Here is a 144179-nt window from a genome sequence, read left to right on the forward strand (position 1 = left end):
CAACAACAATACCGTTAAAATATATTTCATTGAATTTGTGTCACTGAAAAAAATATAAACAAAACAGACTTAAAGTGATTTGATATCATGTGTAATTAAACATATATATTAATTATCTTATTGTTGTAGCAAACATATTTTGAACGGTATATATAAACTGCTAGTTTTTGATACAAAAATGTGTAATTTATATAATAGACTGCTACCAAGAAAGTGGCTAGCTGTATAAAATAGTATAATAAATTATTATATTTATCATAGACCACTTTATCACTTTATCATAAACTTTTTGCATTTTATTCATATTGTATTATATACATATGTATCTGGGCATGTCAATGGTTTTAAAGTTTATTTTTCCTTTAAAAGGGTGTTGTACTGCCAGAGAAAAAAATTCAATCGAAATAATTCTTTGAGCGGAGTCTCTAATGAGAATCTGTCTTAGTGTGAATGTAAATTAAAAATCTGATTAAATTCTCCGATGGCATTTTGAAAGGACTTACACTCTATCGCATATATTGTGTGTTTTAATTAAAATATGATCTATTTAGAGATGTTTAATTAAAAATAGTGCTATTAATCACTCCATGGCGAAAGAATCGTGCAGAAATAAACTTATACAGGTATTGGGTTATCAAGTAAAAGCTCTTAAGATTTATATTAATTACCTTTTACAACATGCACGGCTTTTTCAAATAAATTTATTTTACGATGTCTAAAAATATTTTCTTAAATTTTATGTTTTTATAGTTTGTGTGAATCTTAAATTCTGTGATAAGTAATAAATTAACCTCACAGTACAGTGTCAAATATTTTTGTACAGTATGTTTCCGAAAGCTCTATTTTATTATTATTTTTTTTTTTTCAAATAAAATGCAAGCATCTTATATTGGAGCTAAACAATAGTTTAATATTTGACGCATATTTGCGTGATCAGATCTCAACAGTTAGATTTACTATTTTATTTTATTTTATTTTATTAACATATATGTTACCACTTTATGTTGAAATGTAGGGTTAAAATGGCAGATCTTGAAAGTCCGTGAGTCCTCTGGCATGTCGAGTTGTTTTATTGTCGGCTGTGATTTAGCGTAACTGCTGAGATTTGCGATCTTCTCTGGATGATTCGCTGATGTATTTTATGTTGATACAGTAACCTACTAGTCTCTAGAAATGTGACTTTGTTGTGTCACTTTCTCTGTAACATATTTTACATTTTTGGTTCGAGACAGTGTAACATATTTTATATTATTGTTTTGAGACAGCTCTAAAAAATCGCAGATGAATACGACACACCTCTGAATTGTATTTACGCTTTCATAGAAACGGTCTAGGTGGCCATTCCGGCGATTGATAACCAACGGGTAGAAGAACAATAGTATGATTCGCATTCTAATCACACAAAAATAAGTTTTTTTCACAGTATGAATGGATTATTACTGCATTGATACGGAAAGTCTATTTGGTGGTTCATGCAATACTAACGCTTAAATGTTTGGTTATGAGATCGGTCTTTCATTATGTTTTAAATATAATGTTTCGTTTGTTGAAATCTTTGTTAAAGTAACCTACTAACAAATTTTAATTATCAATTTTAATTTTATATTAAAAAAAATATTAATGCCAATTTACATGGCTCTCAAAAATCAAATAAATCAAACTATTAGGTTATATATTTTAAAATATACATCTGTTTCAATCAACATAGCAATTTTTTTTTACTATTATTTTTTAAAATACGTACATTTATATGAATGAATGGCTGATGAAATGACCCAACACGTTTGCACTCTGTCAGTTCTTGAATTAATTTGTGGCTTAGATAAATTTCAACAGACAACGAATATACCATTCGAATTACTGTGTATATTGTGAAAAAGCAAGCTTTTAATATATTCAATAATATTAGTATTATGTAAATATATTTTTTATTATTATCCTTTAAGTAACAACAGCTTTTGTATTTTATGAATATATACATAATTAATATTCCTGCAAAGAGGGGTTACCATATATTAAATATGTAGATAAATTACATATCTTTATATATATGTACATATTTTATAACAATTTACAGTTTTATATTTTGAAATAAATATAAATATCAAAACTACTTGTGTCTTGAGGTATTTTTTTAAGGTTTCACCAATAAAATCACGTTGTAATTTTTGCAAAAGTGCACAAATCATAGCCCGAAAGATGCTGACGTTTTTCTGATTACATATGAATAAAAGAACAAAGCAAAATAATACGAATTGCACAGCTTTAAGTTTCATGCTTAAGATATAAAGCAGACAGGCGTCATGATGAACGTGCTCAAGTTTCAACACATTTATTACATTTTTCACAGAACTTTGTTTGTGCTTGTTGAGCTTGAGCGCTATTTAGGTTATCGTTAAAAGGACCAAAAGTGTCATAATCGCTTATCGATGAGAATAAACCATGACTAAAGAGTGAAGTTGGCAGCCCGACATTATTAAATCATTATTGTGTGACCTACTTTCTTGCTATGCTAAAATTTTGTGAACGATTCCACTGTGAGGGTTTGTGAGCATAAAATATTAATACAAGACATATTAAATTAATAAAGTATATTAAATTTTTGAGTGAATTGAAAAATATCATTTCATATTATTAACAATAAAAAACATGTCATGGTTAAAAAATTTAATAAAATAAATGTTATTATATAAAAAAAATACTTTTCATCAATCGGAGAATTTGCGAATGAAATAAATTGCTCACTTAAAATTTAATACAAAGTCGCAAAAAATTGACACCATGACAAAAAATGCTCTTCAGTATAAAATTATACGTGGGTGTTTCGCACAAAAGTTATATCAAAAATTTGAAATGAAAATGAATTCGCATTTTATTCTTGAGGCTTAAAATTTGACAATGTTCCTTAACACACTCGTATGTATAAAGGTAGCTGTGTAAATGGAATCCTCAACATTAAAATACAAAGAGTAAAAATTTATTAAACATATGTATACGTAAAATATTTAAATGAGTGTATATACGTTGTATTATATTTACTCGTAGGATTGTACGTTTTTGTTATTTAAAGCATTTTTAAAAGAATGTGTTTTTAACGTCTGATTTGCAGTATATTTTTATATTTAATTAGCTATGTTTGGGAACAATTGTTTGATATTCGTAAATAAATTTAAAGTCTGACGAAATTTGTATATAAAATAAAATACATAAAATGTAATAGAAACATATTTAACGCATTGTTAGCGTTTGCAAGCGTCAGTAATGGAATAAAGTGCATTTAATAATTTACTGTATTAAGACAAAAAGTACAATGATTATACTATATTGTTATCAGAACCACTTGAGATCACATTCTAAAAGGACGTCCGTTCCTCTGAATCGTCTTCTATTTATTTTTATTTTAATGTAGAGATCCTCATTTTTCCCATAGTTTTGAATAATTATCTAAGGTCACACTGATTTATAAAAAGGGTGACAATATGTGCACTAATAATATAATTAGACTCTGGTATACAAATGGGCTTTATATATACAGATTTTGAAGGATATGTATCAGTTTGTCTAATAAAAAATATTTTTTAGAACGATATGATAGCTCTACTGAAGTACCGCATGGATCCATCTTGGGTCCATTGCTGTTTATATTGCTTAATAATGATATAGAGAAGAGAATGAATCATTTAATTTTTTTAATATATGTGGATGAAAATTCGCTGACTGGTAAATTTGTCAAATGGTCAAACAAAAAGTTCACCGATTCTTTGAACTTGACCGCCGATGATTTATTTAATAAAAACCGTGAAACGTTAGTATTTAATTTTTTATTTTGTCATTTTATCCGTCAAATACACATAAAATTTCTCTTTTTATTATTTTCGTAACTATTGATCCAATTTCAATGAAATATGAAATGAAGCGATAAAATAAGGGTCTGGGGTCGTTCATCGCCCGCCGATTTATTATTTTTGTCATCGCCTTAATTTTTTAAATCGTTTTTTTAATTTATAATTCTGAGCCCGTTTTATCTTTTTATTGCTTAATCAAATTGTTTAGCAAAATCTAAGCTTTAAATTATTATTATTGAATATCTTCTCAAATCACATTATGTAGGATTTAATTAATTCATAAAAAAATAACGGTAAATAAGATAGTTATATATAATGCAAGCTACTTAAAATATTTTGTATTTTTTATGTCTATACATATATTTTTTTTTTATATTAATTTAATATGTATTTTACTTTAAATTAATTTCCTTGTAAGTAATATTATATTGACATATATATTTAGTTGTATATCCACTTGAACTTTGATTTAATTTAATTCTTTTTCATTATAATATGTCTCTATATATTTTTGATATATCTTTAAACGTTTGCTTCGTTGTTTATTTACTTACAAATATAGGAAAATTTTTTATTAATTACGTATAGAAGTAAATGAAATTTTCACACTTTTATTTTTTAACTACTTATAATGAGGACAATTTGAAAATTAAAGTTTGCAAGACAATTCGATGATTAAATTTTTCACACAATAAAAATTTTATTTATGTCTGTATATGCATATTACATATATATTAAATCTGTATGTTATTGCATATTTCGTGTATCAAAGAATAATAAACTTTTAAACAATCTTCCTTTCGTTCAGGTACTTCTAAAAATACTTTATACGCTGATTCTTTATTGTGTTGTATACGAGTATTCAAAAACCCTTCTGTCGCATTTATATTAATTTATTATATTATCAAAATAAAAATATTTTTTAAAATACCGGCGCCAGATTTTTCATTTTCCGGAACAATAAGTATAAAAAATTGTCGTCTTTGAACGACCACTTCTTGATACCTTTTAATTTGTATATACCATGGGCCAGAGCACTACTTTTTGATTTATTGCAATGAAAGACATTTCTATAATACTCATTATCTTTTGTAAGTTACGATTTTCCGAAAAAAGCTAACGAGAAAGGGGGGGGGTGTGTATAAAATATTTGTTTAAAATTCAAAATATTTTTTTTCTCTCAGCAGTTTTAAGTGATTTATCTTTATATTATTATTTTAATTATTGCTTAATTATTATTTATTTTAGAATATCGCAATAATTTTGATTTGCAAAAGATATATGTATCTCTCGTATACATATATAGTTCTGCTCATAATAAAAGTACAATATAATAAATATTAGCTATAAATGTTTATGTAAATATTATAAAATACGTAAATACTGTACCTATAATATATTTTCACATTGCTATCCTACGCAAATAAAACTATTTAGGTTGATCACTTACAATGAGCATTATTTATTCTCCGCTTTTGCTTTCAAGCAATATGGAAATCGTCGTTTTTGTACATAGTTCTAACCCATGGAGATATATTTTTTAGCATATAAAATGTACGGATTTGAGAAAAAAAATATTCAGTATTACAAAATGAAATACCGGTAGTACCGAAAGTTGCTTTTCGCCTTAGTATCGGTATTGCAATCCATAATAGAAGTCTTTTTATTTTTAAGCAACACGCTTTTCCTTTGATTCAAGGATCTTAGTATTTTGATATTCATCAATGCAACTCCCTTCCATTCAATAATTTGACCGCCCAATTTTATTATGATATTAAATAGGTTTCAGCATGTGATATACATAAACGAATTTCAAACGTCTTTGACAAATAAAGGGATTTCTTTTCCAAAATAGAACACCACCGTGAGAAAATATTTTTACTTGCAATGAATTTGAAACGTTAAAAGTATTTTTGCAAAAAAAAGATAACACTTGCATTCGGGATTGCCATTGAAACGGCCGATCGTAATCTGTTATAACAGCCAACAGCATTATGTTTCAAAAAAAAAAATACTAAGCTGCCCTACTTTGTGATTGTCTATCTCATCGTGATCCCCTCGCCTACAATCGTGATGATCGTCTTCTCTCGATGCATGTGTTTGTCTTTGACCCTCTCGCTTTTAATCGCTTGATGGTTTGCCAATATGACAAAGTGTCAGATCTTTTATACGTATTAATTTAGTCTATCAATAACAGTCACTTAAGTCCATTAAGTTAAACTATATTTGCATCTCTTTAGTACCCATAGATAAACTTTACTTTATTTTAAATATAATGATAAAAATATTTTTCTACACTTTGATATTATGTATGTATATATGTATATACGTAGTAAGCCTTTAATTTTAACAAACTTAGCAAAAGCACTATGATACTGTACTAGTTTATATTATTCATACTTAATGGTCAATTAAATGTGGCTTAGTGTTGGCTGTAGTCTAGTATTATATAATTAACTTGACCTTCCTATTTCATATTTCTTCTAATAATATGCCTCTTTTCTATCTTATTACATACCGTAAAATGTAATACGCGTTTGAATTACCCTAAATAAGGGGTAGTCATAACCTTATGTACAAATAACATACATTTTATGTGACACTCTGTGCAAACACATTACGAAGTCAATCCCAAACAAACGAGGCAAAGGAAAATAATATACAATATACACATTTTTCCGCCGTATCAAATATCTGAGGCTTTTCTCCAGTTTTTTTCAAATGAAAATTCGCAAGCGTCCTCAAAAGGATAATATCGGTTCCCTCTTTCATTTCCAGGTGTTCGAAATCTAATTTTAGGTGTTCCAGAAATTATTAATAAAATATTAATAAAAGTCCGGCAATATGGTTTAGCTTTCGCTTCGTCGTATCGCAAAGATTGATTATACTTCAGATTTTTCGACAGATATTAACGTTAAATTGCCGTCGGGATGGTAAAATAAAAAATATATATGAGCGATCAAATTAATCTATACCTTTCTGGAAAAAATATGTGAATATTTTGCGAAACATATATATTCCATGCGATTTGATTACTTGAAAAACAAATTAATGAAAAGTAAATGTGCATGGCAATAATAATTTATTGAAATATTGACATTGCTTTAAATATATCACATACATTATCCATCTTTTGACTATGTGCATAATCTAATCAAATACATTAATAAATAATATTTTAATAATAATATAATATCTAAAATATATACATCAATATTTTTTTTATATTCTGAATCAATAGTTAAATGCTCTTTTATCCTCATCATATGTTTTTATAAGATTGCCAATGATGCCATCGAAAAAACATGAATACATCCACATTTACGTGATTCTTTTTCGATCCAGCAAAATTTGATATATTTTCGCCATCTACCCCTAATCCACCCTCGGGGCTGAATACCGAAATTCCGAAGCGAAATATGCCAAGTTCCCTGATGGCGCCGGCTGCGACTAACTGCCAGAATACTCCTTACATCAGGAATTGTTAAACGAGTCCGGAAAAGAATAACTAAAGCCTCGGTTAAGGCAAATAAGGACCAGCCGTGTACCTTATTATATTTTATCGAGCACTTTTTTCAAACTCATTGTGTTTCGGATGCTGGTGCTTTGTCAAATTATGGGATTTATAAGAAAAGAGCGCCTTTGATACTCGACACTCTTTATCAAAGTTATTGATCGCAAAATATACTCAAACACACGCAGATGTTGCGTAAGCTGATGTTTATTTGTGAAGCGATTTAGAACTTTGCAATGTCAAAGGCCGAAGTCCAAAGTATGCTTATCCTATCTAAGATTTACTAAAAGCTCTCTGAACGTTTTTAAGAGATTTCTCTCACACTCGCAAACATATATATATGTATACTTTCAGCTGCTACTATATTTAAAAGTTTGATATAAAACTTCCGAATAACTTAAGTTAGGCACTTTCAAACCTGTTCCTTACATTTGTAAATTTAAAATTGATTGTGTTGGGTAGTATTTTTTTATTTATTAAAACTTTATAGTTTAAATAATATTATTGTTTTTTTTTAAATTATTTCATTGAGAATTTATACTAAAATATTTGATAATCCAAACACTGCATAAATACTTATTTTTAAACTTTATATAATTTGAAATAGCAGATGAGGTTTACTAAACAAATTTACTACTAAAACAAAACGATAAAGTTTAAAGCTCGGTTAATTTATTTTTGTGGAGGAGAAAATCGTACGTCCATTTGATGGTTAAATTTTGGAAATTAATTAGAAACTGTTCGTTCAATTGTAACTTTTTTGTGTAACACAATCAAACATTTTTAGATTAATACATTTTACTTATATTTTTACTTTCGTAAATATCTTTATTAAAAGTTATTTTTTATAAAAAACTGTAGTAAATACATTTTTGTTGTACTAATTTGCTTATTAAATGTTATATATTATTTTAAGAACAAGGTATATATAATAATATTTTAATTTTAGCATTTAAATTTGCTGAACTTAAAATATAATTGCTAAGATTGTTTAATCATTATTATTCTATACTATTCTTATAGAATCAAAGCAATTTACTATAAACTAAATATCTAGAAGTTATATAATAAATATATATTATAAAATAGACAAAACATGATGCCCTATATATATAATAATCTAAAACATATTCTTGATATTTTAGGAAGTTAAAAAAAATGAAATGGTAACAGAAAGTATATAGTATTTTTTTCAACTACTGTAAGGCTTAGACAAATTTTATGAATTTATGGTAATTTAAAAATAAACAGGAAGTAGAATCAGGTAGTTATATCGTTATACCTCTTAAAACCTAGTAATAATAATATAAATTTATGAAACACGAGGTCCAAAATTGATTGTAATAAATAAAAATAATCAAACTGTGTGAATTAAAAGATTAATAAACCATAAAAAATATGTTTCTTTAATGGCAAAAATATATATTTTAACCTATTTTTTTAATAATGAGAAAAAATACATTTTAGAACCTTTGGCTCACGAAAAATTCATTTCCGTGTATAGATTTAAAAGCGTTTAATTTATGCTCAGATATTGTAACGTTTAGTAAGAACGTTTACCATTACATATAACAATACTTTATATATAGTTTCATTAGAAAATAATTGACAGCTTAAAACATTAGATTACTAAAAAGCATTAAGTAAAATAACACATAAAGAGCCCATCACTCTACTGATACACTATTATGATCCAAGTCATTGCAATAAAATATATTTAAATATTGATAAAAAATAACGAATTTTTAATAAAAAAAATGGTTAAATGAAAAATCATATTTTTGCCATAAAGATAAGATATTTATAAATATTTCTGTTTATAATATATGTTTCAGATTGATTGTTTTTTTATTTATTATAATACATAATTAGTAAGAAGCGATTTTTGAGTTATTTGTATGAAAATAAGTTTTTGTCATTTTTGTGACGATTTACGTCACAAAAATGACTCTCGAGATTGTTGTTTGTTCGCGTTCTCGGTCTGATTGTCTATCGTCTCGAATCACGTGATCGCTTTGCCTACAACCATGATTATAATCTTTTCTCGATACGTTTGATTGTATTTGACCCTCTGATCTTTAATTGCTTAATGTTTTGCTGTTATGCCAAAGTGTCTCTAACGAATCAAATATCCAGAAATTGGTTAGGCAATTGCATCACTTACATATTCGACCAACGAAATATGTTTACGCTTTGAAACAGTAAAACTGCGAGGTAAGCACACTTTAGAATTCGTTAATGCAAGGAGCTTATTACAATAGTGGTTTTTACGTTAGTTAGACGCATTGTCTATTGCATAATACGTACCAAAAAAATGTTTTTGTAGTACTCCACGAGTGGCTATCGGAAAAACGCTAGCAGTGAGTGAGGTAAAACATTTGATAATTAAAGTACTATCTTATTGTATATTTCACATTGTTTGATTTTTTTTATTGCGATTAAAAAAACATAATTAGCAAGAAGCGATTTTTGAGTTTTTGGAATGAAAATTAAAATGCAACAATTTTAATTTAAAAACTAAATGTAATGGGTATCTGTTATATAAACTTATTATTCTGCTCAATAACGAAAATACAAAAAGATAGTTAATTGATTACGATTATCACATATAATAAGAATTTAATTTTGTAAAAAAATAAATATATTTTTTTACATATAAATTAAATACATAATTAATAATATTAATTTAATAAAAGATATATTTTTTTAAAACGGTAATATAAAAATTGATAAATAATTGTACTGTACATTTTCAATGTCATTGAGATAATACGGGAAAAAATAATTGGAGATTTGAAACAGTCTATGTACATACATACATATATAAATTATTTTTATCTTTGTTTTGAAACAGTTTGATTGCTTTACTTGTGTTTATTTTATTTTATAATTTAATGTTTATATTATTGTGCTATACTTAAATGCTACCCATGTTTATTTTTATAATTGCAAAGTTTTCGTATAAATTATTTTCAAATTTGGCCATATAATTTGTGTAATGATATTAAATATACATGTCTGTTCCCGTCGTAGCTATAGAAAGCCTTTCTTTGGATTCAGTCGACTCGGCGCAGCTCCGCTTTGTACTAATTTGTTATTTAAGTCTAAAGCGAAGTTTTGTGGTCATATTCAGACACTAAGTTATGAAGTTCTAGTAAATGTGATAGTACGGCAGTGTGCTGATTTATGTACAATTTAAAAATTAAGAACAGTATATTATCTTTTCAGTTCTCGAAAATTTGAGTGCAGATGATTCTGAGCAGAACCAGTCTTTTTGTTAATACAGATCTATTTCTTTCATGAAATGTAATATTTGAGTATGATACCTGCAAGACTACTTTTTGTTAAAGTTAGATCCAACGGTTAACTATAATTAGATATTCCGATTTTTTGATGATTTTCATTTCTCGAGAAATGAGAATTATCGATTTTTTTTTCTATAAATTTCGAGAAAAACACAGATAAAAATAAACATCTGCACAAATTAGCATACTTTTTTGCTTTTCTCTGATTCATAAATAAATACGATAGACAGAAATATATTTTATGTTTAGCTAATAAGTCCAGTTTGACTAATGCAACGATTATGTTCTTGACATTTTTGTGTATCTACAACCATAAAGTATTGATTTAAAAACTTAAAAAATATGTATCTTAATTCTTAGTAAATATCTTTTTCTGGCACATTGTGGATATAATTTAATAGTTTCACCAAACGTCAAACCGCGCGACATATAACTAGAGTTTAACTTGTCGTTTGATATCTGTCAACATATGTACAATTCCTCAAACTGAGCCATATTACAATACAACCAAGTACAAACGTTTAGTACACTGTCATCAGAGAGGCAAAGTTTCACTTTCACAAAGTCGAGCAATTAACCGAATTGCAAACACGGCGATAAGTTGTTAATAGCACAACTTTGCGCCCGATGTTCGTTTCTGAGTGGCCGTTTAGAAAATTGTCAATCTTGGATAACGCTGCTCTAAGGGTTATTATGGCCCTAAACAGTTTTGGGAGTAGCGTTCAAAAGCAAACTACTCCTGCTTCGTCTGCTTCGCTACTGCAAATATACATACAATAGATTAGGCGAAATGAATACGCCTGCCGTATAAACTATCTTAAATGGTTTTTTGATTCAGAAATAGGAAGAGGGTAAAACCATTTAGATATCTCCCTTGAGATATCATCCTATACATTTTCTACCTTCGACTTACCCGAATAGCGATTCTTCTCTTCTTTCTCGAGCTCACACCCAACAGAACCGTGATAAATGATCTGAGATATAAATTATTGATAATCAGAGGTCAAGACGTCGTAGACATGTAAGGTAGCTATTTAAAATTATATAATACATGAACCAATACGTATATTTTTTATAAAATTATACATATGCTTATTGTTGCACTAGTAAATTTAAATGCTATTCTAAAATATCTAAGAAACTCAATTTGATAGATGCAAAATATCCATTTGCTATTCAAAAGCAAACCTAACTCTAACGAATTAACCAAAAACAACTTTACTTAAGCTCTAAAACTAGCAATAGTGCTCGAATTTTTTTGTGGTAATATGTTAAAGTAAGAATGGATTTAGTTACAGTAAACAGTAAATTATAAATAAACTGTTGAGTTAGTAAATTTATATTTATATGTATGTACTAGTAAAAATATAAATTCACTGTAACGTCTATACTTTTTTACTTAACATTTATTTTAAAATAAGTCTTTCAAATTCAAATGTATGTCTTTACACAGTCTTACACCTAAAACCTGATCCTACAAAATTAAAATAATTAAAATTCAATGTCTTATTCGAAATTTATTAACTCTGCACGAGTTATACAAGATATCTATCTCAGGTAGTTAATTAACACTCAGCAGTTGGATTTCTATCGGTAAGGCGAACTAAACACGATTATGTTTTGGAGCAAAAAACTGAGTTAAAAATTAATTACTATTATTTCAAAGGAAAGGTCTTCTAAAATAGGCTTTCTTGAATATCTATATGCATAAAATCCATAATATTTCAAACACAAATCTGAGAGTTAAAATTCAAGTTTTCGTTAATAAATAAAAAAAATGGTAGGATTTATTGTTATATTTTCCCTTTTGAAAATATTCCTTTCGATTATTTTCATAGTAACTCTGAATTGTGTTGTTAAAATAAAGGATTAATATTAACCACCTTAGTGAATTTAAAAAAAATATTTATTTATTTTTAAACATTAGCTTATAATTATAAATTTAGGCATATTTCTTAATTTGTTTATCACATATAGAAATTGAAAAAACTGCAGTGGACCCTAAATTAATTTTTGCGATACTTCAAGCATATAAAGCATTATTTTTTAATAACTATTTATCGATAGCTATCCAAATATATCGTAACTATTAATTTACCGATTAAGGATAAATAAGTTATTTTACAAGTATCAACTATTTAAATTTTAAGAGGTGTTATCGCACCTATTGTAAATATTAAAATATAAGTTACAATAACACTTGTAGATCTGAATCAACGATAAAGTAAAAACATATTTTTATAGTTTATAATAGGTCTATAGATGTTGAAAATAATTTTATTAACTTTTTGTATATGAAAGATGCATTTGGATATATAGAAACAATAATAAAAAAAATTAGAAAATTTGTACCATGCTAGTAGGGTTCTCAACTATTCGTAGTTTTTGAATGAATAAAGTATTGGAATATTTGAACATAATTTTTTCGGTTTTAATTATGATTTTGACATAATTTAAATAACATAATATTTGTGTTAACTGTTTTTTTCATGGAAGGTGACACAATATAAAATTCAATCCAATTCGTTGCATGCATTAAAATTTATTTTGCTAAATTGCATATCAATTCGGAAACTTTTTGCTCGATCCACGTATTACGAAACGTTTAAATTACCTGTCGTGTTAATCCAAAATTGCCATTCAAATGAAGACGCGCAGCTTCCCAATGTTAAAATTTAACTAATTGGCAAACGGTTCACCACACGCTACATTGATATTCGAAAGCAGGTGTCGCCAATTATTGCTAAATTGTAATTGCCACGTTGAATACGCACTTTGCGTGTAAAATTCGCGATGCGTGAATTAATTAACAAAGTGTATCTGAAATGCTTAATAGCAATTTCCTCTAAAGCGCGAACACAATTTAACTGAAGATCGATCTTAGCTATAACGACGTAGAAGCGAAAATAATAAAAGTGCGATGCAACTTTTGCTAAACTTGAGTAAAAATAAAATGAAGGAATACGAAGCATTTTGCTATAAAAAGACGAACAGAGTTTTATATAACGAGGAAACATTTCAAAGTAGAATTTTTGTAATAATATTTAATAAGAACTAGCAATATATACTCGGGTTTGGATCTGTGATTATTTTGCGAAAGCCGTTCTTTATTTATATACATATACATAGATTAAAACAAGTTTCTTGATAATGAATTTATAAATATATCAACGATTATGTAAGAAGTACTATATTTCTTTCTATATGGAAAAAGGGTTGACTATATTTTTTCATTACATGAAAAGGAGCTGTTGCTTAGAAAAATAAGACTACACAATTCTCTGAAACATCCTTACACACCACTGATATTATTTGCATTATTTTACTAATAATATAAATTTGTGTTTTAAAAACTTTTACATTTAAACTAAATTAAATATATATGATTTAACACAAGTAATCTAATTATATTTTTAAATATTTAATAAATTATGTACATCACAATTTTGTATTATTTTTGTAAGCTTTTAGCATATACAAAATTTTAAATTATTAATTCTTAATAAATAATTAATTAGCTTAAACTGTTCATTAGTAATTAAAACCTAAAAATAATATAAATATAATTTGTATTAAAACTTTTCTAATTTATATTGTAATGGAGTCTGAAAGAAATAATAAATTTAGAGATAACAACACAATAAAAAGAAAAGACATTGCAATAAATATTGCAGCAATTATTTTAGGCAATTGTTTTGAAACAAGCAGTTTTAATGGGACATACATACATATATCATTGAAAAGTTGCTTATCTTAAAGATATTTATTTCTTACAAGAAGCGTAAATATGTCACTTTACATTGCTTAATAGTCATATAAAAAAATGTAAATATGGAAATATAAAAATCATTCCATATAAAATGATTTTTTTCAAACATAAAATTAGATAAACTCTATATAAATATATGTATATTTACTTACACTGAATACAACACTACTAATTGTTATAAGATGTAATCGTTTAACTGACGCAAAAGCGGATTAAGTCGATACCGTTAAATAAATTAATATATGATAATTGTGAGCTTAAAGAATACTGCCATATAAAAGCTGCTTTAATTTCATATAGATTCATGTTTTCTTTTCTCGGTTAATATTTTTTTTATATTGTTTATTTTAATAAGTAGAATATATATTTTGCATATTATGTTATTAATCCAATAGTTCTGAAAAGATTTTCTTAATATCGTTAATATAAAACGTTAAAGAGGCTTTTTAATAATAATTAAATGTGTTAAAATATGTATGTTTATTATGGTAATATTAAATAACATCATTGTGTGACGTTTTTAATACAAACCTTACGATCGAGTTTTACCTTTTATTTGCTCTTAGCTTCTGGAGAGTAAAACTTTATCCATAGATAATATAGTTAACGAGTTTTTCTTTGTACACAATTCCTAGTCTTTTCAAAAAAGTTATTCAATTGGCGCTTATGAATTTAAATTTTTTTAACTTATTACTGGGTGTTTCTTAATTAAAATTGTTTTGAATATTTACATATTATTTTTAAATAAATTTACATAGTTGCTTAGATTAAAAATGCGATTACTCTTACTACATATTTTCAAGAGAAAACATAGTTTTATGTTGAAAGAAAAAACGCAATATTATTTCACGCAGTTATCATATTAAAAAAAAACTATTTTAATTGTTTATTACATTAATAAAAAAATCATTAAATTAGTTCAGTACATTTTAAAATAAACATAATCCTGAGAAAAATCTTTTTGTGCTTTGTCGCGACCGTAATGGTTTTTGACATAACGATAATTAAAATTTACTCAAGTCGTAATTAACGAAATCATTTTATAATGCTATCAGAACCACGACAACTCAACTCAACAAGATGAAAAGTTGCTTTGCAAGTATCCTCAGGCGTATAGATTTAGGTGGAACGAGAAATCAATGAATTTATTCCGAAATATTGTCTTGGTGCGGACGAAAACATCGCAATTGAATGGCAGCATTTTCCGGAAAAGTGGGGAAATAATTAAGAAAATTTTATGGTGAAATCTCACCGCCGAGAGCTTTCAATTGTAAAATAAACATACCGTTTATATCCGTGGCTTTTTGTGCGTATAATTGTTTTAAAATTTGAATTTTTGGTTCAATTAGATAATTTTATACTTTAATATATATATATATATATATATATATATATATATATATATATATATATATATATATATATATATATATATATATATATATATATATATATATATATATATATATATATATATATATATATATATATATATATATAAAGTGACGCAGATTTTGTGTTTTTCGTTAACTATTTATTAGATTAATAGAACAATAAAATAATTTTTACTTTCTATTTTAATTAATTTGTATTTTGTAAAAAAAATATAGTTATAAGAAATTTCTTCTAAACATTTCCAATAAGTTGAAAAGCGTTTTTTTATTAATTAATTCTTGGGTGAATGGCTAAATTATTATAGAATTATTATGACAGATAGATTTTTAGTATTGATTTTGAGAAATTATTTAAATGTATTAATTAAGTGATCACTAAAAGTTTTGAAGAAGTCTAATTGGGGAAGAAAATTGTTTAGGGTTTCTTTTTCTTCTTGTTACCTTCGAAAGCAATTATTACGTGGACTTTGTAGCAATAAGACTTTCGTTTCCAAGATTACGTTTTTAATATTTTTAGAGCAGTTTATTTTTTCTTTCTAGAATAGGAGACGCTCTACATTTTCTATCTTGTATACTTTTATTTAGATAATAAGTTGAATTTTAAATATCTTTATTTAAAATGCATTTTAAAAACCTGTATTTTTTAATTAATAATTTAATATTTATTTAAAAAATTCGTTACTGTGAAAATTCACTTTACTACTAATTTTCTTTTAACTTTTTATATATATTTTAACTAAATTGTTAATTTTGATAATGACAAAGATTATACAAAGTACTTATTAAGTTGCCTTAAACCCCCATGTTTGTATGTTAAATACATTATTAGGTAATTTTTTGTAATCAGCATTTTTATTATAATTTGTATTTAAAAATAAATAAAGTAAGTTTTATAATAAAATAATATTTTATTATAAAACTTACTTTACTATAAAAAAATATTATTTTAAAAATATCTTTTGTGAAATAAAAATATACCTACCTAATAAGTTAATTGAAAATCAAACACTAAATTTAAGATAGTTCGATTTCTTTATTTTGCTTTGACAAGATGAAAAAAAAATGTCTTAATAAAAAAATATTATTTATTGTAATATAATATAGTTATAATATACTATTTGGTAAATTTACTTGATTTTTATATATAAACCCTAAACTTAAAAGCTGCTTGGTATTAAATATTAGTTGTAATTTTTTGACCATAAAAAACTAATAAATCAAACGCTATGATATTTGTTTTGTAAAACTTTTACATTGAGATTCTTAAGATTAACTCATAAAGGATAAAATGCTAATTAAAATATATATGCTGTAAGAACAGACGGCTGGACCCCAAAGTCTTTTATAAAACTAACATATTTTTTGACAGAAAATTAGAAGTGTTTTATCCAATATCTCTATGTTGCTATTCCTTGCTTTTTAGTATAAACTAATTTTTAAGTTGTGCCTTAAAAATAAGTTTTTTTTGTAGTGTCTTTAGCCGATGTTTTACCAAATTTCCGACAGTAATTTAACTCATGTATCTTATATAAATTAAACTTACAAAAACATGTACAGTGTAATATATATTTAATACATTTAATATTTTAATAAAATATAGCATAAGCTTAATTCAGTTTAAAAACACATATTAAACCAACAATATTGTCATAATATTTAACTATTACATTTCAGCTTAATATAAAATTTAACTTTTTTAAAATAAAATGTATAATCACTCAATAAACTTTTAAATATGCTTTTCCAATATAATAATGAGCTAATTTTACCATAAATGGTAATGCTTTTACCAACATTTATTTAACATAAAACTTTTACGAACCAAATATGTAAACCAATTTTTAATCACGCGTTCATCGTTGCAGAAAAAAATATTCTCGAATATTTTATAATAAATTTTCTATTATGTTGTAAAAATTACAGTTTTAAAAATAAAGACGTATTTATAAAAATGTCAGATTCATACATAAAAATAAAATACGCTAAGGTAAAATTTAAATATTTTATTACCATTCTTAAATATATTTAGGTAAAATTTTAATAATTTTCTGATCTAAGATTTTCCTTAAATTTCGTGATGTATTTCAGGACTTACATCTAGTAATATATTCTTTTTTATAATACATCAATCGCATGATATTTGTTCGTTGCATTAAAAATTATCATTTTATATAATTCCGAGTCAATTTTATTACTTAATTAAGCTGGGAGGAATTGCGAACCAATTTTTTATGTAAATAAAAAATATTTAACTCGGAAGTAATCAAAGGGCATTGAATGGAAACGGAAGCAAAAATTACCCTTGAAATAACTTGGAAATCTAATTATAGGTAAAATTTTAAATTATTTCAAAATATATTTTTCTACGATTTTAATTTCAATTTATATTTTCTTTTTACAACAAATATAGCAATTTTATTATTTGTTAATAGATTTTTATAATTTTTATATGTGATTTAATATTTACGTATAATATTAAGTACCTAACCTAAGTTCATAGCATTATATACAATTTTTTCAATTTCTTAAAATTATTATTTTAGCCTAGATTATTAAGCTAATTATTAATAGAAAAAAAGTTGATAAAAACTTCTTTGCTTTAAAGATTCTTAGAAATAATTTTTGCGAGTTATCGGAAAATATTTTAAATACAACTTATAACCAATTAACATTTTTTACAGTGGTTTATGGTTTACGTGGTATTTTTGGTTTAATGTTGAGTGAAGTTTGGTTTAGTGTTGAGTGCGGACGACCCTTGCGCGGATTTGAAACCAAATATTTGCCGCCCCCGTTTTCTCCGGGGACTTGCATGTGTCACAGCAGTAAGCACTTGAATGCAGATCATTAAATTTATCCTACGGTTCGTTACTTAATACATGTTTAGGTAGCTTATGTTTATACCTAAGCGGTAAGTTGTTAAGGTTATATTTTCTAAGATCAGTGCTATAGGTGTTATTTATCTTTCTGCTTTTTAAGCATTTGTAGATGTAGGGTCTATGATAAAAGTCCTTTATCATGTCTAAACTTCCACTTTGCTAGTGGAATTCTGACGTTAGTTCTAGGGTGGTCGCTTAATGCAATTCTTGAGCATAATTAATACAAAAAATTGTAAATATAATTAGTATTTTATTTATTAAAAATTCAATGCATTTTATGAATAAAAAAATATAGAATCAAATTCATACTAGACATTTGTATTTGATTTTATATCAATCTACCGCAATCGCATGTACTTTCCTGTTTCAATATGCCACGAAGTTGTGTGATAAGCTACTGCTTGATTGCATGTATATAAAATCCAATAATAATCAATATAATCAAAAACCAATCTAGATATAGTACTCAAGCGATGTGTAAAAAACAAAACATGTTCTAATTCCGACTTTAAAATTGAATTTAAAATACAAAATGCTACTAATTGTTGAACATCATAAGCGGAATATGCTTTAGCCCAAAATAAAATTCTTAATCTACAAGGAATATTCTTGAAATTTGTAAATTTCTGCTCCAACTGAATCCAGGGATTCGAGATAGGTTGCCACTGACTTTGTGCCAACGTTCTATTCTTGTATGATAAAAATGGCAGATTGACTCGTATTTTCTAAAAATAAAAACATTATATTATAAAATATATCAAATTAAAATACATATACATTAGTATGTTAATTGTATTTGTAAGCACGGTTTCTATGCTAATTGTATTTGTAAGGATGTCATGTTAAAATGAAATGCTTATGAATAGTGTAAGCATTTCATGGAACAATACACACTAGTTTAGGTGATTTGTGTCTGTCCTCTTCTGCCATTTGTATGAAACTACTCATGGATTTTGCAGCGTTAAAACACAGATATTTTATTACTAATTTGTGTACTTATGACCATACTAGAAGCTGTGGATATTTTATCTCTTTGAAGAATGGCTCACTGCAATTTTTCCTGTTTTCACAGATAAAAAGGGCATTAAAGGACAACGATTTGCGACCATGGAGATAAAAACTTTACATAGTTAATAGATATAAAATAATGCAATTCATATTTTTTGTGACTTAAAACAGACATTTACATTTGAACATTTTATCTCATAGGAACAACTTTGAACTTATTTAACTTTACAACAATTCTACTTAATTAACTGAATAAATCTGGTTGTATTTTATTTTTATTGAGCATGAAAATATTGGTTTTATACAAGAAAAATATTATATATAGAAGACAATAGTTGTACTTGAATTTTTCATTGGTACGTCTTCGTGTACGTCGCCTTGACATATGCAAATGTTGAGATTCGCTTTATAGTAAACTTGATACTTTTAAAAAGTGGCAATTGCAATCAATAGTGTAGGTGTAATACATATATATATGTTGACATGCAACAGGCTTTATTACGTCATACATTGAATAAAGTCAGGCATGTTTTATTAACGACAGTAAGCTTGTCACAATATGTGAGAAAACAGTAACAATGAGCTAATGGAATGAAACGTTGGACAAAAGCGTTTTATTAGAAAATCACATGCATATAAACATAACTAATATATATTTATTCTAAAATGAATTCAGAAAAAGAGCGTAAAATCATAATATAGTTAGATTAAATAGCATCTGGCATGTTATTTTCTTTGCATATATATTTAATAAAATAAAAATTCATTCTTTAATTTGATATTTAAACACTTTTTTTGGTGTCATTGAAATTTTTTCTAAATAGAAAAAAAAAAACAATATCTACTGACTTGAAGTGTACCATAAAAAAAGCATCTCTTGTGCTAAGTTTTATTATTTAGAAATATTTATTTATTGTAAGTTTTTCGCTGATAAATGACAGGTCTTAGCCTAATGCGTTACAACGAAGTAAATACAATAAAAAAATATTAAGTGAATAGTGAGACACAAGACTTTCATTTTAATAAATATACACTATTACTGCAGCTCGCAATTGTACTAGCGAGCTTAATTTATTTTTTCAATATTCATCCATGGGATTAGAGAGATCTAGGAAAACTTAAACTACGACGATCGATCAGTACATCAAAACCAAATAGTCCCATAGTGTTTAATTTGATTATGATCAGATGAAAGGGTATCATGAACTTGAATGTCGTTTGCACTTGGTAATGTTTTTGAAATAGCAATATTTCATATATCTAATGAACCGTGTTTTTTGTTATTATCTAAAACTGAATTTAAAATAATTATTATCTAAAACTCATTGGAAGGCTTAAAAAAAATTATTGAAGCTTTCCAATGAGTTTCAGATAATAAAGCTATTTTTTTTATTTATTAAAAAGTGATTAAGTTCATGCTGTTTCTCTTGAAAACCGTTTGCATTCCAAGCTGAAAATTTTAAGCCTTTACATTGTACATTCATATTCTTAGCGTTTAATAACTAAGCATTTTTTTCCCGGTGATGTTAGTGGAATAGTCTGCTTAAGTATATGCGTTGATTTTATAATATTGATTATGAGAGAAGAAGTGCCTTGTAAGGTCGCAGAATTACCATTTCCTCTTTGAGACTGATTAATTTAGAGCCATGCTCACTTACTTGAGTGAACTCCGTGCATAGAGAGTCCATATTAACGGTATTAGCCTCAGCAGGGAAAACCGTCGTTCAGGTTATAAGCGGTCATTTCTGTGCGACGATAGATTTAGAGTTTTATTTTATTGTAATAAAGCGATTTTGCTTCTAAAGTGAACAATAATAAAAATATTTATTTTATAAAAATATTTTTTAATTCATATTATACATATTTATTGTGTAAATGAGTTAAAAATAATAATAAATCTTTTATAGTTATTTATATTCAATTATAAAATTTAAATTAAATGTATTATAAAAATAGAACTTCTGTCAAAGCTAGAGTAAAAGTAGTTTTTTAAATGTAATATCGATTTAGTTTATGACGTAGTATAGTGATTTTGATTCTAAAGTAAACAATATTGCAAAATAATCGTATTTATAATGCTAAAGATAAGAATTTAATTATTTTTGCTTCATGAAATAAAATAAAATGACTTGAAACAACAGTAATTATGCAGATAATTTTAAAACATAATTAAGATTTAATTTTCAACCATTTTTCGTAGCAAAAATATATAGTGTTTTTGTTACTTCTAATAATAACTAAATACTTATAAACTGCGTATTACTAAATATAGTTTATATATGTTTAAAAATGTATTTACAATTTAATATTAAATTATGCAAAAATAGACTTCTTTGGTTGAGAAGCTACTGATACATATTTCATAATAAAGTAATAAAAAAGATATTTATAATATGTATTTATTTTTTTCTTTGAAATATTTTGTATATTAACAAAGCAGATAATCAACGTCAGAAGTAATAGGTAGTCAACTCAAAAATATACATCCACTCACCAAATTCTACATAGCAATGCAGATGACAACACAATTTGCATTCGATGATATATACACAATTGAAAAACAAAGAAAAAGTAAATTTTCGAATATCCGAGCAATGATTCTCTTCGACAACAGAAATGTTAATGAAGAACGAGCGATCCAAGCGGCGGATTACTAAATGTATGCCGGATGCTTGATAGCTGATACCAGGGATGGCAAACCTTTTACTAGAAAATATGCAATAAATATTTTTAATGCTGCACATGCAGAACAAAATCTATAATTTAATAAATTATTGTAAGACTTTTGTGTTTAATAATATAATTTTAATAAGTAAAGTCATTAAAATTTATTATTCGTGCATTTTGACCATTTTAATATTATCAGAAAAAAAAGCTATTTAATTTAATTATATTTTTATGGTCAATTTGGGCTATTTTTCATATTAACTAAAAAAGTTTAAAAGTACAATAACTGTGTAGTATAAAAATCTTAAAAGTTATTATGTTTTATAACTATATTACTTAGACGACGACGATACACGGCACGCAGACAAAGCATCATACTAGTAGATAAGGATTTAAACGACTTATTATATGGAAATCTTAAATATTTAACATATAAAACAATCAAATCCTTCGACTATTTATTTTTAATATATCAACTGATTAAAGGGAACTTTTTAAATTGTAATAGTTTTGAAGTGCTAAATTTTGACCTCAATGCCTGAGATTAAAAGCATCTCGCGTCAATGGGCTTGCCATTCCTAATGTATAAAATCATTTAATAAAAATTCAAATTTACCTTATATATCAAAATTAAGTTACCTATCATAGTCACGGTTATCTTTATTTAATTAAAAACTTATGTTATTTAAAATAAATATTGATTAACAAATTTTTCATGTTTATATCAGTAAATAATAAACGTAGTTTAAAAATATTTAATTTTTGATATTAATTTAAAAATTTAATATTAATTATTGATTAATTATAAAAAAATACTAAAAATAACTATTACGCGCTATTTAAGCATGATTCATTTTAATCACTCAATTACTGATAAAAATGTCAGCGCTATCTTACATGAACTACGTACTGTTAATTTATGACAACATACATATTTAAATGTATTTTGATGTTAATAATTATCTCTTTATGTTTTTCGCTAACGTAACCTTTTAATTTGCGCAATAATGAATTAAGACTTATCCTTTGATATACGCGGTTTTACTATTTAGAGGTTAAAAAAATCCATATTTATTATAATTCATGATATATAATTTTTCTGAGTAGGATTGATAAGATTTTTTATTGTTTTCCACATTTTTTTCGGGCCATTTTTCATATGGTAATTATACGTGAATTTTTATATAATTGCGTTTATTGGCTTCAGGCGTTTCCGAAGCAGATATTCTAGATTACGGGCATCGAGCTAGATCAATGGATGCGAAGAGAGAAGCGGCAGCTTTTGCAATCATAAATGATCTAAAGTTAAGTCTGCCTCTTCTTAGTTTAAGTTTGTTCAAGCTTACCGAATTAAATTTAAAGAGATTTTGAAGTTTTTTGTGTACGACGAAGTAGATTTTTAAGTGTAAATTTCAATACAACTTTAAGAAAAAATATATTAGAAAATTTGATTGCCTACGTTTCCGTATGATTCTTTTATAAAATAATCTGTTTTCTGTCTTTTACGGTAGGATGTCGACTAGTGTTTTAAGGTAAATATTAGGCTAAGAACTTTTTACAAAAAAGATTTCATCTAACAATGAATTTTAAATTTTATTTTTTAAATAAAAATATTAAAATTAGTTATTGCATAAGTTTCTTACAGTGATAAAAAAAGGTTATTATAAATGTATGCAATATTATTGCTAATATATACAGTTTTTTTTTTATATCGTTGCTTATTATTTTATTTTTAATTTTACGATTACAAATATTACTTTTATTATTGTTATCACATATTTATTGTCTTCTGTATTGTTTGAAATCACGCTTTTATAATATTTTCCTCTACTCGTTAGAATGGAAGTGGAATAGTCTAGAGACTATTTCGCATCGCGCATCTTTTCCAAACAAAGAGTAGCTTTTCCGGTACTTAAATGTGTTCACAAGTGATTAACGTTATAAAACGGATGTGCTAATAGGCGATCAACAATTATAAACGCAATTATTATTATTTTTTCCGATCCTTATGTCATTATTAGACTTTTGTTTTGAGATGAGTTGGTATTTTATCTTATTTGTTTAAAATGGTCGTTTGAATGACCTTTTAATTAATTGTGCAGGTGGTTAAAACCCTTATAATTTAATAGCACAATGTTGAGATTCACTCCTTTAAATTCGGTTCAATTTTCGACCCACTGATGTAATCCCTCTCATGAGTAGACAGACTGTTGAACTGTGGTTTAATTCATGAATTCGACAAAACTCGCAAATGGGGTTCATAAAATATTAAAATAAATTTGTCAGTAATATTTTAATGATGTTATTTTCTACCATGTATAATATATATGTAAATTTAGAATAAGCTCGATTATTTAATTATAACTTATTGTTTTATTTGTGTAATTGTATAAGTAATGTAGCGTACATTATAAAGAGTTATTGAACTCATACTTCAATGATTACAGGTCATAATATAAACTCAAATAAACTATTAAAATATATTATCACGTAATAAATTACAAGTGTTTTGATCAGAACAGATCCATTTTAACAACTCTCGAAACAATCACATTTAAAATGCCAGTGCTCTTCAGTGTAAAGACGACGATAAATCCTCGTTAATTTAAATCAAGTGCCATAGTGATGTTAGTGACTCCGTAAAAATAAGTGGGTCGGCAGCATGGAGTATATAAGCTCAACCTTGCCCCAGTTCGACCCTGCTTCGGTCGGATCGACGTTCGACCCCCTATATACGTTCGACCTGAAAAACCTGACTATAGACGGCCAATTAACAAACTTCACGGACAGAATATACAATATCTCTCTAAACAGGACGACACCTACGCAGAGACCCGTAGGCGTGTTTGAGTCTCAGCTGATAATACCCCTTTATGTGGTGATATTTCTACTGGCAGTGATCGGCAACTTCCTGGTGGTGATAACGCTGGCGCAGAACAAGAGGATGAGGACGGTGACGAACGTCTATCTGCTCAATCTGGTGAGTTGACTATTTAAATGTCGTTTCCTGCGAAAAGACCGTTCATTTTATAGCGCAAATATTTTAACAGCAGGCTCTGCGTAAAACTTTTTAAAGGTCAAAATATTAAGTTTGTTTGAGTTACTTCACGGTGATGTTTTTTGCTGTAGTATTATATATGTAATGTACAGGCAAAACAAAGCTGTTTGTGCGAAAGTTGGGTTCAGGATTAATGGATCTTTAGCGGTGTGAAATGTAGGCTGAAAAGTAACTCTCCAGCTTTAAATCTCTGCGTAAAACAGATTGACTATATTTATATTCAAGGCGTGAATAAAAAAATGCGACGATCAAGTATTGATTTATTATACATATATTTTTTTATAAAATTAAAACTTTTATGCAATTTGTGTCAACATATAGGACGTCGAAAAACTGATGGCTAACATCTTATTTTTCTAAATTGGTATTAGCCATATTTTTTCTGGTGCTCCGCGATTATACGTCAAAGTTTTTAATAATAAACGATTTATCTATTCGACATAAGGTCAGCTATTTTGGTTTACGAGACGACGTATCAGATATTTTTTTTGCATTTTAACGCTAATATTTAAGTCAATTTAATAATCAAAGTTTTTAATTACATTTATTTTTTATTTTTTAATACATATTGAAGATGTGCTAACGCAGATCTAGAATAAGTACAGCCTTCTTGTGTCTCTTTTTGCTGTTCATTTACATCTTTTTGCTATAGATGATGCCTTGTCACTCATAATTAACGACGATGTCGTTGTGTAATCTCCATATTACGGATTTCACTGTTTGAAAGCATGAAAATGAAGTGTCCATTAAATAATACAAAACTTGTTGAATTGATAATCGATTTTATCAAGTCAGTCGTTTGATCCTCGATACCAATGAGTCGGCAAAGTCTTCCAATTTATGGATGATTTTCTTAGAAAGGTTCCATTATATGATCCTTATAATAACAATCGCTTTAAGCGATCTTTTGTCATTCTTACGCAATTGCGCCTTTTTCATGGCATTGATAGGCTTTTTTCTAATTTTTATAATGTGCGTGGCTCAAATGCGTGAGCGAGTCAAGCTTTGTAGGACGCAGTTAATATTATTTATTTCATAGTAGCCTCTATCAGATATATAATAATATACGTGTTTCGTATATTATTAAATAAGTTTAATTTTTACTCTAATTTATAATCACATTAAATTAAATAAATCTGTATAGTAGTTAAGAGTTTAATATATCACAGTAATAAGTATTTTTTTAATTATTTATATTACTCATTATAAGGTCTCCATTAAATACGCTAGACCTCCCGAGTTCAATCATCTTGTTGATTAATAAAAATATCTATTAGTGACACTAGACAAATTAATTAATTGCAACTATGATATAAATAGATAAATTATTAATAATATCGAAATAGATATATTTCAATATCAAACTTTTTATAAGTAAATTAAATATGATAGAATATATATAATAATAAAATTTTAATATTTATTATTGGATTTGTCATAACATATGCTTTTATATACATAATAATTCTGTGAAAAAAAATCCAAATAATTTTATTAACATATTGTGTCTCTATTGAAAATCTCAAAGTATAATCTTTGACATATCACAAAGATTTTAGTGAGTATACTATGTATAATTTATTTATTCAATCATTATAATATTGCTTGTTAATAATAATACAAAAATTTTAGCATTCACAAATAAAGTTTATATCTAAAGGTAATCCACAGATTTTTAATAACTTTCATATAATTTTATTATACAACCTTGTCTATCTTTTGTAAAATACAATATCTATTATTGTAATATTTTTATTAATAATATAGGGTTGTTTTAATTATATTAATTTTAATAGCAGGTATGAAGATTTTATACATTCATAATTTTAAGAATACCTAATGCAAATCATAAAAATCAATAGACATAATAGTACACAGCATATTTAATATGTAATTAATTAGGTTTTTATTGTACCAAAATATAGTTATTATTATATGTTAAAAAACAATATGACTCATACATTTAAAAAAACATGATAAAATGCTCTTACATTTACTAGATTAAATAAGTTATTATCCTGATTTGCTACTATTTTTATATTAAATTACAAACCTAATTGAATTTCGTTCCTTTTTCACGTATCTAATACCAACATTGAGGTCAAATAGAACTACATAGAAAATTACTATAAAGTAAGGACACATACTTTCAAAGTGAATTATAACAGGAAAAGGCACGGTTCAGACTTTATGTAATTCACAACATGCCTTTTCTAGATTACATAAATATAATAGTTCGTGACAAAGGTTTTATATTATATAATTATCATTTGTACCAAAGTTAAATTTTCCATTACCATTTATAGCACTTATTTTATATGTTTAGATTTACAGTACGGCATTAAAAAACTGTTAAGTATCAATATTATTTGTTTTATGGCAATACAACTTTCAAAATTATGCTTTCTCATAAACACATTTAAAATGACAAATTCCCGAGTCGTTAGATTAAAGTGTGTCAATATTACTTAACTTTTTCAGTTAACCTTGGCAACCGAATGGAATTTTACATAAAACGTTATGACATATAGCATGGATTATTTGAGAAAAAGCCGTTAAACCGTTCCGTAAAAAAAGGAAAGGTACCGTGAATATTTTAACAGGAACAGCTTTTAACTATTAATGCTTGAAGCAATGTTATATTTTATTTATATAAAATAACATTATTTTGTATGTTATTCAAATAAATAATACTTTAATTCACAAAGGTTTAGAGAAAATAATTAGTGTGAAAGCATAAATAATAAATATAAACTTAATAAAATTACGCATAATTGAAAATGTATATTTAATCAAAAGGTAGATTAATTATAAATAAGTATTACATAAATAAAATACTATAGATTGATATATTTTAGACAAACCGAATAAAGTTATAATTTGTTTATAAATCAATAGCGATTTAATTAAACACGTAATATATCAATTCCTCGAAAATATTTAAAATGTAATTAAAAAACCAATAGAGTTTTGTATTGAGATTTATTTGCTCAGCCATTAGTTAATTATATGTATTTATACAATACAAACAAATTTGTTAAAAAAAAAAGTAAAGTTTTTTATATTTTAAATTGTCATTTTTAATGTTGATATATTTTTATATATATATATTCAATTAAATCAATAAATAAATTCAATTTTTACTCAATGAAATTTTCTAAATAAAATTGTAGTCAAACTTCAAAGTGTAGCTTAACTTTAAAATACTTAAGAAAACAATCTCTAACATGCGCTGCTAGTAGACACAATCGAAAGCTTTGGCATTTCAAGTTTGTAAGAAAATTGGTTCTCATATTCTTTTTTCGATAAAAAACCGGCTTGTATCTTAACTTTACATTTGTAAAGAAAACGATATTTTATTTTTGTTGACAATTCAAAATGTTACTTAAATATTTTATTAATTTAACTCATATAAATGTTTTTCAATTTAATTGATATGTGTCTAATCAAGAAGCGTTCATTGAAGTTGAAATTATTTTTACGTAACAACAAAACTGCGACAAATGGATATTTGGATATAGATAAGTAATAAAAAATCATTTTGAAGTTCGACTCTTGACTATTTATTGTAATTAAATGGAATTAATATTACATTAAGAAACTTTGCCAAAATGCAATAACAGATATGACAATAAAAAATCAATTTTAATAAATACTGAAACTATAAAAAAGTTCAACTAGTAAATATTTTTTTTTCAATAAACTATCAAAGTTTATAAGTTTCTATCAAGTTGTAAAAGCTGTTCCTATCTTACCAATACACTGCAATAAAATAAAACTAATTAAGCATCTATTAAAAAGTAGATTCTCTTAATGTATTATCAAATCAAATAATAATAATTTATATACTCCATTTTATTTATAAACTTGCTTAAAAATATTTCAATTTTCAATTCGATTTTTCCTGACTGGAATAAATTTATGTGAATTCGATCCTGTGACCCACTTATTATATTTAACGCAAGCAAACCACCACACAGCTTCGGATTTGTAATTTAGATTCCCACGAAAGATGGCCGTTACGATAAATGGGACAGGTGTGGTCAACCGGTTCCATTGTGGGTACTAATTGCTGCCAGGCGCATTCAGCGACGCGGATTTTGGGGTTTATCGCTTAAATTGTCGGTTTTACAACACTGGATTAATTTTATTGATTTGAACGTTCACACGTAATGATACGCCAAACGCGTGTTTGTGGTATAAAACATATTAAATTGTTAAAATTTCCTTTTAATTTGTTTCCAGGAATAATTTATACTTCACGTTTGATAGATTTTAATTTAATTAGAGGTTCTCTTTGACTAATATTTAACATAGTTACTAACATTAATGGAGTACTAAGTGGTTTTTGTTAAATTGATAATATTTATTATACCATTAGTTGTTGTCTAACAAAGGCTTTGTACATTTAATATTTAGCATAATAAAATGGAGTTTATTTTGTCGGTCTAGTTGCCAATCAAATTTTAAAAGAATAAATGCTTTTATCGCTTTTCCTTGTTGTACTGATGCAATGTAAAACGTCGCTTGAATTTAAAATGCAAATTTATCTTTATATACAAAAACGAATAATATAAAATGGCACTGTCGCATTGATTTTCTTTAGCAATTGCTTCACAGGATACAAATTAGTAAATTTGTGTTCATTATTTTTTTGTGCATTATTTTTAGCTGTTTTATCAATATTTATAGTTCGTTAGTCGATCTTATTAGGTTGATTTACTATATATGTAAATTTATTTGAAAGAAATATGAAATATTATTTTTATAATTTAGAATGTTTTATTAATAAACTGTTTGTGTTAATAAATAAAAAATGGAATAATCAATTTATACGTTAACATATATTTTAAATCAATTATTATTTATTTATTTTTTTATGTATTTAGAGAAAATATTGTAAATGAAAATAAAATATTTTGCTTATCAAAAGCTCGCAATGTGTGAAAAACGAAAACAATATTCTTTACCTTATTAAAAATAAACAAACAATAATTATTGTATTGTAAAAAATATTTTACAATACAATAATAATATATATTATTATTATTTTATTTTTTTACAAGACAGCGTTATTTAGTTCTGAATAAAGGTTGCGAATCAGTCTTAATTTATTTATAACTATATGATACAGTCATCTCTAAAGATCGAATTGAGCTTTAGATTCCAAACTTCGTAGTTAAACCAGGGTTGACGTGATAAGGGAAGCGGTTGCTTTATCGATGCTTATTGCTCCACATGGCTTCGAGTTCGGATGATTCCAAATTGGAAGTTTACGCGAATTTTCTGAATGATGGGCTAGCGAAAGCGAATTTTAAATAGAATTGTAGTTTAAAGCACTTTGTATCTGCTTTTATGATATGAAATAAATCTTGCTCACCATTTATTTATTATTCTTGTCTTGCATTACGCCAGCTTGGCAAATTGTCGTTTTATTTGTAGATATTGCTAATGTTATAGAATTTTTATTTCTACATGCATCTTCAATGTGGTGTCAATACAATATTTACAAAAACGCTCGCAGAAGGTTTCGAACGGTCGTTAAAATGCTTTTAGTTAATTCCGCCATTGTACTATGGTATGCATACCAAAAGTCTCGGAATTCGTCGCTTTATCATAAGCTGATGGATTATTTTATGGCGCTTTTAACTCGTTTCCTCGCAATCTATTTTAATAAAATTTTCTGATTGCCAGAGGAGATTGGTGAACCTTGCACTGTAATAAAAAATAGTTAAATGAAATTTACTATAAGAATAGTATTTCATATGATTTCTTTAAGCCTATTACCATAGTTGTCTTTACATCGTTTACAAATATTACACTCTTTGATGTATCTAAAACGTAGTTTAGATTAATTTAAGCAATGCTATGATTTGAAACATAAACAGACTAATTTTAATTATCTTGTAAATAAAACGTCATAATTATCTTTCGCGTAACTTTTGCATAAATATCAGCTGCAAATTTCAGCACATTTTTTTGTATATCAATAATATGGTTAACCAATTATTATTAAAAAAAATATAAAATTACATTTTTTATATATAAATATATATTTACATGACATTTCGTTATCATGTAAATAATTGTTATACGATAGTTTCTTATTTATCCCTATTTTTAGAGTTTACAAAAGTATTATCATATAAAAGCACATTATTTTATTAAAAATAAATTCGCATAGACAAAACGAATCAATATTTATAGACACATGTTACAAATTAATAATTATTTTACACGTGCTGCTCATAAATAAGTTTTTACCATTAATATTATTATATATTTAATATAAATATGGAGCGATTGAAATAAATAAAGGTCACTAACCAGTCGTCAGAACAACATACAGTTGTATTTTTTTCGGAGAGCTCGTCTGTCTACTTATAATTTGCGCCTATTTGAGTCAAATGATTTATTGTAATAAAAAAATTAAATAAATTAGGGAAAAACATTAAAACTGTTGCAGTTACAATATGGTTAGAAATTAATAAAAAACATTAATGATAAAAATCAATAAAAATATACCGTGTAGAAATCTTATGTTTTATTACATTATATAGATCAAACTTACTGCGTAGTGTAAATTTATATGAAACAAACTTAAATTTGTGATATGGAAATATTAAAAATGTTTATTATAAAAAAAAAATAAAAATACCCACATAGTCACGCCTACTAGCTATGGTACCTCACGACAGTGAAAAACGGACAGTTAGTAAAATATGTTGCTTTATTATTTAATTCGTTGATGTTTCGATATATAATATAATAAATATATATAATACTTGAAAAACTTGAGAGCGTTTTTCATTACAAATATTATGTTTTACCTGATCGCATTTCGAGATCAAAGGGTATTTTACGTACAACACTCTTTTATGTCTTCCAAGTATACATTTCATTATTCTAACTATAACTAGAAAATATACGCATGAAAAAAGCGTATGATCAACAATAAAAAAATGATAAATGATAAGCATTTTATTATGGCACAGATATTTTACATCCTCAAAAAATCTTTCGCAACTAAATCGGCGTCTAGGGAAAACTTGATATTTTTTACGTATTTATATTTTATTTTTATATCCGAATTTTTGTTGGAAAACAATTCAATGTTTAATAAATAAAATATTTAGATTATTAATAAAAACCTGTACCTATAATTTACTTCGTTAATATTAACCAACCGAATTTTTTTCAATAAACGAACATGTTCAACGTAAAAAATCTTCTTATATTTAATTATTAATAATATAATAAATTTATAATCTGTGGAATTTTTCAATACTGTTGCTTAGCTACGATTTTAAAATATAATTTAGGATTCTCTTTTGTGGGATTCGTAGAACACAACAAAAAACAATAAAGCCACAACTAATATACCGAATATATATCAAATGACTTTTGCTTTCAAAGAGACGTACATATACGATATATGTATAAGGAAAAATATATTGCTCAAACGAAAATCTATATATTTTATTTAAACATATATTCGAAGCAACTTTGTATGGAAATAATTTAATACATAACAAAAATGATACACAATTTCAAAGGAAGTATTCATTTATTTACATATCATTGGCTTTCGTACCGACTTGATCCGCTTTTTGTTCCCAGATATATTTTACCATTCAACATAGAACGATCTATTTTATAAAAATATTATATTATGCATTTATCTTTTAGTGCAATTCCTCTCATATCGAGTGACTATATAACTTATTTATTATCATGCGAATTAGAATTTTTGATCACGTTAAACGAAAACGTGAATCACTCGAAATCAATTGAATTCCGCAAATAAACACACTTTGCTTTTGGATTTATCAGTCCGGATCATTGCCCTAATCGCATGTGCATCCAAAGCATTTACAACTAACCGCATTCCAATGTACACTATTATTACTCAGCAAAACGTGCTTTCGTATAAATACAAGTTATTGATTAGATTGGCAATGAGCCATAGAAATTATTTTTTAAGTTAAATTTATGCTAGGTTGAGTAACGAAAATATGATTCTAAGTAATTTTGATTCTATTTTAGAAATTATTTGTGAGAATCTTAAAAATATTTTAAAATTTTAACTTATCGCATTCTAAATTATATCATTGTCCAAAATATCGTTATTCGCATGTTATGCTGAAACGGTTTTCGAATTAGTTAATTATACACTTGAATATTTAGTAATACGCATGAAAAACGATATTGTTACCATAACAAACAATGGAGCGATGTTCTGGTTAAGTTTAGATAAATTTATTCTGTATACCAACAATTAAGATATTACCATGGAATTTATTTAGCAGTATTGAATATGCTTTGTTCCAAAAATAATTGTAATGATTGCGATTCTGAGTCTTTTGAATCGGAAGATGATAATGAAAATAAAGACAATTATTCTATAAATAACGAAAATGTAAATAAATTAAGTTTCAAAATGAAAATCAATAAGAAAATTCTTGAAATAGTTAAATACTATAAAAACTCACCAGTATGTCATTTAGCTTTACAAAAACATAATGTGAAAGCAACAAAAAAAGTAAAATTGAACTTATTATTAAATTGAAAGACACGATGGAATACTGTAAAAATTATGCTATAATAATTTATAATAATCAAAAATGCTGTAGTAAATTCATTGCCTGAAATAAATCACATGTGAAATTCAGAAGTAGACAAATCGATAACATTAGATTAAGTAAATGCTCTGTAAACTATTAAAAAAGTAGTGAAGGCCCTAATTAAACAATATAAACTATACTGAAAAAAATATTTGATGCTCTCAAAACCAATAATTCAGAAGTAAGTAAAAAGCTACTAAATGAAATAAATTAAAAGACGAGATGTGACGTTATTATCAAAAGGCTTTAGTGTACAAACAATACGATTTTCGATCAAGTCGTTTCATGGTCAGCAATTAAAAGACGGTGACATAGTCAAGGTCGAAATTGTCTGTATAGTGTGCATTGGCGCAAAGCTGTTATGTCCTTTTCAAAGTGAAGATATTTACGATCTAATTGTATTGCTCTTTGGACCCACCCACAAAATAAATTCATCCATTGAAAGAGAAACTTTTTAGATGGTAACCCAGGCAAACGTTAACCAAAGGGTAGAAGAACAATAGTATTTTGCGCATAGTATAATCTATTCTCTAGCTAGCCTCCTTACCGAACAAAGAGTATGTTTTTGTTATATCTTTTGGTGATTAACGTCTCGGGACAAATATGCTATAATGTTGTACATAGAATATTTTTTATTATTAACACAATAGCTTTGGCATGAAATTAATTTTTATTAATGGCTTTACTTTTAAAACAGGGTTAGTTTATTTTTTATTTTTTCGAATTTATCGAATGAATGACTTTCAAATTATATAAGTGGCTGAAATTAAACACATTGCTTAACTTACCTAATAAGTGCCCTAGAGAGTCACGATCGTGTCCTTTATTCTTAATAAGTTAGCGCTTGAGAACGCTTCTCTTGTCATAAGCCATCTAGCTTGGCAAACACAAAGATTTTTTCAGCAACAGCTATAAGTAAGGATTGCAATACCGGTAATATTGGTATTCGTTTCCAGTAATTTTGTTATGTAACAGAGAAATGGCCGCGCCTTTTTATGATAGGGATGGCTGGCGAAGTAAAAACAAAAGCAGGTATTCCATGCACGAAATTCTTTCTACTATTTGCAAATTTTTTTATCAAAATAGTCCACAGTATATGTTTCACTATACATTGGTGTTAAATATAAAAAATAAGTAAGTCTCAATAATTATATATATAAAAAAATGTATTTGAAAATCTATGTGAGTTTCTTTAAAAAAAATTTAATTGTAAAATTTTGGAATGGTAATTTTTTCTATTGCTAAATACCTTATTTACGTTAACACAGTCAGTTCGAAAGCTATCCATTTCATCATTATTCATTGTTAAAAAAGACATGGCAGGTTTGGATATACATTCGATATACTTATCATAACTCCTGTTTCTATTTTAAACAAATTTATATAAATTAAAATCATTACTGTATTTTTTATATTTATCAATCAATCGGAGTAATGATAAGTATATTGACCATATTTTTCTCAATTATGAATAATAATGAAATGGATAGCTCTCTAACTGAATGTATTAACGCAATAGTGAATAGACGATATAAGTTATTAAAAAAATGTGTTGACGGGTGTTTTTATCATAAAACTTTTTATGAAATAAATATGCCAAATGTATTATTTATTTTTGCAACAACTAAATATTATTGTTTTTTTTAACTCACATAATTTAAATTATACAAAAAAACTTGCAATTCTTTAAAATACATATAAATAACATAATTTATTTAAAAATGCAAACCAATGATTTTTTCAAAAAGTATTTCACATATTTTATATTCTATTGTATAATATTTACAAAATCATTTATATCGCAAATTTAATCAATGTTACTTTCGACATAAGTAAAATGAATAACTATTCGTGAAAAATAAATATTATTGCGATATTCTAAAATTAATAATAAATGTGCAATAATTAATTTATTATAATATAAATAAATCACATCTTAATTACAAAAATATTACAATCGTCAATTATAATAAAAAAAAGAAATTTAAATATATGTCACATTTTGAACAAACGTATTTACAATTTTCTACACACTCTTTTGTTTTTTCCGATAATTGTAACTGACAAAACATAATAAGTAATATATTTTATTATAATAAATTACCAAGTGGTGCTCTGGTCTCTGGAATAAATATATTGAAAGCATCCAGAAGCGGTCGATCAAAGACGATATTTTGTCAGAGAATATGTTTCAAAAGAAGAAAGATTTGAGGTCCGAAATTTTGTACATATTTTTTTATAATTAATTAGTGCTTTAAATAAAATATTATGTATATACTATATATATCGAAACAATAGTTGTCAAGGTATTCGAATATTTTGATTTTACTAATCAATAAAAGTGAATCATGCGAGCGGTATTCTCTTAGAATTTTTCAGCCAATTAATTTAAATTATATAATACTAATAATACCAATATATACTGTTTTTCTCTCGGTAACACCAGTATTAAAACTTCCTGTATTGTTGCAATCGATAGCTATGAGAAAATGTAAAAATGTAGGGAAATTGTGCTTTTCTTTATTAGGTGTACACCATGTTTTTAAAGAAAATATTATTTAATAATATAAATACTGTTTGTATTTTTACCATTATGTCGTATTACATTTACCTGTCCAGTTATGATAAGCATATTTATAATAATAAAAGTATATTATTATATATAGAATTACTTTAGTAAACTATTTTCTTTATTTTTTATGTTTAAGTTGTTTACTGCTTGTATATAAATATAACATCCAGTCACTAAATATGTACAAACTCATTTTGCATATACAAGATATTGTTTATTTACTATATATGTATATATATGTAATACAAGTATATTTTTCCACGGTTGGTATTCGCATTATATCAACGGAATAATACATTCTAAATATTAAATGATTCCATGAAAAGATTATAAATAATTCAATATAAATTGTATTTTAAGAACGTAAATAACTTATGCTTTTTCTTTTTATTTCCAGGCAATCTCAGATCTACTACTTGGCGTTTTCTGTGTGCCGTTCACGCTTGTTGGTCAGGTTTTGAGGAATTTTATTTTTGGAGCTGTGATGTGCAAGCTGATCCCTTACATTCAAGGTATAATAACAGTAAAAAGATATATTTTTATCGCATGTTAGGTTACCGAGAATCTATGATTTGTATGTGCGTTGTAAATATCACAGAAGTGGGTAATAATCGTATTTTATCATGACAGTGATTTATAAAAATATATTCCAAACATGATAAATTATAATTACTTGTTATATAAATATAACAGTTTTCATGTGTGTTGTTATTCAATTTATCTTTTAAATAATACACATATAATCTTTTATTTTTTGTTATGGGTCTAGAAAAATTATTCGTGACATATTTGTCATGGGTTATTATTAAAAAATTGTCAGACCTCGGTTGCTCGGATGATTTAACTCGGTTATGCTCGAGTTGTATGAGCGATCGTAGACAGTTTGTAACCTATGGCGCCTGATTGCCGAAATAGTATTTCACCCCTTCGGAAGTTTCTCAAGGGTCCAATATGGGTCCTTTGCAGTTCACGTTATTTATTAACGACATAAATACGGCAGTTACAAATTTAAATTTTATTGTAATTTAATTAAAAATGGTTCAAATGCATTCGATCTATTGTTTTTTTCTACAGATTGATTTAAATTTAGAGATGGACATCCGACAACCATTTGCCTTTTAGTATCGGAAAGTGCCATACTGTAAATTTCTCGATCCGATCTTTATTCGATAGTTGTCCTTACTAGCTTTAACAATCAGGTTGACTAATTGGTAGAATATTTTATTATGATTGTTAATGTTATAATTTTAAGTAGAACAATGAAAAATATAAATTTAGGAAAAAGCATATTTTAGTCGTTTAAAAAACTTTTCTTTTAAAATATGATTAATATATATAATTATTGCTCTAAAATTTTTTGCATTAATTATGTTTTTTAATATTTTTTTTATATTACGCAATTTTAGTTTAGGATTATCCTAAAGTTATATAATAGTACCAAATGACACGCCTTATCTTCAGATGTCCAATCTCGGTGTTTTCGGGTCAACTTTAACCCTTGAGTTTTATTTATTTCTGAAAGCCACTTCTGAGTTCCATATAGTTGAGCTTTTTTCTCACCGTCCGCAAAAAAATAGATGGCCCTTTGCTTGCAGAGACTTCAGCAGATAGCTTTGAAGACATTTTTCGTCGATTTATAAGGAAGTCATGAATCAACATTCGATCTTCCTGGGCAGTTGTCTTTTATTTTCTTTTAGTTCTTTGCTTTGATTTTCAAGAAATACATTTATTAAACTGCTTCAAAGCGTTTTTGACAGCGTGTCGTGAATAATTAATGCGTTTACTAATTTCCGATATATTCAGTCAATGATATGCCATAAAATTATATTTGCTCTTTTAGCTTCACTTAATTCGCGTTTTTTGGCATTTTTTAATTTTTATATATTATTTAAAATAAATTATTAAATAAAAAAAATCATAACGACATATAAAGCCGAAATTACGCAACTGGACAATTTAACCTGCAATATTTTTTAAAACTCAAGTGAGCAATTAAAATCGACTTGTATAGTTCTTAGAATTACGGTTTAAACTATCTGCTAAAATATTTCGGTCAAACTTTGCACTTGTATAGAGTAAAACGACAACTTAAGGGATGCGCCATTATTATGACTGTATATATTATATACAAGAGATCATTTTTGGAACGAATTAGTTAAAGATAAATATATGCTCCTATGCGGATTTACAAATAAATTAAATAACTATACGCGGTCGAATTATTGAACTGATTAAAATAAAAATGTTTGTATCTTGAAATAACAAATACTGTAACGTAACATAACTTTCACAGAAATTTGCAACGCACATCTGTTTTGTAGATAAGTGCTAAACGATAATAAAATATGGGCCTTTTAATATTTTGTTTCGTTCAACAAACGAATTCTGCGAATTTCGATCAAAGTAGATACGGCTGACAAATATTATATTCACAATTAATTTTTGAAGGCGTAAAATCATTTTTTTTTTTGAATAAGCGTTTTATTGTCTCGCATTTATATTTATTAAAATGAACTAAAATAAATAAAATAGAGATTAAAATATTCAACAATTATTTTTTATATTGCTAATGCAAAAGTTACCCGTTTTTAAAAAACAGTTAAAACTCCATAATTACATGCCACTAATACAAATACTAAACAAGCCTAGCACTGCTTCTTATGAACTTCCTAGGAAGTGTCAGTACTGTGTAATGTGTTTGTCGGTATTTATAATACTTTCGCACAAAAAATTACATTATTTAATCGATTCTAATTCATAATTTTATAATTTTTCTTAATCATAAAATCAGTTGCAAATTCAACAACTTTCACCAATTGTATTTATACAAATAATGAACACATAATATTAAAATAATAATAATACGTTATATTGGTTTGTGACACCGCTACGCATTTCAGTCGTGCAAGTGGGTCCGTGTACGTGTGTGAGTCTATATTCACATGTGTGTATGGCGCTATTGCATACACCGAAACTTTGATTCGTGTCATATTATTTATAACACAATCAAAAGATTTGGTTTACAGTTTTATTTTAATTATACAGATCTTTATCATCATACCTTTATTATTTTTAAACAGTAAAAATATATGTATATTTAAATTGTAATGAGCATTTAAAAATATTTTCCTCTTAATATCAAAGACGATGAAATAATCCCCGCGTTACGAGACCAAAAGCGGAAATTAAATGCCGCGTAGAAAAAGTTAAAAATTTTAATCAATAAAAAATTCTATTATCAAAGCATTGGCAGGAAAAATACCACTTTCATTCTAAATATACTTTTTCACCCCGCGGCCTACATTTAGGATCATATTTCATCTTTCACGCCACGTATATTTTATTGAATACTTTAGTTTTATCAGCGCAAATTTGCGGCCCGGTATCTTTATCGACAATGAACCGTGTGCGAAAAAGCTTTATGGGAAAGCTCCCAGGGAGCCAATTCCCGCGTGAACTCCGCTAGTGCTCGTTTTACGCGACAAGTTTATACGTACCGCAGAAAATTTACATTATTTATGTTATATGTGTGTGGTCATCGCAAACCTTAATGTAGGGTAGAGAAATAAAAACGTGAATTGTCACAACGCAGTAGGTACTTCGCGTTTTTGACAAATTCCCAATTTACGTGCCGGCTCCTGTAAAGCGCGTAAAAATGACGTGGGGCAATTTGTAAGGGTGGTTTAAATGCGGAATTAGGCACGGGGTCGTTTTAATAAAATATTCCGTACGTGCTCAAGTTGTGAGGAATTCGCGTTTTGATTATACGTAACAAGTTGCGCATGTTTTCGTAATTAATTTATATTCCACTCTGTAAAGGAAAAAAAATATTGGTGATTTTTATATTACATAATTCCATTAAACTCTAACATTTTTTCAATAATAAAATTCACGTTTTTTTATATAAAATTAGTTAGATAACTAATTTACAATTTAATTATTTTATAATATGCGCTTGAATAAACAACTTATATTAGGAACATTTTTAGATTGTGATATTAATAATTTTGTACAAATTAATTAATTTTTAATCCAACAATAGAGCAAAATATTTATATGCAGAAAAACATAATCCTTGACACTTATTTTAATGTATTTTTTTGTGGTATTACATAAACTTTAAACTCTATTTTAAAGCATTTTTGCCTGAACTTATTTAAATTTATGACTGAAAAAAGCACAATGGCTCAATTTTTATTACAAATATTTTCTATTCTGCTTTCATTAATTGAATCGACATCGATACTATATATAAAAGCACTTAAAGCACAAACAAATAAACCAAAACATACGTTTAAAAAAGTGATAATCTAGAACTGTAGATGGAAAATTCTAGAACTCAATACTTGATTAAATCAATTAAATGTAATACAAAAAAACAATGACTAGTCAATGTACCATCTCTTTGTCAAAAAATAATAGAACTATACTTTAATTTTAAAAATATTTATATCAAAATTTAAATATTTTAACCGTAGCTTTGTGAATATTACAAACGACATTAAACTGTAAAAGTGGCTCATTTCCAATTCAGCATAATTTAGAACGAGCAAGTTTAAACCTTACTTAGACGCCTAGGTTGTTTTAAAATTGTTCAAAGTTAACCAGATGTGACACGTGTCTTATACACGTTGAATTTTCTCATTACAATTTTTTTAAATAAAAATACATCTGTACCTATTTTATACAAAAGCTAAATTAGATATTTTTATATAATAAACATATATTTTTTAACTTAAAAAATTAAATATTAAACACTTTAATTTAAATTAACATAATATATTTCAAAATAAATAAATTTATAGCAGAACTGATTTAAAAACATTTTTTGGTATTTGGAAATACACAAATTAATATTATTTTTTTGTATAGAAATTTTGTGTAATAAACTACATTTAGATATAAATATTTTTATTATAAACACAACTAATTAAGTTATAAGATCAGCTTCACCACAAATATAAATACTTAATATTGAAATGTTTGTATAAGCATTGTAACGGTCGGTGTATTTTATAAGTTTTGCTTTTCGGAAGCAATTTTTGGCTCGATATTTTTTGTTTTTTATGTCAAGCATCGTATGTATGTGATCAATAAATGTGTACGGTGTGTTTGCTTGTGTGTTAAAGTGTGCATTTAAATTACATCTAAGAGATTTTTTTCTTAAAAATATAATATTTTTATTACATAAAAAATACTAAATCACAAAAATGTATGGATGCGGTATTCGTACGCTCTTTAGCTGTGGTACCTCACAATAACGAGGGACCGACAGGTAGTAAATTAATATAATTAATAGCAAATATAAAGATTTTTATTTATTTATTTTTAATTGTTAGTATTTCTATTTTTACCAATTTAATAATTCAATATATGTATGTATTTGTTGTAAAAAAATATATATAAAGATGTATAGGCATATAAATATAAATATATTAGTCTTAATTGAACAATAAAAATTGATACGCAAGAACGATGAATCGAATCTGACACCTTTAATTAAGTTATTCTGCTATTTTAAACATAATAAAAACAGTAAATTAATATATATATATTAAAAGTATATGACAACCTTTTTAATACTATCAATCATGAAATACATAAAAAAAATTGTAGGCAATAAATCATAAAGCAGTAATCAGATTAAATATAACTTTTAACGAGTAACATAAAACTTCCGAGAAAAATATTTTTCACGTTGATTTAACGTCTGTTTTTTTTCAGCCGTTTCAGTATCTGTAGGCGTATGGACATTAGTTGCGATATCATTAGAAAGATATTTCGCAATATGCAGACCTTTGAAGTCTCGGAGATGGCAGACACAATTTCACGCCTACAAAATGATAGCAGTCGTGTGGATAGCCAGCTTGGGTTGGAACAGCCCCATTTTGGTCGTATCGACCCTGAAAGCCATGAGGGGAAGAGGTGAGAACCTTTATTTTTTATTTCGATACATTTGCGAAAATTTATGACGATAAAGCGGTAGTCTTAGGGATGGAACAAAAAAGCTTTTAAAAGCACGGTAATAAACGTAGTATGATAGTCGTTATTAAATAGAGGTTTTTATAAGATACTTTGAAAGATATTATGTAACTTGCTCTTTTTATTTCTAAGAGGTTTAATTTTTATGTTTTATTTCAGGTCACAAGTGTAGAGAAGAATGGCCAAGCACTGGCTCGGAACAAGCTTATAATTTATTTTTAGACGTAATGCTTTTACTGATTCCGTTGGTGATCATGAGTCTGGCGTACTCGCTTATCGTCAGCAAATTGTGGAAGGGTCTAAAAAGGGAAATCAAACACAATTCAACCTGTCAGAGACAAGGTGAGTCATCTAAAAATTTATTTAACTCTCCCCATACAAAGTTACTAAATAAATAAAGTTCACTCCCATTTATCGACATTTCTCATTTCTCGAACAAAAAATTTACACTGTGATTATGAAATATTCTTAGGAATTTAATATTTAAATTACATAACACGAATACGATTTACATTTATATATATTTATTCAGATTTATCTCTTGTATTTAAATTAATATATTAATTTATATTTTAAATATAATAGTTTATACTAATTTTCATACAACAAAAAAAAATTTAAATACTAGTTAAATAACTATTTTATGAAAGCAATAATAAAAGCCAAAAGAATCTTACAAAAGCACTAATATATTTTTAAGAATTAAATGAACTTAACTAAATACTAAGTTGTCAAAATTCACATTTCTGCTTTCAAAGTAATATGTTAATACTTGCAAATAATATTTAAATAGTATTAGAGCATGCAATAATAATTTAGATTTAAAATATATAAATGTACCTAATATTTTATTTATATCATTATTTTTTACAAAAATTTATATTCCCTAACCAGATTTTCTATATCTGGTTAAGACTCTTTAATTTTAGTAAATTCTCAGTTATACCAGGTCTGACTGAAATGAAAAGCGACTGCTTCCTCGCCTTTTAAGAGTCATCTTGGTCGTTACTCGGCGTAGCTCTGCTTGGTACGAGCTTAGCCGATATCTCGTTTGTTTTTCAAGATCGGAAATCTTAAAAATCCCTGACGTTTTAAGGTTAACTAACTAACCTAGCCAACAACTGTCTATATGATTGAAAAAAAGGGAGAGTTTTCCTAAAGCACTTAGAAACGTATGATAAACCAATACTTAATATATTTTTTTAATTTCTTATCACGCTTTCTAATTTCTCTTAAAATCACTGGTGAATTTGTTCCAAGAAACGTATTATATAACAAACGGTTGGCACTGTAAAGTAGTAGAAAAGCCAAATTCTACTAAAAATTCTTGAAGTTTAATGTGCTATATTCGAGTTTCAATACCGATTTAGGGCTAGGGCTTGATCATCTGAATAATTTGATAGTGCAATGCAAATAGATACTTATATTGTTAGACTATCCTTTGCATATTGGTGGTGATTCAAAAATCGATAGACTTTTTATATTTTTTTACAAGGTCTTATCACATTTTTTAATTCATTTAAAAATACGATTTTAATTTGTTCCAAAACACGTCTTATTTGCCAGATGGTCGCTAAAATGAATTCGTATAAAATTCAAATTTTAGAGGTTATCACGTTAGATACTGTTTTTTTTAACGGATGTGATTTAAAAAAAGGTAGACTTGGCAATGATGTAATGCAAGTCTGGTTACCTGTGGGTAAATTTCACTGATTAATTTGATTTACTTTGACACTAAAGTTTTTGTAAGCGCTTTTAATCCGCTAAAATATGCGATCAACGCGCGCATTTTCCTAATTTCAATCTTAAAAAGTGTAAGTAAATAATATAACTAGTTTTAAAGGCTTTTACACAAGTCTTTGCGATAAATATCGTACCAACACTGATTGAAAAAAAATATAAATTTAAATTGTAAGTTTTTTTACATACTTTATGATATGAGCATTATATAGTAATGCATTTTATATTATAAGAGTTACACAATTTAAAATATTCATCATATATATTTTTTTAGGCATTATAGCATTCGATTTAGAATCGAAAGTTTATGTTTTAATCTACTTCAATGTGCTACTGATTTTTAAAGGAAAAAGCTTAAAAAATACATTTGGGTTAGTCATTTTTTTTATAAATTTATAAATACTAAAATGAATACGTAAACTTGAAAAAGCAATTTTACTTATAACCTTTTTATTCATAATCTAAAGTAAAACTCGAATTGAAGTGTTAATCTTAACCTCTAAAATTCGTATAGCTTCTAAAGTGTTAGGGCAAGTACGTCAACCTTTTTGCTATTAACTAGCTTTTGAACCCTTTTTTTAGTATGTATTAAAAAACATGTATTAAAACGGATTCTTATACTGGAGAAACTATAAATAAGGCAATGTTTTAGGAGAAACTATAAAAACCGCAACAAATATTATTTTTAAAGAACCTTAAGAAACACTATTATATAAAAAAAATAGTAATTTTTGAGCTAACTATATATTACAAAAATTAAATTATGAAATCTCTCAGTTTTTAAATGTTTTTATAAGGAATGTTTTCTAATTATAAATACCAAAAAAATGTATTACTTAAAGGTTGTTTTATTACAGTAAATTTTGCTACATATTTGTAGCAAAATTGTAGTTTATATTACATAGCCTAAAAAACAATATAGAAAATATATGTTTTCACTGATTTTTTATTTGTAAAAATTTAAATCTGGTTGTTAACCGATTTATAGATATACTGAATATTTTTTTGTCGGTTTTTGTCAGGTTTTGTCGGTTTTAATCAGTGTGTAAACCTTAGTTTGCACAATTTTTAATTTTTTGTAAAGTTCTCATTAAAAAATATATATAATTGGTTTTTATATTCAAATTATTTTTAATATACAAATTAGATTTTTTTTAAATATAAATTATTATTTATAATAACAAATCATTGTCTTAATAATACAAGTAAAATCAACCCTTGAAAAACTTTCGTCAAAAACATATTTTTCTCTGGAAACATATTTATTTGATTTATTGGCAAATAACTTAATGCTTGATTTCATTTCATTGCTTCATATGATTTGAATCATTTGTAAAACATATATGTTTATCTACAATAAGCATTTATTTCATTAAAGGAAATCGAAAGCAAAATTCATCAAATGTATAGTATGTAAGATAAAATATAAATTCCTAGAATATTTGTTGCTCCTATTATATTATTTCATTACATATTTATGTTAGGTATTGATAATGCAAATATTAAATTATATATATTTAAGTTCAGCTCCTTCAGAAAATATAAAAAAATCTTAAATTACTTTGATTGGTTGATGTAATAAATTTCATAGTTTATATTTATTTGAGAAATAGATTAATCATGTAGAATAACTGAAATTACAGTAATATTCAATTCAGAAATATCATTTGTCGCTAAATAATATGTAATCAATTCCTCGGCCAACAATTATATTGTCTTATTTGTCGCTCCTACAATTTAATTTGTCTGGTCTGCTTATAGCCTCTTGTTATTTATGAATGTCATCTTAAATAATAAATATGTGTTTTATCTAAAGTAATAAGTAATGTATACACTTGTATGGTGTTTTACTGGTATTTGTCATAAATAAAACTAGATATGCATCGTATCATAAATCACTAAATTAAACTTTAAGAGATATGTATTATATATTTGTAAAGTATATAAAGCACCACCAGTCTTGATCGGTCAAAAGTACACAAAAAACGGGCTAAAACAAGTATATATGACTCATAGTAAAGCTGTTGGAATTCATAAAAAGAATTTCATGCTTTCACGACTTAAAAATCTACCTCAAATATAAAAAGAACAATTCAATGTAATGAATGTGTTACAGTGAACGTGTAAAGTTATATTTCTTATCCAAATTAGTTTTACAAAACTATCAAAAATATGTTGTTTACAGATTTGACAGAAACTCATACATATTAACCAAACCAAACTTGACCTAATGAAACATTTATATATAACTATAGTTTTGATTAGTTTAATAGTTTATATTTATTTTAAATATTGTAGTATCTTATAGAACAATATAGCATAACAATTCTGTGATCATGTGGAAATACATTAAAAACTAAAGGTTTAGAAAAAGTCAATATTCACAGACAATACTGGTTCATTAAACTATTTTTTTTATTATTTCTACATATTGTAAATCTTCTGGAAAAAATAGAAATAATATTGTTAAATTCATAATTTTTTTTAAAAGCAAATTTATTATTTTTAAATAATGTTTTTTTCTTTGCTTTTGTACGTTTGAAAGTAAATGTTCCATAGTAGTGGTGACAAAGCGCAAACTTGTCGCATTTCTCGCAAAACCTAAACTTTTGTAGTTTCAATCAAAGTTGCTACTATACGGACGTCTTCGTAGCTTAGATCGATATTTTTCAAGGTTTTCGTCTACTTGATATGTTGTACCTTGTCAAAAGCTTTTCCGAAGTTTATAAAGCATACATAAATGCTTATATTCATTCACAAACAACGCTATATCAACACATACATGCCGAATAATAAATAGAACTCTTGTACAATATTTAGTGGAACGGTTCGAGAAAACTGCCTGGCGTATACGAGAGTTCATTATTTAACAAAACCACATACACCTAGATTCAACCTTACAGGTAAAAGCGAATTACGTGGATAACATAAACCCGGGATTTATATTTCAAACATCTCCGTATGAAGTTGACGTTCCATATTGTATGGATAGTAGTTTTATTATACAGCATCAATATTTATGTATTTTGAATAAAAAATAGTAGAAATCTTTCATTGTAGCATGAGAGGCATTACATAATTTCTAATAACGAGGTAAACACAGTTAACAACCTAGTTAGTGAAATATATTTATACCTCTGAATATAAAATTTTAATTAAAAATAGACATTCACTGTAACGGATTTTTTTCTATGGTAGTTTTATACCATTCGAATGCATGTTCTTGTTAATCAAATTGTTATTTGTATACTCACATATGTATATGTCACATCGTTTTAAAATCAAGATTGTATTCGTTATTCAAATCTTAGTATTGTAATAATTCATATTCAGTGCCACTACCATAGTCATTTTAGCTAGAGTTACTTTCATAATTTAAATTCCTTTCAAAATTTGTATAAAATAATGGTTATTAATAGCATAAGGTAATCATGTTTTAAAGCCTTTATCCGATGGCAGTTGATTTATAAGTCATCTCCTAAACACGATGCAATCGCCGTGAATCATCCCGAAAGGTACTTGTATTACGGTATTTGCGGGCAAAATGGACCATGTGCTTAGTCACGTATAACGAAAAACCATTATTCCCGCCAGGAAACTATTCAATGGCACAATATAACGTAACGGTCGTGGATAAAGGTCAAGTTATGCTATCGAGGAAAATATTATAGGATAGAGAATGTAAGGTTGTTTCAAATGAAATGTTGGACATTTTCAAACATTATTTTCTATTCAGTGTTATATTTTAACACACCTTAAATAATACATTTATTTACAAAATTTATATGATAACTTTGAATAATATTTAGGTCAATTTAACTATGGTTTTGACGCTTGTATTTAGAATGTTCCAATTAACAAATTATTAGTGAAAGCGAAATTTCAAAACTGTGTTGATACAAAGTAGGTCGAGATAAAATATTAGTTGACTTTTGGGGTCGGTCGATAAAGAGATTAACAACTCAGCCACTGACCATTTATAAATATTCGTCCTTTATAAATTGTAAATTACGATAAAAAATATTGAATAAGCATTAAAGTTTATAAGCAATAAATTGGGTTATTTTGAAGCAATTGGACGTGCTTTACGAGCGCAATTACTTACTTCTGAGTTATCTATACATGTAAACTTTTACATTATTACAGTAAAAAAAATATCACTGTGACTGATAATAAGGTTTTAATTTATTTTAGCATAGTTTTTAATCAGGAGATTACTTTAAAATTGCTATTTTCCTATTAAAAATTTGTTTGGTTAGATCGTATGTATGTATCGATTTGTTGCAACTTCTTTGCGTACAGCTTAAAAATAATAATTTTGCATAAAATCGTGCATATGAAAAAAATCTATTGATCAGCGTGTAATTTTAAAAATCAATCTCTAAGCTTTTAAATCATAAGACTAAAATAAAAATTTATATTTCTGATAAAATAAATTTTAAAATATATTTCTAAAGATTGAAATCGCCAAAAAACATCAACTTTTATGAAATTTTAACTACCTAGAAATGTATATATGAATGAGATACATGGTAATTAACTTTGTATTTTCAAAGGGCCATCCTAATTGCTTTTAGATTAGATATTTTTAAATCAAAAAAATAATAACCAAGAATTTTATTTTGACAAATATAATATGTTTTTAGAATAGCTTCATAACGAGTTAAATGTGTACTTAGAAGTACACATATAAGTAGTTAAGCGAAAAGGTTTTAGTTGAAAATAAATACAAAATATATTATTTGATAATTATATTTAATGATTTATACGCATAATACAAATCATAAATATATACATACACATTAAATAAATAATTCGAAATTAAATACATACAAAATATATAAATATTTAAAAAAGTTAAATTAAGGGTATATTTTTAATATATATATAAAACCAATTAACTCAAATTAAATTTATAAAATATGTTTAAGACACTAGCCTTCAAAGCAATATTTTTAGGTTTTATTATCATTTTAGATCCAACCTTTTAAGGCAATATTTTTTAATTATTAGATGAAATTAATATTTATTTTTAATTAATAATAAATATTTAAGTTCTTATGTATGATTAATATAAAAACAATATTCATTGAAAAAATAAACTAATAAACTTAAATATACTTAATGAAATCACTTTTAAAACAATGTTTTTATATTGATAAAGATAAAAAATTACATTAATAATTTTTATTAAAATTAATATATTGAATTTATTTTCATTAAAAAATATGTAATTTGATCAAGCTTAAACGTGATTAATGTTATTACTTTTAAACAGGCTTTTAAGGCAATATATTTTAATTACTCAAAATAATTGTTCTAAATTATTTCTTAACATTTTTAGTTCATTATTCAAGGAAATACATAGTTTACATTAAAGTTAGTTCAATTATTTCCAGTTTGTTATTTATAAAATAACATATAAATTATTATATTTAAAAGAACTAATCAAATAAAATTATGTATTGATGTTTAAATTATATAAATCAAACCAATTATTCTACATATAATTTGTAAAATCATTTAATTTTTATTAATAATTTTTGTTTATTAAGATATTATTTTTAATTTTATGAATATATTTTGAATATGTTATAAGTATTTAATTTAATATAATTAACTCAGAGGTGAATATAACACGTCACAGGATTATTCTCTTCTTGAGAAAGCTCCAAGCACTTTATTAAACGAAAGCTTTTGTGTTTAAGGTCTCTGTTGTCTTACTTAATCAGACTTCAGTCTTAAAATGCGGGTTTCGCTTAGTGTTGTTTATTATTATAAATATAAATCGTTACATTACTTATATAAAAAAATATCTTCCAATAAAAACATATTTTATTACTTTAACTCTCATTTGCTTTTCATATAAATCATATTTAAAACTACTAAATGTAATATCAATATCAATCAATTTTTAGTAATTACAAGTAAATAATTAGTATAAATATACTGGCTTGTGCTAAAAATATGTTAAATGAATCAGAATAAAAAATTCAACATTATCATATTATTAATATTATTTATAAATAATAATATAATTAAATTTCACATGAATTAATTGCCAATTTAAAGGATCGTTTATGTCTTACAATTTATTTGCTGTTCAATTATTAAAGTTATATATATATATATATATATATATATATATATATATATATATATATATATATATATATATATATATATATATATATATATATATATATATATATATATATATATATATATATATATATAATAATTGGATTCTTGCTAAGAAAACAACTCCTTTTAATTATTAATTAAATAAGGTTATAATATATTATATAAATGATATAGTTTTTTTTTAATAAATATTTTTGACTATCAAAGCTTTATAAATAATTAATTATTAATTACTAATTAGTAAACTGAAACATTATGCATACGGCATCTTATTTTAATAATTATCCGTTAAATATATATTTTCACTTTATTTTTTTTGTACATGTTTTAATCTTTCTTAATATAAATAATAAAATTATTATTAAATGTAATTATCACATATTTATATTTATTTAAGAGTTAATGTGTATATTTAAAAATATTTATAGGTACAAAAAATAATTATTTAACGATAAAGTTTATAAATAATCCTCATATAGGATCAAATTAAGCTTATGTCTATGAAAATGCGATTTAAGAAATATTTCTCTCTGTCTTTCACTACATGGCACTTTTCCTTGATCAAGCTCAAGGATGTGTTATATAGAAAGACGATAGGTTTTTTTTTCAAAATCCGTTACAGTAAAACTTCGTTGTAAATATCCTCTAGTTTGCGGTGAGCTCAAGCCTTTTCCCAAACTTAATCTCTCTCTAATTGACGGCCGACAACGACAATATTCTGCGAGATGGTTCAACTCTTAGAAGGGGGGCTATCAGAAAGGGGATTTAAACGGAAGAACGTGATTGAAGGGAGTTATGATTTTTTTGTTCACGAAAAAATCTGGGTATTTCGGGTAGGCTTATAGGATTTTCGTTCGAAACTTTTGAAGTAACTGGGCTATTACGTATAAGAAACGTGATTTCCATAATGTATATAATGTTATTGTGAAATAAATTTGTCAATGTACATTACAACTAAATGTTTCAGCAACACGAGTTAGATGAAACATTAATCAAAGTGCCGAAACTGATTTTCAATCAAAATCCGACAGAGCGATCCTTTAACGGATTAATATTTCCTCAATTCATTAACAAGCAAATTTAAACCCTTTGCTCGCAAAGAGCAATTTTCCTGGATTAATTCAAAAAATCATTTTATATATTTTAAGTTAAACTCAAGATTAAGATAATTTTTATCAAAAGTAAAAATAATTAGAGCCCAGCTTACTCTTTACTTAAACTCAATATTTACGAAAAGCACTGACTTTACGATGTAAATCTGTAGCAGAATATGACAATCTACTCAGTCCAGTAAATATATATAATATAAATAAATATACGTAATTCAACCTACATTTTCAAAGACATTATTATTTAAAAATGTCATTTATCACTTACTAGTCAAGATTTACTAAAAAAAAAACATAAATCTCGCTACCGAGTTCGATATCATATTTCAATGTCGCTCATTCTGTCGCGAGCTGCGCTTTGTACAAATGATCTGGGCTCCTGTCATGGATGTTCCATATTTACTGCAACGCGAAGAGAAATTACTAAAAGCATCACAGTCAGGACAGGGAAATGAATTGAAGAATTTACTCTTTTCGCTTGGGAAAATGTATATAAATACATGAAAAATCTTAACTACTATTATCCCTATTAAAAACAATAATATAAATTATACTATTTCATATAATTGATATGTTTAATTGAATTTAAAAATATTATGCTCTAAAAGGCAATAATATATATATTAAATTCAACGCTCAGATTTTATTTAATGGAATATAAATTATTTTTTAATATTTTTGTAAAAAGCCATGAAAATATAAATCACAGGTAAAAAGCTTATATTGCGGCTTTATTCAATCAACCTTAATCCTTGTTTATTTGATCATATGTCAATATGTCATTTTCAATACTTATGGTCGTTACAGAGGCACGGCTTTGATATTTTATCAAAGGTGTGAAGGGTCAAATTTAGAACGTAATATAAATTTCATTTATCCGTCCAAAAAAGTAACCGCAAAAAATAAACATGATATAATACGGTGCTTTATTATCTCTATTAAATCAATTAATGTTTTCATAAGTACAATTAAACCATATCGTGGAAACCTTAATTAATAGAAAAATATTGTATTAAGTTTGTATATTCTAAGTATATGACTGTAAACAAGCATAGAATAACGCGTTTACTAAGGATGATCATAAATATGGCATTTCAGTATAGATCGCAATCAAGAGCATCCAATTTGTAACGCCGTAATTCAATGGTTATGGTTAACCTTTGTATATTGACTCAACGATGAAATACCTAATGTTTAATGAATTCAAATATGTTTGCTTGTTAGATGAAATGTATAGTTTATATTGATACTATATATATTTGTATTGACTTTGAATATATTTAAATTATATATACCATTTCCTAGTTAATGCATTGAATTTTAAATGAGGTTTAATAATTTCCATTAGTGGTCGGAGTAAACCACACAAAATAACTATTGAAGCTAAACGATAGAGTAAATGTTCGGATTACATACAAATGAGAAAATCGGACGGCTATCTGATGGTTTAATTTTAGAAATTAATTAGAATCTGCTTCCATAAGGATATTATCTAACACTTTATCTGAATTGCAGACGTTAAGTTTAATATCCGATTCAATATTTGCTTGATAATGATACATAAAAATAGTATTCCGACTTACAAGTTAGATTAATAGCTCTATTTATTAAAATAAATGTTTTTCATTCAATTAATAAAGTTATTGTTCGTTACATATTTACAAATTCTGAATAAAAACGTGAATATAGTTTATTAAATTAATCTCGCATTTCGAAGTAATATACATATATTTTCTTATTATAATATATTATTTTTTGTAATATTTTTAATTGGGCAGATGTTATCTGCAGCGATTTTATAAATACCTTTGACAAAATTAAACCATAATCCTAAAAAAACGCAACTGAATATTCTTGCAAAATATTTTTTTCTGATCAAATTGTAAATATTTTATAATTTTTATCTTTTCACTAATATACATAATATGATTTAAATAAGTTGTGTAATTTTTAATATTAATCAGATCTATAATAATTGAAAATATTAGCAAATTTTTACTTTTACTGATAATATAACATTTTTTTAAATAATTATTAGTTAAAAAATAGTTCATTTATATTTAAAACGTAATTAAGGTTTGAGAAAATTACGTTTTAATATAATTAAATTAATAAAATATATTAATATTAAAAACCTAGCTATTTATAAATACGAATCTTTGTAGTCACGTCAACGTGTATACATATAAAATCATTTATTTAGTCTTCCTCACTCGTAGATTATAAATAAATTAGTGCATTTTGATTCTTTAAATTTTTCCTGCTTATCTATATTTTATTTTCGTAAATGCATTTCTATGGAATGACATTAGGAACATGTAAATTATTTTAAATATATACAATACTATAAATAATTTTACAAACTAGTTACTAATTTTTAATCATTGTCATGTCATGTTGACAATTTCATAAGAAATAAAAATTTAAAATAAAACCTTGGTGGTTGTAATTTAAAAATAACTAAAGATTTTTTATATTATTATTTTAATATCAATGTAAAATTACCAAAATCATATTCATATTTTTTGAGCGATTTTTAATGAAGAAAACTGTCATAAGTTTATTTCTTACCAACGTATAAAAATTTTACGTTAAATTCTATAACATACTGTATATTTTTGCAATTTTAATTCAAAATTTTGACTTACTTTAGCTGTAATTTCATAAATTGTAACTGCAATACAATTTATTGACAGTAATTGTATACTTTTTTAGGAATAAATTATATTTGAAGTTTTTAGCATACATTGCTTAACAAATTCAATATCACTAAAATATTATATCAAGAAAAGACAAATATTTTTAATGATATTGAAATTTTTTATTTTATTTTATATGCTTTTAAATTTTTAAAATATCATTTATTACCTAAATCTCATTATTAGAAATTAATTATTCATAAATAAAATTAGAAAAATCTAGTTTAACATAATCTGCGATGATTAGTGATTACGATTAAATCACTTATTATGAATTACTAAGTATTGCAATAAATAAACTTCTAGCTTTGAGAAGCGGGCCGCATGTGGCCCATGAGCCGCGTGTTTGACACCAGATAACAGATAATTGGGCTAGTTTAGTTTTGCAAAATATTTTTATATTTTCCTGTACGAAAATTACAGTGTTCTATATTTATTGGTATTTAGAGGCTAATACGTTTTTTTAAAGATTAGTATGAAAATATGTAATATATATTATTTTTATTGCCTTATTTTAAATGACAATTTATAAAAAAATAACACGTGTTTAAAGTTTAAAAAAATATATAGTTAGCGCGCCTAAGGGCCGCAATATCGGCAAGCCTTTTAAAGCAAAGTTTCAACTATGTTTCTTAAATTTAAGCTTGGGGTCATGGTGAAAGCTTAGGTATTTACTGCGTATTTCCCATTTTATGTTCATTTTAAAGATCTGTTCATTTTAAAGAAGTGGTAGCGGAGTTGGTCTACGTTTTGAGAAATTAATTGCTTCTGTTTTAAGTCAGTTTAATTTATTTTTCACATCTCAAAATATATATTTAAGATTTTTGTAATTTATTTGCAATTGCTTTAAGACCATAAAATAGCTGTATCATTTTTATTTTTGAGATATCTCTGAGGAGCTCCTGCTAGAATTTTACGCGGTATCGAGTAATTATTATTTAGTGAAACAACATAGCTTATACTCCTCAAGTTTAAGTATATAAATCGTAGCAAATAATCTGGGATTTTGTATTTCAACTGTCATGCCATACTGTCTCAAATTTTTTTGCTATGGCCAACAATAAAAGACTCGTATTTTTATATTAAAACCATTTGATATGATATCGAGTGATTTTCACAAAAGCCACTGTTCTTTAATACTTTTTTTTTACCATAGACTCTTTTAAATGTATAAGAATTATTTATCACGTTTTTTCACCAGTGATACCATAGATATGTTTCTATTATCACGAACAATTTTAGGTAGCCATATTAAACATATTTGTTCCTAATACATTAAGAGGGTACTCTTGTGGTAGTAATATATTTAAGGATTAAGTCAAAGTTCTGCACCCGCCTGTAGTTGCCAATATTTTTTTTGGTAAAGCGTTAATAGACACTTTATAAACAAACATTTAAAATAAATCGTCGTAGTATCAGGTGTAAAAATTAATTAGTAGAATCCTAATAATTGTAATAAAAATTAATATATATCTCTTTGTTACCACTAAGTGCTGTATTTATACAATAAATTTCAGTTTCGCTGTAGCGCGCATCGAAACAAAAAGCGTTGTTTCGATTAACAAGTAGATAATAAATAATTGTAATAGCTATCATAAAGCAACCAAGGTATCATTACTCATATTTTATGAATAAAGTGTCGCAGTTTGACAATACACCCTAATTAGGCTAAATAAATAAATAAAATGAGGAACGTATAATAGGTTTAGGAGAAACTCACTTTAGTACTTTATATTAAACTCGACTGCCTGCTACAACTTTTTTGACTTACCTAGAATACTTTGCATTTGACACGGCCTTTCAATACTGACACCTAAATTAATAATTAGTTAATACATTTATTGCCTTATATTAAAGTGGTGAAAATCATTGCAATATTTAACCTTGCAACTATTAAATATCTTTGTATCATGTGTGTTTTATTTAATATAAGATATAGTATTTTGATTAAATAATATTATGCAAGATATTTTATTCATATTGTTGTATACGTGGGTTGTACTTTAAATTACAGACGTCAAGCTGGAACAAAGTGGCATAAAGAGAGAAGCGGTTGCTTTTTTGTTTTTTTTCATCTGTCAGGTTGGAAAGCTGCGAATTTATTGCTTATAAAGGACAGAAATAACTGATGGATAAAGCCGAGCATCTTAACCAAAATTATTGCAGATGTCGTTTATGTATAGAAAATACTTCCACTTGCTTTCAAAATTGATTCCGAAATCCTTAGTGAAAATTGAATGGCTCTTATTTATTTTGTTTTGTACAGTTCATTTGCGAAATGATTATTTATGGCGGTGCAATCGACAACGAGCAATGAACTCTAGTAAATATCTTACATAAAATATAAAAAAAAATAAACATAATTCGCTTCTCAATAAAATTAATATGAACCAACATTTAAGTCAATACCCAAAGCTCGTTGTAATATATTACATAAATAATAAAAATATAAACAAGGATAAAAATGCTACTTCTTATAACTCTTCTTTCTTAAGAAAGCTAAAATTGAGTTATAGGGAGAATGAAAGAGGGGACACACATATTATATGACCCGAGTAAGTAAACTTTGGTTAAACATGGCGTGTTGTTAGATTTCACATCAGAACGGTTTTTATCAAACAGTTTATTATGTGTAGTATTATATTTCATACATATACATTACCGAGCGTGTCTGATGTGCAAATTATTATTCCCCGTGCAATAACCCCGCGCAGGGGTTGTTTGTGTTCTGAACTGTGTGGACTAATATTAGAGCATTTTTTTTAATAAATAAATACAATAAAAAAAATACATAAAAACCATAATTTTTATATACTGAATAATTTAAAAACTTTTAAACGTTTATAAGTATTTAAGACTTTAACTAAAATAAAGCTTTATCATTCAAATGCATACTCATGTGTTACACTTGACGTAAATACGTACAAATTCCTAACCCTACCTTTGTAATTGTTGAGGGACATCGTTTTAGATTATTCAAGTGTGTAACTGTGAATAATGAACAAAAATGTGAAACTCGCTAAGTGCCGAATTATCTCCAACTATGCACGAAATTAAGCCAGAATACCTTTGGGTAATAATTAATTCAGAAGGTCCTGCTAACAGCCGGTCGGGTGTGTTAATAAATTTTTTGCAACCCTCAAACGAGTTTTATGACGTGTCATAGTTTTAATATTTTAAAGGTTTCGCTTCGCAAATTGTTTAATGCTGCGTGACGGGTTTCGTGTTATTAATCCTCAACAGTTTTAGAAGTCGAGAAGAAAGAAAAATATAGCCGTCGGAATTAATGAATGTTTACACTCGGCGAAAGCTTAGAAAGTTTCTAAAGTGACCATAAAGGCGAATAGCTGAGATCGTTTCGGGGATTATGACAATTTTTGAAGAAAAATTGCTTCATTAAATCTCTTATAAGATTGGATACACACTCTTATTTATTACTAAAGATGTGTCTAATGCGTCTGTGTGATGTGAAAGTTCATGTGCGGTTAATCTAAGTATATTATTATATCCTACATATGTTTTATCATAAGTCAAAATATGTATTAGTACATTTGTAATTACTAGTATTTTTTTAAATAAAATAGTATAGCAATAAAAAAATATTTTAATAATAATCAATTTCTTAAATAAGGTAATAAATAAGCCCAGAAGGTTTAAAAAGATTAAAATCCCTGTTTTAAATGTTATAAATATATATTGTTTTACTGTTTTCAAATACTTTTACCTAGGAAAAAATAATTTAATAACGTTTAAGACTAAACTTTACCTATGTTAATATTTTTATTATTAATAAATGGTTTATGTTTACAATTGTTAAGCACTTGAGTATCTCATAGTTTAATAAGATTTAAAGCACCTCACCTTGTAAATTGACAAACCACAGAACTTGCGCATGTACAAACATTCACTTACATATATATTTTTGTGCTACACACATATACGCTGTGTGTGCTCTTAAATCATGATTAAAAATTGATTAAGTAAGGTAAATATCCCCAAAATCCTTAATCTACCGCCTGCGTATTTTTACGTGTCCCACATTCTACTTTAAATATTGTAATAAGCGAAATTATTTGGATGCTCTAAATCTGCATTTATATACATGCCTTAACTTTTGATATTTTGTTCTCGCACACTTTTTCTACCAACGGCTAATTATGTCGAACTAGCTATTGCGTATTTTAAACTGATTCGGATTTTTTTTAAATGTAAAACAGGTACTAAGAAAAAATGCAATAAAACATTATTTGCTAAAGTTATTCCCAATATGCTATAAAAGATTCCTAATATTGCGATAAATCTGTCTATTGTCGCGTACGGTCTGCACTGAGTTCAAATGGCATGTAATGATAAGCTCTATCGTACAAATTGTCAGCGTCCATGACTTATTACTTAAAATCTTTACTATCACATTCAGTGCGTTAATTTCACTGAAATCTTTTTAAATGACATTGTTTTATATATTATATTTCGATGATGTAATTGTTGAACTTGATAATTAAATTAAGTAGTTGTTATATTATTGTAAAGCTATTATTTTTAAATTTATTTAATTTTTGCATAGTTTTCAATCAATGTTTATAAAAATTAATTATGTGGTACGCGTCAAATGTATTTTTAGATGAAATTTAGTATTTTTTCTTTATGAACATTTATTAATATGGATTTTATGGACAAAGGGTTTGACATTGAAAGCATATATATCTCGGTATTAGAAGAGGAAGCTTTGACGAATTGCTGATTTTGAAATTTTGTGGTTATTGTGCAATTTTGGGTGTCTTGCATTTTTTTGCGCTACTTTTTTGTATTGAACTTTCGATGTCTAGAGCCACTTTTTATCGTTTGCTATAAGCTTACATTTATCATAGATCATAAAAATATGTTTCATAGTTAAGTGTTTTGTTAATTATTGAGTCTCTTACTTAAAGATACATTTCAGTAAGTTCTTAAAGTTTACGTAGTTTTTTAATGACATGTTATTATATACCTCTTTACATTGCAGCTTACTTTATTGTCGGAAAAAATAAAATAAATATACATATAATTGTGACATAATAAAAAAAACATTATTTAGTATTTTTATATCAAAATCTTTACTTATTTTTAAATATAATATATAAACTAAAAAGTAATTTTGCTCTAGTTGTAAATATTACCATGAATATTAACAATATGTTTTATGTATTTTAGCTTATTAAATATTATATTTAAATCTATTCTTAAAATAAGAATTATAATAAACAAAAATTTATCAATAAAAAATATGTTATACCACAAAAAAACGTATTTTTTATATTATTTAATTGTCAAAAATGTTTAGAAAACACCAATAATGTATTAAGCATTTATGAAATAATTTTAAAATGGTACATCAAAATAAACATAATACTTTTGTTAAAATTAGTGTTAGATATAAATATTTGTTTACTTAAAAAATCATTGATTAATTATCTAACATATACTAGAATTTAAAAATCGCAAACAATAAGTATTACTAAATAGAGTTTAATAGTTTACCTAAATTTTCTCAGAGTATATATTTTATATGGTATTTTGATTTAATTAATATGAATATCCACAATGTTCTCTATTATAAAATATTTAACATTAACAACATGACATAATGCTTAATTTAAAAAATATTATTGTAAAGAATTTAAAACCGTTATATTTAAATATATATGCATTACTTAATATACAATAATTAAATGCTTTCATATCAGTCCGATTACAATGCAAAACACAATCACTGCAAAATGTTATAGGTAACGAAAGTGCACAATGAAAATATATTCGAGAAAGCATACTAGAATGTCTAATACTTATTTTTCTGTGAGCTTTCCTCGACCCACGACTTTACACGAACAATACTCTTATAAAATAGATTGAAATGCATACTAAAATATGCTTCACGTTATTTTAAAAATCGAATATGATACTTATACAATGTAATAATACCTTAGACATGCGATTAACAACTGAGATACATTTTTATCATATTTTAATTATTTATATCTATCAATGCTAAAAAATTTATAAAATGATTTTTTCTTTGTTTCGCAGTCGAGAGATCTTACAGCTCTGCTACAATGAACGGAGCTTCAGTGTTGATTAACCAAGACCAGAACAATTGCCCTGCGAACGACACCGCCTCAAATCTGACCCCAGTCGGTCAGCTCAGACAACACCGTTTGTCACCATCCAGAATGGCCACAAACGCAAATGGATACAACAAAAGGGGAGACACTTCGTTCAGCAAGGACGAGAAGAGTGGAAAAGCTCCTAAATCCGTCAAGATATGGCTTTTGAGGGGAATGATGCAGGTAATAACTTTGAATGTCAAAAAAACCTTGTGTAAAGCAAATATTTTATCCAGTTGGATACGCACTATATGGTATGAAAATCACACTAAACTGAGACCCATATTCCATAATAATAAATATGTCGTAGCAAAATATGAAAAATAAAAATATAACAAAGAACCATGATTCCGCGCAATGGACCTCCGACAGTGCCTTTGAATACATGTGCTGCTTTTATTTCAGTCGCTATAAGTATATGTGAAACTAACGTTGAAAAATAAAATTAAATCAGTATGTTTAATATAAAACATTTTTTTTTACTTTATTTAGGCTACATTAAATTTAGGATTTATTAATGATCATTAAATCAAGAAAAATGTTCTTTATTAAGCATAAGCAATTACGCTTTTGGTTCTGCAAAATATATTATTATATTTTCTAATAAATAAATGTTTAACCTTATCATCTAGTTCTAGTCAAAGGCGTACGTTTTAATATAATATAAAAGTTTTTACCATACGTGTATTTTTATTAAAATTATTCAAAGTTCTTATGAGCTGTGTTACTTTGTGATGGTTCATTTATCATTATACCTCATGTTTTTTTTTATTTTTTTTACTCAATGTGGTAGTCCAGTTATCTCTTTTTGATTAATAGCCATTATTAAGGTGTTACATGCGAAGCTTATGTTGGATATATACCATACTTCTATCGCAAACCCTCCTTTCATCCATTCAGTGACTTCCTTGTTATTATTCTCCATATATGTTGAATAGATTCTAAGATAATAAGCAACCCTTTGAAACTTGAATAGATTTCGAAGTTAATTCTTTGCTTTTGCATAATTTGAGTCAAGATTTCAAGTTACATTTATTTATTACTATGAATATAATAATTTTGCGGTATCTAGACAGTAATAATGATAAATACACATACAATGTTATCGTATTAAAGGTTGAGTTCAAGAGTCAGTGTGACTGCTTGACTGAACAAAATCGAACAGTCGAAATGAAAATAGCTGATCTTATCAAATTTTTAAGGATCATTTCAGTGCATTTGGTATAGCTCTGCTTAGTGTAATATGCCTAGCTTAAATATATATAATATATATTGTAATAAATCAGAAGTGAATAATAGTGAAATAAAAGAACTCATGTAGTTCCGGATGTAATTAATAAAGTATGGTATAACATGTTATCCTATATGTCATCTATAAAAGGGAAGAATTTTATTTGTCGATCTTTAAATCAAAAATTTTACAGTAAATTTTTCTTATGATAAATACTTTTTTATCATTTTTTAAAGATTTTACGACACCTGGTGTAATACATGTGCATCGAAGAGTCGGAGAATAATATTTTACGGATTGTGTAGTACCTAAAGTCAAATATAGTGACGGAAGCGTTATGTTCTGGGGTTGTATGGCAGCGACAGGGGTATGAAATCTGTACACTGGCGAGTGTAGTAAGAATAGTGACATTTATATTTCAATGTTGGAATCCACTTTAATGGCCGCCATCATCAAATTCCGGTTTTTTAAGTTTTTTTTTATATCTTCACGATTTATTTCTATTGGGGTGCCTCATTTTTATGACCAAGCCTGTAAATTAATAAAGCAAATTAAATTTTATTATAAATTATTTTACTCAAGTTTCACTTTTATTAAACTGAATATTTGATTTACTTTTATTATATATTAGAGTAAATTTTGTTTTATTGATAAAAAATAAACTCAATAGTTTTTTTATTTTCTTGCATTTATTATCATTTTTATTAATTGAATTATATTTATTACAATATTATATTTATTGATAAAGAAAATTCAGTGGCTTCTTACATTTTTTATAAGCTATTTTTATTTACCTCTCACTTTCATCAATTTATGATTATTTTTTTAACGTCTCACATATAAAAACATTTTCATTTATTGTAATATATTTATTTATTATATTAAATTTCTTGATATTAAAAATAAGTGATTCATAACATTTTAATACAAGTTATTTTTATTTACGTCTAACCTTTATCAACTTATGATTATTTTATTAACATCTCACATTTGGTAACTTATAATTATTTTATTTACGTATACATATATGAGTAGATGTTGCTGTATTTATAAAGTAATTTAGTATTTCTCAACGTTTTATTCATGTGGATAATTTATAGAAATATATAAACTGGAAAGTCTTATATAAACATCAATAATAAAGAATATTAAAAAAAAATTGAGGACAATTCTTTTGTGTGCCTAAAAGTAATTTGTCACACATGAAACATAAATAGAAATATGAAACACATGTTGCTTGTTTTTGTGTTGCGCTCGAGTCATTCTAATAATATAATAATATTCTCAATAAAAAACAGTGAAAAGTCGTCCGTATTAGAAACCTATTGTTTGATAATTTTAGGTTAAAATATTATGCGCGATTATGTCGGGGCGCTTTTTACTGGCACGTAAAGGTCAGAGTACCACCGCATAAAGGGCTAATATTAAAGAAACTTAAATGTATCCATGGGCAACCTAGTGACTGCGCGATGTCTCTGCAATGGCGCAGTGTCTCTGGGCGCAGTTGCTTTAAGAGAGAGAATCAACAACGGGTGGAGCCCCGGCGGCGGGCTCACTACAGTTACTAAAATACAATGGCTGACATCAGAAAATATATGTATAATGAACTAGAATAGATCTTTTTGCGACGTTTTAGCGTATGCATTGTTAGAGAAACGGAAATAGATCAACAATTCTACTTGGCTTCGACTTTTTTTATAACATTAATGCTACCGCTTACAGGTATATTACGACACATTGTTAAGCGTAAACATTGTAACGATCGATTTATAGTATTTGCTACTTATTTATGTGAGTAGCGGTTTTACTCAGGAATTTGCTTAAAAATTATAGTTACCTATTACTTTTCTATGCTAATATTTTGTCTGTTTCTGTAAAATAGACTTATAAAACACATTTTCTTGCTATTTTACATAAAAAAACTTTGCTTAAAAATGCCTAAATTCTGCCGCTTTAATAAATTGTGCCGCATATGAAATTTTAGCATCATATCGCTAAACCATTTATATTGAAATTTATGTGCATAGCTATAAATTATTCATGTTATCGACCCTAGAACTTCAAAAATGTGTTAATTTTGATAAGGAACACCTAAATTAGTAATGATAGAGCTCAAATGTACGTTTATTTTTACATATAAATTAAGTTGTCTTTGTGTCAAAATTGTTTTGTTTTATTTCAATCTAATATTATAAAAAAAAATATATGTTTTTAAATACATAAATGTCATTGTTCTTATTTTACAGGTCAGCATTCCTTCCTCCAAGGGCAGAACAGCAACGGCCACGTCCTCTTCGACCAGGGCGTCGAGGGACGTGTTATGCCAAACCACCGACCCACCTGTGGAAACCACATACACCTTCACCAGACACGCGATCAGATCTAACTACATGGACAAGAGCATAGAGGCGAAGAAGAACGTGAGTGTTTTGTATAATGTATTCCATGTAGAGTCGAAACGAGACAATTACGAATGACACATTCCATTCGAGTCTGCAAGTTTGTATCTGATAGGTATTGCAATGTTATAGAAAGTGACGCTGTCACACTTTTGTGTCGTACTAGAAATAATTTTATACGTCAAAATATATAAACTAAGATACATTGCATTCGTGACAATATATAATTCATACACTCAGTGCTTCGTTCTATTTTTATAAAATTGCTGAAATTAAAGAATAACATTAAAATTCAATATCAAAGGATCTGAATCTCACCTTTGTTTATTTTTTACCAGATTTACGCTACTTGAATGATATTTTTTATAGAAATGCGTACATTATTTGCGATCGTGACTTCGAATTATTTTTACTCAAAAAAATTTATTTTAATAGCTTATAAATACAATATAGTCATATTTATATTTTTATAAATAAAAAAATTAATTTATTTAATAATAATAATGAATCTTTGTATTGTGTTTTTTTTTGTATTGATAAATAATGTTTGATAGTTCATAGTTTGTTATCACACTATATCTACAATATATAGACAAACAATAAAGGGAGCCGAAATATATTTATCTCAAAATTCGCGTTATCACCAATAAAGTGATAAATTACGTTTTATCGAGAGAGGAAGATTTAATATAATATGCTTACTATTATTAATATTTCATATAAAAATACGAAACAGTTTAATATTAACAATATATAATAATATAGAAAAATAACAGTCTTACCTAATTTTAATATTGTAAATATTCAAGCTGATTAATTGTGTGTATTTTTTTAATAAACTAAATTCAATATTTTATAATTTTAGGTTTACAGTTTTCAATATATTTTTTTTTAAATCTAGTGGCTTTTTTTTACAGTGATATTGTAACATTGCAGCTAAATTAACGATGATTCAAGTTTTTTTTCTTTAGAAATAATTTATATGTTGAATGATACGATTTTAAAATATTATGTGTTAAAAAACTTTGAAATTAATATTATTACTTATAGCAATATATATGAGAAATCAAATTATACTTTGCATTTAAATTGAGTTATTACATAATATAACCAATAGGTATGAGAACTGAATATACAAAATAAAAACCGTAATAACAAGACATTCAAATAAATTTCTAAGAATAACATCGATATAGTTATATATAAAAGAGTACTTGATATTCTTGGCGATATTTTATTACAACTTATTTAATGCTTATACAGTCGTTGAATATCTCTTAGTAATCATTAACAAAGATACTTGTATTTTATGTATTTGTGTAAAAAAACTGCTTAGTTGCTAAATATCTCGATGAAAAATATTACATAACAATAAAATCTTATTGTATAAGTTATATTTATTTTATTACAAACTAGATCATTGTGTCTTGAATAACAATATACTTTTCAATCGCTCTCTTTTCCTAACATTTATTTACTACAAATACCGAATACTAAAATTGAACCTTTCCAACTTTGCACAAAGTTTATGTACGTTAACTGTGCACATATTTACGTACAACACGTAGAATTCCTTTTACTAAAAGGCTGTCGGCTACGGAAGACATCACAGAGCTTCACTCTTCAAACATGTGAAAGAACCTTTCTCCATTTGCTCTTTCGTTAATTAGCCGAGACGCGTAATCCGACAATCTTCTTGTTCTCGTATCGCTAATTTAATTTTTCAATATACTTTTATATAATACATTTACTAAGAATCAGAGGATTTATATGTATACAGTTATTGGCAAATACATATTTATTTAGCTCCCTGTGGGCGAAAGCTATTTTTATATAAATTCTGTTCATTCATAGCTAATGGATTGCCTTGTGTATTATAAATTATTCATAATAATTAAACATTATTTAAAATATTATAAAATATGTTTTATTGTAATAAATACTATATGTTTTTGTCTAGAAAATACCTCTAGGTAATACACGTCGTATTTACAATAGTAAACCAAATATAGCACATACACATTGGCTTACTTTTATGGCATTCTCTCGTACGTAGAATTTCAAATATTTTACTTTTCGCGACAGATCGAAAAGCGTATTTTTATTGCTAACAATAAAACGAGCACGACACAAAAAAAACATCGATAATCCCAACGACGCATTTTACTAACTTAATACATCTTTCTGACTTTCAATGAGTATTTTTATTTTTCTAAGCTCTTAAGTTAACTCAAAGATCGATCAATTACACAGAAGGCATGAGAGTTTTTACTTCGACTAATAAAAGTGGATGAAACGTGCATCTAAATTGCTAGTTTATAGTACAAGAAAAAGGTAAACGATAATTAAAATTAAATATTCAACGCGTTTCTTTCTTTGCTTTTATATTCTCAATGCGTTTAACAATGTTTCTAAGTTTAATTATAAATATATTTTTATAAAAATACAATATATAAATAGCTATATTTATTTTATTATATACATATATTAGCATAATTTCAATTATTAATTTAGCGCTAACTTTTAACGAACATAATAAAAACCTTTTATGAAAATATTCGTAACCGTCAGAAGGTACATAAATAATTAATAATTAAGTGTATTAGTATGTTAATTTTATATTAAATATAATTTTCCCAATTTATTTCGTTATAAAGAACCCTAATTAAAACATTTTAGTTCAATTAGACACATTATTCACCTTTTATCTGCGAGTTTTATTAACAATTATAACAGCTATTTAAATCAATAAATTAATTTATGAATTATTTTATGAGTTAAAAGCGGTGTAAAATACACCTGATGCTTTTCTAATTAGCATGTTTTTAAATAACTCAAAAATTGAAAAATAATCGTTTAAAAAAATATTTATTCTAATATAAATAAATTATTTCATCATAAATTTTTCGTCTACATTTTTATTAACTAGATATGCAATATTTTTTATTTATAAATTGGTTATGAACATAAGCAGTTATTTAGTCCGCAAAAATATCAGCATATTATTGCTTAGCAAATAAAAACAACAGATATTGCACTAAACCGTTGGGCTTTACTTAAACAAAAAAAAAATTTTATTACCTTCAACGGACAAGTAACAATTTTACATTCCAGAAAAAACGTTGTTGGCAAATGTGCGTGATTTTAAATCTACATTTATGCCAAAAAAATATTAGATATGTATTTTTTAAACACAAAATATTTAGTTTCACCCCGAATTATCAACATTGGTCGAAGGATCGATAACTAGAAGGACGTTTAATTTTTTCATTAATAGTATCATATATAAGCCACAACACTGCCGTGTTCAACAATTCTGTCAAAACAAGACAAAACTTTCCACCAACCTCAAGAAACTTTTTTATATCAGAGATATTAGTTGAATGTTCGTGTCAAAAATAAATTCTGAATGATAGTGCTAACGAAAGTAAACTCCAAAAAAAATTTAATGATTTGCATTAACTATGCGCTTATATACGCTTGGTCTGACTTGATGAGGTTTCACACACTCGACGTGACAGCGATTTTTAATTAATTAAATTTGTTTATCTTTATCGTTTTTTTGCTTTTGTTGAAGATTCGGCAACCATGCACGTGTCATTACACATTCAATTAATATTTATATTTAAAACATACTATTGAAAAATATATAAACTGACGGATTGATTTATAGCACTGCCATTTACGCAAATGTTTAATAAAATATTACAAGAAATATGAAATTCTTATCAAAAATTAATTTTTTTATGATACCAAGAAATCTGTTTTAAAAATTATTTTGTATTGCCTCAATCGTACAATAAAATACTTATCGAATGTTCCTTGAAGTTTTAAAGTATACAATATACCAATATTACATCTTCTCCTTTGTTCGCAGGTAATACGGATGCTGTTTGTGATAATAGCAGAGTTCTTCATATGCTGGGCTCCACTTCACGTGCTCAATACGGTGAGTGATATTTTTATCTTATCAATTACATCTTGCGTGTATTTTATTTTTTTATTCAAAGGAATTTATACACACAGATTTTATTTAATCCAAGATAACAATTTCAAAGCCAGCGTGTGTCTGTGGCTGAAATCACATCTTCTTTGTTGTCTTCGAAGCGTCAAACTCTGCATGGCTTTAGCGCATTTTGATCTAAACTCATTCAAGTTTGTAATACGTATAAGTAGGTTTTATTCCCTTTTAAATGTGATCGGGAAGAGCTTTTACCATTCACTATACAGCGGAGAGAGCGAATTGATTGATTTCGTATTGGGAATGGGATTTGAATAATATCTCCATTCACTTGTAAATCCCCAGAGAATTGCCGTTTTAATATGACGTCATCAATATGCAGACATTCCAAACGCACACATAGTTCATCTAGTGAAATATTTGCATTTTCTAAAGTGACGTTCTTCAGAAAGTTAAATATTCATTATATCGGAAAACTTATAAAACAATAAATATTTCACTAATTTTGTGCACAAACTAAAAAGTGCTTTATATTTAATTTTACAATGAATATTTATATCTAACTATTAAAGTCCCAAGATGTTCGGATTTTACAGTTAAACTTTTTATACCAGTATTGATTCAGATCACGTTTTTTCAAATTTAAAATTGGATCGTATAATATTTTCTTAAGAGGTATTTTAGCTTGGAAGGCAGATTTCCGTATTTTTTATTTTATGATCTGATAACGCTGATATTGTTAAATTCAAGATATGCTAAAATAACAAGTGGCATATTATCAGCCTTAGAATATATTATCATTTAACCCCTTAATATATTTTCCCCACCTATTTCTCAGGCAAAACTATGAGATAATAACCCAACGTATTATAAACTTCAACAAACAATACATTGTATTCAGCATCATTGTCATATTATACCGGACAAAGCCCTATCCAGTACTTGCATATAACTATTGTGTTATTATTTTATCCATACATATATGTAGGCTAATGTTGAATAATTTATTCGGTTATTACCCAGAGTCAATATTATTCCACGTAACCTTACATTGAATTTCGAGCTCTCATCACATTTTTTACGAAGCAGAATATTTTATTCGCATATTTACATTTAATATATAATATTATAATACAAGGAATTGTTACACTTTATATAATATATATACATCGTAGCATTATTAATGACAATCGTAAAAGTATGGTTGCTCTCTATAATTTTCATATATTTGTATGGGAGTGGATGGTAATTCATGATGATGAATAGAACATAATCAGGATTGGGAGTTTGGAGGCTGTGAATACGTTATTGTGCTCGTGTTTGTGTTGAAATTGCAAAATTATAAAACAGAAACCAGAGACATAATATTATATAACATTGTGATGGGTCGAGTCTATCTAATTATATCAATTGGAAAATTTGATTATTGTATTATACGTTTAAATAAATTGTACTTTTAATTATAAAAAATATGAAACTGACTCAATATATCTTAAAATAATAGCTTATAATATTTTGGAATTTATTAATAAATTATATTTTATACTAATACTAAGTAAAATAAGCATTTCGTATTATATAATATATATATAATAACTAATGTATAAATTATATAATATTTTGTATGACAAAATCAGGCTAAAGCACAATTAAATTATATAATGTTGATACATTATTTACTTTTTCATATACCAGGGAGACAGTCAAATAACGCGAAACAGTCCTTCAAACATAAATGTACTGGTTTTTTATTTACCTTATATTAATAATATTTAAATAATTTATTTAGCTGATACTGCTTACTATATAAATACTCAACTGAATATAAATATAACACGCATATAATATATTAGCATAAAAATAAATATTTTATAATATAACTTATGTGTATCTTTCCATGTAGCGGATTTTTCTAAATCCGCTACATGTGTTTCTTATACAAAACATAGTCAATATGCTCAATGAGTCAAAGAAAATTTATTGCCCGTAATTTACCACCAGTAATTTACTGCCAGCAATTATTTGTATAAACAATTATTAACTTCATGATCGCCACTGAAGTCTTCAAGTAATTGAATTTCTAATAAAAAATAGATTCGAATATATTCGTCTTTTTTTCGGTATTTTTTATTTATGTAATTAATGCAAAAAATGAATTCATTGCCTGTGCAATATTATTTAAATTAAAAAAAAAATATTGGTTATTAATACTTTAAAAATACCAGAATTAGGATCAGTTGCAATTGATTTAATTAAGCAAAATTATGAAATATTTTCAATACATTATTTTATCGGACTTTTTGTACATTTAATAGCTAATAATGCTTAAAGCGAATTTAATACATTATACATTAAGTTCGTATCTGTATCAGCGTTTTTTGTGCGAATTTGTCTATAAATGTAATAACTAAAATAGATTACCCGCAATTAAATTAATAAATTGATTACAATAAAATCTTGGCGTCTTAAAAAAACAATACAAAAACGTAGCATGAATTTGTGATGGACATCTTTTATTTTAGATAAGCGGTAAACTATTTTAAAAAGTCGACCTTTTCAATAATTTGTTTCGTTCAACGAACAAATTCTATGTATTTCAGTCATAGTAGATACCACTGATAAATTATTTTATCTAAGAAGAAGCGCATTTCAAAATAAAATAAAGGTTAGGGTATATACTTAATTTTAAAAATAACACACTATTTTTAGAATTAAGTGCAAAGCATATGTGTATTAAAATAATTTATTATGAATTATGTTTTGAACTATAGCTTAAGAAATTTAGTTACATTATTATATACAAAATATATCAAAGTTCATTTCTTAAGGAATTAAATTAAATAAAACAAATCCCATTGAGCTAAAAAGATTGAAAAACCTTATTAAATATTAATGAAATATCGCTTAGTATTCAATGCACATTAGAAGAGATTTCGATCAGATATTTTTTATCGCATTATCTTACGATCGTCAACGAGACGGGAAATTACACTTAATGTCGGATTGCGTAAAAGAGATTCCGTATATCTGCTGATGGTTATAGAGGGTCGGAATCGTAATTTTTCCTGCGAGGAAAAGCTTATCTCCAGAGCGTTATCACATGAGCGTTTCCCCGGAAAAAAATATTTCTAAATTGGAAAGTCAACCAGAAAACGTATTCTGTCACGTAAATGTAAATATACATGTTTCACATAATATCACCCTGTTTGTTTATTTGTCATATGATACGTTTGATATATAATATTATCATTTTGTGAATGTGAAATAGATATCGGGGAAATGTTATGTAACATTACGGTGAACAGATTTGACACATAGTTTTTGAATGAGCCACGCAGACGTATTACAATATCGATTCTAAGTATTTATATGACAGTATAAATAGCATATGTGCACAAAGTTTGCTAGATCAAACATCTCAGCGAAATTAAACGAGGAACAGCGAAAATATTGCTTTTGTGTGATATATATTTTGCCTAATTTTTATTTAATTAGGTTACACTGTTACTTTACACAAACATTTTGTAAGAATATCTGCTCAAAAATTGTGATTTTAATAGAAAAATAATTGTATACTAATACCTTTATGTGTTATCATATTTTACATTAAAATGTCAGCTTGAAGAATGTTATACTTGAGTATTAAAAAATTATTGTTATGTACGAGCTAAAATTTTTCTCATTTTTTATATTGTTCAACAGAAATTTTTGTTTAATTTTTCTGAACCATTATACATAGTACTTTCGCACATCCATGGTCTATTGTTATGATATAAAGGCCCTGGTGAGGACTCAGGCGCCTGAGCTTGACGTTTTATAAGGGCAATATTTTCAAGTGGAACACCATTAGGTGTGCTGAAATTTTAACTGTAGAATGATAGCTAGAAAAATATATAATATATGATTTTATATTCATAGATCGTATAATCTACATTTATTTCATTCATTTTGGATAAAGAAATGCACCGAAAGCTTTCTTACATTATTTATAGCTAGTATTACATAATTAATATTTGCTAATAACTAAACTGACAATTATTATTAAAAATATAAACACTTAAGCTTTTAATGACTGGCTTATTTTTATTAGTAAAATCTTCTTCGTATCTTATTCTAGATATTTTTATTGAGGCTAAGAATATCATACAATTTTTTTTATCAAAAACCATGATTATGGAGCCAGTGCAATAAAGGTCAAGAATAGATAACGATTCAATTTTCTCATGCATATTCAAAACTCAAAAATTGAAAATGCACAGCATCTGATAAAATTGATAATACGTTTATAAAACACATTTTGATCCTTGAATCGATATTTGATAAAGCATTAAATTTAATATTTTTAATATAAATTATTATTCAGACTCATTCAAACATATGATTGCTCGGTGTGGAGTACCGATTTTACAGTCAATTTTATAAATAAACCATTTTAATAATTATTTAAAAACAAAATGTGAATAAATTAACATTGTTATTTTTACACTAAAAAATTATATTAAATACGAAAAGTTAATAAATTATATAAAATATAAAATATACGATAAAAATAGTTTTTATTAAAATATAAACATATATTGCTTTAGAAACAAAACTATTCATTTTAAAATGTGTGATTTTGTTTTCAATTTAAGATCTTTAGCTTAATTTATTTTAATTATTTATTAATTCTGTGTTTTTTATATACCTTTAAAAAAAAGTTGGTAAATGTTTATATATTAGTTCGTTAATCACCATTTTCTTTTATTTATTTTATTATATAGTATCAAAAAACCACAGGCAATAATATGAATAAGGATCATTTTATTGAAATAAACGTAATATGAAAAAATCCAGCCGGAAATTCTCGGTTTTTCCTAGAAACGTTAGGCAGGAATTTCAATATCCGGCATTTTGGTGAAAAACCTATATGATTTTTGTATGTAACAAAATACACATATTTAAAATTATTTTGGATAAAAACACCACTTCCTATCTTCGTGTGCTGTTATAAATATTTTATCCTAAATTAAAAAAATAATATATTAACTCAGGTACATTTTATGCTTACGCAATCATAAATAACATATTTATATTATTCTCTTTAAATTTTTAATTAAATAATATAAATACTGTTTATTTACAATAAAAAAATATATTTTTTACAAAAATATGACATATCGATTTATAAGAAATGGATAAAATTTATTTTAAATCTAACATTATATGATACTTTTTTAACTAATATGTAAGGATATAATTTAAAAAAATCAGAAATATATAGTATATTAAGTCTTTAAGCATTATATGTGTTAAAGAATATCCTGCAATGTAAATTTATACAATGCGAAATATTTTGCATAATATTGTTAAGCTTGCAATCTCTTCTGTGCAAGTTTAAAGCAAGTTAATGTTCAAATATTGCTAGAGATAACTAGTTTTAATTAAAAAGTATGCTCATATATTTTCATAGTCAATAAATTTAGTAAAAAATAATAAAAAACATTTAATTAGTTCGTGACAGCTTAAACTTACTTCTTGTTTATTATACATTTATCAGACGTATTAAATTTATATTTTATTGCAATTTTGTAATGCATAAGAAGATGCATATGAATTTAAAAACTGCTTGACTTAAATATATATTTTTTCTTCATAATCGAAAAAATTTCATTTATAAAACAAACTATCTTTAAATATTACATTTTGCAATTAAAATATAGTTCTTATTACTAAAATATGTAAGGATTATTATGTTTCATTAATTAATTAGCCACTAAGTTTTGAATTTAATTGTCAAGGCCAATAAAATTAGGTTTGCGGTCAACAGCGCACAGTCAGAATCGGCGCTATCATTTTCCAACCGCTTTTTAAATGCTTAACCGTCGTTCTATATTTTTATTTGGCTAATAATAGTACAAATATTTAGTAATCACCGTCCTAATACATGTTGTATAATATTTTATACGACATAGTATACATTAATTCAAAACTCGAATATGTAAAATTATAATACACCTTGTAAATGTATAATACCCAACTCTGTTTAAAATTTTATATAAAACCATCAAATTACTAAACATGCTTTATAAAAAAATCAATAAATTAAAATAACAATATCATTATGCAATAAGTAGATATAACAAAATTGTATTTAAACAGCCGTGACGTTGAACTACTGTTATCTAAAAGTCCATTAACTATAAAAGTAAAAAAGCACAATTGACAAATATATTGTGGTTTTAAATATCAATCTAAATTCTCTTTTTCAATCCTATTTTTCTGGACACACGAATACACACAGGGCTCAAATTCTCTTTTAGATCTCACGAAATCCTTTTACGGGCATCATGTAACGTCAGGTCCGCAATCTGAAGTTTATGTACCGTTGCTCTAAATAGCACAATCTAGTGCTTCTCAAATTTTACTTATATAATAAAAGGCAAATCTTAGTTGGCTTACATTCAAACAATTTTATGCGACTATAAATAGAAAACCAGATGTTTTTTCTTTGTCATTTCCATCATAATATTTTACTGTATGCGGTAAAATAAATATTTTTTATGGTTATTTGTATAAATTTATTCGTGCAGTGTATTTCTTTGTATTTTTCCTGTCCAAGTTGTGGTTGCTCAATAATATCGGAGGCAATTCGATAAACTACACTAGTGGTATATTCAAGCTCTTATCCCTGGAGTCACAAGTAAATTACCTGCTCTTAAACAATATTTAAACTTTTATACCTTGGTAATATGTAAAGAGAGCAAAAACCTACGCATGTAGTTTCACAAATTTTTCTATAAATCATTTTTTTATTATAGAAATTTGCGTCAGCTTTGTGTGAAATAAAATTAACGTTTTAAGATATAATATGATTCGAATTCTTTAATGTATCCTTTCGGCGATTTACTTTAAAACTCGTTGTGAGATATAGACAGTCTATTTTTTGTGTTTCATTATCTGCACAATTGTAAGAATTGATTATTATCATTTAATAATATGTATTGTTACTTATAAAATAATATAAAAACTATAAACAAGACCCTCACATTCTTAAATATGTAACTTAATTACATATGTATGCAACTACACGTGTAAAACTAATAATGTTTTCATGCTTAAAAATAAAGTCGTACACTGATAGGTGTATTATTATTTCAAGTTACTTAACAAAAAAAATTAACAAATAGGTTTAAATATAAATTATTTTATTAATAATGTTGAATATATTAGGTTTCCAAAGAATTAATGTATTTATATCTTTATATAATTATATTATATAAAATATTTTCATTAATTAAATTTTAATTAATAATACTGTGTACGATTTCCTATAGAATTACGATATCAATGAAATTTAAATCAAAAGAGTCTCTTCAATATATAATAGATTCTAAATTTTTAATTGATTTTAGACTAAAATAACCTAATTAAAATTTTTTTTTATATCACCACATTATTAAAACACAAGACTGAAACCGAAATACATATTTATATCATTTTTTTTAATGTATGTTAAAATTAGCTTCTTGCATTACAACTTGACAAATGTTAGCAACACAATCAACAATTATTAAGTAAGTTGTGCACCACCTTACTAAAACCAAAATCTACTAATCAGTGATTTAAAGCCTAATAGCACACAACAACATAAATACAACATAATAAAATACCTAATGGAATATTACTATTATTTTTGTCAATAAAGTGGCTGCCAATTTTTCAAGTACCCATGATGCATGGGTGGTATATGTTTTTTTTATATAATTTTAATATGAGAAATTGTAACCAAAGAATAATTTATTTTACTCATGCAAAATCACGTAAATTAAAAAAATTATCATCAGATACGATACTTGTTAATAATATTAGTATAACTATAGCAAAACCATAACCCATTAGTCCCATACACGATAGATAAAATTGGTATCTATTCTTCCGTACGCTTGCTCTTAGAAAAATTCGATATTCAATAACAGCAAGCGAGTTTCTTCTCGATTATCGAACGTATAATACAGCAAATGGGATAAGTGCATTTAAGAGGTTAATAAACCCGTACAAGACGAGCCCCGGCTTACACATTGACGACATCGCAAACCTCGCTTAATTCGATTCTAACAATTTGGAATATAACCGTGAATTGTCTGCATTGAAATGAAATGATTAGTCGTAGCACTTGAATGTAGCAACATATATATATGTGTAGTTGGAGTAAATTGGAACGCGTTGGTGTCGTTAACGGAACGAGGCCCAATTTACGGAAAGGCTCTGCTTTGCGAGCCGCAAACGAACGTAATTTTCGGTCAGTTTTTGGATTTAAACGCGCTAGAGGGTCGTCTTTATAGTTATAGCACCCTAATGTTATTTTTATTATATTAATTAAGTATATTACCGATTATAAATCAAGGCGTTATTAGTCATAGTATTATGAATAGCTCGCATTTCTACGAGATGTTCCTAATTCATGTGAACTACTGTATGTATGTATTATATTTATTTGTCAGGACCACCCAATCTAGCGTTAAAAATTATTTAATTAAAAGCCTAATAATACTAATTGCAATACGTTTTTGTGACTTACATAACAAGTTTAATCGTTACGCTGACGTACGTGACGGTAAACATTTTTAATCAATTACAAATGTCCCTTTCAAATGAATTTAAAAAATACAGTGTTAATACAAACACAAAGGGATCAAAACAAGGCTAACAGGTACCTAAATTTAAAGTTCCTAGTGAGAGCGTAAACAAATATCCTGTTTTTTTAAATTACGTTACGCAAAATGTTTTTTTTATAAAAATAATTAACAGTACACATCATGTGGGTCTATAGCAATGATGGCGAACCTATGACCTGCGGGTCAGACATTGACCCACGCAGGCTTTTTAAATGACCCACGCGTTGATTTTTATAAACTTATTTTTTTTATCGTAAAAAAGGTAACAGAGAATCAAAACTATAAAATGATAAAAGAAGAACATATTTTTACAAAAAAAACTAAATCATTCATCATTCATTCACAAACCACTGTTTTCAAAATATTTTGGATTGCAAAAAATAACTTTACAGCTACTAGTTTTTAAGTTTCCCATTGCATTGCTCGCCACGTGAAACCTCTATTAAAAAGAGAGTTTGAAAAACAACCCCATTATTTAAGCAAAACATCCAGGCTTAATATAATACAAGTCGTAATTTTCATTTAAAAAATTAACTGAGTAAAAATAAATTCGAAATTTATTTTTAAAAAAATAATAAAATGTCAAAAACTGCAACAATGACTGTGCCTCAAAAACAAATAATTAACTAAAAAATATAAAAAAAAATTTTTATTTTTATTAAAAAACATTTTTTTCTAAAATGTTTTTTAGCGAAGAAACGATTTTTTATTTTTTTGCATAACCACCATTTTTAAACAAAATGTTAAATAAAGCTGGCTAACATTAATATCTGATATGTTTAAAAGGGTAATTTTTGCAAAAAAAAATATGTTAATATAATAAAAGCAGTAAAAGCAGTAGCAGTAAGTTATTGCGTCCTTAATTTTAACTAAATTCCATACATAAACCTATTTTTTTCAGACACAGTGTGTTTTTATAAAAAATTAAGTTAGGTCACTAGGGCGGTGCAACGGGTGCAAGATACCAAGGCTGCATATTATGAGGGGGTCCAATTTTTTTAAGAAAATATTTTGAACCTTTTTTAAAAATTAATAATTTTAATTGTTTTTTTTCAAATTGTAACTTTATATACTATGAAACATTTTATTGTTTTCGTAAAATATTTTAATGGCGCTAAAGAAAAACCATTCAAATTTTTTTTTATAAAAAAATATTAAAAATAAAAAAAAATTGGACCCCCTCATAATACGTAGCCTATGTACCTTGCACCCGTTGCACCGTCTTAGTGACCGCCTTCTTGTGTACCTGGAAATATTAAATTAAGAACGCGTGAACATACATTAATATTTTCCCTTAAACAAAATTCTTTTGAGTTATGCTAGGTTAGGGTACGATAACACATAGCCTAACCTAGCCTAACTCAACCTAATTCAATTCCTTATAAAAAATCGTTTTGCCTAAAAATATTAGGTTTATGTATGGAATCTTAGGACAAGATAACTTCCGCCACTTTTATTATATCAGCATAATTTTTTTTTGACAAAAAATAGACCGTGTAAACATTTCAGCTATATTCACCATTTTGTTTCAAAAGGGTGACTATTCAAAAAACCGTATTTTTGCTCAAAATCATTTTACAGAAAAAAGTAAAGGAAGTGAAATTGTTTTAATATCAAAATAAAAGCAAAATTTAAATTTAAAAAACGATTTTTTCACATTTTTGTCAATTATTACACGATCACTGCCACAGTTTTAAACATTTTAAATTTTGTAAAGTTTACGTTGATGCGTTGACCTAAGCGATTCGCTGTAAAGCAATAAGAACAAACAATTCATAAATTAAGTTTTAGATGCTCAATGTATCTCAAATTCCTGGCATAATGACATCATACATTTTTATCGTTACATTGGTCAAACCCGTGTGAAATATTTATAAATACGGTGTTTTATATTTATTGAAACACAGAACTATTTAGCATGTCGAGCGAAGCTTAGCTCTGATTTCGAAAGTATAATATATTATATGAAATAATAGATCTTTTGATATTTGCTTTTAAATTTTAATTAGCTAAGAGCAACGAGTGGTGCATAAAAAAATATCAGGGTCTCTATAACCACTTCCAAGAAAAGTGTTTTCACCTTCATTAAAGTTTAAAGACTCCAGGAAGAAAGTTGGAAGAAAAATATGATTGTAATCAGTGAAAGCTCGGTTTAAATGAAGCGAATAATTAACGATACTCGATTTACATAAAGTTGAAAAACATGGAACAGTGTACTTAGTTAATCAATGACCGGAGTATATGAAGCTTAGTCGTTTAATAGCGAACTTAATCTATGTAGAATCGCTGTCGGTGTCTCATCTCCATACTGTAATGTAAATATAGTAATTAATAGGTAAATTTTTAAAATTCACCATTAAAAAACAACCTAATCTCCATACTGTAATAATAGAATCATATAAAAAATATCTTAAATTAAAATAGAAAGTTATATTAAATTATGAAAAAAATCTTTAAACCACCAAAATTTAACAAAATCGATATCTACGATCAAATTCTTAAATCAGGTTATGTCTATGGCGCATAATTACTAAAAATGTGCGAAACAGTGCCACGATAAGAGACGTACATTGTAACCTAGGTGTCACTACATCGAAGCAATATAGATAACTTAAAAATACGACTTTATATAACTTACCCCTTCAAATATATCAAGTTATCTCATTTAGTAATAATGAGTGTATAATTTAAAATAAAGCTTATTTAGTATTCATAAATAACATTAATAAATAAATATAAGTCAATTATTGGTTGTATATGTAGACCAGTTCTAATATAAAAAAAAAATTCTTAGAAAATGACTAGAATTTAAGGCACACAACTTGCTACATTTATTCAATGAGAACTATGACGACAAAAATTAGGGTTAATAAAATATTTTACTTTTAAAAAAAATAAAAATAACTGTGATTTTAAACATGGCTGTTTATGTCAGCGTAACTAATTTGTTCTATGTTTTTACCTTTTGATTTCTTGCATGCAAATTTAAGGCTATCTCTCTGTTCCTTACGAGTGATTTTAAAATACCAATAAATTAGCTGTTGCTATGAGTATATCAAATAAATATTGTTATTTTAAATATAAAACAAATGTATCAAAAATACTATAGTAACTGAAAGTAAATAAAGTTATAATAATATTTAGACATACAACCCCAAATCGATTTTATTTATTTAACTCACTTACGCAGATAGATAGATAGATCAACCAGTCAGTATTATACAAATATTGACCAACTTTCCTCAATACTAAATTTATTTTCATAAAATCACATCCAGCACCGATTAAACGAATTTTATTTGCATTTTAGGTGTACTTGTTCTCCCACGATTTGGTCTACCGGTACGTTGGGAGCACTGGAGTGGCTCTTGTGCAGCTCTTGGCTTACGTGAGCTCCTGCTGCAACCCAATCACTTACTGCTTCATGAATAAGAAGTTTAGGCAAGCATTTCTGTCTATATTCGACTGCTACCGTTGTACAAGGTTAGTACCATTATTATATTTTTATTATTTTACGTAACCGTTGCCATGTAAGTGAATGTGAATTCAGGTCGTATTGATCAAACTTTTTGTAATTGCTATAATAATGTGCGTGACATTAGGTTTATTTTAAAAATCCTATTAAAATAAGACTTAATCATTATTAAGTAGTTTATAAAAGTGTTTGGAACAAATAAATTTAAACAAAAAATAATATATATCTCAATTTGCTTGTATTTAATACATAAACTGAATTTTTATGTTTTTTTTAATTAAATAAATATATTTAAGTGTTAAATTAATGAAACAAAGTCAAAAATACATCAAGTAATATGCTTTAAAGATTTAAAAAAAATTATTAACTATTAGATATTTACCTATATTACATTTTATAAATTTATTAATAGAGATAATGTTAAAATTTTTTTTTAATAGATGAAAAATATTAGTTTTAATTATAGTATCTATATAAAAACTAATACAATCACCCTTCGATTTACGCGGTACTTGTTTTACGTAGTTTCAATTTTACGTGGCTAAGAAAAGAAATTAAAAAAAAAATATTCAGTTTGATACGTGTAGCAAGACGATGTACAAACGCTTGAGTTAATGTCTTAATTTCACTTCTTGCACTTGACTTACATATGGAACCTCTCCCACTGACCATGCAGTGGGAGTGTATTCTGAGTTGCATTTTGCAGTGCCCGCGTGTCGTTAAGCATTTTACTTGCTTACTTTATAATTTAATAAATTGTTAAAAAGTACACGCAAATATTTTTATTAAAAATTTCGTTTTTACCTTTTACGTTTTTAAAAGCATATTTATTTTTTTGCGTTTTAAAACCAAATGAGTGTGACTTTTTAGCTAAAATACACGTTAAAAAAGCTAGTACCAGTTATTTTATAGGCATATCTATTAATTAACAAATATCTTGGAAGTCTAAGAGTTTTCAATGGAGTGCCGAAGTAAATTATTGTCTGCTTTAATTTAATCTATGATGTACTCTTGTAATAATGACTCTTTAGCGCCTTTCTTGGTGCGTCTCTGCTCGCGTCTTCCTCCGTCTGCCTTTTGCTTTCTCTCTCTCCGCTCTCTCTCCTATCATTTTTTGGAGACAGCTTTGGCGAATTGCAGATAAGGATGTTCGCACACGCAAATGTGTACCCTAATAATAAAACACTACCAGATACATATTTCGGCGATCGTCAACATAAGGGTAGAAGCACAATAGTATTTTGCGCATGGTAAAACGCTATCGCGCATCCTTTTCACATAAAGAGTTCTTCTGTTAAGACGCATGTGCTTATAGGTGATGCGTAGAATAATAACAATTAATAACGCAATTTTTAATCCCAATAGTTTTTTCCATTCTTAGTGCATTCTTTTTGAAACGATCTTGTATTTATTTTTATTTGTTTAAAATAGTCAGTAACATAACGTCTAAATTATTTATGCAGATTAAAATAACTTTAAATGAGCTTTTGGTACATATGTTTTATATATACTTAATATTAAAATAATATTTATTAAAAGCAAAAACAATAAATTTTATCAACAACAAAAATCGACAAAATAGATAAGGATTTAAATCATATAATCTTACTTTTAATTTAAATAATCTAATATTTAAAGCAAAATAATGTAAAATTATTATCAAATGTGATAGACACCTAATATTTTTTAATAATCATACTATATCAAAAATATGCTTAAGAAAACAATTTAGAATAGCTTTCAACCCTTTTTCAATTGTAAAAACAGAATCTATATACAATAGAAACAATCACTTATAAACAGCTAAACTGGTGGAAAAGTTTATAAAAACTTTTGTTTTTGCTCATCCTTGGTACCTGTTTTTGCTAAATTATATTTTTTATGTTTGCTAATTTACGTATGCCATTTAAAAATACTTTTTCATTATATTATTTATTAATAACGGTAAGTTGTAATTTTTAAAGCATATAAAACATGGAACTCTTTACATTCCAAAGTATATTTTTAAAACTAAGCACTCGCAATTTTTATAAGACCTTGCTCATTTATTGAGATCACTAAAAACGAACACAAAGCATTGACATATAAAAGGTTAGGAAGCTATGAAAGCATATTGTAATAACGTTTTTTTGTGTTTATCGAACACTATCTATATTTAAATTTCAATAACGAATCAATATAAAAAAATACTCAGATGAAGTAACACGTCACCTATTAAATTAATTAGAAACCCTATCCATGTACCTTAAAACCATTCCCATGTGATACAAATACCTGATTTTCACTGATTGGTTCCCCCACGTCTTTAACAAGGGTTTTACGTGGGTCAGCATAAATAATGACCTTGAACGTATCTTTATCAGCCTTTAAAAATCGCTATGTCTTGGTTTATAAATGGATTATCTCAGAAGCGTATCTTAAAATTTCAGTTGCATACTGACATTTCATTCAGACCTGTATGTTGTACATAATGTAGTTTCTTATTATTTTTAAACTACTAATACTAAATAAAGAGTACAATTTATTAAAAATATTTCATCAACTTATATAGATAAAAAATATAGTTTGAAATTATTTTTACCTACTCTTGAAAACAATGTTTAATTAGAATTAAAATTGCTGTAATTTCCAAATATTTTATTTAAGTTCATATTTACCGAGGATAGAATAAATTGAAAGTTTGTAAATCAACCTAACGAAAATTTGATGAATATTTATCGACAGTCAAAGTTTATATAGTATATAAATATCTTATATTTTAGTTTGATCTTTAAATTAATTTAATACGTGTAAACTTAAGTTAATTGCACATGGTCTATGAAATATAAAACAAAGGTAAATTTTGATTTCAAATTACAGTCACTCGTATTTTCCTATTGAAATTTCCCATAGGGATGCCCCGTAAAGTAAATTGTTAGCGGCATAAGGGTAATAAACCATTTAATGAAATGTGTGGTTTAATTTTCGTCATTTATTTGCCGTAAGTTTCCCTTACCTTTCAACTAATATAGTAGTATATAAGGTATATATTTAAATATGTTAAATTTGCATTACAATATCATGTTTTATAATACCAATAAATTCAAGTCAAATATGCCAGAACAGCAAGTTTTTGCGACGTGTATTTTATTAAAAAGTAAAGATTTATCGTCGCAGAGGTCTAACACATTTTTTTCTGTTTAATATTTTTTAAATTATGGTTATATAATATATTGACGTTTTTCTACTAAATTCTGTAAATTTAGGTTGTCATGCGACTCAATATGAAAAAATAGGTATAGAGCTTTCTATCTTTCGCGAGCGAGATTGAAATTTTCCCCTTTCAAAGAGCTAACGATCCGATTCGTTATCGAAATAATTTCACAAAAAGCAATTAACAAATTTTCGCGTTTGGCAAAAAATACGATAATTACCTCGATTACAGCCATCGCTCTTCCCTAACGAGTGAATTTAATAATATATATTCGCAAAGGGTTCGAATAAAAGAACTTGCTTTTAATTCTTTGCGTTCGTGTTTTTTATTATCAAACCCTAATTTATCAATTTTAAAATATTTTTCATCATAATATCAAATTTCAACCCTCTCTATAATAATTTAATTATTATCGAACCCATCAAGGAAATTTTCTTAAAATATATTATATAAAAATATGAAAGATCACCTCTCATTAAAAATTTAATAAATTTGCCTCAAGCCAAATACGTTTACATTTATTATATAATCATTATAATTAATCACGTTATTTAATAAAATCTGAGCCTCTTCAATGCTCTTTTCTATTGATTATTACATATCCTCTCCATTGTTACAACTTTTTTCATTTCTAAAGCTTAATCAGGATAATAACATTTACGGTAAAGTTTTTTGACAAAAAAAATATGCTCCAGAATAGTTTCTACTCGGATGTAATTAATTTAACCTATTCAATGCCCGTTTCATTAAGCAAATACTAATTAAAGTTGCGTAATGGAAACGTAAGCTTATTATGGCCATAAATGTTTATACAATAGACCGAATAGATAACATCGTATTAAATTAATACATTGTCTTAGATGCTGTATAATATGCACAACTATATATTCCGTATGTAATATGTTTTTAAAAACAGGTGTTTTACAAATGACACAATAAATATCTTACATATTATATAAAGTACTACAATAATATAATATTTGCACTACAAACTTAAAAAAATAGTATAATAAGAGTAGTATAATATATGATACAAATTATTTTAATAATAAAAACAGATACACATACGTTTATTACTAGTCAAAAAACGATAATAAAAGGTAGACAGTTATATATAAAAAAAGTTTGTTTAAAAAAATATTGTATGGAAGTGAGAATATATATAAAAATATTTCTAGAACAACCCGCAGGAAAAAAATGGCTGGTTTTTTTAATAGAATAAGTTTTTTTTTATATTAAGCGTGTCTACCCATAACTGAGTATAAGCAGCAGCATTATCCTAAACTAATATAACTAATTTAAATTATCTTAACAAATGTCACAACGACAAATAATTCCATGGTTGTATGTTTAATAATCACTAATTAGTTTGTGTTGTTGTTCAAGTGTGTGCTGCTGCTCGGACAACGGTCACCAAAGTGAGGGTCGCTCTCAGGGACGAGGGTTGACCAGGGGCGGTAGAACTACCCCTCAAAACGTGTCCGACGTCTCGGGAAACGACTCAACCATGTACCTGGGAAGGGCTAGCACCCTTTGCCGATCTGGTGAGTAATAAGTTCTTCCCTTTCCATCTCACTAAACTATCGAGGCTTACTCCAAACGGCAGTTAACAATTGAAATTTCGAGTTACGGTAAACTACGCCGCGAACAACCCTTGCCTCGTTACTTACATTAATTAATTAATAATTTATATATCAATAAAATATTAGGGGGCTAAAATTATATCAATATTTGTATTTATTTATTTTAAAAAAAATTGATAAAAATTATTAGATTTTTTATTGATTTTATACTTAAAATAATCTGCATCATTGATTATTTTTTAGTCGCTCATCCTATAAATAAAGTTATAATTTAATTCGGTACTTATTAGGAGAGAAATAAATATGTTAAAATATTATTATGTCTAAGCGTAATTGAGAAAAGTGGTTAAACCTCTTGAGCTCCATGCGTGTCAGCTTCCGGTTGCCAACTTACTTACTTCCGTAAATGTAACGCGACCGAAAGTGTCATCGCATATTTAACCAACGGACCGTAAACTGTTAGTTAAAATTGATTCTAGGCGACGACGTTTACAAATTTTGCATAACGATAACACGCCCAGCGAATTTTCGCCCACTCTGTTGTTTACACGAGCGTGTAAACAAAACAGATAATAGCAATTAGAATATCGGTATGTGGATTTATGAATGGGTTGAATAATTAAATATTGTGGTAAATCAGAAACGCTTGACACTCAAAAATAAATTTAAAAATACTACATTTTTGCCAACGTATTTTCTGAAATAAGCCTAGTTTATGACATTCCATTATTCTCACTCCACAATATATGTAGCTGTAAAAAGATGTTCCATTTTGCACCAATGAAGTATATGTATTATATACTATACCATTTAGTCTTTGAAATCGTTCAGCCCATAAAATTATTATAGGAAATCAAACTTTGAAAAAACGCTTTAGGGCATGGGTCTGCAACCTTTTCAATTTTTAAAGACATGATTTTTTTATTATTTTTTTTTTTATTTGTAGATTTTTTCACTTCGAGGGTTCTTTAGTTAAGAAATAGATATAGTATTAATGTAAATATATGCTTATAAGTATTATTTTATTAAGATGTTACTAATAAACTATATAACTAATCAACGTATTGATAAGTTGCTCAACATGAAATCGACTGTACTTTATTTTCATTTTTCGTAATGATTTGTAATCGTAAACGTCGCAAAACTACTTCGGTTTCATAACGTATTTTTAGAAATGTCTTGACTTATCCTTATCGTAAATTGTATCATTAAGCTCTCTACTAATTGAGAGCGGCGTATATGAGCTGACTTTCGGGGTCGGTCAGCAAAGAAATAAAACATTCACCCGTCAACCAGTAGTAAAGGTTTACCTTTCATGAATCTAAAATTATGTTAACCTCACATTAATGTTTTTATATCAATTCAAACAAACTGCTCGAAATATAATTTATATTTTTTTTTTTTTTAAATATTTTAATAATAATAATAATAATTTTACAAAAATACTAATTCTATATATACTATTTATGTAACTGGTTTATAAAAAAATAAAACGTTATAGGGCATAATTTAAAAACAAAACTAATAAAACTTACGTTCAATTCCCTAAATGTTTGGAGCAAATAATAATATATATATAATAAATAATACGTTGCCTTTAACTTTTAAAGTAATATGTGCTTTGGCATTTTGTGCTTGTATTTAAATTTAAGATTGTTTTAATGGTAGTGATTTTGCAAAATATTTTTATAATATTTTCTTGTAAGAAAATAACAGTGTTGGTTTTTAAAGACTAGCATGCATTTTTTACAAATATTAAAAAATATATATTATATAGTATTTTAATATTTATTTCAAATGGCTAACAATCTAGAAAAAAATATAATAATATTTTAACTCTGCACCTAGCAAGCATATGTTAAAATGAATTAAACTATTTTTTATACTATATTTTTATATTTTTATAGTTAGTCTTATTTTATTAGGGCCGCAATGGCGGCAAACCCTTTAGAGCAAAGTTCCAAAGTGTGTTTAATAAATTTAAACTGAAAGTCCAGGTGTAAGCTCAAGTATTTAACGTTTGTTTTTAATTATCGTTACTGTCCTGGTAATTTTGGAAAAATAGTGGCAGAGTTATTTTAATTTTCTACATCCCAAATTATTTATTTAAGATTTCAAATGATTTTTGCGCTTTTTTCGCGATTGATTTAAAGCCATAAGCCAAGTTAAAACGCTTAAAAAAGATAAGAACTGAAACATTGATATGAAAACGTTTTTGCAAATTAAATCAGAAAGATTTAAATTATCAATCGCGAATGCCATTACAAATAATAACCAATAACTACCACTCTTATTCCAGTCCAGTACAGTTCACTAAATCTTATATACGAAAGCACAAGCAACAACGATCCCTTTTTCAGATACTTCTATATTTATTCTTTAGAGCTATCAGATCTTTAAGATCTCCTCAATTTGAACTTGCTAAGATTATAAGAACTAAGCGAGAGTTTGACCCAAGATTAGAGCATCGAAGATCGCAGAAGCCACTGCTTCTCTCTTCGCATCCTTTGGTCCAACTCGACGCACACACAGCAATATAAACATTTACAAAATATTTTACAACTTGTTTTAAATTCATAAAAAATCTTCTTTTATATGAATAGTCTAACTTGAATTAAAATTATTATTAAAATAGAATTCCATGTTATTAAAATACAAACCAATTTAATATAAACTTAGTATCTAACTTATTTTATTTTATAATTAAATGCGTAGCGAAATAAATAAGGGAAGATCAAATAGAAATGATTATTAAAAATATTAGTAGACATTCTCTTTAATTAAATTTACATGCAAATAAACAAATATTTACAAATACAGCAAATAATTTAAAATGTATAGGTTTATTTTTTTATACGCTTAGCAAATAAATTTAAGGTAGTTTATCAAATAAGTTACAATATATATTTTGAGAGGACATTTATAGGTGATTTAGGTTGCCATAAGTTAATAATAACGATAAACCGCTTTATCTGTAAATTTTTGACGCACGTTAAGCTCATAACCGATTAAATTGCCTACGGTGCTTTTCATATGTAAATATTATATTATAGATTTAATAATAAGCCATAATTTTCTGAAAAAATATAAAATTTAATACAGATGAATAAAAAAATTGAAGGCCATTAAAATATAGTTTTATTTCGGAACCCATTTTCCTTACGTCTCTCGCTCTCTTTATTTTTTATTTGCTTAAATAAACAACAACTCCTGCAAATCAGAAAGGGCTCATAAATCAAAACCCTTCTCCGCGTTCAACGTGCTTTTTATCAGTAAATCTTGGTACGTTTTTTAAATATTTATTAAAAAATGTCAACTCATTGTCTTCATCATGTGCCGTTTTCCAAATGGAAATTGCGCAACAAAAGATCGATCTTATAAGCATAATCTAATAGAATTCGTTGCTTTTTACACGTGCCTTTACATTTCGGTATTCAGTAAAAGGGTTGATTTAATTCCAAGTTTAATTGCAAACCGATTTTCATTCAAGTGACGTTCTCTGCTTTTAAAATGTTTAAAAGCTCTCTAGCCATAAATTTCCATAGACTCTAATTAACGCTTTTTTGATATATGTTATTAAATTTAAATCAATGTCCTATATAAAATTTATAAATAACTGCTAATATATAAAACTAGAAGTTCTGTTACAAAAGTCAAAATTAATAATTTAAATAATAAATAATCTTTAATATTTATAAATAATTGTATAAATTCTGACTCGTTTTTTAATTTTTACGATTTATCGTCAAACTATTTTTTTCAGTTTATAGCACAGGATTTTTTTATATATTTATATTAATTACCTTATTTTTAATACATATATACTGTTTTTAATTTTTGTAAGCCTAATTTATATTTTACCGAAATTAATGAAATGGAAAAATTGACAAAGTAAACTTTTGCTATTTACAACCCAAAAATAACTTTTTCAATTTATTTGTTGTTTTATAAGTCTCTATTATTTTATATTTATCCCGCTTTAAGCACCATTTTATACTGATTAATCTTAAAACATATTTATATTCAGATAAAATTGATTTCAATTTTGATTCTGTTTTCTTAGCGAAAACTTCTTTAACAAAACAAAGAAGTAAAAACACTGCGAGAAGCCTTGCAAATGTTTTATTTTGCTTATTTTTATTATATAAGCAATCACATTAATATCCAAAATAATAAATTATGGTACACTCCACATTTTATTGTATACGTAATTTTATCGAAAAGTACGCAGCAGAAATTCTGAAAAACATAATATGTTGTAGATAAACAATATTGCTTAAATCAAATCTTCGTAAATGTCATACATATATTATAGAATATTATCATGAATATGAACTCTTCATGCGAGCTTTTTGAATGGCTGTGTGTGTGTGTTGGTAATTACGAAAAAGCTGTGTGCTTTGTTGTCACATGGGATACACGCACGTGTGTCTTGGACGTTATTTTGTGATGAGATAACAATTTTGAACAGCACTGAACATAAACATAGCTCATTATGCAAACATCCCGCGTGAGAGTCAGTTGTTTGAGACCCTTACTTGTGTTTGACTAGGACTCTAATGCTATTTTGTTAGTTGATGAATAAATATTTTAGTATCAAACGCAGATTACTGATAGCGCTTATCGTTTTGTCGGATAACATATAATAAGGTTATGTTTCAGTGTATCTCAATATACATTTTATTGCAATTAAAAATTATTACAGATTATTATTAATTATTTATTCATGTTTTTTACGTTCATTATATTTTTACAAAAAAGTAAAAGCAAAAGCGATATTGTAATTTCATAAAGAATTATATTATATTATTATGCGTAGCACATATTTAATTTATCAATAACTTGGATATAGTATAATAAATATAAATTATAATAAAAAAGTTTTAATCAAATTCAATTTTATTTAAAATGTTCTTTGACAAAAGATTATACTGTAAAAATATTTTCAATGTAAATTTTATATATTTTATTATTGGGCACTACAAAAATCTTACATAGGTTTTCTCATTCAATTATAGTTATCAGTTTCTTTAGTAAAAAAATTGTTTGTCAAAGGTCGAAATAAATAGATAATATAAAAAATAATTTAATTTTCATATTTTTTTAATATTTATTGAGAAACAGTTTCGACCTCTTTACTTTTTTTTTAATGATGGAATAGTTGGACCAACACTAAATTTATTAAGAAGCGATTTAAATAATAGACAACAAGTAGTAGTGATAAATGGTATCCAAAGTGAATATGAGGTGGTCAAATGTGGAATTCCACAGGGTTCTATTTTAGGTCCATTACTATTTAATTTGTACATTAATGATTTAACTCTATGTAAACTTACAGGAAGGATTCAACTGTATGCTGATGATACAGTGTTAATATATAACTCTAAAACATATAAAGACATGCAAAACAACATGCAGAATGATTTGATCCATATTAATGAATGGATGAGACAAAACAAATTAACAATTAATGAAAAAAAAACAAATTATATGATATTTAATGATGATGTTAACATTTCTCTTAATGTAAATAACTCTCTAATTAAAAAAAGTGATAATATAAGATTCTTAGGTCTGCTGTTAGATAAAAATTTAAATTTTTATAATCATATTGATTATATAATAAAAAAAATTTTACCAATGTCAAAAATTTTATACAGGTTTCAAAATATTTTATCATATAAAACTAGATTAAGCATTTATTTTTCACACATTCATAGTCATCTAACATATATGTCTTGCGTCTGGGGGTTTACAAGTAAGTTTAAAATAAAATCACTTCAGGTGATTCAAAATAGTGCCATAAAAAATTTATTGAATTTACCGTTTGACACTCACACTAAAGACATATATATAAAAACAAAAATTTTACCTATAACTATCCTTCCAAAATATGAATTAATAATTATAACAAAAAAAATGTTAGAGGGAAAATCAATTATAAATACAAAATTTAATATTAGAAAAGAATTACACAAATATGAAATTAGATCTGCATATGATCTTCACATCCCTCAACCATTTTCTGTAAAGTTTGGAACAAATTCTCTAAAATATATAGCTTTCAAAACATATAATGATTTACCAGCATCAATCAAAAATAACTTTAAAGAAATTAAAAATTATTTTTTAAATAAATTCATAGAACTTTAAAAAAAAAAAAAAAAAAAAAAAAAATGTATATATATGTTTATTGTTTGTACATTTATATGTATATGTGCATATGTATGGATGTATGTATATGTGTATGTAGACATGAAACTGTAAACTAAATGTATCCGTAGAATGAGTAATCTTATACTCATGCGGAATTATGTTAATAAATTAAAAAAAAAAAAAAAAAAAAAAAACGGAATTGATATTTTTTTTTCATATTTACTTTTTTTATTTTAAGACTATTTCGATTTATATCTATGTGTGTAAAAAAAATTATTGTATATTATAGAACATTTTTGCTCTAATTTTTTCTTCTGTATGTTTTTAAACGCAGTTAAAAAAATATTTTTTTTATTTCTTCTTGTTTTAATTTATGTTTAAAATATTTGTTTACCTTAAATTTTTTAAATCGCAAAAAAATTAATTAAACAATTAATAATAAATCTACATAAACGCAAATAATAAAAAAATAGCGCAACGTATTTAGTTATATTAACTTTATAAATAAAGTAATTCATACTTATATGAAAGCAACAATAACTAAAATTGGTTTATAAAAGACGCCCGAAAAACATTTTTACCGATTTCTGATCTTATCATAATTCTCATAAAAAGTAGTTGAAATTTATTAATTAATTTAAAATATTATTAAGCATTGTAAAATGTATTATGAATTAGCTTTTATTTGTAATAATATTATATTTTCATTATTGACGTATGTTATATATTTTTTTACAAATTGAATATTCTACGCACAATGTTATTTAGCCTCTCCAGTGGTTCTAAATTGTTTCTAATTTGATATTTTATTTTTTTTAACAGAAGTGGTTGTGCTGGAAGCGGAGGATCGTGTTTAGCATCGCGCCCGAGGGCGCCCCCGCCGCCGTCGTCGCCACACTCAGCGTCACACGCCTAGCACAGGTTAAAAAAAATATTTTTAAAAAGTTAAAATATTCCAAAACCCATTAGCGGTATTCTAAAAATACACATACATATATCTACAATATACAAGATCACTATATTAGGGCTTAAATTGATTAAACACATAGTACTTAAGTCCACTTATCTATTGATTTTTTTATTTATTTTTTATCCAACATGTATTTTATTATTTTTATTAAATAATGATGTATTTGCTTTTATTTTACTATGAGGCTTTATAATTATTAACGCAAAGGAAGTAATTAAACAATGCTTTTAGGTAGGGTTAAGAAATGTATGGTGCAATAATTACGATCAAATTAAAACCACGCAAAATTTAGCGCTAATAACCCAACAGTTTTGGACCCCCAAAGTATCAAACAAACATTTAAGGTGAGGGTTGCTCTAACTAAATGGAAACAACAAAAATAGCTGTTGCGAAGTTTGCTCGCGTTTCTTTTACGCAACATTGTTGATTTATTTCTCTACTAGATGTGTAAAGAAAAGTGGGTTATATGCGACAATAGAAAGCGATCTGCATAACTATAACAAATCTATGACAAAAATAAAGCTCTATAACATCTTTCAAAAATAGAATTACATCGTAAAAAAATTATGGTGACTGATGGTTTGCATTCAGAGCAATCTGCTGTTTTTTTAATTCGACATATAGTTCAAAATCACTAAGATGTGCAAAGTCAGTATTTTTTTTCGTGATAGATTATGTCTTTAAAAATTATATAAGTTGGATTGTGGCATATGGTCTCATTCACAATACTTTGCGAACAGTTTCATATTAAATTCAAGTCCTCAATTACAGACTGTTATTGAAAGAGCTCACCAATTTTATTAACTCTAGAATTATTACTTCTAAAATATACACATAAAATTATAAATTAAATATTATTAACATATTCTGACTCCAGTGGTATTAATTTAGTAAAATGATAGTTTTTGCGTATATTGTTTTAAATTTAGACACAATCAATTATCTGTAAAATTATTAAGAAGTTATTTACAAAAAATGTCTGTATATGGTTAATATTAAAATATTACCAAAAAAGACACCGGGGGATAAATAGATAAAAATTTGGGTCATTCGTGAAATTTTACAAAATGCCCTTGAGTTAGGAAATTGACATCTGTTCTACATTGTTTTTTAGATTTTAAATTGCTATTTTTTAAGAAACATTGTAACAGATGATAATAAATATGTCATCTATAATAATCCAAAGATAAAAATCATTTGCTTTCTCCAAATGAATTACTTATTTCTGCCCCATTACTGTGTGTGATATGATTTTCTGTGACCAATTTATTATGAATTGGTAAAACCTGACGCAGATCAAGTCATACATTTGCATTTGCTTTGTTAAACCAGATTTATTGATCAAAATTAAATTTAATAATAATAGAAGAGGGTGCAAAATACCAGACTTGCATCCTTTCAGAATATAGTCTGGGATAAAATCTGGTCCTGAAGAAAATATTGACTTCAGCCTGCTAAATCCGTATTCCATATCAACTAAACTAAAGGTTTTGATTGGTAGCAAAGATAACCATGAATGCTGTGTCTCATCGTAATTAGAAGTAAAATCTAAATGTGAATACAACTTGAAAATATCTAGCAAATCCAACGGAAATCTCTTCAGAACCTTCCAAATTGATACTGTTCCAACTTATCGATGACAACAAGGAGTGGCCGTCTCGTATTAAGAATTTTCTTGGATCTAAAATTAACGATTTTTTACAGTCTGTAATATAATCATGAAATCAAGGTACGAAATTATTCATAGATGAAAGAGTTTCGTGTTTTTTTACGTATGACGTGCTTTTTACTAAGAACTGCAATTATTTCTTCCGAGAACCATATTGGATAAATTCTGTTAGTCGTTGTATATCTTCTAGAAAACCATTCATCAAAAATACCATAAATTATATATTTATAAAAAAACATTTAGAGCGGAACCAATATCAATTTTTTGATACAATTGTGTCTAATTGTAGAACGTCGGCACGATGAATTAACTTGTTCTGCAAATCGCAAAAACTATTTTTTATAGAATAATGTATTTTTATGCGATTTTTTATCTTGATTGAACCATATTATATTTAAAAAAAAATTAATATTTTTTTTACTTTTTACAAGCTGACAATTTCAATTTTTGTATATTATCTATTTTTTACTATTAATTTTATTAACTAGCGCATAAATCTAGGAGTCGATAAGTATGTTTACTTTTGAATACATATAGTGCTTGCAATTTAATTATGAAGCATATTTGAGAGTCGCTGGTTTATAGAGTATCTATTTTGAAATTGTTCAACCGATAATAATGGCCAATATCGAAGTGTTTGCTGCTTCTCGTTCAACATTTATGTATGCTTTGTACTTGAAAATAGTGTTGCAAGACTACAATTTATATATTTTATAGTCGTATCAAACTACTGTTCGATCTATGTAGAGAATAAAAGTGCTTTAATACTGTTCTAAGTCCGTCTTACAAAAAGCAATCTTAAGTTCCCGGAGGAAAATTTATTATTTGTGTCACTTTTCCGTAACAATTTAAAAAATCGCTAGTAAGGTATGTTAAATAAAAATTGTAGGACAAACTACTTGTGTTATAAATAAGTATTATTATAATAATAATAAAAAGTTATTTCTAATAAATTGACAGAAAATATATCAAAGCATAGGTAATTTTATTTCCACAAATTTTTATTGACCTGATCTGTATTTTTTTTTGCTAGTATGTGTAATTTTTAATAATAATAACGAATTTATTAAAATTCATAATAGTTTTATAAAAATTGCTAAATCATAATCATATCTGATAAATTAAATAAAAAAATAATGCGTAATTTTTTTTTTTTTTTTTATATAATATTCTATAATCAGTATAAAAAATATATATCCTGAAACACCGCACATTTAATCTAATAATTACAAGACAACTGTAAAATATATCAATGAATTATATTTTTTTTTAATAATCTTTCGTTGTAATATGACGATATTAAGACGAATGCGTGACAACCGGGTAAACACAATCAATACATACTAAATAAGTAGTGGGATAACAAACTGAAATTAAAGTCTGTAAATATATTAAATATTATGCCGAGTTAGCTCTATTTAGTTTTTAATTTTCATCACGATATTCATCCATGAGATTAGGAAAATCAAGGAAAACCATATCTGTGCTAATCAATCGAAATTTTAATTATATAATAATTACTATTTAACATATTTAAAAACTTTAAAATCAAATTTATAAATTTAAATGTAGTTTTTTTTTATTTAATCCTATGTAGAATAAATTGTTGAAAGTTTGACACATGGAATTCGAACCCTAGACTTTCAGATATTAGTCACCGACTCATATCATTTCTCTATTGATCCAATTATACGTATGTATGTACTAGTATAACTAATATAAATATGTTTAGTTTGAATAATCATTGTATTCAAATTAAATCATTGTATTCAAATTAAACCAGTTACCACCATATAATTCAAATCAAAATTATATATGTACATTTATATTTCGTTACTTTTCAGTCGTTTACAGAACAGATTCATGCATATTTTAACTGCGATTCGCTGACTTTTACAATCCGGCGATATATCTTGAAATTTATTCGTGTCTCGTTGAATTTTAATTCAGTAATAAATTTATCTGGTTTAACTTTTAGCACACATACGGTTTTGTACCAGAGATAGAACGGATGAATTATTTTTCCCAGTTTTCCATCCCTGGACGTTCGTCCCTTGTGTCGAAATTATTATTTGCGGTAGTATTGTGTTTTTAGATATCGAATACACCGTTTCCGAATACAATAAATTACTTTTGCTCTATTGTGCGCTTCGGGAATAAACTTTCGACGCTCGTTTCCGAAAAAGGTATTTCGACCATATCGAATTTTAATTTGTTTGCTCGTTTTGCGTTTGTTTAATGTTTCATTATTGTAATCAATATTGAATTTGTTTAATAAATAACTTTGCGCAAAGGATACTTCAAGGATCGAAAATTAATTGAACTCGCATTCGCGAAATGGAAATTTTGACGTGAGTGTTAATTTGTAACAAAACTGGATTAGCATGCTTCTACAAATTTTCGTTTTAACTTATTTCGAACGGGTTTAATTACTCCATTTGCCTTGAATTAACAACTTCTGTGTCGATACATAGCAAACAATAATTAAATAACATGATATTGTAACAATGAAATTTGTAACGCTGCCTTTCTATGAAGCTTGAAACCTATTAAGTTGAGTCATAAAATGGTATAAGGTTAATAATTATTTTTTTTCTATACCATAAAGCAGTTTTACTGTAACAGAGTATTGTACATAATGATTTTTATATATTTTAAACTTTATTTTTCATACATAAAAATATTTATTTGAGACTATTACATATACAATATAATAAATTATATGTTTCACACATATGCATATTCATTTGAAACACTACTGAAGTAACCATATGAAAAATATGATATAATAATAATGCCACTACTTATAATATAAACATTTATTAAAGCCTAGAATATTTAAAAAAAATAAATGGACCGAATTTATGTGATTGAAAATATCATTGTTGCCCAACTTTTCCTTTCTTAGAAACAGCGAAATAATTTAATAAGATGTATACTAAATTAAAATAATGAAACAAGTTCCATATTAAATCTAAAAATAGAGACGTTAGACTCCTCCCTTTTCCCCATGGTACATAAACCAGAATGCCATCACAATTTTTTACTATTCCGTTCTGAATTTTACTTACAACTTTCACTTTGACTTTTACTTATAATACGCAAGAGTTCCTATTATATTATAATAATAAAAACAGTGCATAAATAGCTCAAACAACCTTTTAAAGACCAAGAAAAGCAGCAGCTTTTATCTTGTCTCTTGCCTTTATTTTAAACCCAATCTTTCGAGTGACTTAAACTTATATAATTGCATAAATTGTATGACGTTTTTTAAATTTAGACTTTTGGAACAGTAAACATTTAGGAGAATTTGGAAAAAAAAATTATATGATTAAAGTGCAGCTGAACTGAAATTGAAAGCGTCGTTTAGTTATTTATTAGTTTGTCTTGACTTCATTTACTTGGCCTTAACAATCATACTTATAACTTGGTCTTAACGTCTAAATAAGTAGCTATTATTTTAAGCAATATATTTCAATTACTTTATCCTATATTTATGAAAAAGACAATTGTGTTATATATATAAAAAAAAAGTATTCTTACAAACGTCTTTTTAATAATTAAAAATATATGTTCTTAATTAACAAAACCTAAGCTTAAGTCAAGTTTGTAGAGCATATTATCATTTTAATTAGCAAAGCTAAAAAATATAATTTACACTAAAAATGTTAAATTTTTGACACCACAAATTATTTTGTTAATGTAAGTTCTAAGTGTTGCAATTTAAATTTTAAAACATATTTTCGATATCTAATGTGTGGAGTTTTACATTAAATAAAACCTAAGAAATTCATTAACATAATTTGTTAAAAATAAGGCAGCTACTATAAAAGTGCCGTATTTTTTAATCTTAGGATCGTGTGACTGAGGTGTCACAATCTTCGTTGGTGCAGCTCTAAAAGCTGCATTGTTTAATCACGTTCATTAATGAGATATAGCCTTTTTTATTAGCCCAGATCGGCCAAGGGCGAAGCCCAGGCGGCAGATCTTTCCCAGCTTTGTATTATTTTTATTTTTAAAACATTGTTATTTGCAAAACATTGGCGAATAATTTGCATTATTAAATAAAAATGGATTGAAATGAGCTTTTGTTTTATTATTATATTTTATTTTAAAAAATTCATATTTTTTGTGTAAAATTATTAATTTAATTAACTCACATTTTATTTGCGTTTAATGTCAATGTTTATTAATAGCAATAATGTTTCATACAATATTCATATTTAGGTATATATTTTATTTAACCCATCTTGTACATACATATACATAACCTTCAAATAAAGAGCTCCTTTTATACGATGTTGCAAAAGTAACGGCATAAATGTATGTAAATGACACAGGGTTCGCACCAAAGGCAACATTCACGTACCACCAAAGCTCACGCCCTTATTAACCCTTAACCGCATGAATATATTCTACCTCCTTGTCGTTTTGCTAAGTTTATCTAAGGCATATGTGAATTTTTTTATTATTTTTTCAGGTGATAGAGGCGGCCCCGGACGACGCGTCGTTCCATTACCGAATCAGCTGGGCTCGGCCGGGACGTCCCGAACCTCCGGGAGCCCTGTACGAGTAAAAGCTTTCAGGGCGAGGTGCAGCACCCTCTAAAAATATTGGAATTTTATTATTTAAATAATATTTAAATACAACTTTAAGTGTATACAGCAAAGAAGGACCGCGAACGATAAAGTCAAAAGTGCGTATTTTTTATTACAAAATAATTGCGATGATAAGAACGGTGCTTAAGTGAAAACGAGTGCGTCCATTTGTTCTTTTTTATTACATTTTTCGTGTTTCATATTATACATCATAAAATAGCCCTTAAAGCTCTGCTTCTTAATAATAAATTAACTCGGAAATAAAATAATATCATAAAGCAAATTTATGTTGTAAGACAATAACATTTTTACTGACATAAATATAGCTTATATTTTACTCATTCATAAAAACAGAAAGTTTGTATTGCATAAAAATATATATGTATTATTTTTTGCATTTTTATTTTAATTATATATATTTTTTTTTTATTTTTAAAATCAAAATGTAATAAATAATACTGTTTCATTTCAATATTGATGATATTAAATTGATGTATACACAAATTTATTAAAATTATTATATTTAAATAAGAATTGCATGTATTAAATATTAAAATATGATAGCGACATATATTTTGTTCAAACAAGGTTGCTTTTATATTGACACTGGAACAGTGGATAGCTCACTAAGTGCAGGCTCTCTGGTAACGCATCTGGAAGTAAGGTCTCTGGGGGGAGCGTTCTCTGAAGAGCGTAGGTCTAATGGCGCATGCGATTTTTTTTTTTTGCTTTGCTGCAACTCTAGTGACCGCAACGCCGATGGTGAAGCTTCTACAAATTTTTAACCTTCATTAATGGATCTGACTAAGCAAGAGTGTCTTGAAAGGCATAGACTTTTTAAGCGCACTCTGGTGACTTTTAAAGACCAAAACGGTAGTTTTTCTCTGATTTCTACGTATGTTTTCAACAACAACTCAGCCGCAATTATCTGCTCAGATATTTTTTATTATTGTCTTTTAAGCCATCAAATCAGAAAAAGAGAATAAACGTCGCTTTCTTAATGAATTATATTTTTTATTGATACCATTTGTAGTTTTATGCAATTTTTATTATAAAATATATTTATAAAATAAAACATATTTATTTATACTTTTCAATAATTGTGTATCAATTATTAATTTCCAATAATCTGACTCTAATCAAACATATTATCTTACATATTGGCGTTTCTCACATATTTTTAATAATAGATCACCACTCAACTTTAAATTTCATTAACGAATTCCTACGAATCGTACACGTCTATACATATATTCATTTTCCAATACTCGATAAGGAGAGAAAGGCAGTTCATGGAAATATTGCCATGAATTGAATTAAAACTTGTGCCTAATGGCATTCTAAAGTTTGCAACGAATTATTCACCTTATTTACTAATATAATACATAATTAATCTTATTTATTTTATTCGCTATTGTTTAAAGTTCACTACAATATTTGCTTTTAAATTTAATGTATGTATGTTTAAACTTGAAAATGTATTAAAAATATTATATATATTATATAATAAAAAAAGTGAGAATCACATTGATGCTGAATATAAATATCTTTATTTATTATTTACATCAGAGCTTTAAGGGAAATTTTAATTTTTATATTGGCAATTTTAAATTATGATGCTCGGAACCGAATTTTTAATGTCTTACAATTGAAATATTTTGCATACTTCAACACATTTAACCATGCAAATATTCGAAATATTATATAAATAAATTTTTATGTTAACTTCGCAATTTATTGTATATTTATTTCTCTAATTCTGTTTAATATTATTAATAATTATTTGAGACTGAGAAAAGTTTAGTATATGTGGTTGAATAAAATATTTAAGCTACAAAGTTAATATTAAAACGCTATTTAATAAATGTTTTTTGTATAAAATAAATAGAAATAAAAAAAAGATAGGCTATGGATTGAAATAACAATCAAAATTAATATTATAGTATAGCCTATAAGCTTTTTCTAATAAAAAAGTTTCAGTGTTTTCAGATAAGCTTATAATTGCGTATTAAATCACAGACTCGTGGAAAACGTGATTTCTTACTAATGAAAATTCTGTAAACATTTTCTCGACGCCCAGTAAATCGAGTACTATTTATTTTATTTATCAAATGTGTGAAATTAGACACGTAAATAAAATGACGTAATACGCATACGCACAAATTTGATTTAGTAATAAATAAAAAGTTAAGAAGTTAATTCTGTAAGTTAAAAAATAAAATATATTTATGAAACTATTTGATAATCAACGATATTTTTGTATTTAAATTAAACTAAGTATTGTACATTATCTGTCTATTTATAATCATGTATCAAATCGTATATTTAATATATTGTAATTTACATATATAACGTGTGCAATTAAGAGTGTGTAATGATATTTATAATTTTTATATGTATGTTTCTTGTGATGATCTAATTAAAAAAATATCTGTTTTATGCATATGCTATATGAAATTTTGTATCTGAAATTCAAATATAATTAAATAAAATAATTATGTGTTTTATTATTAATTTTTTAATAATTTAATAAACATTTTAATTTTATTAACCCAAATAAAACATAAATATATATGTGAATAATTCAAGTTATTTTAGATATAGAGTTCCATTTCCTTCTAGGAATGTGCTTTTTACATCCATGAAATAAAATGGCGATGTTCGATCGAGCTTTATATAAACCAAAAATAAACACTGAATTAAAATATTTTTTCTAGAACCCACATCGAATCTAATATGCAAAAGTCACACACTAGGATGTCTACTAAAAATAAAATAAACAGTCCCTCGTAATATACATTTTTTCAGTTTCTTCCCTTTGTTTATTCGCACGACGTACTTACTACATATTCTACATACATATGTATGTATGTTCTTAATATCGTACCATATATCTAAGGAAGTAAAATGCGAATACATATTAGGCAGCCAGTGTTCAGTGACCTTACATTAACAAACAAAATTATGCGAGAGTTTTCTCTATATACGAAACTTTGTGTCACCCTTAAGTTATCTTATTGCTTTGCTTAAAATTCCTTATTTATATTTGCTTAATAATTATAAGAAGATTAATATGAAAAATCAAGGCTAAAATACGATTTTTTCTAGCACAAAAATTGATATTATTTTAGTGGCGACAACACATATAGGTCCAGATTTAAAAAGGCAATTGTCTCATTGTTGATAACCGTCACTAAAAACGTCAAAGATCATGGCACAAGGGGGATTTATTTTGACATCACAACACGAGTCGTTTTGTGACAAAACGGTATGGACGACGCAATAAATCACCACATCGCAAACCCTTTCAACCAGCCAATAGACGAGAAGATTATTTCTGGAACTCCCAAACTACCAGCCGTTCGAAGAGTCGCACCTGACACTCGCCGCACGCAGCCACAAGAGCCCAAAGCATAATCTACGGCCATCACCACCTGCGCCACCTTCACTTTCATCGCGAGAAACGTCATGCCGTAATCGTCCAATTGTCACATGTAAATATAACTTAATAAAAAAGTATATTTAAATTCACACAAGAGCCTCATTGGCCGCGAGGTCAAACACCCCTAGTTTCTAGGCTTTGCCCTCTAAATGATGTATGTCTAATTGGGAAGAATAACGATTAGTAGAGCAGATTATTGTTAACATTTTTTTATGTCAAATTTATATATGTATATACCGATAAAATATATGAATATATCGATGAGAATATTTACTGAAAGATCTGACACTGAGACCTCTTGGTTAAAATGTGTGACTTAGCTTCTAATTATTCAAAATTGAAACGCTCTACGCCAAAAATACTGTATCGTAAAGAATGATACAGCTATAAAATTGACGCAAGACTTCCATACTCTGATTACAGTAGAAGAGGAACAAAAACAATATTTGCTTTGTTGTGTACAAGAACTCCGATTATAAAAAAGACGTTTTTTAAAACAAATCTTCAGTAATTACTTTGTTTTTTTGCATCGAAGAAATGGCCAATTTATTTTTTGGCCTTGATTTTGATTTTGAATTTTAGTTACGTAATATTTCGAAAAACAATGGAATAAACAAAAAAAGTTGTTTATTATTTTTTTCAATGCGCATTGTTTTATTCGTTCCGTGGCTATCAAAATTTGAATCGTAGTAGCAAAATTAAATTTAAAGTATTTCTTTTGAGTAAGGCTAAAGGACAATTGCACAATTCAGTGAAATCTATCGAGTCTGAAGACATTTCACCAGTTATACCACATCTTTTCGTGCTGTCGATTCGCTAGAAAGGCTTTCGGATAAGGTGAAAAATCTTCAGCCAATAAAAATAAAAGTGTAAAGAAATATGTGAGAATAAAATGTCGTGTGTGTGTTCTGCACGTGGAATAAAAAAAGTTACACCATACATGTGCAGAAGTTGTGAAATTCACATTGACGAATTTTCTTATGCATATCTAAATATGTTGAAATAGATCAAATAAAGTGATAATACTAAAAATAAATAATAATAATGGCTTAGTGTAGTTTATAAGTAAAATTATAAAAATAAATGTGTCTGTGAAAGTTGTACGCAGAAAATGGACGCCGAAAAATTTGGTGAGTGCAAATTATATTTTATTAATAATAGATGTTTTATAAATCGTTTATACAAAAATCTATAGAAGCATTTAAACACACATATTATTAAATTATAAATAACTGGTTTGTAACTGTTGCAACCATTTTTAATTTACACAAAATATTAGGACTGAATCCTTAATGATTTTATTCCTCAGAGATTATTTTAGGCGCAATAATTTTTTTTCTTCAAATATTTAATGGCAATAAATCAATACAGCAATTATTTATTTGAATTAAAGCTCTTCCACCTAGTTTCTTAATCTGTGAATCATTGCGGTTTTCCAAATGGTGAGGAAATATCAAAATAACAAACACCCGTAAAAATGTTCGTAAGTTAATGGATGATATTTTTGGAAGTTCTTTGATTACTGTATTATCTAATTTATCTACATATACCGTAACGTTTTTACCTTTAAATTTTGCAATATTATACAGAATTTCAGGTTGAAAATTTTTATTAATTGATGTACTATCAATCGCGGATGTTTCGATTTTTTTTGATTGGATTAATTTTATGTTTACCTATGCAAACATTTTTGATCCTAAGAACTATTTCTGTTTAAGAAGTATAATATGAAATATTATTTTTAGATAAAATAAATAATTATGGCTTATACATTTTATGAAATAATTCACGTGCCTTAAAAATGCGACGACTAATTACATTGCAACGCAATGAAATAAAACGACTCTTTTTACAAAAATTTTAATTATAACAACGAATAGTACCATCTTTCATTATTATGTAGAGGCAAACTTAATGGTATCTCAGTATTTTTTAATTAAAGAAAACGCATGAATCATGCAAAAGTTCACGGCCACTAAACAATGTTCTTTCAATGCTTGTGCACGAGTCCTCGGGCGTTAAGCTGTTAATACATATTTTAATTATTTAACTTTTATTTTACTGTGATGAACACTGAGTGTACATGTTATTTTTAAATATTTTGAATAAAATACTTACATTTCAAAATTTTTTTCACCAAATTTATTTTCTGAATAAATATTCACTTACATAATAAATTAGCTAATAGTACAATACATTTTTATTTTCATCATTATTTTTGTAAATAAATACTTATAATATATTGTACCTAATAATTATGATATCGAATGACTGTGACAATTATTATAATGACTATTTCGTAGTAATTTTCATGTTTTTTAAATTTTAAATCACTAATTTCAAAATGTATACTTAGTGTACATTATTTGGGCGCCTGTTTTTTGCATAGTAAAAATCGTAGTTTATTTTTTTTAATAACATATAATGCTTAATTAGTATTTTAAAAGCAAAAAATATTTTTTTTAAATATTCAAAATTTAATTATTTTACTTTAAAAGTATATATAAATAATTTTAATAAGCAATGCTTAATTTTGATGTATTTTTTATGCATTTAAGTTTTAATTTTGGCAATAATCAAAATAATATCACTTATTTTGATTATTTGTCCTCTGCATCTCTACATGGTTTAGTGATGATGCTCTCTGCTCCGCAAAACTTTTCAAGCTTCCAGATTTATTTGATCAATACGTAATAAGATAATTTTAATTTCTGTATAATACCTGCAACTGAGTGAGACCGATTTTTATCGGTCACATGACTGACCGTATGGTTTCAAGCTTTGTAACGTAATGTTTGCGAACAAAGGAGTTTCTCCTATTTATATAATTATGCTAATAGATATTTCTACATAAAGAAAAGAGGCAATTGCTTCGTATTACAGTCTAAAAATAAGTATGAAGTGTTTGATATTGACTAAAACTCATACAGAGGGCGTTGATCTAACAAAGCAAGAATATAATATATAACCCTAGCTAGTAATCAGTCGCATACTTTAACTAAAATTACAATGACACAAGTCATAGTTTAAACTATGCTTCTATAAATAACAAAATGTATGTGGTGTGTCTAAATTATCTTCATTAGTATTGCATTTATGTTATACTACAAAAATATATACACAAATTAGATACAAGATTCAGATAGCATATATCTTATTTTATACATTAAAATAATGGCAATTAGCAATAATTATCCATAGGGTGACTAAGCATGTAAACTAATAAATATAACTTCTTATCTATAGCAGACAAAGCATATTTATTAAGTCACGCAATAGTTTGTCTGAGAAGTTGGAATTGTTCTCTATACACGAAACGCATTTCTGAACTTTGCTTTCGAGTTCGTCAAACGACATTAGTTTTAATTTTCTAAAAAATATATGATTGAATGAAGCAAATTATTGAAAGATAATTCTTATAATAGAAGCATCCGTCTATTTTAATACTTATAAATTAAATATTAGATTTTTTATTTATTTAATCTCATAATATGATTAACTAAATATAAAAAATAACTTTATATGTCAAGTCACGCTTTAAAATTGATTACATTACAAATTAAATAAACAATCAGAATTTCATTGCAATGTAAAAAAAACTTTAAAAGAGCAACAAAGTTTAAATCCATTCAACTTTAATCTCTGACTTTTTTTAGAGGTGAAACAATCGCGTAATGCGATATCGCTAAAGTTAGCCACATTGTGTTTGCCTTTTACAATGCTAGCTTTGCAATCTAGTATAAGAAACTTTAACTCTATAATTATCTTAATATGTAAATAATACTACGTAAGAAACTTTTGTAATTTTAGATTTTGACACGCTGATTTCAAACGTTTGATTCAGTATCATTCGATAAAATTTATTTATAATAGAAAATTCGTCTTGTTTAAATTGAAGTGAATTATATATATATATATATATATATATATATATATATATATATATATATATATATATATAACATTCAAATTCATACTATATACTTTTACCCTTCATAAATTGTATGCTAAGATTGATAGTGAAGGTTCAAAATGCGTCGTATAAATTTTATTGAGCTATCATCGGCGCCATAAATGTTACATATAATATCCTTTATTAAATTAAATTTTATCATATATCATAATCTTCACAGTCGCAGTCTCGAGCTTAACTTCACTTTCTGATAAAAATCACAATTAGTTGAAAAGGTTTATAATTCATTACACGGCCCGGTCGTTAAAACACAGCGGTTAAATTCTTGACGCCGTTTTACTATTTGTTTTAACTGTTTTTTGTTGAACCAACAATTTCTAGAGGGTCGATTAACATACCGCAAAAGTTACACTGTTAAAAACTTGTGTGAAATATATGCTTAAGCACTTTTAGAATATATAAGTTTAATTAAAATCTGTGTGACTAAAAAGAAAAATACTTAACTGCAACGAGCTTTTAATTTATATGCGGAAAACGTTCGTTTCAACGGCGAGATTTTATCGTTACACGTTTTCACTTGAACTCTAAAACTTCTTGTAAATTAATTTAATAACGTGCATTTTACAATCGTAGCAGGCTGAAATTTTCAATTATATATTTTGATAGCCTAAGCATAAATATTAATTGCTAACGTTTCCCTACAATAATTAAAATGTTTATTATACTTATAGAAATGTTTATCCAATAAATATATTTTACATCATTTAATAAAATAAAGTCTCACCTATCTTTAAGTATACTAATTTTATTTCTGTAAAGTGTTATGGTTCCTCTTTACTCTCTGGAAGTTACCGAACCCAAAGGTCTACTGAATATGTAGCGTCCACACTGCCCCATGCTTCCATGTAGCGTCCACATTGCGCACGGTGTGGTATTTCGATTAAAATCGACTATGAAAATTTAAGCGCAGATAAAAATAAAAAGTTGCTCTGTAAAGCTGATAATTTTTCGCAACTCGTACATTGGGCAATTATTATTATTTTATTTGAGTACAGTGAAAAACTCAAACCATTGATTGTGATAAAGCAGGTAAGTGTTTCTACGTGTCAAGCTCTTTCTTGCAATAGCTGTTATATTAAACACACAATACTATTTTGAATAAGTACCATTTTTTAGTACTTTTTCTTATATTTTTTTTTTAATTTTGAGTTCATTAGTTATATTTCCCACCACTTTTTAATCTAGATTTTATATACAATATATAGCTTAGGTCTTTCTCTTTATGATGCATGTAAAATTGACTGCGGATTTTTGCGGTTTTTAACACATTGCATACCTTAAAAATGCATTATTCTTAAAAATGGGACGGGGCTTAGTCGCGAAAGTTAGGACCTAAACCTTTTAAACCATTTTAACTTTTTAAATAGGTAACGTGTTAACGTCAAATTTAAAATACAGTTTTGTAATGATTGTAATTTTTTAATAATATGGTTACCGTGGTAAAATCAGTAAACGTCAAATTGTGGATCGCGTATTAATAAAGTAAAATAAAAAATTGTTTAGAATCACTAAATATACGCATATTTAAAAAAAACGATACCGAGTATAATAAAATGCTAGTCAAATACTTTTTCTTAATATAAAACAGCAAATTTGTGACATAAACAATTTTTTTTTTACGCTACACGGCGAAATTTTTTTTTACGCTACGCACGACTGTTCAACACGGATTTCCTCTTCCTTGGGCCTACAATTAAAGAAATACTTTAAATACTTTTTAAAATAAAATTGCATGAATTATTTCATGAAAAATAAAAAAAGTGTAATTTTTTTAGTTTTTTTTTTTAAAAGGTTTTTTCTATAATGTATTTTTTAACACTTATAAAATCATATATTTGACTAAGAGCACTTATGGAATCAACTAAAGTGGAGAAATAATTTTGGCCGTCCAAATCGGGCAAATACCACATAGTGCAGCGATCGTGAAGAACGCCTACGCCCATATTGAAATTGAACCGAGATACTCGTTCTATCCCAGTTTGCGAAAAACTATATCATTATCTCTCTCACTTTCGTCACTTAACACGCGAGAGAGCGAAAGGGGAAGTATCTCGCCGCTCGCGCTCGAAAGAACAATCCGACTATTTCTTTGCTCTCGGAATGTTCGGAAGCGCTCGAAGCTGGCCTAGTCGACCTAAATTACCCCCACTTTACCTTTCGTTCGCGGTAACCTCGGAGAACTTCCGAGAGATTTTAGAGCGGGGAGAACCGAGCTCGACCGAAGTAACCCCGAATTAACACATTATATTCTCCGTCCTTGGCCAACCATCGCCTACTTCCGGAGAGTGCAGTGCAGACATTAAATGTTTTTATTAACAAAAGATTTGTACTTTCATATTTAAATTTTTTCATTTAAAATGGGTAATCACTAGATTTTTATTACATTTAAGGCATTTCAAATAAACTATGATCCTTATAAAAATCTATCTGTCTTCTATATGTCACAAATGTTTATTAATTGATAAAATGTAAGGTTTTTTTTTTAAATAAAAAAGTGAGAACTCGCTTTAAGTTGATGCAAAAAAGTTGATAAAAAAATGAATAACTCCAAGCTAATAATTTTATTAGCTTCTTTAGTTATGCTAATTTATTAGCATTTATTAAATATGAATATAAATATAAAATACAAAATAACTTGCTATTTTTTGATTCACTACATTAGCGTTCTACAGTTGAAGCCATATTTTATTGATGGAATCATTTTATAATATAACCAAAAATAAAATCGAATGGTCCATTGTGTTGGAATTCAAATTATTGAGTCTCATGCGATGTCAGGAAAAATCAATTGATTGATTGCTTTTATTAAAGGTGTCGCACCTTAAGTAGTTTCTGCATATACAGAAAATCATTAGCATCCAGAAATATATCAACAGATTTAAAAAAACATTGGATGAAGACATCAATTAAAGCTCGTCCACTTTATTTCCGAGTTTTTAAGTTTTGGGCAAAAAAATTTAATATAATAAGTCAACATACACATATTTTAGTACACACAAAAGTGCGTTGATTGTCACGTAAAAAATACTCAATCACCTTTTTGTACCTTGTGATGAAATACGAAACTCAAAAAAATGTTTTTATGGAAACCTAACTTTAAGTGATGTTCTATCAAAAATTTAATTATAATAACAATATATAATCTTTTAAAAAACAATTTTAGAACAATGCCAATTTTAGTCCTCTATAGTCCAATAAATAATTGCCCACCCCTGTTCTTAATATTTGTATCTCCAGGTAGTGGTGTAATCAGTCCGGTTGTATATCTTTTTTGAGGTTTCGTAACGTTTGTGTTTTTACGGGGTAGGATTGTTAGGGTTGTTAGGGCCATAAAACCATTCAGTGTGACTATGCATTTTAATTTGAATAATATTTATTATTGATTTATATTAAGCTTCATTTTTAATAAATTTTATTACATAAAATTTATTAAAGTACATAATCTGCTACTCTTAATTTTTATACTAAAATGTCAGCTTTACATAAAAGCAATTTTAAATACAAAATCAAACCCTTAATGAAAAAGCTTTTAATTACCTCCTGAAAATTGAATTAATTTTAATCTTAATTTAATATTGAGCGGATTTTCAACACAAAGAACAAAATTTCACTGCTAAATGAAAATTCACATTTTAATTGCACGTTACTGTGTGCATTCCAAGTTTTTTATGCATGTATGATTGCTTGAAAGCGAAAGATTCAATTTACGATGTTAACGGTCCATTTGAGTTCGCTACATAACGTCTAAGAGTTTTTGTAATCGTCTCCAGACAGGAATGGTAGACAATTAATCCGCCTAGTACGCCAGATGCTCCCCAGAGTTGGGCTCGTACGATTAGTTACGTGACTGAGGGCAAACCCCTTTATGAACTGCGGCCACAAAGCTCCTGTTGCATTCAATACAATATTAATATTATTTAATAATAAAAAATATTGAAATTATCAACCCTTGTTATACAAGAGTTTTAATTTAAAACGCCCTTTGAAGATATAAATTGATTTCAATGAACTCTAAATTTAACGTAAATTTATTCTAACGTTATTTCAATACGCTTTAGCTATAAATACATCAAAAGGTATTTGAGTAAATTTGTGTCAATACCAAAATCATCTTTCGTTGCATTACACTCAAATTTAATACATATATACAAATACATACAAGATGACTGTGTATACAATAAATTGTAATATTTTTTTAGAATACAAAGCTTTAGTAGAGAGGTATGGGTTTATTTTATTAAAGCTTATTTAAACGGTATTTAAAATCAAACAAATTATGGAATGGGAGTAGGAGTGTGGGAGTAAAGTGGGATTGCAGCGGGATTTTTAATATTTTTTTCTTAGAATCACGGTATTATATTTAATTTAAATACCCACGCGGTTAATAATTTTAATAAGACATAAAACATACTGTAGTATTTAATGTAAAATTCGAGATATCGAAGTAATTTAATTAGCTTTGATATTTATTATGCCACATATTTTTATCATTAAAACTAGTGTTTTTGATTTCTCGACATTATATATTTATTTCTCAAGAAAAAGTAATTATCACTTTTTCCTAAAAAAAATCTCGAATAAATTTTTAATAATTTTAAATATCAAGATAATGAAAATTGATAGTTAATTTTAAAATACAGATGTGTTTACAAATATATTTTATTAACATACAAATAATTATTATTTATTTTAAATTGGTGCTTAATAAAACACAACGCATAAAACGTTGAGTTGCCTATTCACGTACGTTTTTTTAGTAAGAAAATCATTATTGGGTTTGATAGGTTGATAATGCGGCAGCCGATCAAAAGAGCGTGCGTCAAATGAGCGCCGTCATTAGAGCGTTTACCAAAGTAGCGCTGTAACAAAATAGTGTGCGTCAAATGCGCAGACAGTCAAATGAGCGTTTGACAAAAAAGAGAACGTCATAAGAGCGCAATATTTTAGGAATTATGTATACAACAATTTTGGGAAATTTAAATAAATAGGCAGTAAAATTAGTATTTTATGTGCCAGAGCGTAATGACGATTAAAATGATTAGCCAATGAAAACATTATTATTTATTAATTATTACGTACATATGAAAGATTGGCTCCCCATCCCCATTTGTACGACATACATATATTTTATACTAAAATGAAACATCGATTTTGAATTTATTATTAGATTTGTTTTGTAATATTTAATTAAATGGACAAATAATTATCGCCTCGACTTGCAATGAATGCGTACAGTTATAGGGCAGGTATATGGCCCGCCAGATTTTTTTTTTCATTTATTTAGAGACTACACTTTATCGTAAATGGCGAAAACAAGCACAATATAAATTTTAAGCGCAAAGTATAAGATAAATAAAATTATCTAAAAATAAATGTGATTGCAAAAGGTTAAAATATTTATTCTGCCAAATTCATTTTAATCAAATTGTATAAATATCAAAAAGAGAGTTACCTATGATTTTTTTTAAATACCTAATTGTAACCCTTTACAAAAAAAAATCACCGCTGTCCAGGTGTATACCAATGCATGACATTGGTGAATGACACGGACGATACGCACTTATTTAAAATTATTTTTACGATATTAAGACTTAAAGTAGTTAATGGTGAATCTGTATATTTTTTTTAAATACATTTTTTATTAGTCTGATATTTAGTTTTAATGTGTTATTACTAGAGACCTAAATTTTTCGCGATTACGATAAAAGTATTTTTTTGTGAATTTCGTGTTTTGTCCATTCCAAAAAAAGTAGTATTTATACAAATAGAACAGTTAGAAAAAATACTAATCTGTCTAATATTTTAATATTTTGTCTGGTTCCTTGGTATGGCTCGTTTACCTGGTTATCGATAGCATATTATTTTTTCCTTATCTTACATATTTGCTAAGCTCCAAAAACTATTCGGCGGCACGCACATTGAAAAACTGTTATAAATTAAATTGTTATCTAATAAGAAGATTTATCTTTATAGATAGTTGTAAGTCATTCGTGGTATTTTATATTAACAATGAAAGGGTTTAAATGGAAAAATTTAATTATCAAATAAACGTGTTAATAAATTAAGTATATAAAATAGATTTGTTTCATCATAGACACCTTGTACATGTAAAAGGCTATATTCTCACGTGTGCCTGCCTTCTGGGGTGATCAGACTTAAGGTTTCGTGGCATCTTCGTGTAGCAACGAATAGAAAATATACCAATTAAAAGTTCCAAAAAATTTTTAAACCGAAGGAACCCAAAAACCAACCGCGATGCTGTGAAAATTGAATATTTTATTCATCGCATATAATCGAAAAAAATTTAACGATATTTTTATTTGCTATTTGCTTATCTGCAAATATGTACCTTTACCGAATTTGTAAAATTCAATTAAAAACTCTCGACCATCTGCTAGAGAAGATCCATTACAACTAATAGGTACATATGTATATGTATACTAAACACAATAATTGATTAAAATACTAAATTAACCCAACGTCTTGGCTCATTTCTGACCATAGATATGGAAATTTTTGATATACAAACATATATCATATGTGTGGGTTTATTAATATGTATATGAATTTTTTTACAGATGAAACGATTAAAACATTAATCTTTTAACTAACAAAAATATATTATATAATATTTGTACTCAACCGACATTCGCGATAAAGTGTAGTTGTCTAAAATAAATCAAAAAAAAGGTCTGACGAGCCATATACCTGCCCTATAACTGTACACATTTATTGCAAGTCGAGTCGATAATTATTTGTTAATTTAATGAAATATTACAGAACAAATCTAATAATAAATTCAAAATCAGCGTTTTATTTTAGTAAAAATATATGTATATCGTACGTATGAGGATGGGGAGCTATACTTTCGTATGTGCGTAATAACTACTAAATAATAATGTTTTTATTGGCTAATTATTGTAATCGTCATTACGCTCTGGCATATGAAATACTAATTTTACCGCCTATATCTCACGAATTTTTATTCTTTGTAAATTTCTCACAATTTACATATATTTTGTATACTTAATTCCTAAACTATTTATTACTTGATTTTCTCCAAGTATTATTGCGCTCTTGTGACGTGCTCTCTTTTGTCAAACGCTCATATGACTGTCTGCGCATTTGACGCACGCTATTTTGTTACAGCGTTACTTTGGTAGAGTACGCTCGGGATAAGGATGCCGGTTTGTTATTGTCTGCGTGTACATGTATATGAGAGGGAGAAGCGATGTAGCGTGTACTTCGTTGTCTCGCTTTCTCTTTTAAAGACAGTCGCTGATTCATCAACGCTGATACTCGTCATTAAAGTGCAGTGTGGCACAGAAGTTCAATCTTCTCTTGTGATTTATTTTAAATAATTTTATGTTGATATTGGTTTAACCCAGATATGCCCACTGTCCCATGGGTTGGTCACTAAACTCGTGCCACTGTTTTTTATTTATAAATGAAATTTTAAGACAACAAAATTTCTTGGGCATATCTGGGTTAATTGATATCAAGGCTTCAAATATACACTGTAAGTTATTCGTTTTCTTACCCGTGGATTAAAATATTTTAATTATTTTTCCATTAATCCGTACGTTGTTAGTTTTTTTACACTATTCTCTGTAAAGCTTAAAAAAGTTATTATTCTTATCGCTGCGCCAATGATAATTTTTTAATTTATTCAATGGATTCTTATGATTTAATAGATTCGTCGAGCCATTAAACAATCTGCGAATAATTTCTTTCCCCATTTTATATCTTTTTGCCTTTGAAGAATAGCTAAAGACTTCATTATTTTTTTGACTAGTGATAGATTTTGAGTTTTGCAAATATTTAATGAATGACATCAATGTCTGGTTTCTTCGATTATATAATATATTTTTAATTGTTCGTTAAAATTTCCAACTTAGCTCAGATGTATGTATGTTAAATAAACATATATTTTCTTTTAAAATAAAAAAAATTAATATTGTGAGCGAAATTGTTTTGAGCCACACAGTTCAGGCACACAATAACAAACCGGAATCCTTATGCCGAGCGTACTCTAAGCGCTCTTATGATGCAGCGCTCTTTTGACGCACGCCTATTTGTCCGCGCTCATTTGTGACGTTGCCAGTTTAACAAAATAATTTTCGATACTTCTACAGTGTTTAACATTGTTTAAATATTTTTAAGATACAAATTTAAAATATGTATCTGCATTATGTTGATTGAGTACACTAGGGTTGTAAAGAAATCTTTATAATGATAGAAGACTTTAAATTAACAATTTTATTGTTTCTTTTTTTTTTCTAAAGTAGCTTTAAACTTATTGATATTATTTATTTTTTATTTAATTAGATACGTTTAAAATTAACATGTCTAAGTGACATAATAAAAATTCCCATTAAAATATAAACCAAAAGTTATCTACAAACATATATCCTCGAATAAATCGCAAAATTGTCAAAAACACGTATTTCGCCTAAAGTCCTTTTTCAGCTCAACTTCAATAGGCGCATGTAAAGTAAAAGCACGTAAGTGAAAGTTAAACATCGGGGTTTCGAACAAGAGTTTATCGCCCGTAAACGTCTGCCAAGAAAATCACAGCCTCCATCTATTTAATGTAGGGGTGATGCACAAAACTCAAAGTAGTTCGGGATTTGTTCGCGCTTTGGTTGCAACTCTTCTAATTAAATTCACAACGTAATAAAACTTACTGAATGAGTTTAACCCCTTTCGAAACGATAATTAGTATACTGACAGAATTCTCTTTAACGTTTTCATTCCATTTTCTAGGTAAATATCGAGCGGCTCGGCTATAATTGGATTAATCGGTTACTTAAGCGAGCCTCGAATGTCGTAAATATGTATTGTCCTAAAACTTATTTTTTAATATCAAGTTTATTATTTATTATAACAATTACTTTTAAACATCGTCAGAATAGTTTTTTTTAGTAATACTTTACATCAGTGTGTAGTCAATCGATTAGTATAGATAGTATTAATACAATAGTAGTGGCTTAATTAAACCCATAAATTTTCCAATACCATCAAATAATGTTTACGGTTCAAAGTTTCGTTGTTATTACACTCGAGGTGTTTTCTAATTTCGGGTTCTGTATCTAAATATAAATGAGCTTTTGCACATTTGCGTTTATCAAAAGTCTAGAATTTTGATACCATGTTTAAATTTAACCAAACTTGCGTCCAAAGAATGTTATTATTAATAAAACAAGCTGCTGCTTTTTTTATTTTGATTTTAATTTTATTCTATTTATATTAATGAAAATGTTTCACGTTGAGACTATTTATTATGGAAGTAAAAGAAAACAATGAAACGATTTTTATTAAATGGTCCAAAGAGGCGTAAACGTTGGACAAACACGACTTGGAACCAATACTATAAATTAAATTGTTTCATATTGAATTGGCTTGTTTTTATTTTGGACCTTATTATTAAAGCTTTGTGATGTATGAAAGTAATCTCTTCAAGTATTTGTATATTTATTATGTTTGATTTTCTCAATTTAATTCCAGTTGAATAAACTAGCTTCTCGAGAGGCAGAATAACTTATGAACAGATAATAAATACAAAACTTTAATTAAAAAAAAATGTATTCTTCTAGTCAGGCCTGCCGAGAGGGGGGCGGGAGATCATAGCGAGAATATATTTATATAAAAGGAAAAACCGGCATCAAATAATGAATCACAGTTGTTTGAGATGAACCTATAAACAGATATATTTCAGGTATACGTTCCTTAGCCATTTTTAAACAAAGTATACAAGAAATAAAAGGATCAGAACATTGCCTTCAAAGGCACCCACTTTCTAGGTAGTACTTTCACAATTTATTATTCAACGAAACAGATTACAGTTTTTTGTCGTGGCTCCATTTGTGTTAAAATTTGTTTGCAAATTATTGTTGACTTTATTGCTTTTTGAACGTTTAAAAATATTAGACATGACAGAAATTATTCAATGAATGTAAATTAGTAGCTGTAAATTTAGTTTTCCATCTGAAAATTGAGAACAAAGCGAAGAAATAACAATAGCACCAGCTGAACTACATAATCTTAATTTTTTTATAGATTATATTAACGGTAATTTGACAACTGGATACATTCAGTTTCATGTGGTTATTCCTAAAATAAAATCTATAAAAAACAGTCTCGAATCTATCCCGAAAATAATTTTTAAAATATGTCATTTCAGTAAAATCATATCGGAATACACTTTCACCAGTTTATATATATATTTACCAGTGAAAATATAAAGTATCTGGCAGGTGCTAGTAAAATTATATGATTTCAACTTTTCTATATGTAGACCGTTTGTAACCTATGGTGGCCGATTGTCAAAATAATATTTTACCCCTTCAGGGGTTCCTCAAGGATCCAATGTGGGACCTCTGCTTTTTGTGTTATTTATTAATGACATAAATACAGCAATTAAAAATTCAAGTTTTTTTCTGTACGCAGATGATTTAAAATTATATAAATGCATTCGATCTGTTGTGGACTCCTTCTCTCTACAAAGTGATTTAGACTATCTGTGGAGATGGGCTTCCATTAACCGTCTGCTCTTTAGTGTCGGAAAGTGCCATACTGTGTCATTTTCTCGATCCCGTTCGCCATCAGTTTATTTCTACCATCTCGGTGGTAATATTTTGACTAGAGAAACTTCCACTAAAGATCTCGGAATCACTTTCGAGAGCAAATGGAGGTTCTCTCTACACATACACGACGTCTGTGCTAAATCTTCCAAGATACTCGGCTTTGTTATGAGGAATGCCTTTCACTTTGACGATCCGTCAGTTATTCGCATCCTCTATGACACCTTAGCTCATAGCATTCTTGAATCGGGATCTATAATTTGGAATCCCCGAATTGCCAAATATTCCCTTTTAGTGGAAAAAATTCAAAAAAGGTATTTAAGATACCTTTACAAAAGAACATTTGGTTATTATCCGTACCTATATCTCAGCGCCTTTCTTTTAGGAGCGTTGGGATATGATTCACTGAGTTCTCGCAGAAAGCTGTATGTCGCTAAGCATTTTTTCAAATTACTAAAAGGTGCTGTCGACAATCCAGCTATGCTCGAGGAATTCCAGTTTTAGGTTCCGGAACATTTTCGAAAATCACGATCGAGACCTCTTTTGATGGCCGTTAGGGATAGGACATCCGCACTTGCCGACTCGCCTTTAACTGTGGCCATCCGGCTCCTTAATACGCTGGCATTACATATTGACCTATTTAATGTTAGCTACGAGGATCTGATCTAGTTTGTATCATTTAATTTTGATATTTTATATTTTTTTGTTATGTTTAAGTATTGTTATACTTATGTATATATATATATATATATATATATATATATATATATATATATATATATATATATATATATATATATATATATATATATATATATATGTGGTTGAATGCGTTTTCGCGGAGAAATATTTGGTTAATATTTCTAGGAGTCGGATTACTCCGCGTACTTTTTTGATTCCGTGTGGAATCATGGTCCCTACGTTTCGGCCAGATTCGCCCGGCCATCCTCAGGGGAAAATTGAGAATATGAACATCCGGTGTGGGCAAAGCCCAGCATGTGGTTGTTCAGATCTGAATAACCACATGCTGGGCTTTGCCCACACCGGATGTTCATATTCTCAATTTTCCCCTGAGGATGGCCGGGCGAATCTGGCCGAAACGTAGGGACCATGATTCCACACGGAATCAAAAAAGTACGCGGAGTAATCCGACCCCTAGAAATATTAACCATATATATATATATATATATATATATATATATATATATATATATATATATATATATATATATATATATATATACGTTTTTTATGTTTTATAAATTTGAAATTTGTTTTTGAACATCGTGGCGCATTGGGGTAACCTGTTAGGCCACGATGGTCTTAATTGAATCTAAAAAAATAAAATTATAATAAAATAAATATATTTACATAATTAACATTATTTATTTACATCCGTTGTATTTAATGTTACAGTAAATGTGTTTTTTTTATAAAGCTATATTTTCACTAGTGATGTCCAAATATATTTTCACCAGTAGATATATATATCTACTATCAAAAATATAATTTAACTGATATGCTGCTCTAAAATGTCTATGAAACTCAGTTTGACAGTTGCGAAACGTTTATTTGCTGTTCAACCCCAAACCTAACTTAATCTAACGAAAGTTCTGAAACTAGTTTTAAAACTTTCATTAAGTCAAGTCCAAAATATGAACTAACCCGACTCTCAGTGAAAAATAAGTACAGATAGACATCGCATCTCCATAGTTTTTCTGCATTTCTATATTACACTATGTTTTAAAAATATGATAGCGATCCTTACTGAAATTACTACGAATTTTTAATATAATAGGACTGATCAAAGTATATTCAAACCGAATTTTGGTCAATAGGAGAGCGCAAAAACAATTATCACTTCTCAGAAGGCAAAAATTCACGTCAAAAGCAATAAAATCGTACTGTCGCCGTCGCAGTGGAAACGCTCGGTAACGAGCGTTTCCACTGCGACGGCGACGGTACGATTTAATTGCTTTTGACGTGAATTTTTGCCTTCTGAGAAGTGATAATTGTTTTTTGCGCTCTCCTATTGGGCAAAATTCGGTTTAGATATGCTTTATTCGATTCTCACTTGTTTTGACCTAAACTGGAAGTTCCCTATATCACTAATTATCAAAGTAGCTATTTTTAATAATTCTTAATGCATAATTAAACTATTTCGCAAAAAATATAATTTTCAAATATATGTTGCAACGGTGGCTAATTTTTAATATTATTTGTAACATAGAAAGGGTTAACTCGTACCTAAAGAAACTATATCACGATGGTAAAAAATATATAAAATGCCATTTTTGTTATGAGGCCCGGAATCATGGTTTTCCCAAGGTCCTGCCTGTAATTGAGGCTTTCATAAATTATAAATTCGCAGTTAGTTATGATTTATATAGAGTAAAAATTATTTATAAATGTATCTCAAAACATCTCAATTTTAAATATACCAAATGAAAGAGTAAATAAACTTTTGTTAAAATCTATTTGAGTAACTGTAAAATGGTTTTGGATATTGTTGCTTATTATTCTAAAATAAATATTACTTTAATTGAATTTTGGTTTTAACAAACTGCATCATTTTAACAGCCATTTAAACTTATGAAAAGGTAATAACCGACTCTCCAGACAAAAGGGCAATTAATAGATAAAATAACTTAACGCTTAAGAACGTTTCACGGACATTCAGGACTTGTAAACCTTCAGAAAAACTACCCTTTTGCTCATAAATAATGCGCAATAGACAATGCATCTATTATGCGTTAAAACCACTATCGTCATTTACCGCTTGTATCCAATTTTTTAAAGTTTTACCTTGCAGTTTCTCGAACGATACAATTGGCCTTTCTCATCTGTGACACTGTTTCTTTACTGTAAATACCAGTATTACCAGTTTTTCGATGGCTATTTTGCCTTCAACGTCAGCCTTTAAATCAGTATTAAAAAACGATTCATTTTCAAAATATTTGAGATAGATTGCATGTGAATAATTAAATATTGTTTTGAAGACTGCCTTTCTATTTTGCTCAAGACGTTTTTTATATATTTATAATTTGATTTAAAAACACATAGAATACACTTAGATAGCAGTTATGCATTTGTGTATGCTTAAGTAAAAACACTGACTTTTGCTTTAACTTTCAAAATATATTGTCAGAAAGGTGTACCTTTACGTTGATATATCAAGAGTTTGATCAAAGGACCCATTAAATGTATTAATAGAGACTTAAATGAACTTTGATGTGGTATGTACACCAATTAGTATAATAATATAGCCAACTATCCACGTACACACCTACCATTAATGTCTTAGTATTAACCGAACAAAAGCATTAAACATTGAAGGGTTCGAAACTAATCACAAGGAGTGTTCTACGTTGCAATAATCCGATGTTTTCCCGGCAGTTACACGCGTTGTCTGCGATTTTAACCGGAAAATCCAAATGGATTTTCTGTGCAATGAGAGTGCACGCTGAGAACTGGGTCGAGAGAAGTTTATGCGCTACAGCATCTCCGACATCAATTCTGCACTAGAAATTATGAGGGTATGGCAATATCATAGATTTTATATCTTATGATACTAATATTTTTTTTTTAATATATATTCCTTTTATAGTTGTATATGCTTAATGCTACTGTATTCTTAATCAATTTTTTAAGCATTTATTTGGCTGTAAAATCACACCTTAAAGGCACATGATATTTAAATGTGTCTTTGAGTTAACTAACGATGTGGTTACAGTCAAACTTTATTCATCTTAGAGTATATCTAATCTATAGTCAAAAGCTTTTATTTCATATATTTCTCTCTAACGTTTCAGCTGCTTATTTTACTATTTTTCATAATACTAAATTTAAATTTAAAAGTGCAAAACTAACCATTTGTTGTTGACTTCGGGATATAATATATTTTTATTAAATTTGAGCGCATTCAAAAATACCGCTATAGAGAGAATAAATATAAATAAAAAATTCTCTTCAACTCTAAAGTATCATCAAGTAAGCGATATATAAAAATAATGTCTCTGAAAAAGCTATTTATAAAGAATAATATACTTTTAGGCGACGACGTCGCTGAAGAATGAGATGTGCATTTTCGCTTACAAGACAATATATGGATCTTTTTACAGCAGAATAGACTCAATTTCAATTTTTACAAAATAAAGCTTTAAGGAGAGACGGTAAACTGCATATTTATTTTATTTTACCACATGTGAAAAGTCAATCAAATTGATAGTTATGTAATAAAATATTTAATATAGATAAAAAAATATGTGAGAAGATCAATCAATTATTGATTTAATTTACAGCTAAATACTAATAAATACTAATATTTGCGCTTTAAAAACACGTTTTATATTTAAATCAGAAAATTAAATCAATCCTAAGTCTCGCCAGTGCCATTTGCTTTTAAAAAAAAAGAGTATCATTGTATCTAATAAATGTAGCTAGGATCGTTCGACGGGGAAAGATTTATCAGCTTCTGCATTATTGGAAGCGGACAAGTTTTATGGCATAGTCAATGGCCGATGCAATTTTGCCCCAGGCCGCCATATTGGTCGGGGCATGGCCCTCGTCTAAGCCCTGTGAACAATTCGCCCCTGGTAATTGCACGATTTCGTGTCTAGGAAGCGGCGAAAGCTCCAGATCGGTGCATCCTCAGCGGAGAGTTATGGAAGAGCTCTTTATGGACCTATTTATATTCTTTTCACTGTACAGATAATTGAATTTTTCCTTCGGTCTGCTCGCGAAGTTTTCTTTTCGCAAAGAACTGGTTGGAATCGGCAAGTAGTTACAATCCATCGAGTGACTCGAGGCAGAAATGTGTTTTGTTCTAGCCGTCTTCTTTAGTTAAGTCCTTAAGAAAACTACTGAAGGTTATATAAATTAGTACTGTACCAATTGAATTGTTGTAATGATATAAAGCAAGATATTTTTTTGTTACAAATTAACCCGAACTGCTAAAAAAAGTTTAATTAACACAAATTAAAATTATTATTTTAATTAGCTTAATAGAAATAGCACAATATTCATAATGAACAAGTTCATTTGAAAACTAATCGCGTCTTATCATAATGCTTTTAAGCATACCATAATTGGAATTAATACAAAATTAAGCAGTAATTTTATTTTATTTTTATTAAGTCAGTAATTAGTCCAAAATGTTACAAAAGTCAATGATTAAATATATTTTTATTAATTGTAGGTTATTTAGAACAATTATAGACTTTGCTTTATATAAAATACAATTACTGTCATAGAAAAATCTAATAGTATAATTACTATATATTTGATAAAAAATAGTTTTACTATTATAAGAGCAACCGAAGCTTTATTGACTGTTTGTCAAAAAATTATAATATATTTATACTTATATAATCGTTAAAAATAATATTTTTATGTGAGAGAGCAATTTATTTTCTATATGCCAAAAATTAGACACTGACTTGGCAGTAGCGGAGGGGGTCCATCAAACACATTGTTTGATGGACCCTAACCGGAAAACGATGACTGGCGGCGCTTTGTCCGCCAATCTCTAACGTAATATAATTTCCAACTACATGTAACTTAATTAGTATTGTCTATTAAATAAAATAAAATTGAATCAGCCCAATACGTGTTTATTTGCCACTAATAAAAAATGACCAATAAATTATTTAGCCCGCACATTTACTTTTTTATATGTCATTTATTTTGCTTTGTTTGATTTATCGTTTAAATAGTAAAGTTTAGGGGGCATAGCTATGGGTGTGGTTGATCTCGCGGCCAATGAGACTCTAGTGTGAATCTAGATAGACTTTTTATTAAGTTATATTTACATGTGACAAATGGACGATTACAGCGTGACGTTTCTCGCGATGAAGGTGAAGGTAGCGTAGGTGGTGATGGCCGTAGATGATGCTCCGGGCTCTTGTGGCTGCGTGCATCGAGTGTCAGATGTAACTCTTCGAGCGGCTGGTGGTTCGGAAGTTCCAGGAGTGATTTTCAGGTCTTTCGGTGAGGGCGCATGGCTTCTTCTGCTGGTAGATCTTCGTTCTCTGGCTGGGTGGGTTGTCTCTTTCTCTGCTGTCTTTTCTCATCGGAGTCCGTGCTTATATTCTTTAGGGGTTGCACGCTTGCTGGCCAATCGCGATTGTGCATCGATCTCCTAGCCCAGTGGTCGGCAAACTTATTAGCCAAAGAGCCAAATATGTACATTACAACGATTAAAAAAAAATTGAGAGCCAAATTTATTTATTAATTTAGCAAACCTTTATTATAATTTTCCAAATCAACACAAAGACGTTCAAATTTAGAGCTCCATATTTCCTTGTTTTTTAAATCCGGCGCGTAAATGCCGGTGGATATTTGTGCCAGAGCCGCACTTAAGGGGCCAAAGAGCCGCATGTGGCTCCGGAGCCGCACTTTGCCGACCTCTGTCCTAGCCGATAGTATTTCTTTCTAATTGCCAATAGAAAGGGTTTTAAATGTGGTAATTTCTTAAGTTCGTTTTGTCACAAAGGGATTCTCTTAACGACTCGTGTTGTGTGGTCAAAAAAAATACCTCTTATGCTATGATATTTGTCTCATTGTTAATAAATGAATGACCTATTTGTGTGGTCGCCACAAAAGTAAGGTCTTAATAATATTTTATTTATTTTTTATTAAAAATTTCTACAATTTTATATTGTATTAAAAAATAACATTTTTTGTCGTAGTGTATATAGTTTAATGTGTTTGTTAGTTTTTGCTATTATATAATTTTGTTTATAGTTTTTTAAAGTAATATACCTATTTCAGAGACTTTTCTAAAAATCTCAGTTAAGTTTGTTAATCAGTCTAATCCACAATATTGTTTAATATTAACATTATTTTTTTTAAATTATCGTTTTGTTAATCAAAATTGTGGAAAAAAATGAATTAAGTTAAAGCGTTAAAAAATTGATTTTATAATAAAAAAAAACCATAACTTATAATCATTAATGTGGGTTTTTTAGGACACGATATTAACTGCCGTAATTTAGATAATATAGACATAAATTTTAATATAAAAATATTTATTCCAAATATCTCAAATAATTTGTTTAGCTGGGCTAATCCACCAATTTATTTTAGCTATTAAAAAAATTTGGTATTCCATTAAAAAATATTAGGTAAAATCGCTATTGAAAATAGCGATAAAATATGAAAAACATTAAAATCAATGTGTTGTTGTACATTTTTTATTCATTTATGTAGGTTTTTGTGTATAACTGCCTTAATTTTATTAATATCATCCTTAAACTTACTTTAAAAATAGATCTTCCATTTAATTATTTATATATTTAATATTAAATGAATTACACAAATATATCAAATGGACTAATATTTTTTTTAATTTTTTGTAACTTTTCAAGTAACCGTTCTATTTACTTGTTCAATGAAAAAATTTTTTTTTGTATAGCAAAAATTAAATTGAATCAATAAAATATATTTTTGCTAGTAATTTATAATAATTACAGTATAGAATATTCCGATACGAATACTATAATATAATGATGCAAAAAGATGTAGAAGTACTACCGTTTTCTTTTTTCATTCATTCTATTGTATTGAAATAACATTAAAATAATTAAAAACCAGTTATATATTTAATAATATAAATTTAATTTTCTTATTAAATTATTTACTATTTTAAGATTAAAAAATGCAATTAAAATAAATTGACGCGATCAACTGAACTTATACATCATTATATAGTTTGAAAAGCGTCATTGTTCAATTTAATTTAATCTCATCTTTGAGGCAAAATAAATGTATATATCATAATTTCCGACACAACACTTCAAAAAGCAATATATCTTGTTTTTCCATTCAAGTAGTAATAAAAATTTCCTAATGTAAATATAGAGTTCATTTTCTTAGAAAATGTATTATTATTTTCCTAAAGCTCACCTTATTCGTACAGTTGAAACTGTACAAATAATATACGCAAAAACGAAATTGTATTAGTTAACAATTTGATTAAATAAATATATTCAACGCTCAAACACCTGTACCCAAATTATTCCGGATAGGATACAATTCGAGATTTAATTACGGAACCGCGTTTTTCGCACAAGGACAAGACCTTTACGTGTACTTGCATACATTTTCAATGTAAATGTGAACATTATATCTTATTAATGATATTAGAGTATATATTGACTTTATACAAGTTAAACGTTACATTGATAACAGTAAGGCAATATGGCAGCCGGACAAAAGAGCGTGCGTCAAATGAGCGCCGTCATATAAGCGCTGCATTATAAGCGCTGCGTCATAAGAGCGTTGACCAAAGTAGCGCTGTAACAAAATAGCGTGCGTCAAATGCGCAGAGAGTCATATGAGCGCTTTAAAAAAGAGCGCACGTCATAAGAGCGCAAAAATACTTGGATAAAATCAAGTAATGAATATTTAAGGAATTAGGTATATAAAATATAAGTAAATTGTGAGAAATTTACAAAGAATTAAAATTCACGAGATATAGGCGGTAAAATTAGTATTTTATGTGCCAGAGCGTAATGACGATTAAAATGATTAGTCAACGAAAACATTATTATTTATTAATTATTACGTACATTCGAAAGTATGGCTTCCCATCCCCATACGTACGATATACATATATTTTGTACTAAAATGAAACGCTGATTTTAAATCTATCATTAGATTTGTTCGGTAGTGTTTCATTAAATTGACAAATATATATCTACTCTACCTGCAATGAATGCATAAAGTTTAGGGCAGGTATAGACCTTTTTTTTGCTATTTGACGATAAACAGTTGGTTGGTTCTTGGGTATATATTTTATACAACTACACTCTATCTCGAATAACGACTAAGTACGAATATTATATAATATATTTCAGTTAATTAAACGATTATTGTTTTATATATTAAACTGTAAGAACATTAATCTATCATTAATCATACACATATGACATATGTTTGTATATCGAAAATTTAGGTTAATTTAGAATTTTATTGTGTTTAGTATACATACATACTATAGAGACAATTCAATCGGTCAAAATGAGCGATGGTCTTTTGGGCGATACAATAAAAATGCATTACAAATAAATGTGATGCAAATCATGATCTTATAATTAATTAAATAATTAACATAATTTAATACATACATATACATATTACGTACATACGAAAATATAAGTAATATTTTTTAGAAAAGAATTGAAAAATGAAAACATTATTCGGTCTAAACAAAATATAATATACATAAATAAGATATATGTAAATATTTACTTATCATTTGTGCATATTTAATCATAAAATATTACTTAAACAGTTTGATTTTTTTATTCAAGAATTTAAGAGAGTTACCCGATATCATAAAACACTTAGGCCTAAGTCGGTAATTTTATTATAAATACCTACCTGATAAATGTTTATAGTGGGCCCTTACGCGAATTTTTTTTATGTTTTGAGCCTTGGAAACTACTGTGAGAACAAACTTTTGGAATTTTAAGTTAGATTGGATAGTTATATATAAATATAATAATACAGAACTTGCGCTGATAAGTGTTTATCGTGGAGTTTGCCCTTTACGCGATTTTTTTATATTTTGCGACTTATAAATTACTGTGAGAACAATCTTTTGGAATTTCCAAAAATCGCATATTTTACCGTTATCTATTTTTAACTGGATAAGATAGTTATATATAAATATAATAACCAAGAAATAGCACTGATAAATGTTTATCGTGGATTTGGCCCTTATCGCGAAATTGTTTTATGTTTTGAGCCTTGGAAATTAGTGTGAGAATAAACTTACGTAATTCACAAAAATTGCATTTTACAGTTATCTATTTAAAGCTAAATAGGCTAGTTATTAATAAATATAATAGCGCTCAGTATACTTTTAAATTTTGACTGTAAACGTTCGCAAAAAGTTTAGTTGCGTCTTTGAAAAGTATAAAAAAAAATACCACGAATGACTTACAACTATCTATAAGGATTATTCTTCTTTATAGATAACAATTTAATCTATAACAGTTTCTAAATGTGCGTGCCGTCAAGTAGTTTTTGAAACTTAACAAATATGTAACATAAGGGAAAAAAATATGATATCGATAGCCAGGTAAAAAGGCAAGGACCCGGACAAAATATTAGAATATTAGACAGATTACTATTTTTTTCTAACTGTTCTATTTGTATAAATACTACCCATTTTGAAATGGACAAAGCACGAAATTCACAAAAAAATACTTTTATCGTAATCGCGAAAAATTTAAGTCTCTAGGAATAACACATTAAAACTAAATATCAGACTAAAAAAGTATTTAATAAAAATCATACTGATTTACCAATTACTACTTTAGTTTTAATATCGTAAAAATAATTTTAAACAATTGCGTATCGTCCGTGTCATTCACCAATGTCATGCATTGTTATGCACCTGGACAGCGGTGAATTTTTTTTGTAAAGTGTTACAATTAGGTATTTAAAAATCATAGGTAACTTCCTTTTTGATAATTATATAATATGATTAAAATGAATTTAGCAAATTTAATGTTTTACCCCTTTGCAATCAATAAAATGTAGTTGTCTAAAATAAATGAAAAAAAAAGGTCGGACGACCTTTGTATACCTGCCAAGTCGAGTTGATAATTATTTGTCAATTTAATGAAACATTACAGAACAAATGTAATGATAAATTCAAAATCAGCGTTTCATTTTAGTAAAAATATATGTATATCGTACGTATGGGGATGGGGAGCCATACTCGAGTATCTACGTAATAATTAATAAATAATAATGTTTTTATTGACTAATTATTTTAATCGTCATTACGCTCTGGCACACAAAATACTAATTTTACCACTAATATCTCGTGAATTTTTATTTTTTGAAATTTCTCACAATTTACATATATTTTGTATACCTAATTCCTAATATATTCATTACTTGATTTTCTCCAAGTATTTTTGCGCTCTTATGACGTGCTCTCTTTTGTCAAACGCTCATATGGCTGTCTGCGCATTTGACGCACGCTATTTTGTTACAGCGCTACTTTGGTAAACGCGCTTATGACGCAGCGCTTATAAGGCAGCGCTCTTTTGACGCACGCCCATTTGTCCGCGCTCATTAGTGACGTTGCCGGCAATATATATTACAGTATTACAATCAGAGAATGCTACTTTGGGGCTAGTTTCTAAATATATTTTTTTTATATACATAATAAATCTGCAATTGAAAAAAATAAGTTTTAATTAAAAAATTAAAAAATATTAATTAAGTTGAATTTAAAAAATGGCTTTTAAACCATCCGACGCATTTTTTTAATAAACTATTAGAAGGCAAAAAAATACGTTACTGTTGAATTGAAATAATTTTAATTTATATAAAACTTATCTACGAAATATATTTAATCCATCGTATCACTTCGCTAAAACTTGATCCTCACATAAGTGACCTTAGCTAAACCTAAAAGCATATAACGCCAAGTTATATCCGATAATTAATTAAATGAGCGGCAAATTCGGTACTGTGTGATTGCGATTCCGATTTACTTTTGTAAACCAAACTTCCCGGTTTATGTTGCTGTGTGTAGCTAGTTTACGACTTTCCCTTTTACAACCAAGTTTCGAATCGGAATGCTGTCGTTAATTAGGAAAACATTCGCTTTGCGCTCAAAAGCTTGTCAATTTGCATTTTCCCTTAGACTTTCGCCGTTTATAAGCTCGTCACGGCCGAAAAATTAACAAACATCCCCTCTCGCTTATAGAAGCGTGAAGGCGCAAAAATTGTAAAGACATTTTTCAGGTCACCAAACAGTTGCTGATGGAGAAATATGTTTAACGCGGCAGAATTAATTTTTGAATATGATAAGATAGATCAGTGGGTCGCGAAGAGTTTAAAACATGAGGAAATTAGACTTAGGTATTTGATAGTAAATACTTGCTATTTTTACTTCCAACTAAACCGTGATTTAATTTTTAATTTTATTTTTCAAAGTTATTTAAATGTATTTTAAAACATATATCATTTCTATGAATGTAAAAAGGTACATACATAATTATCACCATATAAAAAAATATTTTTTTAATTTTAAAACAGCACACAATCGTATTTTTGTGCGACGTATCTGATTTTCTTCTTGTGACTCGGCTCTAGCACGCGCGATTGTATGTATGTAAAAATTGGAAGCCTTGGCGTTCACTGATATACATACATGTAAAATGATTATTAGAAAGTTTATGATTGATACGAAAATTTATTTAATAATATTATAGAATATATATATCAAAATCATTCTTGATTCGTTAGATCCAATAAAAGTTTTATTTTTCCGATTTCATACGCCTGTTTTATTTTTAGTTTCCAAGCAATAAAATGTATTGGTTGACAAAAACAAGTTTTTTTATAGACAGTATACCTAGTCGCTCATCCGCAAACTCACCCCAAACAACCGTAAAAGTTTAACTTCTTATCGAACATCTGAAATATTTACGACGGCGGTGAAATTTTTAAGTCGATATTAAAGATATTCTTAACGCAAAAAAATGTAACGCACGTTTTGAGATTGCGCGATAAGAATAATAGCGATTTTAAGTATCTTTGTGTGCATATTAAAATATAAATATAAACACATAATGAAAGTTCCTTTGAGCTTACTGTTGATAAGATCGTCCACAAGATTATCTTAAAAGTGTATATTTACATAGCGTGATAATATAATTCACATCATAAGTTTCTTTATTCATATTATCGATTATCAATTCAGAGACAATCAAAGACAAATATAACTAGAGAAAAACATAGACGTTTTTATATTTGCTTCCAATTAAAATCGTAATCAGTTTAATATTTTTGTCTAATCTAAATTCTGCTTATCATTATATATATATATATATATATATATATATATATATAGTAATATGCAAATCTATCCCACGCAAATTTTGAACAAGAACTGCCTTATCGATGAATTTGAGACGTTTAGTCTAATGTTAATAGCTATGCAGACTTCAGATTACAAAGTAAGCAAACAAACTTATCAGCTCATTTTACATATCAATACTATCACAATGAATAATTTTATTTTAATACAAATAATCTGCTGATTGACTCAAATGCAAGTTCAGAAGCATTTTTGCAACCAAATCGAACGGTTTCGTCAATACTCGCTCCTTTCGGTGTTTAGTTTATCATCAGTTCAAAATGACTACAATCGATGATTCTTCAGAAAAACACTTACCGTTCAATAAGAGGAGAAGGTTTAGACTGGATTTGGCTGACAAACCTCCAGAAGAAGTTATTAATTTCAGGTATTTATACAATTTATTTGTATTTATTGGACGTTAAGTAGTTTAAATTAATTAAAACCTAATTAAGTATGAGTGAATCAATTAGAATACTATTATTTATAAATGTCAATCAAACACTAAATTATTATTGTCTATTCTTATACAATATATACACACATGTATCTTTATAATAAATTTTAATTTATATTATATTTAACCTAGAAATTGGTAACAAAATTATTTTTATATACTTTATTGCCGCCAATATGTCATTAACAAATTAATTAGTAATTAGCATTAATGAGATGTATACAATACGCTTTTAAGTTATTATGAATTTATACACATTATCAATAATAAATATTATATATATTTTTCTTTTATTGTAAATAATATATTAACCGCAATAATAGTTTATCATAATAATTTTAATGCATTTATCATATATTTACTTATTTCTCTTTTTTATTTAAATCACTACTAATTTTTATACCTAATTTTTGGTTGTTTATTGCTTTTTTTTCGACAATCTCTACGTGGCAAAAAACTGTTTTTTTGCTTTCCCAATCTGTTTCCAAAATATTTTTGCGCCTTCTTCTATATTTATTTTCAACTATGTCACCATATCTCTAATAGCCTTACTAAACTATTTATATTACTTTGGGGATCAATTCAAGTAAAGTATTTTTTGGTTTGCTTATATTTTCCGACATGTTGTTTGTGGTCCAAGCCGCATTCTATATATGATTTCCTACTATTAATTATCATTATATAGTATATTTAATTTCGACATCTATCTTCAGGTAAGTTAATGTATATATAAACAATAATTATAATATTTAAACCATGGATATATGATGGAAAATTTATTTTCTAGACTAAATTCCGCTTGTTATTTATTTAATTTACATTAAATTATTATAGCGATACTTCGGAAAATCATTTACCGTTCAAAAAAAGAATATCGTTCAGACCTGATTTGAGAGACAGCATCCCAGAAGAAGTGACTACTGTCAGGTATTTTTGATAGCACTTTATATTCAAATACAACAAACGTTTATCCCAATGTGTTCAAATAAGAAAACAGTTAATATTTACAATTAGGTAATAAAACACCTGATTTAAATTTAATTATGTTTATTAGTGACGTATATTTTGACAATCAAATTAAAATATGACTAAATATACAAAGCAAGAATTTTATCTGATTATTATTTCCTGTATATTATTTGACTATTATCTTATCAGGATTCTTACTTAATAAATATTTATGATTATTAATAATATAGTAATATGTAAGATTAGTAAAATTAAGTAATCAGTAAAATAATCTATAAAAGCAAAAGTTTTTTTGCGAACCGAGATTACGAATACAGAGCGCAAAGCGTGATATCAATGACGCACAATGCATCCATAGTCTGGACATCTTCAGATTCACGTTCTGTTTAATACATTAGTGTGTAGTATCATCGAATATAATTTTATTGTCTGGAATCCAAGTGAAGCCAAATAATTTGTTTGGGAAATTTAAAAAAAAATCTGAAATATTTCTAGAAAATTGAGTATCGGTAGTTTTTGTATTTATATCCAAATGCATTTTTTATAAATGCGTTAGGATACAATACATTTTTTTGGCATAGCAATAGCTTAATAAAGCCCTTTTTAAAGTTGCTAGGGGGCGGTGTCGACAACCGGTCAATGCTCGGTGACTTTCGGCTGCGAGTTTAAGAATGCCCTCGAGAGTCGCGATCGCATCCCTTATTCTTAATATTGCGGCCATGACGTCAGCGCTTGAAAACGCTCCCCTTGCATGAGAATTTAAAACCTGCCAAAGACACAAATGTTTTTGGTGATAATTGCTAAAAAAATATATGAGACGGTGCTAATCGATTTTATATGATTAGAATAAATACATTTTTGCTTAAAATTTTTTTTTTTTAATGATAAGGTTCTCTATTTGTTTATAAGATTATATGTTTTTAGGTGTAATACATTTTTATAAAATTAAGTACCTAACCTAAGTTATTATCAAATTATTAATATACCACATTATTAATTTATTATGATTTTTATCTTAGTCTAGATTATAAGTTTAAATATTTATAAAAAAAGTTGACCAGGATCTTATGGATGGCATTTTTATTTATTGCGCTTTTAACGCGTTGTATGAAAAGAAAAATATTTCCAGCAGTCAATCAGTCAATTTTAATATAAGTTATTATTTTTTTTAGATTGTTTATAATACAGCTACGACAATTATTGCGTTCATAAAAATCGTTAAATCTTAATTTTTTTTTATTATATAATTTGCGTTTATTATTATATATTTTAAGTATTATATCACTATTTTTTGTATATTTAATAAATTTAAGATTAGAATAGCGCAGTCCGTAGCTTCTCAGATTAGTAACTCTGAGGTAGCGGGTTCTAGCCTCAGAAGCACACTATTATATTATAATTTTTATTTTTAAAAATGCGCTATTATTAAAACTGCCCATTTATGTAATCCTACACAGTGAATTTATCAATAATACTATCGTTATTTATCATATTTTATAATGTATTCAGAGACCCATCAGAAAATCACTTACCATTAAAAAAGAGAGTAGCATTTAGAGCTGACCTGGCTAATAAAACCCTGCAACCAATGGTAAAATACAGGTATTTATTTTTATCTTATATATTACTGCAAATTGGATAGACTATTTAAATATAAATAAAAATATATTTTTAATAATACATATCTAAACAGAAAATATTTAAAAGAGTATTTTATGATATTTACGAACATTTTTTATTCGTTTTTTTTTTAATTAGTCTATAACATTTTTTTTTATTTTTATGTAGTACTACATTTTTGTATTTTATTTATGCAATGTTTTAACTTAGAAGTCCGCTAGAAAGTGATAAACCCTTCAAAAAAAGGATATCGGCAAGACCCACCGACTGGTATGGCACTAATCCAGATACAGTTAATTTGATCAGGTATTTATGAAAATTATATAATTTATTAATAAATTAGTCATATTTATATAATATTTACTAATAAAAAAGTATTAATATTTATTTTAATATTTTAATATATACAATTACTAAATATATTACATATTAAAAAAACGCACTATATGTAAAGTGCCATATTTAATACATACGATTTTATTATTTCTTATATATATTAAAAAAAATCTAATTCACTAACTTTTAGGTAAATAAAATAATGAAGATGTGTAACATCGATTGTATTTGTATAAAAATAAGCATATAAAATTTGAATTAAATTAAGTTATATCTGTTTGTGACAGCTCTACGCATTTTAGTCGCGCGTATACGTATGTGTGTGTGAGTCTATATTCACATGTGTTTATGGCGCTATTGCATACTTTTATTCGTGCATCTCATTTATAATACGATTAATAGAGTTTGTTTGCATTTTTATTTCGATTATAGCAATATCGTTTTTAGGCAGTGAATATGAATATGTTATTAAAATAAACATTATTTTTTTTTCTTTAAATCTTAAAAACAATAAAACAGTTATTTCGTTACGGGACTAAATGCTGTAATAGAGTATTACGTATAAATAGTTAATTTATTTGTTTCATCAGTTTTCTTAAATCTAATACTTTTGATATACGTTTTCAGTGCTTTCGCTAAATTGCTACATGAATTTGAAGATTCTATGAAACAGTTGTCGATCTACAGCTTGAACATATATCCGAATCAAATGCGAAGAGCGTTTGACGTTGCTTCTTCATTGCAAAAAACTATAGAAGCTGAAGATGTTACTTATAGAGTAACTAGAAAAGAAGCAGAAAATCTAAATAAATCGGGTACAAGTACTGAAGAAATTGATACGTCTATCGAAGAACCTGCTGATTGTGATACAAATTCAGTATCCTTAAGGAGATCACTTCGCTTAAAATCAAGGACTATTTATACAGAAAGCCCAGAATAAAATTATAAAATATAAATTATTTTTTTTCTAAATTTTAATTAAACATCACACTGTGGCGTTAATTGATTTAAAATATGCAGTTCACGTTTTCAAGCTACATAGTAAAGTTCTAATAAGATTTATAATTTAATCATACATTTTTTTATTTGTATATATATATTAATAAAAACTACGCCACAATAAATAGTTAACATTGCAATAAAAATCATATTTACTATTGTTTTTAACTACAGTATTTAAAAATTTGTTAATTATTCACAATTACACTTGATTAAAAAATCGCTGCTGCTAAAATATATCTTATTGACACTAAATAGTATTAAATTCGAATAAACATAATTTTAATATATTTTTGACTGATGAATATGATAATTAATATGTAAGTTTTAAATAAATTATATTATTTTACCTTGTATATAGTATTTTATTTATTTATTGACCTATGAATCTATCTGCAACTTGTCGCAGATAGCTCAAAAAACTAAAATTAATATTAAATAAAAAAATAATTATCTGCCAATTAAAAACGCATTATATATTATATTTTTTACATATATTGTAAACGTTTATTCAGTAATATCAAAAATATAAAACACATGATATCACATGTCTGACAGTCATATCGATTAGGTTACAAAACAGTAAATTATCCTTTAGCCCATTATTATTATTATTGCATATGAACATTTTATTGACTGTTATTTTTAATATAATGGTACATTTTAAATGAGTTGTTTAAGGAAGTATAATAAATTACATTTTAAATCACATGATATAAGGCAAGATTAATTTTTGTCATATGCCGCCATTCGTAAGCTTTCGTCGCAGAGCTTTTAAGCTCGTATGAGCGTTGCATAATGTATTTATTGCCTCGACTTCTCTGTGAAAACGCCACTATTGCAACCTTAGTATAAAAGAGAATGCTTTAAATAAAAAAATAGTCAGAAATATAAACTCAGGTGAAACAGAAGGTGAAATTACAGTCCATAGCATTGAGAAACGGAAAATACATCATTGTCATGTTTTAAAATTATTCAGCTTATCTTCTAGTGATCAAACGATCCAGATAATCACAATAGAAGCTTTCGCAATGCGCAATTTTTTTCTCTCAAAAGTACTTTTTTTAACAATGAACCCTGGATTCAAGAGCTGTTTTAACTCGACTTTTGGATAACCACTATCTTTATTTAATACGCCAATTATTTTCATAAAACACCCATTTATCATCATTAATTAACAATTGATCGAAAGCATTTGAAAGCTCTTTAAATATACAAATACGCGCCGAATTGTCTTCTTTGATTAATTCGTGTGGAACCCATACACCTTGTTTCGTAGCCTTCCTAATTTTTGAGTAGGATTTGCTTTTATTTCAGAACATCCAACTCTATTGGTGATAACGTAATTTCCCATTCGATTTTTTTTAAACCACCTTTGCCATTTACGGATATCTTATGAATCACCCACTACTGTACAAAATGTTTTTAGTGGCGGACTTTTTTGGGGTCCAATTATTTTTAAATGTCAGAATGTGTACTAATACATTTATAACAAAAAATACACTCAAGTATTAACAGCCAAAACAACTGTCAAAACATTAATTTATAAAACACGACATTCATTACAGAATTACCTAATATATGTTATTACATATACCTTCGCATAAAAATACTGTTTATTAACTGTATATTAATATGTGTATTATATATATATGTTTAACTTTCTCTTGTATGTTAGAACAATAAAGAGTTCAAATGACCTCCTTTAAACACTCGTACAAGCGTTGAATATATAGCCTGCACGTTTATATTACAGTACTTTAAATTTAACAACCCTTATATTTGCATTGCTGTAAGACGCATACTTTTTATGTCTGGAAAGCTTATTTTTAGGCTAACATGATGGTTGACATTTAGGTGTTAAGGAATGAAATTACAATGATGATAGTTTGATATATTTTATTTTTTATATTATATTTAAAAAATAAAAAAATAATTGCATTTTAATAAGGAGTTACCTCTAAAATATATGTATATGTATACAGGCCTTAGGAAAACAATGATTCCGGGCCTCATGACAAAAATTGCATTATATATACTTTTTAACATTGTATAATACCGGTATTGACTGTTTCATCTTTTGGTTATTTCGGTATAAAAAATTAGGTATTACTGCAATTCCTAAGTGTGTGCCAAACTTACACATTTTGCTCGTGCGTATGGGTACGTGTGCGTGCGTGAGTCTATATTCACATCTGTGTATGCCGCTATTGCCTACACCAGATAATTCTAACATTGTTACTTTTATTAGTGTCATATAATATATACATATAAGATCAAAAAATTACAGATTTATTCCTATTATACAGATCTTCATCATCATAACTTTTTTGTTTATAAACAGTGATTATGATAATTTTATTATAATAAAATAAAATAATTATCGCTATATTTTTTTACTACTATAACTTTTAGAGTATCCCTCGTAACCATGCTATAATCGTGAATAATTAATTTATTATGCTTTTATTTATACTTGCCTTTATTTAACCGTATTATAATTATATTTATATACGTTCAAATATATGAGTGAAATTCTCAATATATGCACTTACATTTTTATAGTCATAATAATAAAATATCACGTATTGTTCTTATTATTTTTAATATCTGTTGAAGTTTATCTGATACATCTGAAACAGGTGTAGATTAAGAATATGCAGATAAAGAATATACAGCTGAATTTGACGCAGATGAAGAACTCATATAACTCATATACTAATAATACGATAAGATGATTTCTCGGTGTGTTTTTGGCTTATTTAATTACATTTAAAAAAAAAAAACATTTTTTTAGAAAGCATCTTAATGCATAAAATATTAAATAAAATATTTAAGCTTAAATATGTTTTATCTAATAAACTTTATTCCTGTTTATTAACTATCTATTAATTTCTAATATATTTTTTACTGTTTTGCGTGTCGCATAATTTAATTAAATATTAAGAGGATTATACTAAATGATTTTGCGGCAAATATACGATAAACTGATATATGAGATGTGATTTATATGCAGATTTTAAATCCCTATTTATATTTTTCAGCACGTACAGCTTACTTGCTATTCAATAAATTTTATAATTCTTTTCTAAAATAATTTGATTAGTCATTCGAAATAAAAATACATAATATATGTATTATATATACATATAATATATCTTTAAAATAAGCTAATTATTATTATATCATATATTTAATATATTTATAAAATGTATTTTAATATATAAATTTTATAGTAGTAAAACAGTACTAATGAGATACTATTTTTTATATTGGCATTACAATTTATTTATTTTTTAATTAAAATAGGTTGCTCTTAATTTAATTTTTAACCAAAACTTTAATATTTTTTATTATAAATTTATATGGGAACGATCAATGGTGGTAAGATATGACCGTATGTGGTGCTCCTATTGCTTTGCACTGCGCTGTGCCCGTAAAACGCTTTTTGTAATATTTTGTTCTTATTTAAGAAAAGACTTTGAATGTCGTGCTTTTAAAGCAGAATTGACTATAAATTATTGTGCTATAAAATAAGATGACATGGCATTATGTTTACTATGCAATGAACTTATGTTTATACAATAAGTATACAATAGACGTCGTTAATACAGATTTTTTTCCAAAAATAAAATACGTAAAATGAGACAATTCAGTTTACAAGCGGCACATTTATTCACTAATAATATAAATTAATAAAAACGTGTATAATTGTTGCAGTCTTATTTCAATATATCAGGCTTTCAGTGAAAACAGCTTATAAAAGTTTTGAGCACATTGTGAGTAGCATCAGTAGGCAATTTAATAACAAAGCAAATAATTTTGAAAAAAAATTTTGCTTTATCTAGTGGTTCTTACACTTTTTTGACTCTTGATTCCATTGCTAAATTTAAGTTTTTCTATGCACACTATATCAAATAATGACACGATCTAATGTGCGTCTCTGCAATATCCAGGCTAAATTTTCAGCTCTACTTGAACATCCCCTAAGATCCTTAGTTAAGGAAGGTCGATCTAGAATATATCTACCATGATTTTAGTAGTATTTCGCTGGCATTAAAGTTCTTAAAAATATAATTGTGTGACATTTTATGACACTGAAAGGCATTCAATTATCAAAAGCTCATTTTTATAAAGAATTAAGATCATCTGCAGGTCAAAGTAATCTAAAATCGACTGCACTTTTTTTTTAAATATCAAGTCCTTGCGACACTCCTATTATATCGTTTTAAAAATGAGTTTATGAACTTAATGAACTAATATATATTAGTCAAGTAATTTGAAGATTGGAGTCTGCTGATTTGGCACAAAATATGTCACATCAGCAGATGATCAAACTACTCGAACAGGCTTCGACAAAAAATATTACAAATTATATCCTCATATATATAATATGTAAATAAAAATATAGCTTGCTATAAGTTGTTCAAACTACTGTTTTATACCTAATTTAGATTACACTAAATAGGCTCGCGTGTTCATAAAAATCATGAGTGAAATCGATGCATTTTTATTAGGCGAAACTTGTAATAAAAAAACGCATTAAGCTTCGCAAGAATTTCACAAAAGCATATTATTTTATTGCATAATTTTTATGAACCATTTCCACCGACCCAATTCGCCGTCCAGATATAATCACATTTCGTTGGTTGTTTACCTCAAACAATCAAAACAAACAAGATAGATATCGTTGCAAACAATCGAGCCGTTCGTCTTTGAGTTAAAACAACCGTTAGTTAAATTAAACCCATCTCCCGTTTGAAACTTCAACAAATCACGCTTAATTGGTTTGCCACCTTTTTTACTCAGCTTCTCAACTGGATACTTAAGGAAAGTTTACATTATAAAAAATGTAAAGAAATTGAAGCATAAAAAATAATAAAACGTACTATAAATTTAACTGATTTTAATATTTTGCTATTACTAGTAGACGCGTTTAAATATAAATTATCTTCCTTTTTTACTTTCTGCATACCTTTAACAACACGTGTTTCATAAAAAAAACATTTTCGTGTCTGAACTAGGAACATAAATTGATATACCTTTCATGCATGTTGAATTATTCATATGTAATAAAATAAACTGAACTAGTTCACAAAAAAATACAGAAATATTATTATACCATAAATATGAACTTTTCTAAGCACAAAAATGTTTAAACAACCATAGTTTTGTAAAAATAAATATCGATTTTCATTACATAATTTTATATAATATTTTTTAGCATTAATTAATTAATTATATATTAAATAAAAATTATTATTGTTTTTTCACATTTTATTTGTAATAGGAGAAAGAAAATTATTACTACGGGACAGTTTGTATGCGAAATTTTACATCTTATATATCAAATATCTAAGGGTTAAATATGATACGGTTATTAAGGCCAATATGTATTGTATTTCATTAGGCATTATTCTTAGGATTCGGGATAAATACATTTCGTAAGTAATTAATCACCATATTCAAAGCTTCGACACCAGTCTAGCGTTGATTAAAATGTAACTTTTGAAGGTTTCCGTATGTTATGTAAGATGAAGATTTAACAGCGCCATCTTAACCCTTAAGACTTTTGCGATAAGAGGCAGCATTTATTTCAAAGCCGAAAATAAATAAAACACTCTGTGGCGTCGATACAGAGGTAAGTGATTTTTTCAGCTTTTTACGATTGTCATCCTTCCGAAGGGTTCGCTCGAAAGGTCCTTTGGCAAATTGCTCCCAGGACGAGGCGTACGATATGTAATATATGTACATACTAGATGTGTAGATGGAAACTGGTAAAATGATTTCCGCGAAACGCTTTTTTGCGGTATTGTCGAGTAGAGACGGGTGAGGATTTTTTATCTATTTATTTCAATGACAGGTTGGAGTAATATGTTTTGCACTTTTTATGCTCGAATCGATATGAACTCATATATCGAGCAATGGGAAATATATAGAGGATAACCAAATAAATTTAAGCATATTTTTTAATTAAATAAAAAACCTTAAGCAAACTAATAACATTTATTCACAAAAGGTTGTAAAACAAGTGCTTCAAAAACAACTATTGTGCGTACTCAAAACTGGATAATTAACACTTTATCTGATGACTTTTAGGTGGCACTGCAGCAATCACCTGCATGCAGATCATTGAACTTCCTGTACGGTTCGTCTTCTTTGATGTATTTTTATCCAAACCATAAAACATTTTAATTACATTTTTCGTAGTCAATAAATAAAAATGTTTTAGCTTTAATATAATATAGATATACATTTTTTATTTTTAGTATTTTAATTTGATAAAAAATTAATGCCGAAATAAAAATAAAAATTAAATAAAAAATAATTCTATATAAATCAAGCGTTTTAATGATTAAAAATATATTGTTTAAGTGTCATAATCGAATTAAAAAATTAACCCAAAACAATAATATTTAATGTTAACAAATAAAATACATGTACAAGATTTTTTTTATATTTCAATATAACGATTATTAACCGATCATTTGAATAAGAACAATCATTACAATTGATATTAAAAATTATCGGAAAAATGTTTACGGTTTAAACGTAAAATTTTATGATGATTTAAATATCTACGTTATTTAACGTTATTTGTTTAAGTATTTAAATAACGATTTAAAAAATATTATTCATATTTTAAAGTAATCTTTAAAACTGTCATCAACTTTAATGTTTTATACTGAAATTTATATATTACTTAAATATACTTTTTTCCAAGCTAAGCTTACTATTTTTATTTGTATTGCGTCTTGATATAATTTTATACTAAATTATTATGTTTTTTATTGTTACGCAAAAATATATATTAACTTTATTAGCACACCTTATATTAAAACCACATATCATCGCCGTTTTAAATGTGAATGTCCTAACCGTACTAAATAGTTTCAAGCCTAAATTAAAGCCGTCCCTTTCTCCAAAAGTATATTGTTCCCACCATAATGAACGAAAGCTATGAATTTATAATGCAATAAAACCACGATTTAGGACAAAATACGCAAGTTTTAAAGGTGCAATAAAAAAAATCTTTACGTTCGAACTTCGAGATTGATACAAGCTTTATGGCCGCTCACTCGTTTACGTTTATAATGAGAATTTTTATTACGGCTTAATGTTGAGATTCGTCATAATAAAAGATTATAAATATAAGTAGAATGAGCAAATCGTTTCAAAGCTCTTATTTAAATTAAATTAAAAATGTATTATATATGTAATATTAAACTACCGCAGCAATAAATTTTGTTTGTGAAGCCGAGCTACAGCTTATGTGTATCAAAATAATAAGATCTCTTCTTTTGAATATTTTCATCCCTCGCTAGCTTTCCAAGAAGTATTTATATATTAATTATTTATACGCAAATAATTTGTTTATAATGTTATAATAAAAAGGCAACGTTGATTCCATAAATGGCATAAAAAATATTTTCCTTTAAGAAAAAATCGATTAAAAATTTATTTCATAAAGCGCATATTGAAGTTTTATTATTTGTATAAAAAAAATAAGGAACGTTTAAAAGCCTTTACATTATATACCTGTTCTTAGTCGACTCACATTATAACACTTAATTCCAAGACCTAAAATATAATAAATCAACGCCATTCTCAATTACGTCGCTATAATTTCCAATTTAACTTTAACTCTTGATATATCGTTGAATATCACAAATCTGACAAATAAGTACATCGTTTCACTTTTTCAATGAAAATTTAATATAACACTCCACCGGTTTTTATTTTGTATGTTGGAAGTAAAATACTCGGTGCAAATATTAAAATTCCCTCAACCCCTAAATATCGAAGGCTCTTCCTCCCTTGAATAATTTCGAGCCCTTAGGAGGAAAGATTGAATATCAACACTGTCGGCGTCGGTCGGTGCCAATTTTCATTACCATATCGATGCATAAAAAGTAATAAGCATTCACTAGCGGTAAAATGGGTTTTTGTGATAATAAATATTTTCTGGAGCGATATTAACATCTAACAATGACTGTAGAACATATTTGTTTATTTATTTTGCAAGCATTGAACGTGTTTATTATACAAATTAAATAGCAGTTATATACAAAATGATTGACTAAAGTAGTCATAGGCATTCCGCCGCTCGACGTAATGCAGTTTACTTTAACGCTTAAATATTATTCGTAGCAATATTAAAGTATGTACTTTTTTTGTCTTATTAATTATTCATTCTGCATTTTTCATACATAATAGGCACGTGTCTAAATCTAAATATAGCGTTTATTAAATTTTTTTAGTTATTATATCAAATCCAGGTACTATATTTAACTTAATATTAGTTATTACTCTTATGGCGACTTCTGTTGTTGTTACATATTTTATTTTCTTAGCTTCCTATTTTATTTATTGTGTCATTTCAATTTCATTTGGTTAAAAAAAATTAAGAAGTTTGGCAAATGTTAGCTTTTTGTTTATTATATAATATGTCACCTAATTTATCTTTCTAGATATCTTTAATCTTTGTGCTGCCTTCCAAAAATTATTCTTATCTGCTTTTAAAATATTAAGGTGATTATTTATTAAATCTTGCTATAGTTTCTGAATTTTTTGTTTTAATTGCTGTTTTTAATTAATAAAAATATATTGTTCTTAATTATTAAAAGCTCTTTTATTTTATTAACCAATTTTCTTATCTCTATTGCGTAGTTTTTTCTATGTGTAAGTTCTTAATTATACTTTAATTAATCAACACTGTTTTAAATAAAAATACAGACAAATACCTTTATATTATTTTGATCGGCAAATGTGCGCAATAACATAATAATAATTTTTTTAATGTATTGTTTACGCATTTGGGTAATATTTTAATTAAATTAATAAATATAAAACGTACTTGAAATATAATATAGAAAATTGTATTGGATTATGGAAATGTGACGGTTTCAACCACCTACACAGTTATTTTAAAGGTCATTTTAACGACCATTTCGAACAAATAAAAAGAGAAAACAACTCGTCCCAATTGACATTTCAGGACTAAGTAATTTTGTTACAAATTGTTAATATTTCACGGACCATTTAGTAACATATCTATCCCTATATGTAATTAACTTATAAGTATCATAGAAACTACTCTTTCTGTAAAAGGTATGCAAGATACACAATGCGTTCTACCTTCCGAAAAATACTAGTGTTATTCTATCTCATTGTTAGCGATCGCCTAGGTGGTTAATAAAATGTTCAACAAATAAAATAAGATTAAATAAACCAATCACATTTTAATAACATAAATCTGTTTTTAGAAAAAAATATGTCGTATTTTAAATTAATTAATTTACAATTAAACAACTACTTTCTTATAAGGTTTTCTTGGAAAATCGTAACTGACCAACAATAATAAGTAATACACATATAAATAGTTGTATATTCTATAGGAACATGAAAAACTCAGGAGGCATGCAGAAGCGTTCAAAACTATTTTTTATTAACAATAGGGAATGAATGAAAATAAAAAAAAGGTTATTGTACGCAGTCATCTTATTATTTTTTATTAGTACTTAAAGACAACGCAATAAAAGATCAGCGTATAAAGTATTTTTAGAAGTACTTCAATGTAAGGAAGATTGCAGAAAACCCGAAATATGCATACACAGACGAATAATTGTACAAAATTAAATACCTAAGCTATAAAAATCCACAAAAAGACTAATATGCACAAACATAATTATATCATCCGTTTATTAAAACCACTGAAAAATACTTAAAAAAATAATACAGACACAAGTGATTTAATAATTCATCTGTGTGTGTAATTAGTAGGTCGGGCGGATTACAGTAGTCGCTCTGAGTCAGCCGGCAAATAATAAATCACCTACCGATCGACCTGTTGAGGAGGATCTAAATTTGTAAATTAATAATAGTATGTGCTTGTGTTATTTGAACGAATATTAAATAAAGGAGTGTTTTTAATGGGATATAGCCCATCAGAAACTATTCCTGCTTACGTATTTGAATATGATGTATTTAGTCTTTAGTGCCACATTCATATTTCGATAAACAGATGACATAAAATTTCATATCCCAAGGCTCAAATACAATATTAATTACCCATTCGATTAAGATTTATGTATAGATTATAGATTTCTTGTTTCTGATGTTCATTTGAGACTCAATCAGTGGCGCTCAATGTATGGTCCAGAACACATATGTACATATATATTCAAAGTGAAATGTATAATTTTTTTAACTGGTAAACAATAGTTCAGTTCATATACTTGCTAGTGGTAGCTTTGTTTAAATTGCATTGCTTTGATATTGGATATAAAAAGTGCGAAGTTTTTGCTTGTTGGAAATGATTACGGTGGAACATAGCATCATCCCACACTTCGTCCCGTTTTAATTGGAGTCTGGAGATGGCTTAGCACAATCTAGAGGCTCGGTTCAATTATTCTTAACTAGAAGGGGGACGGGCTTTTGTGTTGCCTCAAGACGTATAGGTGATCCTTGATATGTTAGAATTGAAATAGATACCTACACGACTTAGATGAAATATGTCAATAAAACTTTGAAGCAAGTGGGAGGTATTATCATACTAAAGCTATCCGCTTAT

At 27.0% G+C, this 144179-nt stretch overlaps 1 protein-coding gene and 1 long non-coding RNA gene across 2 annotated transcripts; one reads left to right on the forward strand and one right to left on the reverse strand.

Annotated features, from left to right (window-relative positions):
• Positions 1 to 18933: 18933 nt before the first annotated feature.
• LOC148233560 (uncharacterized) lies at positions 18934 to 22374 on the reverse strand. Its single transcript, XR_015810500.1, has 3 exons — positions 22206 to 22374; positions 21370 to 21510; positions 18934 to 19428 (listed from the first exon to the last, which is right to left on the reverse strand). It is a non-coding gene; the product is annotated as an uncharacterized LOC148233560 (long non-coding RNA).
• A 2666-nt stretch (positions 22375 to 25040) lies between these two features.
• Positions 25041 to 100675, forward strand: LOC148233561 (cholecystokinin receptor type A-like). Its single transcript, XM_088189692.1, has 11 exons — positions 25041 to 25358; positions 37030 to 37144; positions 42357 to 42557; positions 42774 to 42956; positions 60370 to 60629; positions 63924 to 64097; positions 67954 to 68025; positions 80005 to 80177; positions 84749 to 84906; positions 91924 to 92022; positions 98221 to 100675. The coding sequence occupies exons 1-10, from the start codon at positions 25041 to 25043 to the stop codon at positions 91956 to 91958; spliced, it is 1689 nt and encodes a 562-aa protein (XP_088045818.1). The 3' UTR covers positions 91959 to 92022; positions 98221 to 100675.
• Positions 100676 to 144179: the final 43504 nt, after the last annotated feature.

Source organism: Plectrocnemia conspersa, unplaced genomic scaffold (assembly GCF_051122295.1).
Source record: "Plectrocnemia conspersa isolate PC_06_02 unplaced genomic scaffold, ASM5112229v1 ptg000008l, whole genome shotgun sequence".
Taxonomy (NCBI): Eukaryota; Metazoa; Arthropoda; class Insecta; order Trichoptera; family Polycentropodidae; genus Plectrocnemia; species Plectrocnemia conspersa.

What these genes read in the sequence shown, in the direction of transcription:
- LOC148233561 (XM_088189692.1), top strand. Translation starts at nt 25,041, where the DNA reads ATGGAGTATATAAGCTCAACCTTGCCCCAGTTCGACCCTGCTTCGGTC. An exon ending in GAAAGCCATGAGGGGAAGAG is followed by an intron (nt 42,558 to 42,773) that starts GTGAGAACCTTT and finishes GTTTTATTTCAG; the next exon opens with GTCACAAGTGTAGAGAAGAA. An exon ending in TAGCACCCTTTGCCGATCTG is followed by an intron (nt 84,907 to 91,923) that starts GTGAGTAATAAG and finishes TTTTTTTAACAG; the next exon opens with AAGTGGTTGTGCTGGAAGCG.